Below are 142605 nucleotides of genomic sequence, written 5' to 3' on the forward strand. Positions count from 1 at the left end.
ATTGTATCAACAGTATGTATATATATTGTAGCACTTAATAAGAATTTTTGCACTTTGTGATACATTCGCGGCTGTGCTGATTTCCTAACCTCCAGGCGGTGGCTGGAAATCTCCTGCTATTATGACTAATCTCCAGGCGGCAGAAATCGGTTCCCCTGGAGAAAATGGCCACTTTGGAAGGTGGACTCTGCCAGGGTGGTGTAGTGGTTAAGAGCAGTCGTTTGGAGTGGCTGGCAGACTCTAATCTGGAGAACCAGGTTTGATTTCCCACTCCTCCACATGAGCGGCGGACTCTAATCTGATGAACCGGGTTTGATTTCCCACTCCTCCACATGAAGCCATCTGGGTGACCTTGGGCTAGTCACAGCTCTCTTAGAACTCTCTCAGCCCCACCTACCTCACAAGGTGCTGTGGAACACAGGCAGGATGGTGCTGCTGCAGTTGTCTTGCTTGTGGGCTTCCTAGAGGCACCTGGCTGGCCACTGTGTGAACAGACCGCTGGACTTGATGGGCCTTGGTCTGATCCAGCAGGGCTTTTCTTATGTTCCGATGTCTGTTGTGGGGAGAGGAAGGGAAGGTGATTGTAAGTTGGTTTGAGACTCCTTAAAAAAGAAAACCAACTTTTCTTTTTCTTACATCTTTCTCCTCTCCTCTGTTTTCTCCTCACAACAACCCTGTGAGATGGGTTAGGCTGAGTGTGCATGACTGGCCCAAGGTCACCCAGCAAGCTTCCATGACACAAGTAGGGATTCAAACTGGGTTCTTCCAGATCCTAGTCGGACACTCATAGCCACTTTCCTTCTTTCTTCCCATGCCTTCTTTCTTTTTTCTTGCTTTCTCCCCTTGTTTTCCTTCCTTCCTATGCCTTCTTCCTTCCTTCCTTTCTCCCTTTTCTTCCTTCCTTTCCTTTCTTCTTTCTTCCCATGCCTTCTTTCTTATTTCTTGCTTTCTCCCCATGCCTTCCTTCCTTCCTTCCTTCCTTCCCATGCCTGCTTTCTTATTTCTTGCTTTCTCCCCATGCCTTCCTTCTTCCCATGCCTTCTTCTCTTTCTTTCTTTCTTTCTTTCTTTCTTTCTTTCTTTCTTTCTTTCTTTCTTTCTTTCTTTCTTTCTTTCTTTCTTTCTTTCTTTCTTTCTTTCTTTCTTTCTTTCTTTCTTTCTTTCTCCCCATGCCTCCTTTGTCCCCTTCCTTCCCGTTATCCTTTCCCAGTCCTGAATCTGGATCGATAGGGTTCTCCCACCACTCCGCCACGCCACCGCCCCCAGCTATCTGTCTGTCTGCCTGTCTGCCCATCTCTCCACACCCCTGGGATCCATCCTGCACAGACATTCAATTCCTGGGGAATCGGCACACTGCTCCCCCTGGCTTGCAGGCCAGTTTCCAGATTGCCTTCCCAGCCTTTCTTCTCAGCATCCTGTTTTTTTTGGGGGGGGGCAGCTTTCCCCACTTGCATCCCCCACCTCATCTCCTTTCCCTGTAGAAGGTTTCCCAGGGGACGCGGCCTGGCCGGTGGTGACAGCCGCGATGGAAGGGTTGACCCACAGGTTGAAGGTCAGCGCTCTCTCCTCGAGCGCCCTTTTCAGATTCAAATTGGGGCCAGAGGGCTTTGTGTGGGCAGGTCAAGCTTGATCGAGAGCGGAATAAAAAAAAGGTTGGGGGGCAGGAGGACACTTTATCAGCCTCTTCCCAGAATGGAGCATCCGCCGGAGAATAAACAAAAGCTCTTCATTCTCAAGCTGCCAAGGCAGTCTTACTAGGGTTGCCAACCTCAAGGTACTAGCTGGAGATCTACTGCTATTACAACTGAGCTCCAGCCGATAGAGATCAGTTCACCTGGAGAAAAATGTCCACTTTGGCCATTGGACTCTAATGCATTGAAGTCCCTCCCCTCCCCAAACCTTGCCCTCCTCGGGCTCCGCCCCAAAAACCTCCCGCCAGTGGCATAGAGGGACCTGGCAACCCTATCCAGGAGCCCTGCGATTGTTTCAGTTCACTATGTGTGTTAAGAGCCGTCAAGGCGCTTCCAACTCATGGAGACCCTATGAATCAATGACCTCCAAAACGTCCTATCTTTGGCAGCCTTGCTCAGGTCTTGCAGACTGAGGGCCATGGCTTCCTTGATTGAGTCAATCCATCTCATGTTGTGTCTTCCTCTTTTCTTACTGCCTTCCACTTTTCCTAGCATTACTGCAAGCGTGGTGTCGTGGTTAAGAGTGGCAGACTCTAATCTGGAGAACCGGGTTTGATTCCCCACTCCTCCACATGAAGCCTGCTGGGTGTCCTTGGGCAGATCACAGTTCTCTTAGAGCTCTCTCAGCCCCACCTACCTCACAAGGTGCTGTGGACCACAGGCAGGAGAATGCTGCTGCAGTTGTCTTGCTTGTGGGCTTCCTAGAGGCACCTGGCTGGCCACTGTGTGAACAGACCGCTGGACTTGATGGGCCTTGGTCTGATCCAGCAGGGCTTTTCTTATGTTCTGATGTCTGTTGTGGGGAGAGGAAGGTGATTATAAGTTGGTTTGAGACTCCTTAAAGGAGAAAATCGAATATAAAAACCTCTTCTTCTTCTTCCTCTTCCTCTTCCTCTCCAATGAGTCTTGTCTTCTTATAATGTGACCAAAGTATGACAGCCTCACTTTAGCCATTTTAGCTTCTAGGGACAGTTCAGGCTTGATTTGAACTAGAACCCACTGTTTGGTGGTATCCATAAAACTCTTCTCCAACACTGGCTCCGCACAGACCCAGAATGAGTCTTGCAAAGAAAGAAAGAAAATCTAAATGGCAAAGGTGGAGCTTCTTGCGATTCCAGAGGGCACAACCCCAGGATTGGCCCAATCAGTAGGGTTACCAACCTCCAGGTAGTAGCTGGAGATCTCCTGCTGTTACGACTGATCTCCAGCCAATAGATATCAGTTCACCTGGAGAAAATGGCTGCTTTGGCCATTGAACTCTATGGCATTGAAGTCCCTCCCCTCCCCAAAAGGTGCCCACCTCAGGCTCCGCCCCAAATACTTCCCTCCGGTGGCAAAGAGGGACCTGGAAACCCTACCAATCAGATATGTGAGGCTACCACTTATGTTGCTAAGCATTTTGGAAGGACAATTTAGAACTGCATGCTGATTGCCATTCAGATGCATACAGCATGCCACTGGAATACAGCTGTGTATAACTGTGCATTTTCTTTTTGCGTCTGCACATGCTCAGTTTCTAAGAATCCCATTCAGTAGGTTGGATCCTGCAGGTCTGTTTGGCTGGAGGCAGCGCTTTCCTCCAGTTAGGCTTGACAACCTCCAGGTGACATCAGATCAACAGAGATCAGTTCCCTTGAAGAAAATGTCTGCTTTGGAGGGTGGATGCTATGGCTTTAGACCCCACTGAGGTCCCTTCCCTCCCCAAACCCTGCCTTTTTCAGGATCTAGCCCCAAATCTCCAGGAACTTCCCAACCCGGAGTTGGCAACCCTACCTCCAGGGTAACAGCCTCTTGTGTCAGGGGCCAGCTTCCTTGCCACCAGAGGAAAGCATCACTTCTGGTGGCCCAGAGATGTAGGATTCAACCCCCTGACATTTAGAAGCCTACAGGGAGCGGGACAACATTCTCTGAATTGGGCATTTGACAGCACTCCTGTGGAAGAATGTGCCATTCAAACTCAAGGCATTACAAACTCCAACACAGCTTCATTCCGAGCGAGTACATGGCTCGGAGCTTCTGACCTACACACATATTCATTTGGAACTGCACATAGAATCATAGAGTTGGAAGGGACCACCACGGTCATCTAGTCGAACCCCCTGCACAATGCAGGAAATTCTCAACTACCTCCCCGCCCTACACACCCCCAGTGACCCCTACTCCATGCCCAGAAGATGGCCAAGATCTCGTGATCTGCCTAAGTTTATAGAATCAGTTTTGCTGACAGATGGCCATCTAAAGGAAAAAGGTAAAGGTCCTCTGTGCAAGCACCAGGTCATTCCTGACCCATGGGGTGACGTCACATCCTGACATTTCCTAGGCAGACATTGTTTATGGGGTGGTTTGCCACTGCCTTCCCCAGTCATCTTCCCTTTACCCCCAGCAAGCTGGGTACTCATTTGACCGACCTCGGAAGGATGGAAGGCTGAGTCAACCTTCAGCCGGCTACCTGAAACCAACTTCCGTCGAGATCGAACTCAGGTCGTGAGCAGAGCTTGGACTGCAGTACTACAGCTTACCACTCTGCGCCACGGGTCTCTTCCATCTAGCCTCTGTTTAAAAACCTCCACCTCCCTGAGGAACTGCTCTAACTGTTAGAAAATTCTTCCTAACATCTGAAAAAAAGACCTGCTGTGGGCTGGTTGTTCCAAGGAGGACTTGGATCAGCAGTAGGGTTGCCAGCTCTGGGTTGGGAAATAGCTGGATATTTTGGGGGGTGGAGTCTGAGGAGGTTGGAGTTTGGAGAGGGAAGGGACTTCAATGCCAAAGCGGCCATTTTCTCCAGGGGAACTGATCTCTGTCACCTGGTGATCAGTTATAATAGTAGGAGATCTCCTGCCACCTCCTGGAGGCTGGCAACCATAACCAGCCACCAAATCCCCTTTACCCTCTTCTCTGTTTCTGGGTCCTGCGGACTTGGTGAAGCGTGGGGGCATGAACACTTGAAACTGTCCCCATTCTCATCTGAATAACAAGAAGCAGTTTAATAATAATTCATAAGAACATAAAAAGAGCCGTGGTGGATCAGAACAAGGCCAATTCAAAGGACATCCCCTGATATCTACTTCCGCCTCCTGGCACCTCAACAAGATGGCATGATCTACTATATCAAAGGCAGCAGATAAATCCAATAAGAGCAACAGAGAGAACAGAAGAAAGGCCCTGCTGGATCAGACCAAGGCCCATCAAGTCCAGCAGTCTGTTCACACAGTGGCCAACCAGGGGCCTCTAGGAAGCCCACAAACAAGATGACTGCAGCAGCATTGTCCTGCCTGTGTCCCACAGCACCTAATATAAAGGGTGTCCTCCTCTGATCCTGGAGAGAATAGGTATGCATCGGGATTAGTATTCACTTTGACTAGTAGCCATGGATAGCCCTCTCCTCCGTGTACATGTCCCCTCCCCTCTTCAAGCCTTCCAAGTTGGCAGCCGTCACCACATACTATTTGGTTGGAAAATAGTTCTTCCCAAATTATTTAAGGAATGTTTGTGCCACCCCTCGGCTGGGACTGGCGGAGAAGTACAAAGAGCCAACAGTAAAGCGCAGAATGGACAGATCAATTCCCAATTAGTGGTACAACCAAGGAAACAAGGCAAGTCTGTCAAAATAGAATTCAGATCAAAGGATGAACCCACTACACTTAAAGGAAGTACAGAGAGGGGAAGAGACTTCTTTAGTTTATAATCCTGACAACCACCATCCTGTGTATTAAATCAGTTGTATTCTTCCCATATTGCAGATGGGATGGTTGAGGCAGAAAGAGAGCATGGCTTGTCTTTAAGGCCATCTAGCGAGAGTCAACCCTGACCCAGGAGGCCTGGTTAGCCCAGCCTTATGCGATCTCGGAAGCCAAGCATGGTTGACCCTGGTTAGTACTTGGATGATGAAGAAGAGTTGGTTTTTATATGCCAACTTTCTCTACCACTTAAGGAAGAATCAAACCGGCTTACAATCACCTGCCCTCCCCCTCCCCACAGCAGACACCCTGTGAGGCAGGTGGAGCTGAGAGAGCTCTAACAGAGCTGTGACTTGCCCAAGGTCACCCAGCTGGCTTCATGTGTAGGAGTGGGGGAAACCAACCCAGTTCACCAGATTAGCCTACGCAGCTCATGTGGAGCAGTGGGGAATCAAACCCGGTTCTCCAGATCAGACTCCGCTGCTCCAAACCACCGCTCTTAACCACCACACCATGCTGGCTTTCTATGGGAAACTGCCAGTGAAGTCCAGGGTTGCTCTCAGTCTCTCAGCCTAACTTACTTCACAGGGTTGTTGTAAGAATGAAATGGAGGAGAATGATGAATTCGCTTTGGGTCCCTGCTGGGGAGAAAGGAGTGGTATAAATAGGGTTGCCAGGTGGGTGTTTTCGGTGGGCAGTTGCCTGCCAATCTACCCAGCTGCTCCGGAGTGTCAAGCGTGTGCGTGTGTGGCTGCGCAAACTCGATGTCATCACTTCCGGGTTTACCCCCGGAAGTGCCACATCACTGCGGCTGCTGTAGCACTCAGACCTGGGGGTTTGAGTGCTAAAGCAGCCGTGGCAATGCGGCACTTCCGGGGGTTAAACCCGGAAGTGATGCCATTGCGTGTGCACGGCCGTGTGCACACATGGCTGCCCCAGCCCCACCCCCTAAAACCTCCTGCCAATCAAGAGAGGGGACCTGGCAACCATAGGTACAAATAAATGGAAGGAAGGCAGGAAGGCAGGAAGAAAGAAAGAAAGGAAGGAAGGAAGGAAGGAAGGAAGGAAGGAAGGAGGGAGGGAGAGGGAGGGAGGGAGGGAGGGAGTGGGGGAGGGAGGAAGGAAGACAGACAAGAAAGGGAGGAAGGGAGGGAGGGAGGAAGGGAAAGGAAGGAAGGAAGAAAGAAAGAAAAAGAAAGGAAGGAAGGAAGGAAGGAGAGAGGGAGAGGGAGAGGGGGAGGGAGGGAGGGAGGGAGGGAGAAAGGGAGGGAGAAAGAAAGAAAGAAAGAAAGAAAGAAAGAAAGAAAGAAAGAAAGAAAAGGAAGGAAAGAAGAAAGGAAGGGAGGAAGGAAGGAAGGAAGGAAGAAAGAAAAGAAGGGAGAAAGAAAGAAAGAAAGAAAGAAAGAAAGAAAGAAAGAAAGAAAGAAAGAAAGAAAGAAAGAAAGAAAGAAAGAAAGAAAGAAAGAAAGAAAGAAAGTCTCCTGCACCACACAATTCCTGGCCTGTTCCATGATTTATCCCATCTGGGAGTGAGGGAGAAGGGGGCCGTGGGAAGGTTTGCGCCCCCCCTCGGCTGCCTTGTAGATGCAGGCCGCCCCGTTCCCTGGCTCCCTGCTCTGTCCAGCCCCAACAGATGTTCCTCCCCAGCCGCCGGGCATGGTGGGTGGGGACCCGGCCTTTGTTGGCCGTCTTTCCCTTCCTGCCTCGCCTGCGAGACCCAACCAAGGTCAAATGTTAACTTGGTCTGGCGAGCCGAGAGGGCAGAGGTCTCCACACGTCAGAGGGAGGGAGGGGGCTTAGCGCCTGGGCTGGGGGGGGGGCTCGGAGGAGCCGAACACGTTCTTGCCTCTGGGGATGCTGCCGGCTCCTTGACCCTCTGAGCCCCTCCACCTCACCTCCCCAACCTCCTTTCCCTGCCCAAAGGGGGGGAGGGACCATTGGCACATTCCTGACATGAAAGCACCCCCCCTGCTCATTTCTAGCTCTTCTGTGCAAGACCTCCGTTCCCCCACCCCACTTCAGAGTTCTCAGCAGCTGAGATTCCTCTGACTCTTCCTCCTGCCAAAAGCAAACACATCTCAGCCTGTATTGGCCACACCTATTGGAGACGAGGGTCCTTTATGCATGGGTTCTTTCACTCACTTTCGCCCCCCGGTCTGTATCGGTTGTTCCTTGAAGTTATGCATGAGTTTTTCATCCATTAGAGATGACCTCGCAGCCAACCCTCGCAATATCCGGGTCTTCCCATTCCTCTGTTAACACGACTCTTCCATCTCCCCTTAGCAAAGCCCAGGTGAAATCCCTGTGCAGAAGGCAAAGCACGGGACAGGCAAGCTTGGTTTCACTCACAGCCAATTACAAAGCAGCATGTCCAGAGGCGGGGATTCAAATACTTCCTGCTTCCTTGGAGCTCTTTCTGAGCAGAAGAAAGATTTTTTAAAACTGAGACTTGGATTTCTCCCCCCCCTTTCCTTTCAGATTGCTCCGTTTTTTTGTTTTATGTTCTTAAAATGCTTTTTTATGTGGCAATTGGGTTTGGGGGAACTTTTTTCTCAAAGTAAGCACTACAAATAAGCCAATGAAAAAAGGTAAATGTCCCCTGTGCAAGCACCGGGTCATTCCTGACCCACGGGGTGATGTCACAGGAGCCCCGTGGCACAGAGTGGTAAGCTGTAGTACTGCAGTCCAAGCTCTGCTCATGACCTGAGTTTGATCCCGACGGAAGTTGGTTTCAGGTAGCCAACTGAAGGTTGACTCAGCCTTCCATCCTTCCGAGATCGGTCAAATGAGTACCCAGCTTGCTGGGAATAAAGGGAAGATGACTGGGGAAGGCACTGGCAAACCACCCCGTAAACAAAGTCTGCCTAGGAAACGTCGGGATGTGTCATCACCAAGCCAATTACAAAGCACTATTTAAAGGGGCGGGGACTTGAGCTTGGAGACTGCTGGTGCAGAGATTCCCAACAGGAAAGTGTGGGTCCAGCGAGCAACGACCCTCAGGTTAAACTCCCGTGCATAAATGACTGAAGATAAGAATACCACCATGTCACACACAGTGGCAAAGTTCTGTTATATTGCTATCAGAATACGGAGATCACTGACAGCATGTGAAACAACTCGCTAATTGTGTACTATTGTGATTGTTTCTTATGATTGTTATGCTGGTCAATGACCGTATTTAATAAATGAACAAGCAGTGAGTAATGCAAGCCAATTTGCCTAAACAGCAGAGCATTCTGCAATCCTGAAAAAATCTTATGGAAATGAAGGGAAACGTTTGCCGCTACCCCTCTTAAGGTATTCTGAATGCCAGGAATTTGAACCAATCCCCAGTTATTTGTTTTATTTTTATTTATTAGTAATAGTCAAATTTATGGGCGAAAACGCATGGTCACTTTAGCCTCCTTTATTCCCTGTTTCAGCCAGGATTCAGCCAGGATCGAACGCACGTTCAACGAAAACACATGCGTTCGATCCTGGCTGAATCCTGGCTGAAACAGGGAATAAAGGAGGCTAAAGCGACCATGCGTTTTTGCCCGATTTGTATGTGGCCATAGGCCTTCACAAAACATCATCGAAATTTTTATTTATTAAAATACTTAATCCTGCCTTTTAAAAACTAACCACCATGGTTCCGATTCAACAGGCAAGCCTCGCAATGCAATTCTGTGCTGATTTACTCAGAAGAAACTCCAGTTCATTCACTGGGCCTTACTCCCCATCTAGGCTTCCCAGGTCCCTCTTCTTCTTTGGCGGGAGTTTTTGGAGTGGAGGGGGGGTTGCGTGTGCCCGGAGGTGCTGCATTGCAAAGGGCCGGTTTCCACTCAAACTCCCAGTTTGAGTGGAAAATGGCCCCTTGTGATGAGTTTTACACCCGGAAGTGTGGCATCGCAACAGGCCTTTACGACTCAAACTAGGAGTTTGATTGGAAACCAGCCCTTTGCAATTTGGTGCTTCCGGATGTAAACCGGAAGTGACGTGTCACCACGTGCACGGGTTGCCCGCCGACCCTCAGCTGGTCTGCGGGCAGCCAGGTGGATTGGCGGGGGTTTGCCTGCCACCACCTGGCACTTGGCAACCCTATCCCCATCCAAGTGTATACAGGATGCATCCTTAGAGACTTCTCTACTGTCAAATTCCTCTCCAGCTACCCTAATGAAACGTAAAGGGCCTTTTTCTTTTGGTATACATTGACTTATCGACTTTAAACTATTGTTAGAATGTAAGAGAAAAAGCATCATAATCAGATCTTTGGATGAAGCAGAAGATTTTATATGAAGGAAACTTTTGTTCTAATGAATCTGAAGTAGAAGCTTTTGAATAATTTAGAAGAGAGAGTATGAAAGAGCAAGAGGAGAACAGATGAGAGGAAGTTGAAAAATTAGATTGAAAAGAGACACAGAGAGAGAAGAATCTCGGTTTGACGGCATGGGAAGATGAAAGGGGGTGCCATTAAATTTTAATTATAATTTTTTAAATAATCCCTGGATAAAATAAACTGACAATTACCAGTGATAGAAATTCATTTTTCCCTTTATATAGTTTTATATATTTTGACTTCCTGGCTATATAAGAAATTATAACAATAAAAATGTTTTTGGCATTAAACATAGCTGGGCTGAACAGGCCCTTCAAAAGAAGGCAATTGAAATGACAGAAAGCATGAGAATGGAGAGAGTTTCCTGCCAGGGACATGCTTCAGAAAAGAACAATGTGTTAAGAAATCTACCTATTCTGTGTTTTCAAAATACATAGGGTGCAAAAATATAGAATACTGCCCTCCCCCAATAAATCATTAAATTCCACATGTAAAGAATATTTATTAAAATGCTACTAGATCACTCAGGATGGCCCAGACTAGCCCAATCTCATCAGATCTCAGAAGCAGGCAGGATTGGCCCTGGTTAGTATTCGGATGGGAGACCGCCAAGGAAGTCCAGGGTCGCTATGCAGAGGCAGGCAATGGCACATCACCTCTGAACATCTCTTGCCTGGAAAACTCTATGGAGTCACCATAAGCCAGCTGTGACTTGATGGCACTTTCCACCACCAGATTGCCTTTCCTCTCACAAAGTGTACTCAAGACATTGTCGAAGGCTTTCATGGTCAGAGTTCATTGGTTCTTGTAAGTTATCCGGGCTGTGTAACCGTGGTCTTGGTATTTTCTTTCCTGACGTTTCGCCAGCAGCTGTGGCAGGCATCTTCAGAGGAGTAACACTGAAGTGTTACTCCTCTGAAGATGCCTGCCACAGCTGCTGGCGAAACGTCAGGAAAGAAAATACCAAGACCACGGTTACACAGCCTGGATAACCTACAAGAACCAATGTACTCAAGACAGTTTCTGATATGGTTTACTCAAGCGGCATAAACCATGAAACGGCTTCCTGAAGCCCAACATAGTCGCCTAATAACTACACATTTAGTGTAGCCCAGGGGTGGGGAACCTTTTCTCCACCAAGGGCCATTTGGATATTTATAACATCATTCGCTGGCCATACAAAATTATCAACTTAAAAATTAGCCGACCAAGCCCCAAGCAGGCAGCTGCCCCAGATGACCCTCCTGGCATGGGCAAGCAGGCAGGCATCCAACCAGTGGCACACTCACCCACCTGGTGGCACAGGATGGTCTGTTGCACAAGCCGGGCGTAGCTGTCCAGCCACACACCAGAGTTGTTTCTGCTCCTTATGGTCGGGGCCAGATTCTACAGCTGGCTCCTGCTACCTCTGCCTGCAGGGGTGAAATGAGGACTCACTGGCTAAGAACTCCCCTTCCCATGCATTTTGGCCCTGCCCCCTTTAACCCCTCCATTGTCGCCACTTCTGCCCCCAGCCCTCTTGTAGTTCAGAGGGAATACGTTTCTCCACGGCCCAGGTGGGAAAGGGTTAACACAGTTTCTTGGGCGGTCCTAGCAGCTCCATAGCTAATGACTGTTCTGCAAGAGGGGAAAAAGTTTCATTTTCTCGGCAAAACAAACTCACATCTGCCTTGAGAAGTTATTCCTGTCTGCGGGAGGGGGTGGATCACCAGCCTTAGATCCTTCTAAGCTAGAGATCTGCCAGGACCCACGAAGGGCCAGACCAAATGATTTTGCGGGCCTTAAATGCCCCCCGGGCCTGACATTCCCCACCCCCGGTGTAGCCTTTTCAGTCAATGGTTGTATTCGATATGGAACCTTAAGTGAAGGATTTACTATGGAATTATAACCGATATGCTACTTTACAGAATATATTGTTAGATGGAACTGATGAAGTCGGAGGACGAAACGAGTCATTTCTAGAAGACCATCTTCCTGCTGGCTTCCTGCTGGGTGGTGCTCCAGATTCCGACGTGAAGTGCTTCAGGAAGACGCATATTGCAATAACGCGTCTCCTTGGGACTTTGCTTCATTGTATGCACTGATGTCTTGAAAGTTAATTTTGTGCAAATTTGCATTCAGCTCTGTTTCTTACTTAACCATATAAGGATGTATAGCAGACACATGGATGTTTGTATGTGTAGCTGACTTTTATGTATTTGTATATGTGATTATGAGACATTTATGAATTGATATTTATGTGACAATTGAATATTCTATTTTACCTTGAATAGAATAGCTATTTTGAGGTACTATATCTTGTATGAGCCCTGTGGCGCAGAGTGGTAAGCTGCAGTACAAGCTCTGCTCACAACCTAAGTTCGATCCCGACGGAAGTCGGTTTCAGGTAGCCAGCTCAAGGTTGACTCAGCCTTCCATCCTTCCGAGGACGGTAAAAGGAGTACCCATTTTGCTGGGGGTAAAGGGAAGATGACTGGGGAAGGCACTGGCAAACCACCCCGTAAACAAAGTCTGCCTAGTAAATGTTGGGATGTGATGTCACCCCATGGGTCAGGAATGACCTGGTGCTTGCACAGGGGACATTTACCTTTATATCTTGTATAGTGAGTTTTTTAGTCAACCTATGTACTTTTAGGCTTCAACCTCCAGGTGGTGGCTGGAGATCTCCTGCTATCACAACTGATCTCCAGCTGACAGAGATCAGTCCCCCTGGAGAAAATGGCTGCTTTGGCAACTGGACTCCATGACATTGCAGTCCCTCCCCTCTCCAAACCCGCCCTCCCCAGGCTCCACCCCCAAATCTCAAGGTCTTTCTCAACCCAAAGCTAGCAACCCTAGACATTATGGATGTGCATGTGTGAGAAAGGTGCGACAAAGCTCCACCGATTCATTTTCAAAGCTCTCCTAATCAGACCAGAATTAAGGAGGAGCGGAACGGGCAGCAAAAACGGTAGGTCAATAAAGGAACAGAAAAGGGAAACCCACTCATCTCCTGTGGTTTGTTGCGGTGGGGAGGTATCAGCGGTACTACAATGGTGGCCTGCTTAGGAGTCATCTCTGGGGCTCCTCCAGCCTCTAAAAGGCCAATTAAGGGGGCCTGCCCACCGATGCTAATGGATCCAATTGGTTTGCAGAAGGCGCTAAGGGATTTCCTGTTGATGTCAGCCTTCCTGCCACCAGCCTGGAGGATCGATGGAACAACTTAACTCAGGCCCTTGACGTTTTTATGCACTTGGTTTGCATAAAGATTGCTTGGGGAATTCCACATTCCCCAGAAGCAACCTCTGCTCCGGAGCAAGGAACATTTCTCCTACAGAATACTTTACATGTTTCGGGTGGTCAGGGAATGAACAGGATGGTCTCTGAATAGCAATTAGGGTTGCCAACCTCCAGATACTAGCTAGAGATCTCCTGCTATTACAACTGATCTTCAGCCGACAGAGATCAGTTCCCCTGGAGAAAATGGCCGCTTTGGCCATTGGACTCTATGGCATTAAAGTCCCTCCCTCCCCAGGCTCCACCCCAAAAACCTCCCACTAGGGGCAAAGAGGGGCCTGGCAACCCTAACAGCAATTGAGTTGGGAGCAGGTATGCCACCTCCAGGTGGGACCTGGGGATCTCCTAAAATTACAGCTTATCTCCAGTCTACAGAGATCAGTTCCCCTGGAGAAAAATGGATGCTTCGGAGCAGTGGTTCCCAAACCTTTCGGGCCACTGCCCTCTCGGTTCCACAAACTCAACCCTAACCTCAAAAACCTCCCGCCTGTGGCGAAGAAGGACCTGGCAACCCTAGAAATGCATGGAAATTTGGGCGTACCAACTAGGGTTGCCAGGTCCCTCTTCACCACCGGCGGGAGGTTTTTGGGGTGGAGCCTGCAGTGGGAGGGGTTTGGGGAGGGGGAGGGACTTCAATGCCATCACGGCCGTTTTCTCCAGGTGAACTGATCTCTATCGGCTGGAGATCGGTTGTAATAGCAGGAGATCTCCAGCTAGTACCTGGAGGTTGGCAACCCTAGTGCAACCTGGAGTTTGGGGCGGGGAGGGACAACAATGGGTATAGAGCCACAGGGTCCACCCTCCAAAGCAGCCATCCAAAGAGCTGTTCCAGGAGGTCCCCACTCCCACCTGGAGTTTGACAACCCTATGTCCAGTGGCCAGCACCAGTGGCAGTGAGTTCCACAAGCCAATTGCGCAATGTGTGAAGAAAGACATTATTTGGAATCTACAGCACTGGGTCATCTCCCCCTTACAAATTCTACTCTTCCAGGAGAGGTAGGTAGGAAAAGTTCTGTCTCCTTTCTCAAAGCCAGCGGTGATATTCTTGGCCTCTAGAACCTCCCACACTATTTGCATCTCCCCCCACCCCGCCCGCCTCTGTTTCCTCCCAACCCCAAAATCCTTGGATGGAACTTGGAGAAGGACAAAGAGCTGACTCAGGCAGAATCTGCAGACAAAGAAACACAGAGAGGGTAGGCGAGGGAAGAGGCCGGCTTTCGGCACCTCGAGAACATAAATTTTGAAAAATCCCATTTCCTCTTGTCATCTCCCCCAGAAATCCTTGCTTTTACAAAAGAGAAAGCTCCTTGGGGTGGCTTTAAATCGGTCAAGATTGAAGTGGCTTTGGATGGCCGCATTTCCCCCCACTGGTCCAGCGTGCCTGGTTTGCACAGCACCTGGACATGCCAAATGATAACTGGAGACATTTTCCCGTTAGTTCGGCTATTCTGATGGCCCCTGTTTACTAGGGATGGTCTCCACTTCCTAGTAAACATTTTTCACCTTTGAGAAATATTGACTCCTGGCTTATTGAGAGGGCTGCCAGCTCTGGATTGGGAAATTACTGGATATTGGGGGGGGGGGTGGAGCCTAAGGAGGGCAGAGTTTGGGGAGGGATGGGACTTTGATGGGATATAATGCCACAGAGTCCACCTTCCAAAGTGGACATTTTCTCCAGGTGAATTGATCTCTGTCGCCTGAAGATCACCTGGAGGTCAGCAACCCCACTTGAAGGCCTTCTGGAGGCCTCTGGTGCACCATTGCATGGACCAGGATGCTGGAGTAGATGGACCAGTTGTGATCCAGCCAGGTTACCAACCTCCAGGTGGGGCCTGGAGATCTCCCAGAATTACACCTGACCTTCAGGCTACACAAATGTTTCCCTGGAGGAAATGGCAGCTTTGGAGGGTGGAATCCGATGCATTACATCCCTGCTGAGCCCCTTCCCCAAAATCCACCCTCCCCAGGACCTGCCCCCAAATCTCCAGGAATTTCCCAAGCAACCCTAGCAGCATGGTTGCTCTTATATTCTCCCAGTGAAACACAAGCCAGCAATTGTGCCCTGAATTTTTTTGTTTGTCCTAAAAGAAGAAAGGGTTCCAGCGAAGTCTCGTTCGGGACCCCCACGGCTTCCAGCATCTGGCTGCCTTCCCTTTCCCCGGCAGCTGAGCCGGCTGCTGATTTATGGCCTGCGCCCGCGGCCTCTCCTCCTCCCGCCTCCTTACTCCTCTCTCCCATCGCTGAAATAATAACCCCCCCCCCCAACAAAGGAGGAAATCAGATCTGTCCATTTGGGGCCCTGCCTCTCCTTCCTCCCCGGACAGACCCCGTGTCTGTTTTGACATTTCTGTCCAGCTGGCCACGCCGTTTGATCTCTGGAGGAATTCTGGCCTCCGGCTTCCCTAGAACTGCTTGGCTGACTCAGGGACACAAAAGGGGGCCAAAGAGTCGCTTCAGCCTCTCCCTTTCCTCCACCCATCTCTCTCTCTGTGTTATTTTTGCGTGTGTGCATTCTCATAGGGCTGCCAACTGCCTAGAGAAATGCCCCTGTCCCTTTAATAGAGGCGGAATCAACTTTTATTTACTGGTAGAGTAGCCAACCTCCAGGTACGAGCTAAAGATCTCCTGCTATTACGACAGATCTCCAGTCGATAGAGATCAGATCCCTGGAGAAAATGGCCACTTTGGAGACTGGACTCTATGGCATTGAAGACCCTCCCCTCCCCAAACCCCACTCTTCTCAGGCTCTGCCCCAAAAACCTCCCGCTGCTGGGGAAGAAGGACCTGGCAACCCTAAAGCATGACCTTAGTAAGGAAGGGCAGAAATTTCTGTTTCGAAGCCCCCTCCTCTAGCTCATTTAGTACCAATTAATTATCACCCGATGACATTTTATACCAGACAGCTTAAACTGGATTTCCCCTCCCTGCTAGGGTTGCCAACCTCCAGGTACTAGCTGGAGATCTCCCGCTATTACAACTGATCTCCAGTCGATAGAGATCAGTTCACCTGGAGAAAATGGCTGCTTTGGCAATTGGACTCTATGGCATTGAAGTCCCTCCCCTCCCCAAACCCCACCCTCCTCAGGCTTCGCCCCCAAAATCTCCAGGTATTTCTCAACCTGGAGCTGGCAATCCTAGTGGTAAGAGATCAGAATTAGGGACGGTACTGGAATCCCCGACCGTGCCCCAGTTTGATTTCGAAATCTGGAATTTCGCTCAGGGTTGCTCTGCATTCAGGATGAAATTGTGGCCGTCTTATCCTCTGCCGCAGTAATCGAACTCGGTGGGAAAACGGATGTGAAAAGCGGTGCTGGTTATTGCAAAGAAATGGTGTGGGTGGAAGCAATGGAATAATAGCGGGAAAGAAACGAAGGAGAAATCAAGCAGAGCGAAAGGAAGGGACCGAAACACAATGAGAGGGTACGGAATCTTCAAACAGCATATAGGTACATCCCAAATCAGAACCGAGGTAAAACAGATCTAGGGGTTGCTAAGCTGAGTTTATTTTATTTTTTTAAAAAAATTCTACGATCAGCTTTTATGTAGCTATTCATGCAGAAAATGCCTCTCCTGAGAACCTGCTTGATGTGGCTTATGAAGGAAAACATGATAAAAACATACAACCGCGTAAAATTGCTAACAATTATTTTCAAAAATGGGAAAAATTAAAAATTTCCTTCTCCCCCTTCCCCTATGAAACTGTTCTCCATAGAGCTTTCTCCACCCCCTTGTATCCTTCTTCACCTTTTGCATTTAATTTTAAAGTCAATGTACTTCAAGAAAGTGGGATACAAGACAGATGTTGTATTGAAATGTAGTGTTATTTAGAATGTAATAATTTTTTTTTAAACCCTCCAGGTGGTGGCTGGAGATCTCCCACTATTACAACTGATCTCCAGGCGACAGAGATCAGTTCCCCTGGAGTTCGGGTTGGAGAGGGCGGGGTAAAAATGCAATAAAAATAAATAAGAACAATTAACAAACGATTAAAACCCCAGGCCCGGCATTAAAAACCCAACAAAAGTCCCTCAAAAAAGCAAAGTGCGCAAAATATGCAGCGGGGTGTAACAAGTAGAGGGGTTGGCCTTAGACCAGAGGGACCCGAGTTCAAACGCCCAGTCCGCAAAGCTGAATGGCGGAAGGTTGCCATCCCTCAGCCTAGCCTACCTCACAAGGCTGTCGCGAGGATAAAAAAGAAAGCAGGGAACCATGTATGCTCTCTAAGCTGCTTGGAAGGAGTGGGATAAAAATAATCCATAACACTTTATTGCTAATGGTTTATTTATAAGGTTGTGTTAATTATTCCTAACAATTTCTTATGGATATGTACAGTAATTACTGTACAGTCATGGCTAATGTTTAATTATTACTAATTGGCAAATGCAATACTTTTTTATCCTCAAATTAAAAATATACATTAAAATCAGGGAAACACACAAAATGTTGTAAAATTATTAAAAACACACAAGACTCAATATACAGCGGAAGAAATAAGACAAATCAGGTGATTGGTAGAGCTTCCCGAAACAGAGCTAAAAAGCCTACTTAAACAGACCAATTTTATTTGTTAACTGTTTGTTTGTTTTTTAAGCCAAAAAGGGGCTCCCAGGCAACAAAATATTATTCAAATGCAAAGTTTCGTACCAAGTGGGATTTGGTGGCTCTTCAGTGGCAGGGAATTCAACAGCCAAGGGGCCATTACCAAAAGAGAGCTGTTTGATAATTAAGGACAATTGTATCTCTGATGATGGAGCAAAGTGATACTACTGCACCTCAGTGGAAAGGAAGGAGTGGCTGAGAGATTTTGGAGAGAACTGTGACTAGCTCAAGGTCACCCAGCAGGCTTCATGTGGAGGAGTGGGGAAACCAACCCGGCTCCCCAGATTAGAGTCCGCCGTTCATGTAGAGCGGGGAATCAAACCCCTTTCTCCAGATTAGAGTCCACAGCCCTTAACCACTACACTACGCTGGCTCCCATGCGGGACAGACTGGAATAACTCTCTTTAAGATTGCACTGATAGACTCTTGCCTTGAAAGCTCTATGGGGTCGCCCTAAGTCGGCTGCGACTTGACAGCACTTTTCATTAGTGGTCAGAGTAGCAGATTAGATGAAAAGTCCTGCATTCAAACCCTGACTCCGCTCATACATTGCTCAGGGTGACCTTGGCCCAGCTGCACTTTCTTAACCTAGCCTACCCCGCAGGGTTGCTGGGAGGCCAGAATGAAGTGAGAACTTGAGCTCCTCGGAGGAAGGGCAAGATTTAAAAAATCAAAGGAACGCCAGGGGTGGAAGTCCAGATGGGAACTAAAAGTAGAGGACTCGACATCCGGGGTATTCTAGGAGGGCAAAAAGGGAGCATCAGGAAGAAGGAGGAGGAGTCTGATCCAGCTAGGCGCGTCCATAGAAGAAGAAGAGTCGGGTTTTATATGCCGACTTTCTCTACCACTCTGAAAACTCAGGACTCTTTTATTTTTAAAAATCAAACCGGCTTACAATCACCTTCCCCTCCCCACAACAGACACCCTGTGAGGTAGGTGGAGCGGAGAGAGCTGTGACTAGCCCAAGGTCACCCAGCTGGCTTCATGTGTAGGAGCGGGGAAACAAAACCACTTCACCAGATTAGCTTCCGCCACTCATGTGGAAGAGTGGGGGAATCAAACCCGGTTCTCCACCGCTCCAAACCACCACTTTTAACCACTACACCACGCTGGCTCTCAGGGGAGATTCCAGACAAGGAGCTTTCTGCCAGAAGGTCTGGATTATGCAGTGGGGGTGCCCCCGCAATGCCAGATCCCAAGCCTTATTTGCTTGCAAGCTTATTTACTGGGAACCATGATCGATAAGGTTCCGGTGGCCCAGAATCCTCTGTGGGATTTGGACAAGTTGAAGGGTGTCGCTGGCCGGCGCTGCATCAGCCGGTACCCGCCTGTAAATCGTTAATGGCAGACGCTGCAGTAGGGAGCAGCTGGTGAGATTGGGTGGGGTGGCGGGGCCCAGGCCCCAGGGACCCATTTGGCTCGGCTGGACAGATTTGACCTGCTGTAAAGGAGGAGTCTCTGGGCTGAAATAGGTGAGTGCGGGAAAGGGGGCATTGATCAGCATAAAACAGCTGCTTCGCAGAGACCCTTGGCCTTCGTTCCAAGCTGCGGCCCCGGTCACCTCAGCTTCTTGCATTTGCTGCTGGACTTTGTCCCCGGGGAATTTCGTTTGCAAGATAGGATTGGAGAGTTTTGAGTAGGGGGATTCTCTGTTGTGTTCTGAACTGCTGCTCCAAAATGTATTTTATTTCTTTACTTAGGAACATAGAGCTTAGGGTTGCCAACCTCCAGGTACTAGCTGGAGATCTCCCGCTATTACGACTGATCTCCAGTCGATAGAGATCAGTTCCCCTGGAGAAAATGGCCGCTTTGGCAATTGGACTCTATGGCATTAAAGTCCCTCCCCTCCCCAAATCCCGGTCTCCTCAGGTTCCACCCCAAAAACCTCCAGCCGGTGGTGAAGAGGGACCTGGCAACTCTAATAGAGCTGGAAGGGACCTCTCAAGGGTCACTTAGTCCAACCCCCTGCACAATGCAGGAAATTCACAACTGCCTTCCTCCCCCACTCCCCATTTGTCACAGAATCAATTGGCAGCTATTATTCGGTCCTTCCAAACTGTGTGTGAGTAGTCGAAAGGTCTTTTTAAAAATAAAGAGTCCTGAGTTTTCAGAGGCCGAACCGCTCAAGTGTGGAAGCACCCAGCTGGCCCCTTTTACACCAGAGGACAAGCAGTGAGTGTTGGCAAGACAGGGCCTCCACCCTCCTCTGCAATAGGCCTGTAACCCCATGGCCGTTCTTTCTTTCGTAGGGAGTTGTTTAAAAATTAATTTTGGGGAAAGCTGCACTCTCTTCCCCTCTACAATGCTGCAGAGCTAAGCTCTTTGGAGTAGGGTTTTTTTTTTTTTTTGGTGTGTCGACCTTGTCGATTTCGCTTCCTTTCCTCTGAAAGGCCCATGGTCCGCTGACTTTGTAGCTGATTCAACATCTACCACTGTGGCTCAGTGGTAGAGCATCTGCTTGGCATGCAGAAGGTCCCAGGTTCAATCCCTGGCATCTCCAGTTAAAGGGACTAGGCAAGGAGGTGATGGGAGAGACCTCTGCCTGAGACCCTGGAGAGCCGCTGCCGGTCTGAGTAGACAATACTGACTTTGATGGACCAAGGGTCTGATTCAGTAGAAGGCAGCTTCATGTGTTCCTGTGTCTTTCCCATTTACTTTTTTTTACTTCATTTACACCCCACGGTTCTCCCCACGGGGGGCCTGGAGTGGCTTACGTCATTCTCCTCTTGTTTTTACCTTCACAGCAACCCTGCGAGGTAGGTTAAGCCGAGAAAGGGCCGCTAGCCTGAGGTCACCCAGCAAGCTTCCATGGTAGAGTGGGGATTTGAACCTGGGTCTCCCAGATCCTAGGGGAGGAACTTCAATGCCACAGAGTCCAATTGCCAAAGCAGCCATTTTCTCCAGGGGAACGGATCTCTATTGGCTGGAGATCAGTTATAATAGCAGGAGGTCTCCAGCTAGTACCTGGAGGTTAGTAACCAAAGATACAGCAGTACATAAGTTTACACAACAATGTCAAAAACATTCACAATGTGCGTATCAAAATCTTGTATTGTGTGACCTTGATAACAATATGAACACTAAATGTACAAAAACCAACAAGTGCATAAAAATGTCCACAAGGAAATAATTGTTAAATAGAGTCCAACCTGAGATATTCGCCTGTTTCAATGGAATCTTCATCAGGGTTCACTGAAAACATATACCCACATCACACACACATTACTGCTATGCAATATATGGTAATAAATGTGGAAATGACCTGAGCCAAGGACAATAAAGAAAACCACTTCTAATTACACATGAACTGCTCCTTGGCTAGTTTCTATGTTGAGTGGAACATAAGCGTTCTCCCCTACTCAGACTTGTCACTAGATACAAGAAGACTTGCCTTAATTAACCACACCTGTGTGTGGGAGCGATCAGGTAAGTGGCAGGTTGTCTTCAATTTATTCTGATTGATTGTAGAAGCACACCAGAACCCAAAGAGCCTTTAAAGCTAGGGTTGCCAACCTCCAGGTACTTACTGGAGATCTCTTGCTGTTACAACTGATCTCCAGCTGACAGAGATCAGTTCCCCTGGAGAATATGGCCACTTTGGCTATTGGGCTCTATGGCATTGAAGTCCCTCCCCCCCGCCCTCCTCAAGCTCCATCCCCAAAATCTCCAGGTATTTTCCAACCCGGAGCTGGCAACCCTATCCATCTGAGACTGTGGAGCGCTGCTGACATAGACAAAACTATAGACAAAACCGACTGTAACAGACCAAGGGTCTGATTCAGTATAGGGCAGCTTCCTGTGTGAAGCCCTAAAGAAAGTGACACCCTTCTAAGCCTGTTGACTTCAATGGACTTCAAAGGGTGTAACTCTGTTTAGGATTGCACTGTAGCCTCGAGAGCAAGAGTGGAGTAGTGGTTAAGAGTGGTTAAGAGCGGTGGTTTGGAGTGGTGGACTCTGATCTGGAGAACTGGGTTCGATTCCCCACTCCTCCACATGAGCTGCGGAAGCTAATCTGGTGAACTGAGTTGGTTTCCCCACTCCTACACATGAAGCCAGCTGGGTGACCTTGGGCTAGTCACAGTTCTATTAAGAGCTCTCTCAGCCCCACCTACCTCACAGGGTGTCTGTTGTAGGGAGGGGAAGGGAAGGTGATTGTAAGCTGGTTTGAGAGAAAGTAGAGCATATAAAGAGAAAGAGAAAGTAGGCATATAAAAACCAACTCTTCTTCTCCTTCCCAACGCTAGAGGTTGATTGTGCTAGGAGCACTTTAGCTCAGAGGGGCTGTATGGTCCCACCCCGCCATGAAACCAAAGAGCATCTACTGTAGGGTTGCTATGCAGAAGGAGATTTTAGATAGCTAGGCTCTCCTCCTCTGGGAGTCCTGTAGGCAGGTCTCCAATCCGATCTCTGGCAAACGACTTTAGCTACAGGGTCTCAGGTGTGGGGAAAGACCCTTCTCTGGCCGAGAATCTGGACAGCTGCCGTCAGTCAGAGTTAGAAAAACAACAACAACCCAGCTGTCTGAGAGGCCCCTTCAAACATCCTCCCTCTCTGTTTTTTAGCCAGAGGGGCCATGGCTGATTGGTAGAGCAGCAGCTTTGAAGGCAGAAGGTCACCGGTTCAATCCCTGCTCTTTCCCAGTGAAAAGATCTCAAGGGGTGAGAAAGAGCTCTCTCCGCTAAATGAACCAAAGGCCAGATTCGGTGTAAGGCGGCTTCCGGTGTTAAGCTGAAAGAAGATGCAGCCCCCTAACCAAGTGATGATACAGGTCGAGTATCCCATATCTTGACATCCCATATCCGGACTGGTCCAAAAACGGGACCCTTCCTCTCATCTAATAAGAGTTGGTTTTTATATGCCGACTTTCTCTGCTACTTAAGGAAGAATCAAACCGGCTTACAATCACCTTCCTTCCTCCTCCCCACAACAGACACCCTGTGAGGTAGGTGGGGCTGAGAAAGCTCTAAGAGAACTGTGACCAGCCCAAGGTCACCCAGCTGGCTTCATGTGGAGGACTGGAGAAACCAACCCGGTTCACCAGATTAGCATACGTCGCTCATGTGGCGGAGTGGGGAATCAAACCAGTTCTCCAGATCAGAGTCCACTGCTCCAAACCACCGATTTTAACCACTATACCAGGACATACTGCCTTTCCCACCAGGCTGGATGGCCGTCTGTCAGCAAGGCTGATTCTGTGACCTTAGGCAAATGATGAGAGGAAGGGGCACCTTGGCCATCTTCTGGGCATGGAGTAGGAGTCACTGGGTGTGTGTGGGGGGGGAGGTAGTTGTGAATTCCCTGCATTGTGCAGGGGGTTGGACTAGATGACCCTGGTAGTTCCCTTCCAACTTTATGATTCTGTACACCACGCTGGATCTCCAATAAAATAAAATACGGTGTATGCTTCATCGTAGGTGGAGACTGAAAGCCTGCCGTTGTTAGTTAGTTTGTTGTTGCTCTTAGTTTAACAGCTGATACAGGCATTCTGGTGAGACAGTTAAACCTTTGCTTTTTAATGGTTCGGTATACACAGAATTATTAAAAATATGGTTTAATGTTCAGGCTATGTGTATAATGTGCACCTAAAACAAAAATGAATTTGGGTCCCATCCCCAAGATATCTCATTATGTATATGCAAAAATTCCAAAACATTCCAATATACGGAAAGATCCCAAATACTGACCACTTCTGGTCTCAGGAAGTCCGGATAAGGGATACTCAACCTGTATTTAAACGGTTCTTTGGTACCTCTGGAACTACCCCTCCTCACTCACCTACCCAGCGTGGTGTAGTGGTTAAAAGCGGTGGTATGGAGCGGTGGACTCTGATCTGGAGAACCGGGTTTGATTCCCCACTCCTCCACTGCTCCACATGAGCGTGGAGGCTAATCTGGTGAACTGGATTTGTTTCCTCACTCCTCCACATGAAGCCAGCTGGGTGACCTTGGGCAAATTACCGCTCTGTTAGAGCTCTCTCAGCCGCACCTACCTGACAGGGTGTCTGTTGTGGGGAGGGGAAGGGAAGGTGATTGTAAGCCGGTTTGATTCTTCCTTAAATGGTAGAGAATGTCGGCATATAAAAACCAACTCTTCTTCTTCTTCTTCTTCTTCCCAAGTCTCCGTAATACATACCAACCTGGCCTGAACAGGTTGAAACCAGGGCCCGGCGAGATCTGATGCAATTTCACAGGGCCTGCAAGACTGAGATGTTCTGCCAGGCCTATGGTTGAGGACAGCAACGATTTCCATCTTGGCGGGCCTCCCCCACCTTTCCTTTTCCACCCTGCCTCTTTCGTTCATGATGTTTAGATATACCTATTTAACTTTTACCCCTTTTTATATCCCTTTTCGAGAGCCAGCGTGGCGTAGTGGTTAAGAGCGGTGGTTTGGAGCAGAAGAGTCTGATCTGGAGAACTGGGTTTGATTCCCCAGTCCTCCACATGACGCCAGCTGGGTGACCTTGGGCTAATCACAGCTATCTCAGCCCCGCCTACCTCACAGGGTGTCTGTTGTGGGGAGGGGAAGGGGATTGTAAGCCGGTTTGATTCTTCCTTAAGTAGTAAAGTTGGCATTAAAATATTGTTGAAGGCTTTCACGGTCAGAGTTCATTGGTTCTTGTAGGTTATCCGGGCTGTGTAACCGTGGTCTTGGAATTTTCTTTCCTGACGTTTCGCCAGCAACTGTGGCAGGCATCTTCAGAGGATTAACACTGAAGGACAGTGTCTCTCAGTGTCAAGTGTGTGGGAAGAGTAATATATAGTCAGAAAGGGGTTGGGTTTGAGCTGAGTACTGTCCTGCAAAAGTAATGTGCTAATCTGTCAGCCCTTGGCCCACAGAACCAGAAATCACCACAAAGTCGTATAGAGTCCAAACAGATGGATTTTACTGATCAAATAGGCATACAGTGCAAACGAATAAAATGACAGCTATGAAAGGCTCACTAGCTGGGAGATATTATAAGGCAGGAAAGGCGGGAGATTACACGCAGGAACACAGTTTCCCAGGAGCTGAGTTCCCAGGCTTAGGCTTAGGCATGCGACCTTGGGGGGCAGACAATACAGCACAGAGACAGAGGCAATAACGAAACCGAGATAGCAGCCTGACATTCTGCTCCCCTCAAGGCCCCCTCCCAGTTCGCAAGGGGGCTGGCCTGTTCGGGTAAGCAATGTGAAAGGCGTCGACGAGGTCGGGGGCGGAGACATCCCGTGCGCGCACCCATTCGTCATAGGCAGGGGGGAAATGTTTCCAACGAACTAGATACTGGAGAGTACCATGGTGAATACGGGAGTCAAGGATCTTGGAGACTTCGAAGTGTTCTTCCCCCCCCACCATGATGGGTTGCGCAGGCGGTGGGTCCGGATGCCACCGTGGAGAAGCAACATGGGGTTTGAGGAGGCTTATGTGGAAAACAGGATGCACACGCCTCAAGGATTTGGGGAGAGCCAGTTCCACTGTGACAGGGTTTATGACCCGAGTAATGGGGAAAGGGCCAATGAATTTGGCGCTGAGTTTATGGCACGGTTGGGTGGAACGGAGGTTTTTGGTGGAAAGGTAAACCAAAGCACCCACTTGCAGATCACCCCCGGGGGAGCGATGTTTGTCAGCTTGCGCTTTGTATTTACGTTTGGCCCGGTCGAGGTTGCTAACGAGCCAGGGCCAAGTGGTACGGAGGGCGTGTGCCCAGGAGGCAATGTCGGGGTTCCCCTCCCCCTCTACATCATCTGTAGGAACGATGGGACTGAAATCTTGTCCATACACAGCGAAAAACGGGCTAAAACCTGTGGATTGATGCATGGCATTATTGTAGGCATATTCTGCTAAAGGTAACAGTTCTACCCAGTTATCCTGGTGGTAGTTAACATAACAACGCAAATAACATTCGAGTACAGCATTGACACGTTCAGTTTGACCATCAGTTTGAGGATGGTATGCACTAGACATTCCCTGTTCCACCCCCACCAACTTGAGGAAAGCTTTCCAAAACTTAGAAACGAAACCACTTCCGCGGTCACAAATTATTTTACGCGGAAACGAATGTAAACGAAATATATGCGTTACGAAGAGGCGGGCCAGTTTCTGAGCAGAGGGGATCCCTGCACATGGAATCAAATGTATTTGCTTAGAAAACAAATCAGTAACAACCCACAACACAGTTTTACCCCCACTGAGAGGGAGATCAGTCATGAAGTCCATAGCAATCACTTCCCAAGGTCTGCTGGGCGTTTCAAGAGGTTGTAGCAATCCCGGGGGTTTGCCCTGCGATCGTTTCGCAGCGGCACAAACGGGACAGCTGCGGATGAAGGAGTCAATGTCGGAACGCATTCCCCCCCACCAGAACTGTCTGCGCAATAAGTGAAGGGTCTTCAGAAACCCAAAGTGCCCAGCTGTTTTGGCTCCATGAGCTAAATGTAAAACGTCCTTCCGGAGAGCTTTGGGTACATACAATTTTGAGTCTTTGTACCAGGACCCCCCTTGTTCCAAAACACCAGGAGGTAGGGTATGAGCGGAACGTTCTAAAAGGCACTGGTTCCGAAGGACAGTTAAAAAGGATTCGGAGATGGGGAGCTTGGAGGGAGCCCCCCCGTCGGTCCCGGAGATTTGAGAAATAGTTATAGGGTTAGTGCTTACGTGCGGCGGCGCGCAGACTGCAGGCGACTGAGCGGTCGGAGGGGTAGGAGGGGCGGGAACTCCGGTCTGTTGCGGTGGCGGCTGGGCAGCCGGTTGGGCTGGCGGAGCTTGCGAGTTAGGGGAGGTGTGTTGATGCTGGGATCGGGTTTGCACAGCCAGCATAGGTAGGGCCCCACGTTGCATAGGGGTGAACAGAGAGTTGGTGGGTCTTTCGAGTTTTACCGGATATTGTGGTAAACGGGAGAGGGCATCCGCGAGAACGTTCTGCTTCCCAGGGACGTGCTTCAGGGTGAAACGGAACTGAGCAAAGAACTCCGCCCACCGTTGTTGTTTCGCCGATAGTTTATGGGACCCCGTGAGGGCAGCTAGATTTTTGTGATCGGTCCAAACTTCAAAGGGTACTTTAGACCCTTCCAAGAATTGCCGCCATAAAGTCAGTGCATGATGAACTGCAGAGGCCTCTTTCTCCCAGATGGGCCAGTTTAATTGAGCGTGCGCAAATTTTTTTGAAAAGTAAGCGCAAGGGTGAAGAAGACCGTCCGGTCCTTGTTGGAGGAGAGCCCCTCCCATGGCTACATCGGAAGCATCGACTTGCACAATGAACATTTGATTTGGGTCTGGGTGCCGTAGCACCGGCTCCGAAGTGAAGAGGCGTTTGAGGGCCAGAAAGGCGGCTTGGCATTGCTCAGTCCATAGGATTTTTGCGGAGGGCAAGGCAGCCGAGCTTACTTTTCCTTTAGTTTTCAGTAGGTCCGTAATGGGTAGAGCCACTTGGGCGAAGTTAGGGATGAATCCCCGATAGAAGTTTGCAAATCCCAGAAATTGCTGTACTTGCTTACGGTTGGTGGGGGGAGTCCAATCGAGGACGGCTTGGACTTTGGCGGGGTCCATGCGAAGACCTTGGTGGGAGATGATGTATCCCAAAAACGTGAGTTTGCTTTGGTGAAATTCACACTTAGCTAGTTTAGCGAACAGTTGATGGTTACGCAGGCGTTGTAGAACTTCTCTGACCAGAGTCACATGCTCGTCTATAGTTTTCGAATAAATGAGAATGTCATCTAAGTAGACCACCACCCCACGATATAGAAGGTCATGTAGGATTTCATTGATGAGTTGCATGAAGACCCCCGGGGCCCCTTTTAATCCGAACGGCATTACAAGGAATTCATACATTCCGAAACAGCTAGAGAAGGCAGTGAGGTGTTCATCTCCTTCGCGGATACGGACTCGGTAGTAGGCTTCCACCAAGTCTAATTTAGAGAATACACGGCCTTCCTGTAATTGTCCCAAAATATCCGATATTAATGGGATAGGATAGGCGTTGGTCTGGGTAACCGCATTGAGCTTTCTGAAGTCAATGCACAGGCGAAGGTCGCCCTCTTTTTTCCGGACGAAAAACGCGGGGGCCGAGTTTGGGGCATTCGAAGGGCGAATGAACCCTCTGGCGAGGTTTTTGTCCAAAAAGTCCCGGAGGACAGTGCGCTCGGAAGCGCTCATAGGGTAAATCTTACTTTTGGTTAATGTGCAGTCCTTTATTACTTCAATCGCACAGTCTGAGGCCCGGTGGGGGGGTAAGGCATCACATTCCTTAAGGTCGAAGACATCTTTAAAGTCCCGGTATACAGCGGGTAGAGCCGGTGGTATTGGAGCAGTAGAGGTTAACGCTGGAACGGGCGGAAATGGCAGAGCAAAGTTTTGCCGATGCTGGTCGCAGGTGGGACTAGCGAAAGAAATAGTGTTTGTTTCCCAATCAATACTGGGACTATGTCCTTTAATCCAGTTAATTCCCAAGACCACGTCAAATCGGAGAGGGGCTATAGTGAAGTCTATTTGTTCCCAGTGGGAACCAATTCCCATTGCCACCCCTATGGTGCGATGATCAACTGGACCCCCCTGGAATTGGCTCCCGTCCATTTGAGCAAATTGGACGGGGGCGGGTAAAGCCTCTGAGTCGGCTCTGAGGGCAGCAAACGTGGCTTCGTTTATGAGAGTGCGACAGCAACCGGAGTCAATTAGTGCTTTGACGGGGATTTGTGGACCTCCGTTAAGTTGTTGTAAAACTGCATCTACGTAGACGGTGGAGTCCACTTCTTTGATTTTGGTAGGAGCATTCGGTTTGATAGGAAGATCCTGAGAGGTCTGTGGAGATGCTCCATTCACCACAGACCGGAGCCGTTTTTTGACAAGTCGAGGGGAGATTCCAGGTTTAAGGCTGGAGAAATCCAAGGGTTTTCCTCATCCGAAGAGGGAAAGCTGTCCCCCAATGGGGCACTTGTAATCCGAGACCCGGCGGGGTCGTTGGAAGCAGGCAGGGAGGCTGGGTCCCCGGCATGGAGTGCAGAGGGTGTGGGCCTTCCCGGAGCTGCGCTGCGGGTGGCCGCGGTGCCTCTGCGTGGTGGACGACCTCGGGCGCGGGTTGTCGTGCTGGGACGAAATAATTCCTGGTGGCGTGGGCAAACGGCTGCAAAGTGGCCCATTTCTCCGCATGTAAGACAGGCACCCCTCTGAAATCGGGCTTCACGTTCCTGGAGCGGACGTGGGGGTTTTCGCGGGACGAGCAGTGGTGCCTTGGGTTGAGGCTTTTGGGTGCCCTTCTCCTTGTGCTTTTGACGGACGAGAGAAATAAAGCGGCGGCGGCTTTCCACTTCCTCGGCTAATAGGATCCAGCCTTCGAGGGTATCGGGATCGCCCCGCATGTAAGACCAGTTCAGAATGTCAGGATGCAAGGCTTCCCTGAAATGATGGATTAGGGTGGTCTCGGGCCAACCTACAATTTTACTTGCCAGTCGCTGAAATTCATCGGCAAATTCCCGAACTGTAGCAGAGCCTTGTTTTAATTGTAAAAGTTCCGTTTTGGCTCTTTCTCCCAGGAAGGGGTCCTCAAACCTCCTTCTCAGGGCAGTCATGAAGTTGTTGAGGGAACGAATCGCACGAGAGCGGGTGTCAAACTGGAGGACCATCCAGTCAGCCGCTTTGCCTGTCAGGAGGGAAGCTACGTACCGCACCCGGCTATCTTCCGTGGGGAAAAGTTGACCTTGTTCTCGCATATAACTGTCCACTTGATGCAAGAAACAAGGCAAAGTCTCAAGAGATCCGTCATACGTAGTCCTCAATTTGAGTTGCTTCCAAGGGCCGGGCGCGGGCTGACCCGGTTGCACGGGTGGTCCGGGCGGAGGAGCAACAGGAGCTCCAGGAGGCAAGGGTGGAGCAGGCACATTAGCAGGTGGTTGCACGGGTGGTCGGGGCGGAGGAGCAACAGGAGCTCCAGGAGGTAAGGGTGGAGCAGGCACATTAGCGGGTGGTTGTACGGGTACCGCCTGACCCGGTATCGGAACGGGCTGTCTTTGAGCTATCAGGGTTTGTTGTAATTGCCTGTTCTCGTGAAGCATAAGTTCCATTACTTCTTGGAGTTGATCCACACGGTCGGAGAGCTCCCGATTCTGGGCTCGTAAAAGATGAACCTCCTCACTTGGGCCCCCAGTAAGATGAGGCTTACTGGTTCGGAAGCTCGTGGCCCATTGAGAGCTATCCCCATATAAATCCTCGTCTTCAGACTCATCTGAGTCTCGACGTCGGTCAGCCAAACGGCGTGCGCGTTGGGTCGCACGCGACGGGACAAACGCCGGAGAAAAGGTTAGACCTGATAGTCCCAGTACATAGTCCTTGGGGCGCGTGTCCACGTTCGCCTGATTCCTTGCTGCAGCCGCCCTGGCTGCTTCCGCCGCCTCTCTCTCTCTTGCGACCCTAGCCGCTTCGGCGGCTTGCTGATCCGCAAGAACTTTGGCGTTCTCAAGTCTTAGGGCAGCCTCTGCCGTAATGCGCGGCAAAAGTTCTGTCTCGAGGAGCAAGAGTATGGGGTCAGGTTCCCCGCCCAGCAGAGGTTGTACTCGAACCGCCAGTGCGGATGCCTCGGCTCCAAACGTCGGGGTCAAAACTTGAGCCAAGGTGGCTACCGGGGTGTCCTTTGTACATTCCACAAGGAGAAGAGCGGTGCTAATAGCGACTCGCTTGGCCTCAGCCTGGCAGCTGGCCGCATCCGGGATCAAGGAAAAACCCTCCGGTGGGGCTCCCGCCATGGTAGAAAGAGTTTGTCGAGAAATAAGATTATCCAAAAGTCCAGTTAATATTTGTAAATCCTCAGTCGCCAATCGGGCATCGTCCAGTAATTGATCCAAGTCCTGAAGATCTAAACGAGCATCAGTATCCTCCGATGTTAACATCCAGAGACGTCCTGTAAGAGATTGCCACTGCGCGTGTACCAGTCCCCTCAAGCGGCAAACCTCTCGGTTCGTCCGGAAAAGTTCAGCGATTAAGTCCTGTAACAGAGTAGGGTCCTCTGAGAAGGGCTCCAGGGTAGTAGATCACCTGGAGAGCTGCACAGCTCCCATCCAAGTGGCAGGCGAACCCCCCTGGGCTCCAGCCTGGCTAGGAGAACGGTGAAGATGTGAGATAGCTGTCATAATGTCAGCCCTTGGCCCACAGAACCAGAAATCACCACAAAGTCGTATAGAGTCCAAACAGATGGATTTTACTGATCAAATAGGCATACAGTGCAAACGAATAAAATGACAGCTATGAAAGGCTCACTAGCTGGGAGATATTATAAGGCAGGAAAGGCGGGAGATTACACGCAGGAACACAGTTTCCCAGGAGCTGAGTTCCCAGGCTTAGGCTTAGGCATGCGACCTTGGGGGGCAGACAATACAGCACAGAGACAGAGGCAATAACGAAACCGAGATAGCAGCCTGACATTGTCCTGGCGAAACGTCAGGAAAGAAAATTCCAAGACCACGGTTACACAGCCTGGATAACCTACAAGAACCAATTGGCATGTAAAAACCGACTCTTCTTTGTAAGCATATGGGTTGCCAATCTCCAAGCGAGTGAGACTGACTGGAAGAAGCCACAGGCAGAGAAGCCTCTTGGAGAAAACCAGAGGGACTCCATATTCTCTGACCCAGTATCAAGAAGGCTGTCATTTGCAAGACATGTCCAGGCACGCATGCAGTCCTCTTCCCCCCCCCTCCCCTTTGCATCATCAGACTGCTTAAGCAAAGCCATTCAGAGACATTGAGATAACGATCCTCGGACGTTAGCAAAGATCGCACCTATTGTTTCAGACCATTAAGCTCATCAGCAAGACTCCTGGTGTCTTCCTGGGTTGCACAAGCCATTGGAATCAGAATAGATTTCCAAATTCTCCTCACCCCACCCTGGCAGGGTCTTTTGTCACCTTTTTGTCACCTGGGAACCTCCCGGGATAATCCAATCATCCTGCCCCCAGAGAAACAGTATAACTGGGGTAGCCCACGCCCATAACTCTCTCTTAGGTTTTTTTTCCCTCCACACTTGCTGTCACTCTGTCGGTTTGAGCAGTAATGCCAGGCCACCCAGCTTCCCAGCCCCACTGGGAAAGCTAAGGTAATCCATACCCCCACCCCCGTATTATAACCTAATGGAACTTGGGACAACTCCTCTACAAGATAAGGTATCGTATATCCTGTGAAAATATTCCTGCCACTGGCAACCGTCTCTCTCTTTCCTACCTTTGAATTCTTAGACTCTATGTATGTTTGTGTGTTGCACCACTGAATGCTTGAATACATAAACACTATTAATTTGATATCCATTTGTCTCTGTCTTGATTCTAAGGACACAGAAATACGGACTCTGGTATACACAGGTTGATCTCGCTATATAAAATATTAAAGTTACCGATTGCTCAAGCTAAATTCCCCATTTAAAAGAGCAATTCGGGTAACTTCTTCTTCTTCTGATTGTTTTCCTTCCTTTATTCCTTCCTCTTTGGTCAACCCTCATTATTTATGACGAAAGGGCACCATTAGAATTAGAATTGTAATAGAGGCTGAGAATTTTAATTGTACATTGTTAGGTTTTAACGGTTGGAGTATGTTGTGAGCACCCCCCCCCCCGCATTGTTGGGGAGGGGCAGGATAGAAACTGAATAAATAAACTTCCAGCGGTAAATCCTGGAGGAGTCATGCTTCATTATAAACAGGCCTGGCATTCAGCTGCAGACCTTTTGGGCTCCAGGATCAGAGTGTAAGGCTTTCCAGCCACCCTGGGCAATTCCCACAAAGTCACTCGCTCAGACGACCATCTCAGAAGCAGGTAACTTTATTAAGAAGCATCAGATATAGCTAGGCCCCTACACGATCCGAGCTGCAAGTGCTCACAATTACAAAAGTGCAAGATTATAAACAGTACTACATTGGAGGTGTCAGTTACATGTTTTGGGAATGAAACGATAACAGTACCCAAGACTAGGCTAGAGAACACACATCAAAGGAGCTCATTAGCAGAAGCCTGTAGAAGCCAAGGTCAGGAGGGAGGGGAGGGGGAAACGGAGAGAGGAGAGAAACGGCCTGAACCATCAGACAGTAGCCGCTTTTACGGGCTGATCAGAAAGAGAGACAGGGCAGTACCTCACATTCTGCCCCCCTTAAGGCCCCCCTACCCCTGCCTCGCCCGGACGTGGCTTGTGGGGATAAGTGGCATGGAACTCCTGGACCAAACGGGGGGCCGCCACATGAGGAGTTGCCACCCATTCGTCATGGGCGGGGCCCAGATGTTTCCAGCGGACCAAATAGAACAATTTACCCTTTTCCAGTTTAGAATCCAACACTTTAGAGACCTCAAGATGCACCTCCCCCCCACAACCGTAGGAACTTCGGGTTTGGGTTGAGGATGGAACTGGGGGGCTGCTGTGTATGGTTTGAGAAGGCTAATATGAAACACCGGATGTACCCCCCAAAGAGACTTATGGAGAGCCAACTCAACCGTGACATCATTAATGACCCAAGTAATAGGGTAAGGACCCACATACTTGTCACTGAGCTTTTTACAAGGGCGTAGTGATAGTAAGTTTTTGGTGGAGAGATATACCTGACAGCCCTTGAGTTCCCACCCGGGGGATCGATGTTTATCTGCTTGATCCTTGTACCTGTGTTTTGCCCGCTCCAGATTTTTCTGAAGCCAGGGCCACGTCGTTTGTACCACCTATACCCAGTCCTGCAAACCCTGCACTCCCTCCATCTCAGGGGTAATGGTAGCAGAACCAAACGGCCCAAATTCCTTCCCATACACAACTTGAAAAGAACTGAAACCTGTGGAGGAATGAGGGGCGTTATTGTAGGCATATTCAGCAAAAGGCAACAAATCAACCCAATCGTCCTGGTGGTAATTCACATAACACCGTAAATAACACTCCACTACAGCATTTACTCGTTCAGTTTGACCATCCGTTTGAGGGTGGTAAGCAGAAGACAAACCCTGCTCTTTTAACCCCATCACTTTCAGGAAGGCCCTCCAAAACTTAGCCACGAACTGGGCCCCCTTGTCGGAGAGGGCCCATGTGATTTACAAACAACCGTGACAACTTTTGAGCCGAAGGCAACCCAGCACAAGAAACAAAATGAACCTGTTTCGAAAATGTCAGTTATCACCCACAAGACGGTTTTACCCCGACTTGGGGCAAATCAGTGATAAAGTCCATGGCTATTACCTCCCAAGGCATGGTCGGGGTTTCCAGAGGCTTAAGAAGCCCTGGTGGCTTTCCCATACGTTTTTTTGCAGTGGCGCAGGTGGGACAGCTGCGTACAAACAAGTCAACATTGGCTCTCATGCCTGGCCACTAAAACTGACGTCGTAGCAAATGCAATGATTTGACAAACCCAAAATGCCCTGCAAGTTTGGCTCCATGTACCATTCCCAACATCTCTTTTCTAAGAGTTTCTGGTACATGCAGTCTATTTCCATGAAGCCAACAAGCCCCCTGTCGGGTAAGGGTTGAGGGAAGGATCTGACTCTCTTCCTCCAGTTGTGAGGCTTCCTTTAACCTCAGCTGAAAAGTCTCCGGCACTCCTTGAAGAGGAGCAGAGTCTTTAGCTTGAGCTTGGGCACGGGTGGTTACTGACAGTCCCGGCACTTCCCCCCTCTGCTCAGGGGTGAACAATGACTCAAGCGGTCGATCAAAGTCATTTCGATATTGTGGAAGTCAGGACAAGGCATCCGCCAAAGAATTGTCCTTGCCAGGTACATGCCTAAGGACAAACCGGAATTTAGCAAAGAACTGCGCCCAATGAACTTGTTTTGCCGTCAACTTTCTAGTCCCTTTTAAGGCTTCTAGATTTTTGTGATCGCTCCAGACCTCAAAGGGGATCTTCGCCCCTTCCAGGAAATGTCTCCAAATAGTGAGAGCATGTTTTACAGCCGCTGCGTCCTTCTCCCAGATGGCCCAGTTTATTTCAGATTGGGAGAAGGCGGGAGCCAAATATGGTGCCTTGGAGGGGCGAATGAATCCCCGTGCTAAATTGGTGTCCAAATAGTCCCGTAGCACGGCCTTTTCATTTGGACTCATTGGGTAAATCTTCCCTTTAGAAAGCTTGCCATCCCCCACCACTTCAATCGCGCAATCGGTGTCCCGGTGAGGGGGTAACTCATCACATTCCCGAACATCAAACACATCGGTAGACTGGGCATACTCTTTGGGGAGCTGTGATTTTAAAGCTTTGGCTGGCAGTGCTCCTACCAAAGCAGCCGCCTGGTTTTTAACCGCCCTTTCCCGCCCGTGGCGCTCACAAAGGAAGTGGGGAAAAGTAAGGGTCCGTTCAACCCAGTCTATGGAAGGGTTATGTCCCAGCAACCAATTCAGCCCCAAAACAACGGGAGCCTTGATGGGGGCAATGGTAAAATGAAGCAGTTCCCAATGTATTACAGGGGGAGGCGGCCGCGTGGATGGTACTGCAATATGAAGTCCGCTCCCCTGTGCTGCGAAGCCTCGATGACTTTATGATAGCCCTCCGGAACCGGTTCGAGGATCCGCACCTGGGTGAGAGAGCTAAAACGGCCTTATTGCAGCTGCGCCAAGGGACTAAGTCGGTGGCGCAGTATGCAAGTGAATTCCAACTGCTCTCGAGTAAAATCCTGGATTGGAGTGAGGCCACTCGGGTGCAATATTTCCGTGAGGGTCTAAACCCGGAATTGCAACACTGGGCTTTTATGCAAGGTAACCCTCCAGTTACCTTGCATAAGGAGGCTAGAGAACACACATCAAAGGAGCTCGTTAGCAGAAGCCTGTAGAAGCCAAGGTCAGGAGGGAGGGGAGGGGGAAACGGAGAGAGGAGAGAAAGAAGAACATTCCAGCCGAGGCCTACACAAGGAATATTCCAGCAACGGCCTGAACCATCAGACAGTAGCCGCTTTTACGGGCTGATCAGAAAGAGAGACAGGGCAGTACCTCACACAGAGGAGCAGGCCTATTATCTTAGGTGCTGTGGAACACAGGCAGGATGGTGCTGCTGCAGTTGTTTGTGGGCTTCCTAGAGGCACCTGGTTGGCCACTGTGTGAACAGACTGCTGGACCTGATGGACCTTGGTCTGATCCTGCAGGGCCTTTCTTATTTTCTTATGTTCTTCATAGGAAGATTACCAGGGGCCTCCTGAGTGAAGGACTGGTAGAAGAAAAAGAAGAGTTGTTTTTTATATGCCGACTTTCCCTCCCACTTCAGGAAGAATCAAACCCACTTACAATCACCTTCCCTTCTCCTCTCTGCAAGACACACCCAGTGAGGTAGGTGAGGCTGAGAGAGCTCTAAGAGAGCTGTGACTAGCCCAAGGTCACCCAGCTGGCTTCGTGTGTTGGGGTGGGGAAACCAACCTGGTTCACCAGATTAGAGTCCACCGCTCTTAACCACTACATCATGCTGGTAGAGGGGATGGATGCATCCTGCCAACCCCCTTCTTCCCCTTTCCCAACCGGTCCTTCTCTCGACGGCAGCTTCTTGTCTACCTCTCATATACTTATTTATTTAATTCATTTGTACCCCGCCTTTCTCCCCAAGGGGGACTTCTCTTTTCCTCCCTTTTATCCTCACAACAACCCTGTGAGGTTAGCTTAGGCTGAAAGAGTGTGACTGGCCCAAGATCACCTAGCACGCTTCCATGGACTAGCCTCTCATCTCCTGGGCAAGAGAGGCTTGGAGAAGGGCTGTGGCTCAGTGGTAGAGCATCTGCTTGGCATGCAGAAGGTCCCAGGTTCAATCCCCGGCATCTCCAGTTCAAGGGACTAGGTATGTAGGTGATGGGAAAGACCCCTGCCTGAGACCCTGGAGAGCAACTGCCAGTCTGAGTAGACAATACTGACTTAGAATCATAGAGTTGGAAGGGACTACCAGGGTCATCTCGTCCAACCCCCTGCACAATGCAGGAAATCCACAACTACCTCCCCCCACCCAGTGACCCCTACTCCATGCTCAGAAGGTGGCCAAGATGCCCTCCCTCTCATGAACTGCCTAAGGACTTCGATGAACCAAGGGTCTGAGTCAGTATAAGGCAGCTTTGTGTGTTCACGGCATTTGGAGGCTTTGTGGGTGGAGCCTGGAGAGTAGGGGCCATGGCTCAGTGGTAGAGCATCTGCTCGACACGCAGAAGGTCCCAGGTTCAGTACCCAGCATCTCCAGTTAAAGGGACTAGGCAGATAGATGATGGAAGAGACCTCCGCCTGAGACCCCGGAGAGCTGCTGCCGGTCTGAGCAGACGATACTGACTTTGATGGACCAAGGGTCTGATTCAGTCGAAGGCAGCTTCCTGTGTTCATGTGAGCGTACTCTTTGGGGAGGGGCTGTGGCTGAGTGGTAGAGCATCTGCTCGAACATGCAGAAGGTCCCAGGTTCAATCCCCGGCCTCTCCAGTTGAAGGGACCAGGCAAGTAGATGATGGGAGAGACCTCTGCCTGAGACCCTGGAGAACCGCTGCGTCTGAGCAGACGATACTGACTTTGATGGACCAAGGGTCTGATTCAGTCGAAGGCAGCTTCATGTGTTCATGTGAGCATACTCTTTGCGGAGGGGCTGTGGCTCAGGGGCAGAGCATCTGCTCGACATGCAGAAGGTCCCAGGTTCAATCCCCGGCCTCTCCTGTTGAAGGGACCAGGCAAGTAGATGATGGGAAAGACCTCTGCCGGAGACCCTGGAGAGCAGCTGCCTGTCTGAGTAGACGATGGGCGCAAACGCACGGCCGCTTGAGCCGCCTTTCTTCCCTGTTCCAGCCAGGATTCAGCCGGGGTCGAACGACCGTGCGTTTTCGCCCTATCGATATTGAATATTTTGATTGAGAACTGTACTGAATATTGATGTTGTATAAATACCCTTTCATACTTTTATACTTTTTTCTTTTTTTCTTTAGTAATGGATTTTTTAATGTGCTTTTTTTTGTTCTTTTATATTGTGTTTGTTTTGTTAAAAATTTTAATAAAAATTATATATATATATATATATATACACACACACACACACACACACATACATATATATACATATACATATATATACATACATACACACACACACACATATATATATATATATACACATACATATATATACACATACATATATATACATATACATATATATACATATACATACATACACATACACACACACACACACACACACACACACACACACACACACACACATATATATATATAGAGAGAGAGAGAGAGAGAGAGAGAGAGAGAGAGAGAGAGAGAGACTTCGACGGACCCAGGGTCTGACTCAGGATAAGGGAGGCGTCCCTGGCATCTGGAGAGGCGTCCTGGAAACGGCTGTCGTTTGGAGAAGCTCCCCAGCGCCACAAAAAATAAGAATAATAATAAAAAGAAAGCAGTCTGCACGTGCTCGGGAGCATCCTTCCCGGGGAGGGGGGGGGGAGCGGAGTGCGCCAAACAGCTCCGTGCGCGCGCCGGCGTCCCCGGGGCCGGGGCAGCCGGGTCGGCGGCGCGTGGACCGGAGGGCGCGCGCTGGCGCGGCCGGCCTGGCTGGAGAGGCGGGCAGGAAGCGAGGGCCGGGGCGGGGGCCCGAGGCGGGCCGGCGGAAGGGGAGGGCCGGCGAGGGAGGAGCGCGAGCGAGCGAGGGCGGCGGGGGCCGCTGCAGCACGGGCGAGTCCTGCCGGGGCCTGAACTTTGCGCCGCCCCGGTGCGCAAAGACGCAGTCCCGTCCGTGCGCCCTGCCTGGTGCGCCCTGCCCGCGCGCCTCCGGATCGAGGGCCAAAGCGGCGGCCCGGTCTTCTCGGGGGGGGGGAGGACCCCCCCTCCTCCTCCTCCTCCTCTTCCTCTCCTCCTCCTCCTCGCCCCGCTGCGGGTGGCGCGCCATGGGGCCGGCGGGCCCCCGCGGGAGGGAGCCCCCCTAGAGGCGGCGCGCCCTAGGGCCGGCGCCGAGCGCTCCGCAACTTGCATAACTTCTTTTTGCCAGCGTTCCTGCGGAATAACCCCCCCCCCGGGGCAACTTGGGGACAGACCTTTGGCCTGCGGGGTTGGTTTTTTTTTGGGGGGGGGAATCTGGGAAAAAAAACCTGGCTGGGGAGGGTCGCTTGGATCCCCCCCCCGGATTTCTCCCGCGGGCTGCGCTGAAGGCTCCCACCGCCCTGCTTGCGATCCCCGCTTTTAATAATTAACCTTCCTGCCCTGATCTCAGTTTTGCTAAAACGGCCCCCCCCCCACACCACCGCCGTCGCCCCCTAAGCCGCCCCCCTGCGCTCACCCGGCCGATCAAACATTAACCCTCTCCCGGGTCGCCTCTTCCGCTCTCTTCCCTCCTGGCCTCCTTCCACCTTGGTCCTGTCTGCTGTTCCTTAGGGCAGGGGGGGATCTTTTAAATCACCCCCCCCAAAAAAAGCACCCCTTGCTGTCGTTTGAAGAGAAGCCGTCTGAAGCCCCCTCCGGCCCCCCAAACCCACCCCCACTTACCCCCACCCCGGTCGCGCCCAAGGCGATATGGCCATGGTGACCGGGGGCTGGGGAGACCCCAACGGAGACGCCAACGGGGTGGAGAAGGGCTACCCCCGGACTTCGGAGGACGACTCGGCCTCCCCCCAGGGGGGCACCAGCGACCAGGAGCCCGGCGACGAGGACAAGGCCGGCATCCAAGTGGACTGCGTGGTCTGCGGGGACAAGTCCAGCGGGAAGCACTACGGGGTCTTCACCTGCGAGGGGTGCAAGAGCTTCTTCAAGAGGAGCATCCGCAGGAACCTGAGCTACACTTGCAGGTGAGGGGGGCTCTAGGAACCGGGGGGGATGTCGGTGGCAGGAACCCCCCCCATGGTTTGAGAGCGGGTCACGAGTCGCCCCTACACACGGTGACTACTCTTTATTTTAAAATTAACTTAAAATTACATGTGACCATTAAAAATGGACGTGACGTACAACGTTCGGAATAATGTGTCAAAAGGACCCAACGTGCCACTTAAGCCCAGCGAATCATATACCACCGAGAATAAGGGCTCAAAATATCCATCGCCGAATTGTAGGGGGGTTCTCGGAACCGGGTTTTTCGGGGCTCCTCGTGGAAGGGGGGGGATGTCGGTGACAGAAACCCCCCGCCATGGTTTGAGAGTGGGTCACGAGAGTGGGCCCGGACGCACTGTGACGACTCTTTATTTTTAAATTAATTTTTTTTAATTAAATTTGACCATTAAACATGGATGTGGCATACACCATTCGGAATAATAGGTCAAAATAATCAAATGTGCCACTTAAGCCCAGCTAAACTTATATCACTGAGAATAAGGGCTAAAAAATATTCATAACCGAGCGATTGGTCTGTGCTGGAGGCTTACATATTTTATACCCTTGTTTCTTTTAGTATTATTATTCTAACTTGTATATTTTGTCTTAAACAGGTCTATTGTAACATTATATATCTCTTCTTAACCAGGTCTATTCTAAAGTTAGTTATATATATATATATGTATATATAGTATCACTGTGACAACTCTTGACCTGCTCTCAAAACTCTCCAAGGGGTTTTCTTCCCCTGCTTTTCTCCCCCCCCCCCTTTCCACAGTGCGATACCTCTTTGGGGCCTGTCTGGACTCTTTCAGCCCTGGGGTCGGGTCAAGACGGCACCCGCCACGTCTCCAGTTCCCAGGCCAGGACCGAGCAGGCCTCTCCGTCATGGCTTTTCTGGTCAAGGGAAGGGTGCCGGAGCCAGCTCTTGTCGGTTCCTGCTCGGGGTGCGGCCTCCCTCACGGTTGCAAGAGCCAAACGGCTTTCCCGGCGGGCGGACCGGAGTGAGGCACTTAATGTTCGGTTTTGCTTGGATGCAGGGTGTCCTGGACTATTTCGATTGGGCTGCCTTTATAGCCCTGGGGAGAACCTTTTCTTGACCCCCCCCCACTTGCCGTGCTGTGCCAAACGGCACAATTATCTGAACTGGAGTTGCTGATGCACACACACACACACACAATTGTTGGGAATGTTTCCCCGGATGGGTTCTTTCCTTCCACTTCGGATCCGGCACCGTTTTGTCCCTGGGTTGCGCGCTCGCTCAGCTTTGTGGCTTGCTTTTGTGCTGTGTGGCTGGGCTCGCTTGCTTGAGTGATCTAAAGGCCCCGCTCTGCAGGGGGAAGGTTTCTGTGGTGTCCCTGCCTCGCACAAAGCTGGTTTTGAGGTGTTTTCGGTAGCACCTCCTGGTTTGGAGGTGGGGGGGGATTACCCAGGATCCGTCCCCAATTGGTACATCGCTACCCAAGCATTCTTTGCAGAGGAGCTGCGTCTTGGATCAGTGGTGTTCGGTGTACGTATCGTTATTTGTTTTTTTTTAAAAAAAATTGTCGCTTTTCGCAGCCGCTCAGGAGGGTGCAAATGGTGGAGTAGGCGGATGGCCTGGATTTGGCACGGCTCAGTGGTCTCTTTCAGCTCAGTGAATGAGCCGAGGATTGCCCCTCAAAGCAAAGGCCACCCGGCAGCTCTTCCGGGAATTCCTTTCTGCTCTTTGGGCCTCTGCTTTTCTGCCGCCTTGTGCTTTTTTTGCATGCTCCTTGTCCTGCCGCGGGCCTCCTTGGTTGCACGTGGGAATGTTGCACTGCTAAACGGAAGGGCTTCCGTTTCTTGCTGGTGAGTGACCCTCCCATGCTCTCTGAGAAGAAGACGGTTTGCTGGCATGTGCGGGAAAGGGGGCGGGGAAAGAACGGGTGTTTTTGCACGAATGCTCCGTGCGATGGAGGAATTCGACCCTGACTAATTTTCTCTCCACATCAAGGGGTCAGTTCTTAGCTGAGGTCCCTGGAAATGAGAGCCACATCTTGCCTGAGGTGGACGAGATTATGGAAGGGTCGTGAAAGGTGGCAAACCGTCTCGAGGCCAGGAAGGCAGAGCTCATTGTGAATGTCACCTCTGTCGTGAACTCACGAAATGGCCTTTCTTCACCTCTCGTCCAATCTGCAGTCTTGTGCACACTTTCTTGGGAGTAATAAAATGGGACTTGTGTGTGTGTGTAAAGTGCCGTCAAGTCACAGCCGACTTATGGCGACCCCTTTTTTGAGGTTTTCAAGGCAAGAGACTAACAGAGGTGGTTTGCCAGTGCCTTCCTCTGTATAGCAACCCTGGACTTCCTTGGTGGTCTCCCATCCAAATACTAACCAGGGCTGACCCTGCTTCGCTTCCGAGATCTGACGAGATCAGGCTAGCCTGGCCCATCCAGGTCAGGGCAAAATGGGACTTACTTCTGAGCAAATGTGCAGCGGCTTGCATTGTAAGAACCCTGGTCTACTTTGTAGGGCTGGTGTCTGTGGCTTGCATTGTAAGAACTCTGGCCTACCTTACAGGGCTGGTGTATGCTTAAGTGCATATGAAGTGGTAAGATCATTCAAATGAAGATGATCGCGCTAAGGAAAGGAAAGGCTGAAGGAGCTGGGTATGTTTAGCCTGAAGAGGAGAAGACTGAGAGGGGAATATGATAACCATCTTCACGTACTTGAAGGGCTGTCACATAGAGGAGGGTGCTGAGTTCTTTTCTGTTGCCCCAGAAGGTCGGACCAGAACCAACGGGTTGAAATTAAATCAAAAGAGTTTCCGTCTAGACATTAGGAAGAATGTTCTAGCAGTTAGAGCGGTTCCTCAGTGGAACAGGCTTCCTCGGGAGGTGGTAAGCTCTCCTTCCCTGGAGGTTTTGAAGCAGAGGCTAGAAGGCCATCTGTCAGCAATGCTGATTCTATGACCTTAGGCAGATCATGAGCGGGAGGGCACCTTGGCCATCTTCTGGGCCACCGGGGATTTGGGGGGGGGTAGTTTGGAATTTCCTGCATTGTGCAGGGGGTTGGACTAGATGACCCTGGTGGTCCCTTCCAACTCTGTGATTCTATGAATAATACTGAATACATTGGACCGGTCCTTTGTACCCCTTCTGAAATTGTACAGACATGGTGTATTTTATCCCCAGAACTTCTGGCGCATACCATGCTAAAGGTATTTCTTGGCTTTTTTCTTGGCCTTCAGTGAAGATTCAGAGCTAGACTTGGATTCAGAAGTTCAGTAATGGGGTTTAAAATCTGGGGACGGGGAGCAGCTCTGTGTGTGTTCATGCGGAGCCTCCAAAAGGGCCATTGTAAGAACAAGATATTTCTTGTTTAAGAGGGGATTGAACATGTTCATGGAGGAGAGGGGTGTTCATGGCTACCAGTAAAAATGAACGCTAGTCATGATATATTCCTGTTCACTCCTCAATCAGAGGAGCATGCCTATTATATTAGGTGCTGTGGAACACAGGCAAGACAATGCTGCTGTAGTCCTCATGTTTGTGGGCTTCCTAGAGGCCCCTGGTTGGCCCCTGTGTGAAAAGACTGCTGGACTTGACGGGCCTTGGTCTGATCCAGCAGGGCTTTTCTTATATTTCTTATGTTCTTCCTGGGCTGGGGAGTGTCAGTGGGGTGGCTCAGTACTAGTAGAAAGTGCCCCCCCCCAAGCATGAATTTATTTGCAACTTATGGACCAGAACCGAACAAGATTGCAGATTAGGTTTTGCACAATTCTGCTGCGATTGGCAGGCTGGGTACTTTCATTCCTAGTTGCGTAGGAGAGTACCAGAGAACCAAAGGGAAAGTTTGAATCAGAGTCTGTTCCTTGGGTGACCTACGTGCTTTGGTTTTACCCTCCCACTGTAAAACCTCCAGATCTTCACTAGTTTCTCTTCCCTTTCACCTGACCTTGGAGTAGGCTTCCTTGCTATAGGCCAGGGGTGGGGAACCTTTTTCCTGCCAAGGGCCATTTGCACATTTATAACATCATTCGGGGGCCATAACCAGGTGTAGATCTCCCGGTGGGGGGGGGGGAGTCTAGGGTTGCCAGGTCTCCAGCCACCACCTGGAGGTTACTAGGGTAAGAGATTACCTGTGCTGAATCAAGTAGAAGACTAAGATAATTAGCAGCACGTAGGCTCCATGAAATCAGGGATAGAAAGGGCTAGAATAGCAATCAGCTGGTAACTATTGGTGCAGCAAAATAATCAGTAAATGAAAAATCAAAGGTCAAGGAAGCCACCCTGCGTAATATTAATCACACCAAAGAATCAATTTAAATAGTATATTAGTTGTTATATACAATATTCCAAACAGTATACAAATTGCCACACTGGACACACTAGACACTAAAACTGTTAATGTGTATATTAATAATCATATACAAAAAATAATATACAAAGTAGATGTGCAAATGATATGCAATATGTGAAAAAAAGGCACAACCGAGGGAAAAAACTGTTAGATTCATAGTATAGCTTAATAATAAATGAAGACTGTTAGCTTCACAGAACAGTGATAAACAAGCTTACAACAAATTATATAAATGTTTCAAGATTTAGCCACCAGAAAGTTTTCAAAAATAAGCTAAGCAGGTACTTGGAAGGGAGACCACCAAGGAAGACTCTGCAGAGGAAGGCAATGGCAAACCAGCTCTGCTTCTCACTTGCCTTGAAAGCCCCTTGCTGGGGTCACCATAAATCGGTTGTGACTTGACAACACTAACATACGTATGTACACCGTCAAGGAACTGAGGATCATTATAAGGGTGTAGCTTTTGTGAAGAGGCAGGAGGGCAGCCAGCGGTGGGCCCGAGCAAACGAGGCTCCAGGGGGGCGCAGCCCGCAGTCGATCCACAAGGAAAAAAGGAAAACAGAGAAAGGAAAAGGGAGGGAGGGAGAAAGAGAGGGAGGGAGGGGGAGAAAGAAAGAAAAGTACGGAGGGAGACAGACAAAGAGACAGAAAAAGAGGGAGAGAGGGGAGAGAAAGGAGAGTGACAGAAAAAGAGGAAGAAAAGAAAGAAAAGCCTCCCCCCCCACACACATACCCTTGCATGCCGGCCCCACGCGACCAGGCCCCAGCCTCCACGCCTCCCCCCCCCACAAACCCCTGGAGCTCCCGAGGGCCACGGAAAATGTCCTCAGGGGCCGCATACGGCCCCCGGGCCTGAGGTTCCCCATCCCTGCTATAGGCGCTCTGGATGGATTAATTTTGTGCAGCTCCCCTTCTGGTCAGCCAAGCTTCTGCAGAGGGACCCCCCTCCCCTGTGGATTGGAACCCTTTGTGAATGTGCGCTGCCATTTACTTGAGAAGGTGCAGAAAAGAGCAACCAAAATGATCAGGGAGCTAGAGCAACTGCCCTATGAGGAGTGGTCGAAACGCTTAGGGCTGTTAAACTTGGAAAGAAGCCGGTTAAGGGGGGATACGATAGAGGTCTATGAAATGATGCATGGCATAGAGAAGAGTGGACAGGGAGAAGCTTTTCTCCCTCTCTCATAATACCAGATTGCGGGGTCGTCTGCTGAAGCGGGAGGGTGAGAGATTCAAAACTGACAGAAGGAAGTATTTCTTCACACAACGCATAGTGAAATTGTGGAACTCCCTGCCCCACGATGTGGTGATGGCTGCCAACTTGGAAGGCTTTAAGAGGGGAGCGGACATGTTCATGGAGGAGAGGGCTATCCATGGCTACTCGTCAAAATGGCTACTAGTCATGATGCATACCTATTCTGTATTCTGGGAGAGCCAGCATTGTATAGTGGTTAAGAGCCGTGGTTTGGAGCGATGGACTCTAATCTGGAGAACTGGGTTTGATTCCCCGCTCCTCCACATGAAGCTAGCTGGATGACCTTGGGCTAGTCACGGCTCTCTTAGAGCTCTCTTAGTCCCACCTCTTCCTCTTCTTCTTCTCTCCAGGATCAGAGGAGCATGCCTATTAGGTGCTGTGGAACACAGGCAGGATAAATGCTGCTGCAGTCGTCTTGTTTGGGGGCTTCCTGGAGGCACCCAGTTGGCCGCTGTGTGAACAGACTGCGGGACTTGGTGGGCCTTGGTCTGATCCAGCAGGGCCTTTCTTGTGCTCTTACGTTCAGATTTTTTTTAACACCTCTGGGCCACCTCCAGGCAGGCAGGCAGGCAGGCAGGCTACTGAGAACGCTTCTCTGGTCATCTGAAGTAGCCACATGCAGACGCTGCAGGGGCAGGACGTTCAGTCTGCATAACTGTCACGGACTTTCTGAGTGAGCTTTCTTTCCTGCTCTGAGGGAAGGACATCTTGCAGCATGGGCGGGAAAACCCAAGCTACAAGATGCCCTTCTACCTCAGAGCGGAAAGAGCCCTTCTCGATGAGTAAACAAGGCTCCATTTTCCTTAGGAAAGGGACCTTCTAGTCCTCATGACTCAAGAGGGGAAAGGGAGGTGGGATCTTGACACAGCTGTCATATTTTCTGGGGACCGGCCTGTTTTTCTCAGACCGTGCGAACCTGTTTTCTTCTGCTGAAGTGTCCCCAAATCTCTTCCCAGGAAATCCTGCCCCCGGGCCTGTAATCTGTCACAATCTGATGAAGATGTTCTATCCCAGTTCAGGGCCGGTTGCCTAGATATTTTTTGGGGAGGGTTGGGTATTTTTTTAAATCCCACCATCCTTCCCTTATCTCCGGGATGTAATTTTCTGCAAATCCCCAACCTGGAAATGATGCAAGAATGCCAGTCGTTGGTAAATTATTGTAATGGGCTTTTAAGAAGATTCCTAGGGTGGAGAGACTTTGCCCCGTTAAGTCTGGAAACTCCCGAACAGGTCCTTTTCAGATATAACTTCCATACGACAGTTCGGACCAAGATCATTGTACCACTGATAAAGAAAATGGTAGAGAGGGGGGATTGGACCAATTAATGTCTGATGGGAGATAATCCTTTGATTACACCTCAGGTGGCAAAATACTGCGTGGCGGCAGTGAAGATACAACATCTTAGAGAAACCTCCATGAATTAACTGGAATGCGCAAGATGGCTGTTTTAGATTAGGAATGCAAATTCAACATTTGTATTACTATTTGTGTAATAGAGAGAGCCTGCGTGGTGTAGTGCTTAAGAGCTGTGGCTAGGAGTAGTGGACTCTAATCTGGAGAACCGGGTTTGATTCCCCACTCCTTCACATGAGTGGCGGAGTCTAATCTGGTGAACCGGGTTGGTTTCCCCACTCCTCCACATGAAGCCAGCTGGGTGACCTTGGGCTAGACACAGCTCTCTTCGAGCTCTCTCAGCCCCACCTACCTTGCAGGGTGTCTGTTGCGGGGAGGGGAAGGGAAGGTGATTGTAAGCCGGTTTGATTCTTCCTTAAGTGGGAGAGAAAGTCGGCATATAAAAACCAACTCTTCCTCCTCCTCCTCCTCCTCCACCACCACCACCACCTGGCTTAATGCTACCAGTAAAATATTATTATTATAATGGGCTTACGTGGTTCGTTTTAACCGTTCAAAGCATTTTTGCTTAATGTTATTTCAGTAATCTGGGCCTTAGTCTAATGTTCCTTGTATTGTGGGTGATTGCAGAAGCTGACATGAGCTGGCTGGAAGCCCACCTAGTTGGTCCGTGGAAAACTTAAGATGTAACCCTGGGCCTCTGACTCATAACTCAGTCACTGTTGCATAGGAAATGTCCCCTAAAGAGGAGAATTGTTAGGTCGTTTTATGGGACAATTGTGAAAAAGCATTACAGGAAAGCAAATACTCAGAAATGTTACTGGGTTATTGTTCCAAGCTGCTATCAGCTGAGGTATCTTTTCCAAAGTACATCGCTATCATCCTGTTCAGAGTATGTCGCTAGTAGTAGATGGCACCTTGTAGAACAGGGGTGTCAAACGCATTTGTTATGAGGGCCAGATATCACATAAATGTCACTTGGTCGGGCCGGGCCATGCCTCGCCAGTCCAGATCGGGACTGGAGGGGGAGGCTGCTTTGGTTGACTTGCGGCCCGGATAAGAGCTCTCAAGGGGCCGGATCCGGCTCGCGGGGCTTATGTTTGACACCCCTGTTCTAGAGATCTTGGTACCATACGTTTCTGTCTCAGAATTTGCTCAGCCAGCGGAATTTTTTAAAAATCAAGAATGTCATTAAAAGGTGCGAAGCAGCAAACATCCAGTTTCAGACAGTTCCTCTGTGCAAGACACTTGCTTCCTCAATTAGCATGCACCCAAGAGGATCATAGGATCCTCTGCAGCCCTGTGAGGGATCATGGGCCGTGTCTCTTGAACTGCACGCCGCTTCATCGGCATCTTGGCACCGTAAGCAACTGCTTGGGTGGCTTGTCCTGGTGGGCCAGTCTGGCAGCCCCTTCCAGCGTCCAGAATTCTTTGCTGTAAAGTTAAAAAAAGGTAAAGGTCCCCTGTGCAAGCACCGAGTCATTCCTGACCCACGGGGTGATGTCACATCCTGACGTTTCCTAGGCAGACTTGGTTTACGGGGTGGTTTGCCATTGCCTTCCCCAGTCCTCTACGCTTTACCCCCAGCAAGCTGGGTCCTCATTTTACCAACCTCGGAAGGATGGAAAGCTGAGTCAACCTTGAGCTGGCTACCTGAAACCAAAGTTAGCTGGCCTTAAAGCCAAGAATGAATGTTGGATTCATAGTCGGGGTTTGCTGGCGCCTGGGGGGGCTGACTGTGTCTTGTCCCTGCTGCGAGCCAGGTGCTTCCTCCTCTCTTGCCTTAGCTGGGACATGCTGTCTCTTTGTTGATAACTCTTGAGGACATGCTTGGCTGCTGCTAGCCACGTGCTTTGTACAGAAGGTGGAGAAGTGGTGTGGCACTGGCCGTGTGTTTCACCTGTTGGACTCTTCTGTGGTGCCGTCCATGTGGTGGTAATGCTCCAAGTTGTTCCTTTGTCTCCGGGATGCCAATAAACAGTTTTATTCTCTCGGGTTTTCGGGGTGGCAATCTTCGTGCCATTTTCCCGCTTGTCGCTGCAGCTGGTTCTTGTGTTGTCTGGTGTGTGTTTAGTTGGGGGTGTGGGGAAGGATTCTAATTTGGGTCTCGCGTCTTCAGAAGCCACCTTGAAGACCAGAGATATTGAAACTTGTAACATGGGATGTCTTTTAATACAGGGGTGTCAAACATACAGCCAGGTGGTGGATTTGGCCTCTTGAGAGCTCTTACCCAGCCTGTGAGCCAGCCGAGGCAGTCACCCCCCCCCCACTCTCGATCTGGGCTGGCGAGGCATGTCCCGGCCCAACCAAGTGATATTTATGTCATATCCGGCCCTCGTAACAAATGATTTCAACCCCCCTGTTTTAATAGATATTTGTTCCTAGGTGCGCTTCCCGGGAAAGAGCGATTCCAAGAACTCAAGGCAGGCTGCGAGTTCTTTTCTTGCCTTAGCTCTTAAAAACAGGCGGGGCTGTGCACATTTCATTTCGCGTTTGCAACACTGCATAAATCTCTGCTTTAAGTCTTTGGGAAAAAAATCCATGCCAAGTCTCCAGTCCTCTTTAAACACACTTATACTTTGCCTTTCCACGGTGCTCCCAAGGATGGCCTATCCTTATGGCTTACCAGGTCCACGTCCGCTTAGCTTCAACAGAATGGCAGCATCAACTTTTATTCTGGGTTTTTAGTCCTCACTGCTTCGAAAGTAGGCTTGGCAATGCGTAAGGACTGCCTGGGGGCATATTGGACACAGGGGGAAGCTTTTCTCCCTCTTTCATAATACCAGAATGCAGGGTCATCTGCTGAAGGTGAGAGATTCAAAACAGATAAAACGAAGTATTTCTTCACTCAACACATAGTTAAATTGTGGAACTCCTTGCCCAATGATGTGGTGATGGCTGCCAACTTGGGAGGCTTTAAGAGGGGAGTGGACATGTTCATGGAGGAGAGGGCTATCCATGGCTACTAGTCAAAATGAATGCTAGTCATGGTGCATACCTATTCTCTCCAGGATCAGAGGAGCATGCCTGTTATATTAGGTGTTTTGGAACACAGGCAGGACAATGCTGCATGCATAGGGACGGTCATCATATTGGAGGACTATTTGTAATTTCATTGCTCAGTTATTTCTAGCTCGCCTTTCTCCCAACCCATACAGGGACCTGCAGAGAAAGGACTATGTCTCTATACCTCTGACAGAGGAACATGTAAAAGCGGGGCGGTACTATCAGTTCTTAATTAATGTAAGTAAGTTTGTTGATACGGTCTTTTTGACCAGCCAAAAGTTATACATAAAATTAACTGACTTAATAAAACTGCAAAATTAATATAAATTACAAAATTAGATAAAAAGTCTAATGCTATTTAAAATGTGAGATTTTAACACAAATCACAAGAATTAACTTAGCATCTTAATATTTCTAAAAATATAGCAAAGTTAAGTAATTTTTTCCATTCCATTTTTGCGAGTTTTGATTGCGATGGCACAGAATTTGGGGGTCGGGAGCGAAAAGTGTGGAGTATCGTTCTTAATTAATGGGGAAGGTGCACATCTTCAAGTAGCTTGGATGTAGGCCATGTAGTTTTTTTTGAGCATGTGAGCATGTTTCTAATTTTTGCAGGGTTGCTCTCTCCCTGTGTTCCTTTCACAACACCCTTGTAGGGTAGGCACGGCTGAGAAAGAGTGGCTGGACCAGGTGGCTTCATGGCTGGCTAAGAATTTGAACCTGGGTCTCCCCCACCCCTGGTCTAACCTGTCTACACTACGCTGACATCTACCTTGTCCTGGTGTGTTAGAATCCTATTTATCAGTCAGCTTATTCCAAAGGGTCACCCTGAATGGAGACAGCCGAGCATTTATGCAGTCTGATTATTTAAAAGATATGCACACAGCTGATTGTAAATTTGGCTACCAGTTTGGGAAGATGACTGGGCAAACCACCCTTCCAGTTTGGGAAGATGACTGGGCAAACCACCTGCCTTGGAAACGTCGGGATGTGACGTCACCCCATGAGTCAGGAATGACCCGGTGCTTGCTCAGGGGACCTTTACCTTTTTACCTTGGGAGGTTGTATGGTGCAGAGGTTGTATGGTGCAGAAAATGTGATTTTTAATAAACAAACAAACAAGGTTCTATTCCAAATCCTCAGCTGCCGAGTATTTTGCCAGCCAAGAGAAACACATTTAAGCGTGGAATAATTTCATGAGCAAGAAGGAGGTGATTTGCAAACCCACATAATTAACACCGGTTGCGAAATCAAGTTTTCCCAGGTGCTGAATCTGATCTATTTTTGGTGCTAAATCTACACCGCGCCCGGGAGGGCAGGTTAGGCTAGGTGAAGGCTGCTTTTGACCAGGCCACCCAGGAAGCTTCGTAGCAGAGTGGTGGTGGGGGATTTATTCTTGGTCCCCTTTCCCCGAGGCTTCTTCTTGCAAGCTGACCTCAAGAAAATGCCAACTGCGACGGGTTTTGGTGGGTGCTTATTGAACATACTGTGCCCAGCAAGCGGTCTGTCCACAGACCTATGACTTAGAAAAGCAATGCCTTGTTGTGTGTGTCTAAACGCTCATGCACCTTTCATGCCTTCACCGGGATTATTGTTGTCATGTCATAAGGACACAAGAAAAAGAAAAAGAGTTGGTTTTTATATGCCGACTTTCTCTCCCACTTAAGGAAGAATCAAACCAGCTTACAATCTCCTTCCTTTCCCCACAACAGACACCCTGTGAGGCAGGTGGGGCTGAGAGAGCTCGAAGAGAGCTGGGACTAGCCCAAGGTCACCCAGCTGGCTTCCATGTGTAGGAGTGGGGAAACAAATCCAGCTCACCAGATTAGCGTCCGCTGCTCACGTGGAGGAGTGGGGAATCAAACCCAGTTCTCCAGGTTAGAGTCCACTGCTCCAAACCACCGCTCTTAGCCGGTACACCATGCTGGCTCTAAGAACACAAGAACACGTCTTTGAACTCACGGCTGCAAGATGTATCAATAGCCCCAGACATTGTTAGCCAGGTTCATGGAAGAAAAGCCTATATTCGGTAGATAGATGGAACCTTCATGTTCAGAGGCCTTCTACCTCCAAAACTCATTGGCTAGTACCAAACTGTTGGGGGGTGTGACTTTCCAGGGGCATCTGGCTGTCTGCTGCTGGAGAGAGGATGTTGGGTGAGATGGATCCAACTTGGCTGGATCCTACTGGGCTCTTCCACTCTGCAGCTGTCTTTATTTTCCTGGAACTTTGTGGCTGTTGTGATGTTTGTGTTAATGGGCATAGATGTGCCTGTGTGTGTGTCCTTCGTAGCTTAGCAGCAGATTTGTGAAGAAACCCAATACCTGACTTACGGGATGTCGTACATTGAACCTCTATGCAGACAAGAAAAGAGAAGGAAGAAGAAGAGTTGATTTTTATATGCCGACTTTCTCTACCACTTAAGGGAGAATCAAACCGGCTTGCAATCACCTTCCCTTCCCCTCCCCACAACATACATCCTGTCAGGTAGGTAGGGCTGAGAGAGCTCGAAGAGAACTGTGACTAACCCAAAGGTCACCCAGCTGGCCTTACGTGTAGGAGTGGGGAAACCAACCTGGTTCACTAGATTAGCATCCACCGCTCATGTGGAGGAGTGGGGAATCAAACCTGGTTCTCCAGGTCAGAGTCCATTGCTCCAAACCATCTCTCTTAACCACTACACCATGTTGGCTCTCATTTCTACTGCTAGGGAAAATGTGGGATGGGTTTTGGATGAAATGGTGTGGCTTGTCTTCAGTACACTACCTTGTAGGCATCTGGAAACTTCCACCTGCCCCCTCTTGGTAACAGATTAGTAAATCTCTCGATGTTCTTGACAGTCCTGTGTCTTGTTGCGAGAGACGTTGGTACGCAGGTCTAAGATATCTGATGGGGTGTAGAGCTTTGCGTCAGGCTGTGCATGGCAAGCTCTGGGTTCCAATCCCCGCTGAACCATGCAGTTTGCTGGATGACCGCGGGCCCAGTCCCTTTCAACCTGCCCTGCCTCTTGGGGTTGTCGTAAATATAAAACGAGGGGAATGAGAATCCTGTAGGAAGGAAGGGCTCAGTAGATGGCAAGGTGGGGAAAGGTCGCCGCTCCCAAGACATAAAAAGAGCTCCTCTGGATCTTAACAAGGGTCCAAATTCTAGGGATGTGGATTCATTTCCAAATTTGTGGGGAAAAATGAGAGAAAAGAGCCTCAAAAACAAATGCTTGTAGTTATCAACATGTGGAAAACAGGCAGATATCAGTGGTTTGATATCATAACACTGGTTTGGATCATAACATCCAGATTGCAAGATGTCCTAGTTCCGCTGTACACTGCATTGGTCAGGCCGCACGTGGACTCTTGTGTGGAGTTCTGGAGGCTTCACTTCAAAAAGGGTGTGGACAGAACCGAGCAGGTGCAAAGGAGAGCGACGAGGCCGATCAGGGGCCTGGAGACCAAGCCTTGCGAGGAAAGGCTGAAGGAGTTGGGAAGGTTTAGTCTGGAGAAGAGGAGGTTGAGGGGGGACAGGATTGCTCTCTCTACCTTTTGAAGGGGTGTCACTTAGAGGAGGGCAGGGAGCTGTTCCTGTTGGCAGCAGAGGATAGGACTCGCAAGAATGGGTTGAAATTGCAGGCGGAAAGGTACCGGCTGGATATTAGGAAAAAATTTTTTACAGTAAGAGTTGTTCGACAGGGGAATCAGCTCTCTAGGGAGGTGGTGAGCTCCCCCTCCCTGGCAGTCTTTAAGCAGAGGCTGGACAAGCACTTGTCAGGGATGCTCTAGGCTGATCCTGCATTGAGCAGGGGGTTGGACCAGAGGGCCTGGATGGCGCCCCTTCCAACTCTATGATTCTGTGATTCACGTCCATGGCTGGTCTAGAGAGTTCAAGGCGATCCTTCACAGGAGAGATTAGGAGGCTGGAAACTGACATTGAATCTCTTTGGTCACCCCTCTCCAAAGCCTTTTCAAGCAAGCAGGATCACGCGTCGGTTGCCAAAATAGCAAAAAAGGAATAGATCGAGTTTTCTTTGTTGGGAGTAATGAACGGGTAGGGAATGTAACAAAAATAACAAATTTGGAAGCCAACCCTGAAATTGCACACAGCTGGTCCGGCAATGGGGCGGCCTTGGAGTTCCTCCCGTGGTTCTCCCTCGGCTTGGTTCGGAGGCACCCCGGTAGTCTCCGGCATACGTGGGTGGTGGTTGCAGGCAAACTCCGTTCCCGGGCAAGAAGGATCTTGCAAGGGCACTGAAGCATCAGCTTGAAACCGAGCATCCAATTTGTGTCATTCCGGGAGGGCGGCGGGGGTGGGGGAAAAACAGACTTTCTTCCTGCTAAGCAGCAGAATCGGCTGCCCAGGGGGTGGCGAGCTTCCCCTCACTGGCGGTCTTCGAACAGCGGCTGGACAAACCCTTGTCAGGGATGGGGAGGGGGTGTGGCTCAGTGGCAGAGCCTCCGCTTGGCGTGCAGAAGGTCCCGATTCAATCCTGGCACCTCCAGTTAAAGGGACTCGGCAAGTAGATGGTGTGAATAGACCTCTACCTGAGACCCTGGAGAGCTGCTGCCGGTCTGAGTAGACAATACTTCAATGGACCAAGGATCTGATTTGGTATTAGGCAGCCTCATGTGTTCATGTGATGCTCTAGGCTGATCCTGCAATAGTAGGGGGTTGGACTAGATGGCCTCTATGGACCCTTCCATGATTATATTCTGTTTTAAGGCAGCAACCCTGTACATCTTTGGGGGGGTGCTCTCCCCCTCCATCCCCACATTTTACAGCCATAGAACTCAGTGCAAAGTTGCACCCGCAGGCTCCGTTGACAGGTTTCACACTACTGGAAGCATTCCTCAACCTCACAGAATGTAGAAATGCAAGTTTAAGCCCCCTTGGGTCAGGTTTTTAAATTGATCAGGGGCCTTGCGGGAAGGTGGATTGACAGTCCCTCCTTGTGAGTCTTGGGAACCAATGGGTTCTGTCCAAATTGTATTTCTTACAATCCCCCCTGCCATATTTCCCCCCACCCCCATAATGGCCTCCCCCACATTTCATACTTTGTTTTCATTCATATCTCACCAGTGTGGTGTGGTGTTTTAGATTGGTGGTTTGGAGCGGTGGACTCTGATCTGGAGACCCGGGTTTGATTCCCCACTCCTGTGCTTTGAAACTGGCCAGATGCTTCTTGAAACAAGAGCATGGCTCATGACTGTAAAATTCTGGTTACACCTCCATTTTAAGGCAGATCCCTCTTCCCTTATCTACTATATGCTCATGGAGTCACATGCTTCTATGTGGCTTCAACATATTGAGAGCAAAATTAAATCTGTTGGCTTTAACCTCGACTCCCTGCTTATGCTTACTGAGGCAGAAGCTTTTCAAAGGATAAAATGCAGACTCTTAGATAGAGGACTTCAATGCCTAAACCGCGCTGCTAATAAAACATGATCCTCATCAAATTTAGGGGTACCTTTTGATGTTTATCAGCCCTCCCCATACTTATCTCACCTGTGTGGTCCTTCTCATCGTTGAGCCATTTCTCTGGCCAGATTTAATTTTGCCATCTGCGCTACTAGAAGGCAGATTTCAGAAAATTCCTCTGTCTGACAGGCTTTGCCCTTGTGGCAACAATTGTATTGAAATGGTTGCTCATGTCTTATTTTATTGGAGTTTCTACACAGAATCTTGCAACGAACTTTTAAACCCCCTCTTGGTTAATAGACAGAAAGTCTCAGATTCTTTCAACGTTTCCTATTTATTGAACCATCGTTCGCCCCATACATTGGAGACGGTGGCACAGTTTTTAAAGTCTGTTTTAAAAGCCCGCCAAACTGTTAATTAGATGGCAGTATCACAAACAGAGCTATTTGATGTAATTGTCTTTTAACTATGCCATAAAGGGCACTTTTTAATATCTCCATTCCTTTTGTACTCTTTGTGTATTATGTTTTTATGCCAATAAAGGAATGATGATGATGATGATGATGATTCCCCACTCCTGCACATGAGTGGCGGAGGCTAATCTGGATTTGTTTCCCCACTCCTAAACATGAAGCCAGCTGGGTTACCTTGGGCTAGTCACAGCTCTCTTAGAGCTCTCTCAGCCCCACCTACCTCACAGGGTGTCTGTTGTGGGGAGGGGAAGAGAAGGAGATTGTAAGCCGGTTTGATTCTTCCTTAAGTGGGAGAGAAAGTCTGCATATGAAAACCAACTCTCCTCCTCCTCCTCGATGGGTAAGTTTTCCTATGTGGGCTGTTCCCTGAAAGCCAGCTAAATATCCCTTTATTTTCCAGTCATGACTACTGAATTATCTGGGCTGCTGTGTAACTTGTTATGATGTCAAAATCCTTGTTTTTCGTTTTCTTCCGGCTGGAATTTTGCCCCTTATTGTTTGTGTAGGCCTGTTTAAGTAGAAGCAGATGAGGTGTAAGCAAAACTGCCAAGGCTTTCCCCCCTCTGGCCTTTTCTCATTTGCGCTAGAGAAAGGGAGCAACGGGACATGCTAGAAGGATACTTGTGGGACTGCCTCCAAAATTCAGTCTCAGGGTGGTATTGGCTAGTGTCCATAGTGTCCATGATGAGGAGTACTACAAGAGGAATCCTGTTGGATCAGACCAACCATCCAGCGCCCTGTCTGGATTCAGACAAGAGGAATCCTGTTGGATCAGACCAATCATCCAGTTCCCTGTTGGATCAGACCAACCATCCAGCGCCCTGTAATTCAGCACCCTGTCTCCAACAGTGTCCGGCAATAACCCTATTGTCCATGGATCTGTCCCCCCCACCCTAAAAATCCATCTAAGCTCCTGGTGGCTGTGAGTTCCGCAAGTTAGATTGTAAATTGTGTGTGACAGTACTTTTTTGTCTGGGATGAAATGACTGCCAGTCAATTTCAGAAGGACTTTCTTGCCCCAAAGCAGCTTTTCATGCACTGTTTAAAGCAGGAAAGTCCTAATTGGTGAAGACAGGTAAAGTGAGTTGACTAAAGCAAGAGTCATCTTCTAAGTGTCTTAAGAAAGCAGATTGTGATCATGACTAGAGCTGAAATGCATTCCTGACTTTATGCAGCAGGGTTTTTTTGGGCGGGGGCTTTGCCCCACTTTTTCTCCTTTTCTTGCCCTTCCTATTTTAATTTAGACTGTAAGCCCCTTGGGGCTGAGACTTCCCGTCTATCTCCCCTCCCCCCTTGCTTATTTGGTGAAGCCCAATGGTGGACTTCATTCTGCTTCATGGAGGATAGAAGAAGAAGAATTGGTTTTTTACATGCCAACTTTCTCTACTGCTTAATGAAGATCAAACCGGCTTACAATCACCTTCCCTTCCCCTCCCCACAACAGACCTGTGAGGTAGGTGGGGCTGAGAGAACTCTAAGAGCTGTGACTAGCCCAAGGTCACCCAGCTGGCTTCCATATGTAGGAGTGGGGAAACAGATCCAGCTCACCAGATTAGCTTCTGCCACTCATGTGGAGGAGTGGGGAATCAAACCCGGTTCTCCAGATCAGAGTCCACCACTCCAAACCACCGCTCTTAACCACTACACCACGCTGGTTCTCTCATGGATAGGGCTATCCATTGCTACTAGTCAAAATGAATGCTAGTCATGATACATACCTATTCTCTCTAGTATCGGAGGAACATCTATTAGGTGCTTTGGAACACAGGCAGGATGGTGCTGCTGCAGTTGTCTTGTTTGTGGGCTTCCTAGAGGTACCTGGTTGGCCACTGTGTGAACAGAGTGCTGGACTTGATGGACCTTGGTCTAATCCAGCATGGACTTTCTTATGTTCCTGGCATGCAGAAAGTCCCGGGTTCAGTCTCCAGGATCAGGTGGCATGCGATGTGAAAGACCCAACCCGCAAACGGCTGCCAGGCTGGGAAGATAACGCTGACGATACAGGACTAGCGGGCTAGTTCAGTGTAAAGCAGCTTCATGTGTTCATCTCTCCAACCATACTCCTGGAAAACAAATTAGTCACACAATCCATCAAGGTGGATAAATATCAATGATTGTTTCTTAATCAAAAATAGGATTTTTTTAAATTTAAATTGGATTTTTTAAAAATAAAATGCCTTTTGAGGAAAAATCTACCATCTAAAGATACTTTTCTGTTTAAGTCCAAAGGTTGTAGTCCAAAGGTTATTCATCATGAAATAAGGATTAATTTTTAATTATGTAGCATGGGGCTGTATATTCAGAGAATGTTTAAATTTTTTTGGTAAATGAATTCCATTAATCCATTCACAGTGTCATGCTCTTCCAGAGGTTTCTGTAAGATTATTTTAGGCAGTTTTTCTATCTAGAAGATATTATCCCAGATGTTTCATTTTGCAGTTCTCAAAACTGTGAATTTGGGTCTGCAGAGATAACATGCCTCTTCTTCACAGCAAAAAAATGTTATAAAATCAACATACAGAGTTGAGAAAAATGCCTTAATCCCGTTGTTCCTTTGCAAACCTATGTACACAGAATCAACCCCCTTACCTCTTAAGTGTTAAGTCCCAAGAAGTTCAGTGAAGAGAAGATTGCTTGGAGTGGAATAGATCTGCACAAGGAGTGAAGCATGAGGAGGGATAAATCCCGGATTTAAATCTCGCCTTACTGACTAGTGATTTAAATCATGACTTAAATCCATTTGATTTAAATCATATCCACCCTGCAATCCATAGAGGTACACATGAAGCTGCCTTCTGCTGAATCAGACCCTTGGTCCATCAAAGTCTGTATTGTCTACTCAGACCGGCAGCTGCTCCAGAGTCTCAGGCAGAGGTCTCTCACATCACCTGCTTGCCTAGTCCCTTTAACTGGAGATGTCGGGGATTGAACCTGGGACATTCTGCAAGCCAAGCACATGCTCTACCACTGAGTCACAGCCCCATCCCAGGTATATACTCACTGCCATCTTTAGGGGCTGTTGAAGGTATGGCAGAGGTCTTCTAGAAAGCAAATGAAACAGGAATCTGGTCGGTCTAGCTCAGGCACATTTGCCCCTATGGGGAGAAATGGGTTGACTTGGAATTACTTGCCAAGGACAGATGTTGCTAGAGAACTGAGAACCAAGGGGGCTGCAGCACCTGGCCGCTCCTTGTGTCGCTTCTTGCGTGTGGCTTTCACTCTTGGTGCTCCACAAAGCCAGCATGGTGTAGTGGTTAAGAGCGGCTGACTCTTAGCTGGAGAACTGAGTTTGATTCCCCACTCCTCCACATGAGTGACGGACTCTAATCTGGTGAACCGGGTTGGTTTCCCCACTCCTCCACATGAAGCCTGCTGGGTGATGTTGGGCTAGTCACAGCTCTCTCTCAACTCTCTCAGCCCCACCTACCTCACAAGGTGTCTGTTGTTGGGAGAGGAAGGGGTGGAGATTGTAAGCTGGTTTGAGTCTCCTTAAAGGTAGAGAAAATCTGGGTATAAAAACCAACTCTTCATCTTCTTCGCCTTCATTTTCATCTTCTTCATCTTCGTAATTGAACCCGGTCTTTTTTTTTCTTAAGGGGTTTTCAATTTGCCCCCTCATAAGGGGACTTTCCCCTCTTTTTTCTGTTTCCTCCCTTGTCTGCCTTATGAAAAGAATCTGAACTCACTCCAGAGAATCTGAGCTACTTTGACTATTTGAAATGCAGCGGGGAGGGCTGTGATTGTGTGCGCGTGTGTTTTGCGGCCAAATAATTGCCCGTCCTAATGATGCAATTAGCGCGTCCAGCACAATTGGGCAAGTTTCCTGCTTCTCCACACATGTATGCCATTTCAGTGTTACCGCATTAGTGATGTTTTCATGGACGCCAAGGGCCGTATTCAAATTTGTATCTGTGATGAGGGTTCTAAATATAGAGGAAAACTGGAGCGCTTAAGATCATACCCTGGGGCAGGAAGGGCCTAGACAGGTATCTCTTATCTCCCTGCTCTGTCTAGATTTGGAGAAGTCTTCTGATGAAGCTCTTTGCAACCGACACAGTGAATATGGGCTATTTCTTGGGTTTGCCTGGAACATCTCATAGAGATGTGTGTTGGAAGATTGCCAGCGTGGTGTAGTGGTTAGGAGCGGTGGATGATGAAGAAGAGTTGGTTTTTATTTGCCGACTTTCTCTACCACTGAAGGAAGAATCAAACCAGCATACAATCACCTTCTCTTCCCCTCCCCACAACAAACACCCTGTGAGGTAGGTGGGGCTGAGAGAGCTCTTAATAGAACTGTAACTTGCCCAAGGTCACCCAGCTGGCTGTGTGTGTAGAAGTGGGGAAACCAACCCAGTTCACCAGATTAGCTTCTGCCGCTCATGTGGAGGAGTGGGGAACCAAACCCGGTTCTCCAGATCAGACTCCACCGCTCTTAGCCATTACACCATGCTGGACTCTAATCTGGTGAACCGAATTTGATTCCCCACTCCTCCACAGGAAGCCAGATGGGTGACCTTGGGCTAGTCACAGTTCTCTCTGAACTCTCTCAGCCCCACCTACCTCACAAGGTGTCTGTTGTGGGGGAGAGGAAGGGAAGGCAATTGTAAGCTGGTTCGAGACTCCTTAAAGGTAGAGAAAATCGGTGTATAAAAACAAACTTTTCTCCTCCTTTTTGTCTTCCTCCTCCTCTTCCTCCTCCGTAATAGAGTCCTTGAGCTGCAGAAGGTTCCTGGTTCAGTCCCTGGCTACATCTCCAGATAAAAGGTTTCAAATGCGAGGGAAGACCTGAGACCCTGGAGAGCTTCTGCCTGACAGAGGAGACCAGATTGAGCTGGATGGACTCAGCAGCCACTACATTCATGAGCTATGCACTGGCTGCTTTCAGCCAGAGGCAGCCGTGGCTTGTGTTTGTGTGCTGAAGGTCCCAGGTTCAATCCTCGGCATCTCCGGTCAAAAGGTCACAGGTTCTGGGAAAGATTTTTCTCTGCCTGAGACCCCGGAGAGCTGCTGCGAGGCAGAGCGGACATTGCTGAGCTGAACAGACTTAGCTGTTTCATTAAAAAAAAAGAGTTTAATATGGTCTTAAGCTGAACATCTGTAGTTACGCTGTCCTGTTCTCAGCCCAGATTAGTCATGGCTCAGCAGCAGGGCATCTGCTTTGCAGGCAGAAGGTCCCAGGTTCGATCCCTGCCGTCTCCAGGTGAAGGATCTCAGGTGCTGGGAAATACTTTCCTCTGCCTGAGGACTTGGACAGCTGCTGCCACTCAGAGGAGACACTACTGGGTAGGTGGACGGATGCCTTGACTGCAGACGCTTGCTTCACAGGTTGATTCTTGGATCATATCCACCTCTTAGCTCCAAGTGCCTATTCATACATTACAGAGAACACAGGTTGGGTCTGCACCCGGTGTCGGGTGTGTAACACAGTCACGCATGAATCACATGTTCTCAGTTCCTGTATGTACAAGTGTCTGGTTTGGATTAGGACTCGGCACAAAAGAGGAGTTTTGGCCTTCCTCTGGACCCGTTTTCCCAACCTGAAACAGTCCTGAATGGATGCAGTTTGGAGAAAATCCACGAGATCATAAGAACATCCATGCTGGATCAGACGAAGGCCCATCAAGTCCAGCAGTCTGTTCACACAGTGGCCAACCAGGGGCCTTCTAGGAAGCCCACAAACAAGATGCCTGCAGCAGCATTATCCTGCCGGTCTTCCACAGTACCTAATATAATAGGCATGCTCCTCTGATCCTGGAGAGAACAGGTATGCATCATGACTAGCATGCATTTTGACTAGTAGCCATGGATAGCCCTCCCCTCCATGAACATGTCCACCCCCTCTTAAAACCTTCCAAGTTGGCAGCCAACACCACATCCTGGGGCTGGGAGTTCCACAATTTAATTATGTGTTGTGTGAAGAAATACTTCCTCTTGTCAGTTTTGAATCTGTCACCCTCCAGCTTCAGCAGACGACTCCACGTTCTAATATGATGAGAGAGGGAGAAAAGCCTCTCCCTGTCTGCTCTCCATACCATGCGTCATTTTATAGACCTCTATCATGTCTCCCCTTAACCACCTTCTTTCCAAGCTAAACGGCCCTAAGCGGTGCAAGTATCTGTGGGCATTCGGTGGCCTGCATGGTGTAGTGGCTAAGAGCGGTGGTTTTGAGAGGTGGAGTCTGATCTGGAGAACTGGGTTTGATTCCCCCACCCCTCCGCATGAGCGGCGGTGGCTAATCTGGTGAACTGGATTTGTTTCCCCACTCCTACAGATATAAAGCCAGCTGGGTGACCTTGGGCTAGTTACAGCTATCTTCGAGCTCTCTCAGCCCCACCTACCTCCCAGGGTGTCTGTTGTGGGGAGGGAAAGAGAAGGTGATTGTAAGCCGGGTTGGTTCTTCCTTAAGTGGGAGAGAAAGTCGGCATATAAAAAGCCAACTCTTCTTCTTCTCTTCTCCTGTTTCCATTAGGGCAGACTTAGTCTGTCTGTCTCCCTTTGACATGCCGACTTTTGACATCTGTCAGTTAGAAATATGCGTTGGGCCTCTGCTTTCGCAAAGCCAGCGTCTCCATGAAGTCGAACTTGCTGGGTTCAGAATTCCTGGTTGTTGTTGTTGTTTTTTAAACTGTATCTTGCTTAAGAGTACCTAAACTGTTGAAATAAATTCCTGGGGTGGGGATAAGGGAAAATATAGTGCAAGCAAGGAATATAAAACAAAGGGAGCGGTTACTACGTTAGTGAATCTTTAAACAGGTTAGCAACTCAAAGATGGATTTCTCCCCAAAAAGTACTTTTCAGAGCCTGTCTGGCCATTACTGGAGTACACATCTGAAAGCTGGAAATGCAACTTCCATCAGGTTTCTCAATCGATCGGAGTTAGGGTTGCCGGATCCCTCTTTGCCACCAGTGGGAGATTTTGGGGGCGGAGCCTGAGGAGGGTGGGGTTTGGGGAGAGGAGGGACTTCAAAGGCATAGAGTCCAATTGCCAAAGCGGCCATTTTCTCCAGGGGCACTGTCGGCTGGAGATCAGTTGTAACAGCAGGCGATCTCCAGCCAGTACCAGGAGGTTGGCAACCCTAATCAGAGTTAGTGTGGCTGGTGAGTTTGATCTCCTGCGTGGCTTAGGATCCCGTTTACTCCAGAGCTCCTTTTCTGTCCCCTACATGGTGTCTTGCCTTATGAGATGCTGTCGCTGAAAACAGATTTAAAATAAAATCCACTGCCTAGTTAATCAGGAGGGACATGTCTTAAATGGATGAAAAGTTTTTTTGAACTTTGAACAGGCTGGGTGCCGGAGTTATCCTGGTTTTCACAGTTTTCCGATGCTGACCCGTCCTTGGCAAGTCACTCCAAGACAACCCTTCTCTTCCCCCGAGGCTGGAATGTGTCTGAACTCGACCCACAGGATTCTTGTTTCATTTGCTCTCTAGAAGACCTCTGTCATACTGCCAGTTCCCCACAATCCATGCAGGGTTATCTGGTATATTGCCCCTAATGTCTATAAGAGCAGAGAGAAGAAGAAGAGTTGGTTTTTTCTATGCTGACTTTCTCTACCATTTACAGAAGAATCAAACCAGCTTGCAATCACCTTCTCTTCCCCTCCCCACAACAGACACCCTGTGATGTAGGTGGGGCTGAGAGAGCTCTTAAGAGAACTGTGACTGGCCCAAGGACACCCAGCTGGCTTCGTGTGTAGGAGTGGGGAAACCAATCCAGTTCACCAGATTAGCCTCCGCTGCTCACGTGGAGGGGTGGGGAATCGAACCCGGTTCTCCAGATTAGAGTCCACTGCTCCAATCCACCGCTCTTAACCACTACACCACGCTGGCTCTCAGCAGCTTATTTGCTTCCTGGAACAGTGCAAAATAATGATTCAAAGCCCTAAATGGCCTTGAGTTGGGATACTTGAAGGCCGGCCTTCTCCTTCCAGGTGGGCATTGAGAGCCCAGTTTTGTGGGCCCCCCGTTTTCCAAATGACAGTGGTTGGCAGTCAAAGTCAGGGCCTCTCCAGGGGTGGCTTCCTGGCCCGCAACACTTCTCTTCCTGCAGAGATGCATCTGTGGCCTGGTCTCATTTGTGTATTTTTGCTTCATTTATACCCCGCCTTTCTCCCAAGCAGAGACCCGAAGCAGCTTACCTAATTCTCCTCTCCTCTGTTTGATCCTTACAACAACCCTGTAAGCTAGTTAAGCTTAAGAGCGTGACTGTGCCAAGGTCACTGAGCAAGCTTTCCATGGCGTAGTGGAGAGTTGAACCTGGGTCTTCCCAGTCTTAGCCCGATTTGCTAACCACTGCTTCCCGTTGGCTCTCTTGAACACATGAAGCTGCCTGATACTGAATCAGACCTTTGGTCCATCAAAGTCAGTATTGTCTACTCAGACCGGCAGCAGCTCTCCGTGGTCTCGGGCAGGGGTCTTTCACATCACCTACCTGCCTAGGCCCTTTAACGGGAGATGCCAGGGATTGAACCTGGGACCTTCTGCATGCCCAGCAGATGCTCTGCCACTGAGCCATGGCCACTCTTGTCAGGCACCATATGAAAATGTCTCCGTTTCTGTTCCATGTGGTCCTGTGTGGATGGCCATTTGCTGAAAATAACGTCTTTTAAAAAAATGTTTTATTTGCCTTGCAGAGTTTGCACTGCATATTTTTACATCCCCCCCCCCCCCCCCGTCTGCTGCGCTGTTTCCCCTAATAGTACCAGCCTGGTGTTTCATGAACACATGAAGCTGCCTTATACTGAATCAGACCCTGCTGATAAAACTACTGACATCATACTGCCCTTGTACAAATCTATGGTGAGACCACACTTGGAATACTGTGTACAGTTCTGGTCACCACACCTAAAAAAGGATATTACAGAGCTTGAGAAGGTGCAAAGAAGAGCAACCAAAATGATTGGGGGACTGGAGCAACTGCCCTATGGAAAGCGGTTAAGACGCTTAGGGCTGTTTAGCTTGGAAAGAAGGCGGCTAAGGGGAGACATGATAGAAGTTTATAAAATTATGCATGATTTGGAGAGAGTGGACAGGGAGAAGTTTTTCTCCCTCTCCCATAATACTAGAACGAGGGGTCATCTGCTGAAGCTGGAGGATGAGAGATTCAAAACAGATAAAAGGAAGTATTTTTTCACACAATGCATAGTTAAATTGTGGAACTCCCTGCCCCCAGGATGTGGTGATGGCTGCCAGCTTGGAGGGCTTTAAGAGGGGAGTGGACATATTCATGGAGGAAAGGGGTATTCATGGCTGTTAGTTAGAATGGATACTACTCATGCTGCATACCTATTCTCTTTAGTACCAGAGGAGCATGCCTATTATATTGGGTACGGTGGAACATAGGCAGGATGGTGCTGCTGCAGCTGTCTTGTTTGTGGCTTCCTAGAGGCCCCTGGTTGGCCACTGTGGGAACAGACAGCTGGACTTGATGGGCCTTGGTCTGATCCAGGAGGGCCTTTCTTATGTTCTTATGACCCTTGGTCCATCAGACCGGCAGTGGCTCTCCAGGGTCTCAGGCAGAGGTCTTTCACATCACCTACTTGCCTAGTCCCCTTAGCTGGAGATGCCGGGGATTGAACCTGGGACCTTCTGCATGCCAAGCGAACGCTCTGCCACTGAGCCACAGCCCCTTCGAGCGCCTCTGAGGTTTTATGTGTGTTAAGCAGCTTTTTTACTGGGGAAGCAGAGGTCAGGCAATCTGAATAAATAAGGCGTGGCAGAGTTCGGCTGTTTCCCACCCTCCCCAGCAAGGACAATAGCTGTTTGTTTCTCCTACCTCTGGGGCAAGTTTCCTATGACCTGCCGTTCTCTTCCTCAGACACATGCGCACCTTCGAAAAGAGCCTTCCTCCCTGTGGCGCTCCGTCCAGGGAGGATTAGACTCCTCTTTCGTGAGAGCATCACTAAAAGTGCGGGAGAAGCCTCCACTTTTTATAACCCCCCCTCCGTTCCTGTTGTGGTGGGCAAAAAAGGCCTGTCTAGCTAGCGTGGAATAGTGCTTAGGGCAGGGGTGTCGAACATCCGGCCCCCTTTGAGAGCTCTTATCAAAGACTGTTAAGTCTGTAAGAGTGTTATTGTTTTAAGCATGCTTGTATTCTAAGTAAAAAATAATAATATCATGAATCGGCTTTGCCTGTGTCTTCTATAAAGTTTGTATCTCCGGTACCCGGCATTAAATTTTATGGCAGAAAAAAAATGTGCAAAGCACCAGAGGTTACAAGGTGTTTATCTAATAACTTGTAGCTACTCCAAAGTTTTGCGAAATAGGAAAAACAACCAAGGTTCAAATAAATTACTGAACATATATTGCAGTGTACAAATAATGAGCAGACGCAAAAAGCAAAAGTGTTGACAATATAACACAAAACCACAACATTATTTGTACACTATTAATACATGTTTTGTAATTTATTTGTTATTACTATTTTGTAAAACTTTGGAGTAGCTACTAGTTTTTAGATAAATGCTGTGTAATCTCTGGTGCTTTGCACATTTTTCTCCTGTCTTCTATCAGAGGTTTCTCCCCCTTCTGCTTTTCTGGTACATTTTATGGTTCACAAGGCCCGACCAGGTGATATTTATGTCATATCTGGCCCTCGTAACAAACGAGTTTGACACCCCTGGTTTAGGGGGTCAGTCTAGGATCTGGGAGACCCACATGCGAATCCCCCTCTGCCATGAAAGCTTGCTGCGAGCCCTTGGGCCCTTTACTCTCACAGGGTTGTTGTGAAGATACAATGAAGAAGGGGAGACAGCTGTAAGCCAGCTTTGGGAAGAAGCGGGGTATCAATTTGGAGAGCCAGTGTGGTGCAGTGGTTTGGAGCCAGGGTGGTATAGTTGTTAAGAGCGGTGGTTTGGAGCGGTGGACTCTAATCTGGAGAACCGGGTTTGATTCCCCGCTCCTCCACATGAGCGGCGGAGGCTAATCTGGTGAACCGGGTTGGTTTCCCCAACTCTTCTTCTTCTTCAATGAAGGAAACAAATGAACCGAAGGGCTGTTAGCCCTGCCCAGTCGAGCCAGAAAAATGAATTTACTGTACTGTCGGGAGAATCAGGAGGAGAGATTTTTGAGTCTGTCCAGCTTACCCTGCTCCATGCTGCACGCTGTGAAGAAGGGTCATCTCCCTGGAGTAGGGGTAAGGTTGCCAACCTCCAGGTGGGACCTGGAGGTATCCTGCTATTACAGTTGATCTCCAAGCAACCAAGTTCAGGTCCCCTGGAGAAAGCAGCTGCTTTGGAGGGTGGACTTAGTGGCATTATACCCTGCTGTGGTCCCTCCCCAAATCCCGCCCTTCCTACGCTCCACCCCCAAAGCCTCCAGGTATTTCCCAACCCAGAGCTGGCAACCCCACGCAGGGGCTTTTCTGTGGTGGCTTTCCTGAGGTAAGGTATCTGTGTGTCCCCTCTCTAGACAAGCACGCGGAGAGTTTTTTCTTTACAAAATCATTTGAGGATGAATTGGAATCCCCCCCCCCAAAAAACCTCCTCCTTTAAAACTATGTTTAAGCTGTGTTAATTGGATTTATCTTGTGTGCGTGTTTGCTATCTATGTTGTGAAGGTGAAAAAACCGACGCTGGAAATATCCCAGGTGAAACGAAGGGGTGGAAAGTGTGAGCCAGAGACGCTCCGAAGCGGGGAGTGGATCTCTGCCACCACGCTGGGCAATGCCAGGACGAGACCATGTTCTTTTCTGGCTTTGGGGAGCCCCCCCCCCCTACACTCTCCACACCCCTTCTTCGGCCCATAACAACCCCCTCTCGCTCCTTGGCAGTGATGGATGTTCAGAGGAAATTGCTGGAATTCCTCACCCCTTCTGATGCGTTCGCTCAAGTGCCGTTGCCTGACGGGGTGGAGTGCTCGTCCCTGGCTTTTGGCAGGGGGAGGGCATTTTTAGAGGCAACATGGAAATATTCTCGCAAGCATTTTTTACAATGAACAGGCGGGAGTGCTTTAGGTTCCCATGTTCTTAAAGCTCAGGGCTTGAAAAATCCTAAAAGGCTACATGTTTACATGTGTTAAGACTGTCCGGGTGGGGTTTAGGGAGGGATTTTGAGTAGGGGGAGGAACCGGGAAGCCAGGTAGGTGTTCCGTCAGCGGGGAATAAAAGGAAAGGCGCCCCAGAGAAATGGGGGGAGAAAGAGGGTAGCCACAGTGTTGAACATCTGCTGTTGATTCCACACGAGTCAGTTTTGGGTCCCCTGGGGGAGGCGCGCATGGGCATTTGCGCAAAGCTTTGCCAGAGCAACAGAGAGCCGTTGCTTCAGGTTTGGAGTGTAAGAGTTGCGGCTTGCTGGCTGGGCAGTATCCGGCCACATCTCGTCCTTTTATTTGTGGAAATGTAGCGACGCGGCGCTGGGTGGTAACCTTGTTTATGCCCTAGTGCCTTTGGGCATGAGGCGTGCTTTTCCTTTGGCCGTTTTCTAGCGGACTGGTTAGTGCCTACTGGCTGCTTGGATCAGGGTCGCCAGGCTCCGGGTGGTGGCTGGAGATCTCCCATAATTATAACTGGTCTCCATGTTGTAGAGATGTCCCTCTGGAGAAAATGGCTTCTTTGGAAGGAGGACTCTATGTCATTATTCCCCATTGAGGTCACTCCCCAAACCCCGCCCTTCCCAGGTTCCACCCTCCAAATCTCCAAGAATTCCCCAACGTAGACCTGGCAAGCCTAGCTTGGATGCTTGCGATGAGTGCCAGATGGGTCTGATCCAGCTAGGCGCGTCAGAAGAAGAAGAGGAGAAGAAGAGTTGGTTTTTATACGCCGACTTGCTCTACCACTTAAGGGAGAATCACACCAGCTTACAATCACCTTCCCTTCCCCTCCCCACAACAGACACCCTGTGAGGTAGGTGGGGCTGAGAGAGTGTGACTAGCCCATGGTCACTCAGCTGGCTTTGTGTGTAGGAGTGGGGAAAGAAATCCAATTCACCAGATTAGTCTCCGCCGCTTATGTGGAGGAGTGGGGAATCAAACCGGGTTCTCCAGATCACAGTCCACCGTTCCAAACCACTGCTCTTAACCACTACACCACTCTGGCTCTCCATAGCTGGCTCTTGTGAAACTTGCTGTCACATTAACTAGACAGCCTCTGTCTCAGTTGATTGCACAGGGGGAATACACCCATTCACAAAGTGGAGAGGTCTGTTGAGGGCTATTGGCAATGATATCTAAATAGAACTTCCATGTTCAGGGATAGTGTACCTTGTCATGCCATTTGCGTTCCTCCTCTCTTTGGGAGCTCACCGGAGGTTATCAGGCCACTATTGGTAATGTTATATGGGGGTACCCAGAGGGATTAATCAGAACAATTCTTGTATATTTCCTCTTTACGCTCCCCCTGCACTGTCTACCTTTTGATGTGTCTAGTAAAGATGGATACTAGTCATAATACATACCTATTCTCTCTAGTATCAGAGGAGCATGCCTATTATATTAGGTGCTGTGTAACACAGGCAGGATGCTGCTGCTGCAGTCGTCTTGTTTGTGGGCTTCGTAGAAGCACCTGGTTGGCCACTGTGTGAACAGACTGCTGGACTTGATGGGCCTTGGTCTGATCCAGCAGGGCCTTTCTGATGTTAACTCCCAGAATGCATCCGTTGACGGGGAACACAGCGACTTTGTAGCTTTTCTCCCTCTCCCATAATACTAGAACGCGGGGTCATCTGCTGAAGCTGGAGGGCGAGAGTTTCAAAGCAGATAAAAGGAAGTATTTTTTCACACAACGCATAGTTAAATTGTGGAACTCCCTGCCCCAGGATGTGGTGATGTCTGCCAAGTCGGAAGGCTTTAAGAGGGGAGCGGACATGTTAATGGCGGGTAGGGCTATCAAGGCTACTAGTAAAAATGGATGCTAGTCAAGATGCATACCTGTTCTCACCAGGATCAGAGGAGCATGCCTATTATATTAGGTGCTGTGGAACACAGGCAGGACAATGCTGCTGTAGTCCTCATGTTTGTGGGCTTCCTAGAGGCCCCTGGTTGGCCCCTGTGTGAACAGCCTGCTGGACTTGATGGACCTTGGTCTGATCCAGCAGGGCCATTCTTATGTTCTTATCTATCAGAACGGACTGGGCGAAATGTAATCCTTGGGGAAGAAAGTTTGTCTTAATTTCCTCTGAGAATAATACACTCATTTGTTGGCAGCCAAAAATATATATGTTTATTTTAAGTTTCAGTATGAATTGCCAAACCTCTCCATATAGAATTTTTCCTCCAGAGGTTGTTGCTTAATTACCCAAACAAGGGGATGTGCTTCATGTCTTGAGTTATGCAAAGCTTAACCAATGCTTGGTTTTTAAATTTGCTCAGGTCGAGCCGGGACTGCCAAATCGACCAGCACCATCGCAACCAATGCCAATACTGCCGCCTGAAGAAGTGTTTCCGTGTCGGCATGAGGAAAGAAGGTAACACGCCTTTCCCTTCCACCTGGGGCATTAATTTGGCCTTTAGAAGGCCAGAACGACTCAGCTGTCCCATTTCCACTGAAATTGCGTTGGAGGTAATTGAGCAGCGTGGAAGTCCATAGAAGTGCCTTTCTGCATAACACCCCAGTGGCTAAAGGGATTACAGCTTTGGAGGCTGCCAAAACAGTGGTGTAAAAGCAGGACTGCCATGGGCAATTGGACATACTTTGAGGTTAACTGTGCACTTTTTGCGGCTGGGTCCAGATCACGCGAAGTGATGGTATCGATTTACTCTGCTCTGGTTAGACCTCACCTAGAGTACTGTGTTCAGTTTTGGGCACCGCAATTTAAGGAAGATGTAGACAAGCTGGAACGTGTCCAAGGGAGGGCAACAAAGATGGTGAGGGGTCTGGAGAACAAATCATATGAGGAAAGGTTGAAGGAGCTAGGTATGTTTAGCCAGGATGGTGCCAGGTTGTTTTCTGTTGCCCCAGAAGGTCGGACCAGAAACAGCGGGTTGAATTCAAATCAAGAGTTTCCGTCTAGACATTAGGAAGAACTTTCTAACCGTTAGAGCGGTTCCTCAGTGGAACAGGCTTCCTCGGGAGGTGGTGAGCTCTCCTTCCCTGGAGGTTTTTAAGCAGAGGCTAGATAGCCATCTGTCAGCAATGCTGATTCTATGAGAGTTCATGAGAGGGAGGGCATCTTGGCCATCTTCTGGTCACTGGGGTTGTGGGGGGGGGGGGGAGGTAGTTGTGAATTTCCTGCATTGTGCAGGGGGTTGGACTGGATGACCCTGGTGGTCCCTTCCAACTCTATGATTCTATGATTCTGTGGGTGTAAATCATTGCTAGTGTGGGGGATGTGGTAGATCTTGTAGGCCTTTGATCTGGGAGACCTGGGTTCAAAATCCTGCCTCTGCCACAAAGCTCAATATAAATATGAGGGGTAGGGGTAAGGATAACAATCCAATGTAGAAAAGAAAAAAAAAACCCCAAATACTGAAATTATCAAATATTGCTAATGTGTAAGCATTATATAATAATATTTGATAATTTCAATGTTTGGGATATTTTTTTCTTTTCTATATTGGGCTGCCACAAAGCTTGCTGGGTGACCTGGAAACAGTCACATGCTCTTTGTCTAGCCTACCTGACAGGGTTGTTGTGAGGGTACAGTGGGGAAGAGGAGAACAACGTATCCCATGAGGATGGGATAAACATTTACTAGATTGGTCAGGGTAGTTTTAAAAACTTTCCTGCTTCTCAGAGTAGCGTCTGCAGTCCCATAAGCTTGCTCCGGTATTGTCGGTTCACTTTTTGGTGAGAGGATTCCTACACATTGACTTTTTTAGGCGAGGCCAGAGAGCCGGCATTGGGTGTTAAAATCTTTTCTGGATATCTGCAGGTCAGTTTGTGCCACCCGGCCTGCGTTCTTCTACGCGCTGCACGATGCAGCTGCATACTGCAATTGAGGCACTGGAGCGGGGCCAAGGCCAATCTGAACCCGTTTGGGACTTTGGCCCTGAGCGCCAGGAGTCCAGAGTGTCACCTCCATGCCCTGGGCACCTTTGGGCGTGGGTCTTCCCACCCAAGGATGTGGCCAAATCGAGGGTACACTCAGGTTGCAGTGTGGACACAGCGTCTCTGGGATGCGGGGGGTGGCATAAGGGATAGTCTGAGTGATTTGTTTTCTCCCCACCGTCCCCCCCAGCCATTCTGATCTAAAAGGAGCGATGATCTGACTCCTTATCAAAGAAACGAGAACTTGATCTGTCAGTGGAAAACGATGATAGATCCTGTTTTATTCATTTATTTGTCTATATGTTGCTTTTCACTACACAGCAGCTTACAGTACAATTCTCTTCTCCTCCGTTTTATCCCCGCAGCAACAACCTGCGAGGTTGGCTGGGCTGGGAGTGTGTGACTGGGCCAGGGTCACCCAGCAAGACTCCATGGCGGAGTGGGGAATTGAACCTGGGGCACCCAGATCCTAGTCTGACGCACTAACCACTGCACCGTGCTGCCTCTGTCCTGAAGGGTCTTCTGGGTGTAGGGTTGCCGTGGGGCGGCTCAGGAGCGAGGCTTGCGCGGCGCGATCGCGTCACTTTCGGATTACACCCGGAAGCGCTGCATCACAATGGGTCGCTTTCCACACTTAAACCCCTTGAGTGTTTCAGTGACCCACCGCAACGTGCTGCTCTTCTAGGTGTAAACTGGAAGTTATGTTATCACGTCGTGCAGGATTCCCCGCCCCAGCTCTGCCCCCACAACCTCCCGCCAGAGGAGAGGGGGGACCTGGGAACCCTATGGGGAGGGGGGACTTAGCTCTCCTGTCTGTATGTCTTGAAATGTACTGTGTCGGGGGGGGGGGGGCGGAAATGGTCACTTGGAAGTTACAAATAACAGGAATTTTTAAACAGGGCCATGGATCGGAGGAATTTTCTCGATCAGCAGGAAATCCCCTCTCCCTGCATTTTTTGGTGTTGCTTGAGGATGAGCCTGTTAGGTCAGAATGAGAATACCGATGGAAGACAGGGCAGGTAGAAGAAGAAGAGTTGGTTTTTTATACGCCAACTTTCTCTACCTCTTAAGGAAGAATCAAAGCGGCTTTCAATCACCTTCCCTTCCCCTCCCAGCAACAGAGACCCTGTGAGGTAGGTGGGGCTGAGAGAGCTTTAAGAGAGCTGTGACTAGCCCAAGGTCACCCAGCTGGCTTCGTGGGGAAACCAGCCCGGTTCACGCCGCTCATGCGGAGGAGTGGGGAATCAAACCTGGCTCTCCAGATTAGAGTCTGTTGCTCATGTGGAGGAGTGGGGGAATCAAACCCGGTTCTCCGGATTAGAGTCCACCGCTCCAAACCCCCGCTCTTAAACACAACACCGCGCTGGTTCTCACACCACGCTGGCCCTGTCAGGAGGCTGCCTGTAGCTGAAGCCCTTGCCCTGCCTCTATTCGAAGCTGCCCGAGGCGCCTGGTGGATTAACCGGTAGAACAGGTGGTGTTTGTTTGAAGAGCCTCAGCCTTTTTTTGCGGTTGTACCTGCAGGGCTCGGAGGTCATGTGCCCCAGTAGCGGTAAAGGTCTTAGCTGGAAAACAGGGCCAGGTTGATGTTGATGCATGTGTGCATGTGTGTAGAATTCAGGGCCTTTCCCTTTGTTAGAATTCAGAACATTTCTCTTGACAATTGCAGGCCATTTCTCTTGACAATTGACAATTGCAAATCCCTCTCTGAAGGATTTGGTGGCTTTCTTGAAAGCGCGATCCTACCTAGAGTTTTGAAGGCCCAGAAAATGAACTGGGAAATTTAAAAACCGTTGTTTTCTTGGTCCCCACTAGACTCCCCCCCCCCATTTTTCTGATGGAAGAATGGGGACTTTTTTTGGTGCTCTGAAAAAACCCACTGAAATATGTTTTGAATGAGTGAAATGCTTCCTTCCTTCCTTCCTTCCTTCCTTCCTTCCTTCCTTCCTTCCTTCCTTCCTTCCTTCCTTCCTTCCTTCCTTCCTCTATTTCTCGTTTTCTCTCTCACACACATTCTCTCTCTCTCTTTCTAATGTAGGGTTGCCAACCTCCAGGTACTAGCTGGAGATCTCCTGCTATTACAACTGATCTCCAGCCGATAGAGATCGGTTCCCCTGGAGAAAACGGCTGCTTCAGCAATTGGACTCTATGGCATTGAAGTCCCTCCCCAAACCCCGCCTTCCTCAGGCTTCGCCCCAATAAACTTTGGTGGCAAAGAGGGACTTGGCAACCCTAGTATAATGCCGTAGAGTCCACCTTCCAAAGCAATCATTTTCTGGAGGTGAACTGATCTTTGTCCCCTGGAAGATCAGCTGCGATAGCGGGAGATCTCCAGCCACCACCTAGAAGTTGGCAACCCTACCCAGGATGCCTTGGACTGCTAAAGCCAACGTGAATCAGTTCTGGCAGACATCTCCTCCCCATGCCCGCAAACGTGGAAATCTGTCTCCTTTTGTGTTCCGATTTTCGGCCTGCGTCCAGCCCGAGGCCTAGCCAGGGCCACAGACATCCATAACAGGCCTGGCGGCATTGGTTCCCCTGGCTTCTGGGGAAGATGCAGCTCGTCCCTTCGGCTCCTCCATGTGATTTATGGCACCAATTTATGCCGCACAGGAGAGCAGTCCATAAATTAATTACCAGGGCCAGCCGGTAATGGGATTTGGAGCAGATGCTTGAGAAATGGCTGGCTGTGGCTTAGAATGCATTGTGGGGGGGGGGGCACGCATGGCTCTGCCCTTTTACCCCCTTCTTTTACCCCCTTCTCTCCCCAGGGGGTTCTCCCGAGAGGAATCCCCTTCTGCAAATGGGGCCCTTGCACACCCAGGGGTCAATCTTGTAACTGGCAAACACTTCATTGTACTCCTCTCTCTGGGTATACTTGATTCTTTGCTGTGAAGCAAGGGGGTATTTTCTTCATTGGGAAAATCCGTATGTCCGCACTCTCGGGATCTGTGCTACAGGTTTGAGCACCCCGAGAATATTTGTAGTTTGCTTTAAATCCAAGTTTCTAGCACTTAAGAATGTGGTGGTTGTAGGTGTGAGGGACATGTCTGCTGAGGGGAACCGAGGGCTGGGAGCTTGTCTATAAACAGAATTTCTGCTGGACAAGGAACAGGGATTTGGGGGCCTTTATCTTCCCGGTCTTTGTGACCAAATCCTTTGTGGGAAGAAAATTAGTGGTGTTTGGTTGATAAGGTTTGAGAATTGGGGTTGGGGTGAAGATTATGGTGTCTCTTTTTTCAATATATTTTCATGAGATTTTCTCTTCCCTTTTTTCTATAAACATCATTTTAACTCGGGGAGATGGAACTCTGCTGCTTGAGAGAGCCAGCGTGGTGTAGTGGTTAATAGCGGTGGTTTGGAGCGGTGGACTCTAATCTGGAGAACCGGGTTCGATTCCCCACTCCTACACATGAAGTGACCTTGGGCTAGTCACCGCTCTCTCAGAGCTCTCTCAGCCTCACCTACCTCACAGGGTATCTGTTGTGGGGAGGAGAAGGGAAGGAGATTGTAAGCAGGTTTGATTCTTCCTTAAGTGGTAGAGAAAGTTGGCTTATAAAAAACCAACTCTTCTTCTTCAAACATTATACAGGTAGAAATGACCATGCCGTAGCTTGGAGAGGACGTATAATATAAACATTCAGTTGATCAAGTTCTTTATTCCAAAGTGGACCTCCCCCCACCCCGATTAATAGAATTGCTGCGTTTTGGGCAGTGCAGAATTTTGCTAGATCCTCAACTGAAATCTTTCAAATCTTTCTTTGCAGCTGAAAATAAGTAGTAGCTCTAACAGTTAAGTTTATGATTCTAGAAAAACCTTATTTATCATGCTAAAGATAGATTAAACACATATAACTAACATTAAATAATAAGTAATGTAGGTTAAAATATAGGTGTAATATCTTGGAGAAACAATACGGATAGTTTAACATAGACGTTTAAGAAAATTAGGCATGGTATAATAAGAAAATCTACTTTAATGTAGATTTAAATAGTAGTTTAATGGTTACTCTTAAACGTCCATATAGAAGGAGAAGAAGAAGAGTTGGTTTTTATATGCTAACTTTCTCTACCACTTAAGGCAGAATCAAACCTGCTTACAATCACGTTCCCTTCCCCTCCCCACAACAGACACCCTGTGAGATAGTTGGGGCTGAGAGAGCTCTAAGAGAGCTGTGACTAGCCCAAAGTCACTCAACTGGCTTCATGTGGAGGAGTGGGGAAACCAACCCAGTTCACCAGATCAGTGTCTGCCACTCATGTGTAGAAGTGGGGAATCGAACCCGGTTCTCCAGATTAGAGTCCACTGCTCCAAACCACCGCTCTTAACCACTACACCACGCTGGCACTCTTATAGAAGAATATAAGAAGTAATAATGAATAGATGGTATAAAATAAAATTGTTTGAATAGATTGTCAATCTATTGTTAGATTTTAATAAAATCTGTTGTTATAAAATACAATTTTTCGAATAGATTGGTCAATCTAGGATAAAGTAAAGCACATTTGGTATTATGTTATGTATTTTGTAGTTGGGATGTATGTTGTCTCATTTTGTATGTCTTGTATTTGTAATTGTAAGTTTAATAATAATAATAAAATGTTAATTGAAAAAAAAAACTTCCGTTGCAGCTGTCCAAAGAGGCCGAATCCCTCCCACCCACTCCAGCGTCAGCCCAAACGCCATGCCCAGCGGGGAATACTATAACGGACAGCCCGTTTCGGAACTGATCTCCCAGCTGCTGAGGGCCGAGCCGTACCCCACTGCCCGCTTCAGCTCCCAGTACGCCCAGCAAGGCAGCGTCATGGGCATTGACAACATTTGCGAGCTGGCCGCCCGGCTCCTTTTCAGCACGGTGGAGTGGGCCCGGAACATCCCCTTCTTCCCCGACCTGCCCGTCTCGGACCAGGTGGCCCTGCTGCGCCTGAGCTGGAGCGAGCTCTTTGTCCTGAACGCGGCCCAGTCGGCGCTGCCCCTGCACATGGCCCCACTGTTGGCGGCAGCCGGCTTCCATGCCTCCCCGATGTCGGCCGACCGAGTGGTGTCCTTCATGGACCAGATCCGCATCTTCCAGGACCAGGTGGAGAAGCTCAATCGGTTGCAGGTGGACTCGGCCGAATACAGCTGCCTGAAAGCCATAGCGCTCTTCACGCCAGGTGTGTCAGCTCCCGGCCGGGTGTGTCCGTTTGCTACCTCCCTTTGGGGCTTTTCTTCATTCCTCTTCTTTGAAGGATCATAGAGATGCTGAATAATAATTATGGGGGAGAGTCAGGTACTAAATGTGCAAGACAAACAATATATCGTCTGGTACCTAACCTCTGGTATAGAATTATATTCAAGACTCACACTGTATTCATGAATATTAATGTGTTCATACATGTATTTGTATATACACAAAGGCGTCACTGGAAAAGACAGTCATGCTAGGAAAAGTTGAGGGCAGGAGGAAAAGAGGAAAACCCAACAAGAGATGGATGGACTCAATAAAGGAAGCCACAGCCTTCAATTTGCAAGATCTGAGGAAGGCTGTCAAAGATAGGACATTTTGGAGAACTTTGATTCATAGGGTCGCCATGAGTCGGAAGCGACTTGCCGGCACTTAACACACACATATACATGAAGACTTTCTGTTCCTTGGCTCCATCATCAACCAAAAGGGAGACTGCAGCCAAGAAATCAGAAGGAGATTGAGACTGGGAAGGGCAGCCATGAAGGAGCTAGGAAAGATTCTGAATTGTAAGGATGTGTCACTGGCCACCAAGATTAGGTTAATTCATGCCATCGTATTCCCTGTTACTATGTATGGGTGTGAAAGCTGGACCTTGAAGAAAGCTGATAGGAAGAAAGTAGATTCCTTTGAAATGTGTTGGAGGAGAGTGTTACAGATACCGTGGACTGCCAAAAAAACAAGTCAGCGGGTTCTAGATCAAATCAAGCCTGAACTGACCCTAGAAGCTAAAATGACTAAACTGAGGCTATCGTCTCTTGGTCACATTATGAGAAGAGAAGAGTCACTAGAAAAGACAGTCATGCTAGGAAAAGTTGAAGGCAGCAAGAAAAGAGGAAGACCCAACAAGAGGTGGATTGACTCAATAAAGGAAGCCACAGCCCTCAATTTGCAAGATCTGAGCAAGGCTGTCAAAGATAGGACATTTTGGGGGACTTTCATTCGTAGGGTTGCCATGAGTCGGAAGCGACTTGACGGCACTTAACACACAAAACATATACATGAATAGTAACAAAAGTACATATTACATTTGTGATACAAGCCTTACAAATTAACACCTCAGTTTATTTTGTATTTAGTCTGTATTAAAAGTCTGTATTTATTTGTATTTATTTTGTATTTAGTCTGTATTAAAAGGTGTTAATTTGTAAGACGTGTATTACAAATGTAATATGTGCCTTTGTTACTATTGAATTTACTCATGCATATGTGTGTGTGTTAAGTGCCGTCAAGTCATTCCGACTCGTATATACAAATATATTTATGAACACATTAATATTCATGAATACGGTGTGAGTCTTGAATATAATTCTATACCAGAGGTTGGGCACCTGTTGATATATTGTTTTCTTGATCATAGAGATGGGCAGGAATCTCTCTAGGCTGGCCCCCTCCCCCCAGCTGTAAGGCCTGATTCCCCCTACTGGCCCCTCCCCCCCAATTTCCTGTTGGCACATCACAGGGAATTGAATTCAGAGTAAGCTTATCAAGTGTTCACTTCCACTGGGCACAGACCATAGACAGTGGGGGAAATTCCTAGAACCTTGTCCAGAGGTGGCATCACTTCCGAGTCTGCACAAACCTCCCCAAGCCCCGCCCCAGAAATCTCCCAGGGGTTGCGGGCCATCCACCCTAACTCGTGACCAAAGAGAACACTTTAGTCAGTGAGCCAAGCTGCATGTTTTCTTACGTGAACATATTTTTTGGAAACTTTTTTCTACCCTGCCTTTCTGTTAACAGAGTTGCAGTAAAATCTTTAACTGGGTCATCACTCCACATGAAGGATTGGCAGAAGCAATAAAAAAAGAAGTCCCAGAAGGGGACAATAATTTTCCGTGGAATGCTCTAGAAAATCAGACATTTGGGTTGTCGCCTGAAAGACAGGTGGATGGCGAGATAAAAGGGGTTGCAGAGCTGTGAGGCACTAGAAAGAGATTGTGATACCCTCTGCCCTGCTGCTCCCGGCAGTTGTCCGTTCTCATTTTAGAAGAAAATACTGTGGGCTGTGTAGCAGTATGCTTAGCACACAAGAGCCTCCTTGCTATGTCAGACCTGTGGTCCATCTGGTCCAGCATCCTGTTTTACACAGTAGCCAACCAGCTGTCCTGGTGGGCCAGCCACAGGGCATAGAGGCCTTCCCCCAGAGGTTGCCTCCTGGCGCTGGGATTCAGAGGCCTACTGCCTCTGGCTAGAGAGGTTCCCTTTAGTCATCTTGGCTGGTCGCCACTGCTGGACCTCTCTGAGCGGGTCTAACCCCCTTATTCAGCAGTTTATGCTTGCGGTCTTCACTGCATCCTCTGACATTGAATTCCACAATGCAATTACTCGTTGAGTAAAGAAGTACTTCCTTGGGTGTGCTTGCAATGCCCCCTGGTGGTCAGATTGATTTCATGTATGTTGACCACTTAGTAATTATTCCAACGTCAGTTTTTATCAAGCAATCTAGACCGAGCGCAGAGTAAGTGTGTGTTTATGGGGCATAATATGTGCGTGTGTTAAATGCCGTCAAGCCACTTCCAACTCATGGCGACCCTATGATTCAGTGTCCTTCAAAACGTCCTACCCTTAACAGCCTTGCTCAGGTCTTACAATCTGAGGGCCGTGGCTTCCTTTATAGAGTCAGTCCATCTGATGTTGGGTCTTCCTCTTTTTTCCTGCTTCCTTCAGCTCTTCCTAAGCGTGATTGTCTTTTCCAGGGACTCTTGTCTTCTCATAATGTGGTCAAAGTACGACAGCCTCAGGTTAGTTATATTAGCTTCTAGAGACAGTTCTAGATGTAATACATATCAGCTTATTTGTGCAAAAGCATAGTTCATGGCAATTAATTTCTTCCCTCTTTGTAAGGAGTACGCGCACGTTTATATTAATAGAAAGGAGGAAAGGGCTTTTTAGCCAATTTATTAAAACAGCAAGGATAATTTGCAAAGGAAGAGTAAACTGCTGCACTCCGAGAAACTCTGGGTACCCACGGTGGTGTAGGTTGATTTGATGGGGGAAAGTATGCAGGCCTTTCTGTCTTCTGCCATTAATCCGCAGCCTGAACCCGGCTCTCCCGTTTCCTTTTCCAGACGCCTGCGGCCTCTCGGACCCGGCCCACGTGGAGAGCCTGCAGGAGAAAGCCCAGGTGGCCCTGACGGAGTACGTCCGCTCGCAGTACCCCTCGCAGCCCCAGCGCTTCGGCAGACTCCTGCTGCGCCTCCCCGCCCTCCGGGCCGTCCCGGCCTCCCTCATCTCTCAGCTCTTCTTCATGAGACTGGTGGGCAAGACGCCGATCGAAACGCTAATCAGAGACATGCTCCTCTCCGGGAGCTCCTTTAACTGGCCTTACGGGACGGGGCAGTGAGGATGAGCCGGGGGCTGCGCGGGCTCCTCAGCGCCACCCCACAACTGCTGCTGCCGCTGTCATGCCAACAGTCTGGATATTTGCTGCCACCTCTCCTTCGTGGATTCAGGTCATCGAACACGGCACCGTTGGTAGGCGCAAGGCCTCCCAGGATGTGGATTTCCTCCTCGGTGGCAACGAGGGAAGTCCCACCTCTCAGGTGTCGAGAGAGACCAAGGTGGGGCTGGATTTTGGTTTGGCAGTTTTCTTCTCTTCTTCTAGGAAGAGAGAGAAAAAAGGACCTTAACGTTCCATTTTTGTTTTCTTTCTGGGTTTTGATTCTTTTCCATATGATGTTTCAAATGGCTACTCAAGGGCTTCCCTGCCTTGATTTTTTCTTTCTTTCTTCTAAGCGTTCAGCTTTGTCCTCTTTGCATGTTTTAAAGAACTGAGGGCCAGTAGCCCCGGGGGTTGAAACGCTACCATATTTCAAATCAGAAATACCTGTCTGGTATCTCTTTGCCCCATCTCCCTCCTCCCCTTTCCTAGAACAAGGTCTGCGTGGGATATCTTCACCTTAAGCCAAACACCTACTTGTATCAGTTGTACCTGAAAGAGTAATTTTGTTTTGGGAGTAAGCCAGAAATCAGGATGCATCCTCTTAGACCAGGGGTGTCCAATTCAATTGTTACGAGGGCTGGATATGACATAAATGTCACTTGGTCAGGCCGGGCCAGGCCTCGTCCGCCCAGATTGAGAACAGGGTGTGTGTGTGGATGCCTCGGTTGGCTCACAGGCCTGATAGGAGCTCTCACAGGCCGGATCCAGCCCACGGGCCTTCTGTTTGACACCCCTGTCTTAGACACTTGGAGATATCGGTAGGGTTGAATTTTGTTCAGTGGAGCAGCAGTTGTCATTCACAGGAAGACTGCTTCTGAACATGGAGATTCCGCTGAGCTCTTATGTATTTAAAGCTTGGTTTAAAGTTTTAACCACCCCCCCCCTTCGCAAACAAGCATACGCATTTTCAGCCACTCAAATATACGAGTCTCGGCCAAAATTAAAAGATATTATATTTCTTCCTCACGTTTTCGTTTGTGACAAGAACCTTTCCAGATGAGGCTTTGGCGGAAAATTCCTTGCCTGCCAACTTTCTCCCCTCCATATTAAGAAAATGCTATGCAAAGGTTTAATTGCATGCAAAATTAAATATGCCAAGTAATTAACGACAGCCCGCTTGCTTTTCTGCCGGGCTTCCGGCGTCATCTGCTGGACGATCATTTCGACCACCATCTGCTGCCGCTTCTGATTTATAATCTCTTCTTTTTAATTTTAAGTTTGCAGAGCGCTTTAAAATCGACACGCCTCACAATCACCCGTGTGATACAAATTTCCGTCGGTCCCATTTTACAGATGCGGGGTGGTGGCAACTGAGGCCAAGAAGGTGGCAACTGAGGCCAACCCACAGCAGTGGTGAGACTTTCTCAGGTCTGCCAGGTCCAAAATTAACGGGTTGTAAATCTATGCAAACTTCCCTATCCGCCCCCTCCAAAATTGGGAGAAAAGAATTCCACACATACATAAATTTAGTAGGTGCTCGCCGCGTTTGTTCATCTCAGTTTTTTGACATCTCCTTGTCTTTCTAGAGCCTTCTGTTTAGCTAGACTGAATTCTAACCCCTCTATGGTTATGCAGAGCAGAATTTTGAATATCCCATACTCAGACGGGACCTGTCTTTGCTCTTCTGGATCTATTGATTCATTAGCTCCATGCCCTCTTGGAATGCCGCTTTTATAAGGAACTTCGATCACGTTATATCTCCCCCCTCTTAACATATAAATCTAATGCCTCTGTGTCTGACATAATGCCTTTTTTATTAATTGACAGGGATCCCAAAGCTACATTATCAGTGGCAAGATTTATTTCAGTCCTTATATCCCTCAAACATTAGATTTACGCTGCTCAAGATCAGTGGATCAAGGTGCTTCTAAGGGATGAAGGAAGGAAAGGAATTTAGTAGGTAGCTGTGTTGATCCAGGGAGATGGGGGGTGGGAATCCCAAAAGTGGCAGTTGTGTAAAACCCAGCCACAACGTCACGGAACTAGCAAGCCTTTGAGTTCCACAGAAGCGTGTATCAGGCGGTACGTTAAGTGCGAAACAAAGCCAGGCGGAGAGGAGAAGAAATGCTCAAATAAATAAAAATTCGGGGCACGTCGACCAAGCCCAAAGGCCTACAGGTACCAGATGGGTGAACGAGAAGGGCTTCGGGAACAGACTGCGGGGCTGCCGGTCGCTCACGAAACCCAGAGGAGGCGTCGATTCCACCTCCCTGTCGCTTTAAGACTTCAGATCCTTGTTCTGAGCCGTCGGAAGAGCCGGGGCAGATTAGAAGCCGCTCTGCTCGCCCGAAACCTCCATGATCCCGGAGGACAAATTCGGTGTGAACAGAATTTGGGTACCTTGTCCCCCGATAGTGGCGGGCATTGCCGGGATCAGTCTATTCCTTGGCACCCGTTCTGCGTCAGCCCTTTGTCACTTCTCCCATAAAAATCACCTTTCTTGCAAGACAGCAACTACCTTTTGTCCTGACTGGGGCTCCTGAGGCCCACAGGGCAGGCAGAAACCCATTTGGTGAAGCTCTACCTGGTAGGGAGACAGAAGGAAATGCAGGGCTTAGCCCAAGACCACTTTGGCCTTCTGGGCAACTCAGAAAGTCTTCCCAGACACGCAACAGGGTATCAGAAGCAGCTGACAATGCCCTCGCTTTGGCGGGCACTTCGCTTCTGCCAGCCCAGCTGTCCTGTGTTTGGTATGAACAGAAGCTTACCAGCTGAAACCTTTTCTCTGGCTGGGCAAAGCTCTCTCCTGCTCCTTGGCTGCGTGTTGAGCTGCTGTCAATGGGCACAGGAGCAAGGACAGAAAGGAAGTTGGCAGCTGCGGCCTCCCAAGTAAACTCCGAGTGTTTTGGGGGAGAAAGTCGGGCATGGGGTACTTAGAGCCAAAAACCCGGCCGGAGTTATTAGCAGGAAATGCATCTTCCTGACGCATCCAGCTGGGAGATCCATTTTAAACCTGAGGCGCTGGGCGATTTGGACCCGGGAGGGTCTGCGAGCGAAGCAGATGCCGCCGACCCAAAGACGCGAGGCCCAAAACTTCCCCAGGATCCCTCTGCCTTCTGCATTGTGCGAGCTTTCCTTCTGAATCCGCAGTGGATTGCAAGTACTCCTGTATGACAGGGGACTGTTGTTTTACAGATGTTTAGCCATCAAGTTTCTTGCTGCTCCTGGGTTTGGGCCACTGTGCCGGGTTACAAACTTGTCGAATCCTCATGCGTGGGGCCAGGTGGGGGGGGTTTTGCCCGGCTTCTGATTAGCTATCGGAGATTTGATTGGCTGTGCAGATTTTTTGGAAATGTCGCTTTTGGTAGCAGCTGCCGCAACGACGCAAGGGTCTTCACGGTGTGACTTAAGGTAAGCCGTGGCGGCCATCTTGTGGCCGGCTCCACCTCCTGCAGCCAGCCGTGGTGTGGCTATAGGGTCGCCAGGTCCCTCTTGGCAACTGGCGGGAGGTTTTAGGGGCGCCGCCTGAGGAGGACGGGGCTTGGGGGAAGGGAAGGACTTCAGTGCCATAGAGTCCAATTGCCAGAGCGGCCATTTTCTCCAGGGGAACTGATCTCTTGCCTGGAGATCAGTTGTAAGAGCAGGAGATCTCCAGCCACTCCCTGGAGGTTGGCAACCCTATGTGGCCACCATGCTGGTTCAGAATTCCAAAGGTGCCCGCAGGCTCAAAAATGTTGGGGACCCCCGATCTGGAGTGTGTCTGACATTTTCAGCGGCAGCTGTCGGGGCAGGGCGGACAATTCAGCAGCAGCTGCCCAACTCTATCGAGTTCCTTAATTCCTTAGCCACCTGGAGATTCTTCTGTAGCTCTCAATTTGCTCTTGCTATAAAAGGGAATCAAAATTTTGGATGAGGCGGGCGGGGAAGAGTTGTCACGGCAAAGCACGAAAGGGGACGAATGGGGAGTAGGGGAGAATTTGTAAATTAAATGATTTTTTTTGGGGGGGTGCAAATATATTCCTTGTCTGATTGCTCAACCAATGACCCAATAAAGATATTTCTTAGAATAAAGGATTGTTTTTGTGGGTTGTATAATTTGGCAAAGGATGAAGGGTGTCCAGAGGAGGGCAACGAAGATGGTGAGGGGTCTGGAGACCAAGTCCTGTGAGGAAGGGTTGAAGGAGCTGGGTATGTTTAGCCGGAAGAAGAGAAAACTGAGAGGGGATGTGATAACCATCTTCAAGTACCTGAAGGGCTGTCATATAGAGGAGGGTGCTGAGTAGTTTTCTGTTGCCCCAGAAGGTCGGACCAGAACCAACGGGTTGAAATTAAATCAAGAGAGTTTCTTTCTAGACATTAGGAAGAATTTTATAACAGAACAGTTCCTCAGTGGAACAGGCTTCCTTGGGAGGTGGTGAGCTCTCCTTGGAGATTTTTAAGCAGAGGCTAGATGGCCATCGGTCAGCAATGCTGATTCTATGACCGTAGGCAGATCATGAGAAGGAGGGCATCTTGGCCATCTTCTAGGCATGGAGTAGGGGTCACTTGGGGTGTGGGGGGGAGGTAGTTGTGAATTTCCAGCATTGTACAAGGGGTTGGACTAGATGACCCTGGTGGTCCCTTCCAACTCTGATTCTATGAAAATGGGGCAGTTACACTCCCACTGGGAGAGCAGATCTGAGCGCACACTGTCAGTCTGCACTGTACAATCCAAAGAAAAATAAACTTAAGATCCCTGCTGAATCGGCTCAGGTCCGACTAAGCCAGAATCTGGCTCCCAATGTAAAATTTCTGGCAATTTTGAGGCCGGGGGGGGGGGAGTATTTTTTTTCTGGGTTTGAGGAAAAAATTGAAATATACATGCAGTACTTACTTTCCTATAAAACCTAAATCTATTGTGCTTGTTTAAGAACATAAAATGCATCATTTAGAACGTAGCGCGTAAAGTTGTAGGAATTGGCTTGTTTATGGCATTTAAAATTACAGATGCCTTTTCTACAAGCAAAATTGTAAATACACCCAATGCTAAATTCTCTCCAGTATCAGAGGAACGTGTCTATTATATTAGGTGCTGTGGAACACAGGCAGGATAATGCTGCTGCAGTCACCTTGTTTGTGGGCTTCTCAGAGGCACCTGGTTGGCCACTGTGTGAACGGACTGCTGTACTTGATGGACCTTGGACTGATCCAGCATGACTTTTCTTATGTTCTTAAAACAAGAGAAAACTATGCACTGTGCAATTTTAGTACATTTCGTTCATTCCAGTTATAAAAACTTTTTTTTTTTTTTGCTTTTCAAAATTTCCCAATTTTTGCAATGGAAAATTTTGAGTCCACCGCTCTTAATCACTAATGGATGTTACTATAATTTGTATGCAAATCTAAGATGACCCCTCTTTTTTTGATGGCATACCTGGGGTCTTGCATTGGAGTCAATACTATATCTTGTTTGGAACAAAAATCTAACTAGCTCACAATGTTTGGCTAGTCGTGAATAGAACATGATGCTTCCCCTGAGATGTTCTTGTTTTACGTATGGAAACAGGTAAGATTCTACACACCTGTGGTCGGTTTGATAAGTCCATTTTGAAGGTATGCACGCGAACATGTTCAAAGGAGGAGAGATTCTTCTTGGGAAATGACGGCCGCACACATACACAGGGCTACACGGTCAGACGTTTTCGTATTTATTAAAGGCATAGATTAGGCACGTCATCCCGTTCCCACCCCATCCCCACATTCCCACACATGGAAGAATAGATCACACCACTGAGCTCTCCTTCCCTGGAGGTTTTTAAGAAGAGGTTAGATGGCCATTTGTCAGCAATGCTGATTCTGTGACCTTAGGCAGATGATGAGAGGGAAGGCATCTTGGCCATCTTCTGGTCACTGGGGGGTGGGTGGGTGGGTAGGTAGTTGTGAATGTCCTGCATTGTGCAGGGGGTTGGACTAGATGACCCTGGTGGTCCCTTCCAACTCTATGATTCTATGAGAGGAGTTGACTTAATATGGTTTTGTTAAAAAAAAGAAAGAAAAGGTAAATGTACGAAACACAGAACAAGTTGAGAATAGAACACTAAGGCAATTTAAAAACAAAACTGTACAAAATCTTGATCTGGGACTTTCGCACGTCCACAATCACCGCCTAATTTTTCCAAAGAGCAGCAGCCGATCATTTTGGCACCAATTTTTTTTCCTATAAAAAATGTTTTTTTTAAACAAAAGAAACATGATATTTGCAACACACGGTTTTGGGGGGGGGGGATCCTCCGCGCTCCACAAATAAAGGAACGAAAGAGAGACAGTTGTGATTTTAAAACACACACACGCACAAACACACAGTTGCCGCTGTAAGTTGGAACGTCGGAGTCTGGTACGCCTGAAGAGTTTTTGCAGCTGGCCAAATTGGCTCACTGGCAGATCAACGATGCTGCTTCAAGGTAGGTACCAAAAAAAGAAACTGCTCCTTGAGAGACTGGAGGAGAAAATAGGGGACTTCCGGACCTCCCTCCCCCCTAACCCCACTTTTACAGCGCCACGGTTCTCCTTGGGTTATTCAGCCTCTGTTTTTGTCATACTCGCTCACCATCCGTTTGATATGGAAGAGCTTGTTTCGAAGGGACTTGCTTTCCATCTTCTTGCTCTGGTAGTCGGGAGTCTAGCAAATTAACGAAGGGGGGTAAATGCTCAGTTAGCTATCGTTCAAAAATGTACCCATGTGCATGGAGTTGTCATTTTGGTACACTTATTTGCTTATTTATTTTAGACTTACAGCCTGCCCTCCCCTGGGTCACCAGGCTTGGGGGGCGGCTCACAACGTCCAATAAAAAACCATCTGTCAACAGAGAGAAGGTATAGTTATAAAATCTTAGGTCATTTATGCATGGGTACTTTGACTCATGTTCACCCCGTCTGACTTGGTTTTTCCTTGGAGTTCTGCATGAGTTTTCCGTCCATTACAAATGACCTCGCTGCCAGCCCTCACAATGTCCGGGTTTTCCCATTCCTCTGTTAATTTGGCTCTTCCCTCTCCCCTAAGCTCAGCCCAGGTGAAATCTCCGTGCAGAAGGCGATGCGTGGGGCACAGAAGCTTGCTTTCTCTCTCAGCCAATCGCAAAGCAGCATGTAAAGAGGCGGGGATTAGGGCTGTTGAAAAAAAATTAGGTAAAGTTCGGCTTCGGCAAAATTCGGCCCTTTTAAATTCGGGCCATGCCGAAGTCTGAACTCCCCCGCTTCGGATCCCCGAAATTAGGGCGAGATCCGGAGTTCGGGGGAAAATTCACCCCCCCCCCGCGGGCCTTCACGGGGCTTCCCTGAAGCCAGGCAGGGGGCCGTTTAAACAGATCTGCGCCTTCCAGCTGGGAGCTCCCGGCCGGGAGGCGCAGATCTGTTTAAACGCCCCCCCCCCCGTGTGCCTTCAGGGAAGCCCCCTGATGGCGCGCGGGGGGGGGAGGCGCAGATCTGTTTAAAGGCCCCCCTGCCCAACTTCAGGGAAGCCCCCTGAAGGCGCGCGTGCGGGGGGGGGGAGGAACAGATCTGCGCCTCCCGCCCGGGGGAAATTTGGGGTAATTTCAGGGAAAATTTGGCGGTTTTTCGGGGGAAATACGGTGGTTTTTTCTGTTCGGGACAAACCGAATCAACAGCCCTAGCGGGGATTCAAATGTTTCCTGCTTCCTAGGGGCTCTTTCCGAGCAAAAGAGGGTTTTTAAAAAGGAGGCTTGGATTTCTCCCCTCCCTTTCAGATTGCTCCGGGTTTTGTTTTTTGTTCTTAAAATGCTTTTTTATGCAGCAGTTGGGTTTTGGGGGGGATTTCTCTCACAGTAAGCACTGCGCAGTAAGCCAATTACAATGCAGCATTTCAAGGGGCAGGGACTTGATTTGAGTTTGGAGACTGCTGGTGCAGAGATTCCCAACAGGAAAGTGTGGGTCCGGCGAGCAACGAACCTCAGGTAAAACTCCCATGCATAAATGACCTCAGAGTACAATCTATCCTAGCTCAGGCATAAGGATAAACGTGATCGTTTGGCGCCCGACAACCATCGCCCCAGACTGCTGTCCAAAACAGGCAGTACTGCTAATAGGGTAGAAAACGGTCCTCAATGGAATGCCTGGTGGCACAACTTATAGGCCCTAAGGAATCTAGAAAGATCCCGCAGGGTCCGGATGTTATCTGGCAGAGAGTTCTACCAGGCCGGGGCCACTATCGAAAATGCTCTTGCCCTTGCTGAGGACAGCCGATCCACCTGCGGGCCAAGTACCACCAGAAGACCACGTGATGAAGAACGTTCTTGGGACACGTAGGGATGATGTTGGGTTTTGTCTGGTAGGTGTATTTTACACGTTTCGGTAACAACGTGCAAGAATAAAACATATCATTGCTATCATTAATCCATATCGCGTGGTGTAGTGGTTAAGAGCAGTGGCTTGGAGCGGTGGAGTCTGATCTGGAGAACCGGGTTTGATTCCCCACTCCTCCAAGTGAGTGGCGGATGTTTATCTGGTGAACTGGCTTTGTTTCCCCACTCCTACACACGAAGCCAGCTCGGTGACCTTGGGCCAGTCACAGCTCTCTCAGACCCACCTACCTCACAGGGTGTCTGATGTGGGGAGAGGAAGGGAAGGTGATTGTAAGCCGGTTTGAGTCCCCCTTAAGTGGTAGAGAAAGTCGGCATATAAAAACCAACACTTCTTCCGTTTGAGTCAGAGCACAAGTCCATCTACACCAGCATTGCCTGCTCTGACTGGCAGCAGCTCTCCAGGGGCTCAGGCAGAGAAAGGTCCTTCCCAGCACCAGACAAGCTTTAACTGGAGATGCCAGACAAGGACCTAGCATAGGTGCAGGGCAGACATGGATAGCCTGGCATACAATTGGAGCTAGCATGGTGTAGTAGGAGGGGCTGTGGCTCAGATATACAGCTTCTGCCTGGCACACGGAAGGTCCCAGGTTCAATCCCCGGCATCTCTAGTTAAAAGACCAGGTAGTTGGTGATTCAAAAGACCTCTACCTGAGAGAGCCACTGCCAGTCTGAGTAGACCATACTGACCTTGATGGAGCAATGGTCTGATTCAGTATAAGGCAGCTCCATGTGTTCATGAGCAGTTCGTGTTAGATAAGGATGGGGAACAAAATTTGAATCCAGTAGCACCTTAAAGACAAACAATTCCATGCTGGCCATAATTAGACAAGGGATAGAGAATAAAACCGCTGCTATCATACTGCCCTTGTACAAATCTATGGTAAGACCACATTTGGAATACTGTGTACAGTTCTGGTCACCGCACCTAAAAAAGGATATTGCAGAGCTTGAGAAGGTGCAGAAAAGAGCAACCAAAGTGATTGGGGGACTAGAGTAACTGCCCTATGAGGAATGGTTAAAACGCTTAGGGCTGTTAAGCTTGGAAAGCAGGCATTTAAGGGGAGACTTGATAAGAGGTCTATAAAATTATGCGTGGTATGGAGAGAGTGGTCAGGGAGAAGCCTTTCTCCCTCTCTCATAATACCAGAACACAAGGTCATCTGCTGAAGCTGCAGGGCGAGAGATTCAAAACAGACAAAAGGAAGCATTTCTTCACACAACGCATAGTGAAATTGTGGAACTCCCTGCCCCAGGATGTGGTGATGGCTGCCAACTTGGAAGGCTTGAAGAGAGGAGTGGACATGTTCAAGAAGAGAGGGCTACCCATGGCTGCTAGTAAAAATGGATACTAGTCATGATGCATACCTATTCTCTCCAGGATCAGAGGAGCATGCCTATTATATTAGGGTGCTTTGGATCACAGGCGGGATGGTGCTGCTACAGTCGTCTTGTTTGTGGGCTTCCTAGAGGCACCTGACTGGCCACTGTGTGAACAGACTGCTGGACTTGATGGGCCTCGGTCTGATCCAGCAGGGCTTTTCTTATATTTCTTATGTTACAACATTTTTCAGGGTATCATCATTTTATATGTATCTGACAAAGTGAGCTTTGGCTCACAAAAACTTGCATCCTGGAAAATTCTGTTGGGCCTTTAAGGTGCTATTAGACGCAAATTTTGTTCTACTACAGAACAACATGCCTACCCACCTGAAATGAGAATCTGGAGCCCCAGCCCCCACCCCATGTGAATTCTCACTGAGCCTTGGTGACCTTAGGGTAGTCACTCTCTTCACCTAGCCTACCTCACAGGCCTGTTGTGAGGACAACACTGTGGAGGGGAGAAAGTGGTGGTGAGCTGCTTTAGGAAACTCCTATCCAGATTCCGGGGGTGAGGGAAATTTGCTGCAAATTTCTTAGCTGGAATGTTGCTGGATGGTCAGCTAAACTTACTGATCCTGATATACAGTTATTTCTTTCGACCTTTGATATCATCCTTGTTCAGGGAACTTGGGCCACAAATGAGATCTTTCTCCCAGGCTTTACCTCTTTTACCCAAAAAGCAATCAAAGGCTCTGTGGGCTGCCCTCGTGCAGGACTAGCATGCTTAATCTCCACTTCTTTAAGCATAAGCTCAATTGACCTTCTTTTGGCTGAAGAGTTGGTGCTAGCAGTTAGAGTAAACCTGACTTTTTCTTCACTTATTTTATTTTCTGTTTATATTCCTCCTGGTAGATCAAGTAATACTGCACGAAACTGGGCCCGTCTGGGAGAACTATTTGATGACATCAAAAACAACCACCCAACTACTCCAGTTCTCATGGCTGGTGATTTTAATGCACGAATAGGGCCGGATGATAATACTCTCTTCCAAAATCTTATAGGGAATTTTGATGAATCTTTCCTGAGCTCCCTATGGTATACTAGAACTTCCAGGGACTCGGTAATCAATTCTTCCGGCTTAAGCCTGGCCCAATTCGCTATACAGAGGAACCTAATAATAGTAAATGGGCGATCGCAGATCGACTCTAATGGAGATTTCACTTTTTTTAACCAAAATGGTGCCAGTGTTATCGATTATTTTCTGGTTTCATTAGATCTCTTACCTCTAATCAGTAATATGGAAGTCTGCGATTACATGGGCAGTGACCATCTCCCTATCTCTCTTTCAATCAACCAATTATCTGTTCCACATTTAATACCGTCCTACCATCAAATATTGCACCAATCCCCAAAAGCCCTAGCTCGTGTTTACTGGGGCCCTGAGCTTGATTCCTTGGTGCGTGGTAAAATGCAGCTTTTGGAGGTGACTTCGTTGAAAGCTGCCCTCCTTGAGCAAGAGTCTGCAGCTACTGTCTTAAATGTTTTTTTCAGACTAATTGATTTATTTAAACCTTTATTTATTAAAGAAATCACCTCAAGCTTGCACGCTTTATACAAACAAAATTCTTGGTTTAAACGAGCAATAACCAGGAAACAGAGAATTCAGAAGGAACAATACTATTTCAGTATTGAAGGAATTGTTAACTATTAAAAAGAACTACAAGGACTTAGTAAACTGGAGGAAAAAAGAGGCCCTATATAAAAATTGGAGGAGCTTGATTACAGCTATAAACAACAATGATAATTCAACTTTCTGGCGGACTGTGAATTCTTTAAGTAATGGCTATGCCAGAGTCCCCGCATGTATCCCGTCTTCGGTCTGGGTAGCTTACTTCAAGAGCCTTTTCTCCTACTCTGTGGAAAACCAGGGTCTTATACCTGTAGCACCTTCTATTTTGCTGAATTCCTGGCCAGATGTGTCTTCTAAGGAAATTAAACAGCTCATTGATCGCCTACACTCAGGTAAAGCCCCAGGTCCTGATCTAATTCCCTACGAACTTTTTAAAGTCAACAGCAAATGGTGGGCCAACATTCTTGCTCCTGTATTCACACAAATTAATGCCTCAGGAGCTATTCCAAAATCTTGGAGACATACTATTATCGTCCCAATCTTTAAAAAGGGTCAGCGCTCTGACCCAAGCTGTTATCGTCCAATCAGCCTTTTGTCTTGCTTAGGCAAATTGTATTCCTCCTACTTATTAAAGAGGCTGTTGGACTGGGTTGAGAGTAATGACATCCTTGGCTGAGAACAGATTGGCTTTAGAAGGGGTTGGTCTGTCACGGACCACTGTTTAGTGCTCTCCCATCTAGCCGAGAAATATTCCTCCCCCAGAAATGGCACCCTTTATGCGGTTTTATGGATCTTAAGGGAGCTTTTGATACCATCCCGAGGGAGAGGCTATGGTTGAAACTATCACATTCTACTATGGATAGGAGGTTACTATGGCTTATTCAGCAATTTCATACCGACCTCACAGCTCAGGTTCGCTGTGGCAACCAAGGAGAACTAACCGAGCCCTTTGAGCTGGTCAAGGGAGTTAGACAAGGTTGCCTCCTTGCTCCTCTCTTGTTTAATCTATACCTGAATGATATGGCAACCAATTTCTCAGAGTTTAGCCACCCCCCAAAGCTTGCAAGTCATCCCACCCCGATTCTACTCTATGCTGACAATGCAGTTCTCCTGTCCCGCACAAGAATTGGTTTGAAAAGATCTTTGCAAACTTTTTCTGAGTATAAACCATCATAAATCTAAGATTATGATCTTCACTAAGAGGAGAAAAATGCCTCTTTTTCGCTGGGTATTAGATGGCTTTGAGGTTGACCAAGTCAAGGAGTTTGTTTAACTTGGCATTCTTTTTTCCCATAACCTAAATTGGAATGCCCATCAAAAAGCAGTGTCCAACAAAATTAAACCTGGGGTTGGTGCTATTGTCAACTTTCTTCACACCAAAGGTGGCAAATATATTCCAGGGGCTATTCAGGTTTTTAACCTGAAAATTACTCCAATTATCCTCTTTGGTGTTGCCATCTGGATTACAGTCATCAATGAATCTATAGATCGTCCACTGCTTCAGTTCTTACGAAAACTCCTAAATGCCCCTCGATGTGTTGCTGGCGTTACTCTTCGTTCCGAGTTTGGCCAAATGTCACTTGAAGCTAGGGCGTGGTTGGCCGCCTTTAAACTACACCTTAAACTATGCTTTACCACTGAGGGGTTCCTAGCTTCTCTGAAGCATGACCCTTTTAAATCCTCATGGCAAAAAATCTTAGATGAGAAACTGGCGTTGTTGGGCTTCTCGCAGGATATGTTATCAGATCTTGGGAAAACTGAAGCTTTTGCCAAAATTAAAAAGCACATTAAAGAGCTCGATTATAACAGCACTACTTTTCGTGCTCGTCGTGTCTGTTCATCCCAGTTCTTCGGAATACCCCCTCCACGTGGTCTGCCTACCTATACATATTATCTAACAACTCCTCGTCTCTGTAGAGCTTTTTGCTTGGCTAGATTGAATGCTAACCCTTCTATGGTAATGCAGGGCAGAATTCTGAATATACCATACTCAGACAGGATCTGTCCTTGCTCTTCTGGCTCTATTGACTCATTAGCCCATGCCCTTTTGGAATGCCGCTTTTACGAGGAACTTCGATCGCACTATATTTCCCCCCTTTTAATATACAAATCTAATGCCTCTGTGACTGACATAATGCCTTTTTTACTAAGTGATAGGGACCCCAAGGCTACATTGTCAGTGGCAAGATTTGTTTCAGTCCTTATATCCCTCCATCACTAGATATATGCTGCTCAAGATCAATTGATCAAGGAGCTTCTAAGGGATAAAAGGCAAAAGGCTTCGTGTCTTGGTAACATAGGGGGAGGGTGGGGAATGATATAAAAGGAATAAGATGAATTGCAGTGTCCAGTTCTGGAATTTAATGTTAGGAATTCTCCAAGCTCAACCAGAACGGAGGAGGAGGAGGAAGAAGAGGAAGAGTTAGTTTTTATATGCCGACTTTCTCTACCACTTAAGGGAGACTCAAACTGGCTTACAATCACCTTCCCTTCCCCTCCCCACAACCAACACCCTGTGAGGTAAGTGAGGCTCTTAACAGAGCTGTGACTGGCCCAAGGTCACCCAGCTGGCTTTGTGTGTGTGTGTGTGTATGTGTAAAGTTCCCTCAAGTCACAGCCGACTTATGGCGACCCCTTTTTGGGGTTTTCATGGCAAGAGACTAACAGAGGTGGTTTGCCAGTGCCTTCCTCTGCACAGCTACCCTGGTATTCCTTGGTGGTCTCCCATCCAACTACTAACCAGGGCTGACCCTGCTTAGCTTCTGAGATCTGACAAGATCAGGCTAGTCTGGGCCATCCAGGTGGCTTCGTGTGTAAGAGTGGGGAAACAAATCCAGTTCACCAGATTAGCCTTCGCCGCTCATGTGGAGTAGTGGGGAATCAAACCCGGTTCTCCAGATCAGAGTCCACTGCTCCAAACCACCGCTCTTAACCACTACACCACGCTGGAAAAGAACAAACGGCAAAAGGAACAGCCTAGTGCAAATCTCAGGTCGGAAAATAAAAATTCTTCATGGGTGACTGCTAGGCATAGATTGGAGGGGAGGTTACTCACGCGTTTTAAATCCTTCAGCCGGTTGTATTCCTCCGCCACTCCCTGCAGGAGGGGAAAAAATAACAACAATCAAGGGTTGGACACAGTCAGCTACTGGAGACTCCTTTCATTAACCTGATCTGAAATCAACGGAGGTGGAATGTGGCTGGAGAAACACGTGATGCCCAGCAGACAATGCAGGCCTTTCAGGATCTCTGGTTTTTCTGCTTGGCGCCAGGCTCCTGAGCCAGGTGGGCGGTCACCTGTCTGGTTTGTCGACGGACACAGATGTTAGCAACTTACTCGGAAACGTGAATGGAATATTGTGTCTGTCCATAGCGTTATAAGGTCCAGGCCCTCAGGAAAACCTAGTATCGCATCCCATTTCAACTAGGGGGGTTCGAACCCTGAGGAGCCCTAAAGCTACTTTAGGCCAAGCGTTATCATATATGGAATGTAGACAAGCTAGAAGGTGTCCAGAGGAGGGCAACAAAGATGGTGAGGGGTCTGGAGACCAAGTCCTATGAGGAGAGGTTGAAGGAGCTGGGTATGTTTATCCTGAAGAGGAGTAGACTTGAGAGGGGATATAATAACTAGGGCTGTCGATTCGGTTCGTCCCGAACCGAAAACCCGCCAAATTTCCCCCGATTCGGCAGTTTCCGGTTCAGATGGAACCAAACTCAAAAAAAGGCGGGAAAAGGACGCGCCGAATTCGGCGAGTTCGGGCAAACGCCAAATAAATTCAGCAGGTTCGGCGTTCCCCGAACCTGCCTTTTCCCACCTTTAACGACCGCCCTGCCGTGTTTCCTGGGAGTCCCAGGAAACTGGGCGGGGTGTCTTTGAAGTGCTCTGCGCTGCCTGCCCAGGCAGTGCGGAGCACTCCCCGCCAGCTCAGCTGTTGGGCGGGTTCCGCCCAACAGCTGAGCATCGGACTGGGAAGGGGGGGGAAAGTGCTCCACGCTGCCTGGGCAGCGTGTGTACAGCAGTTTAAAGACCCACCACCTGGGCGGTGGGTCTTTAAAGTGCTCTGCGCTGCCTGCCCAGGCAGAGCGGAGCACTTCCCCCCCTCAGCTGTTGGGCGTGTCCCCGCCCAACAGCTGAGATTTGGACCGGGAGGAGGGGAAGTGCTCCACACTGCCTGCCCAGGCAGTGCAGAGCACTCCCCCCCCCAGCTCAGCTGTTGGGCGGGTCCCTGCCCCCCGCCCAACAGCTGAGTATCGGACTGGGAAGGGGGGGAAGTGCTAAACCCCCACTGCCCGCCTTTATTCGGCCGAATTGATTCAGGAATTCAGACGAATTCCCCGGATCCGAATCGGGGGAGTTCGGACTTCGGCATTTCCCAAATCAAAACGGGCCGAATTTTGCCAAATCCAAATTTTCCCGAATTTTTTTTCCGACAGCCCTAATGATAACCATCTTCAAGGACTTGAAGGGCTGTCATATAGAGGAGGGAGCCAAGTTGTTTTCTGTTGAGCTAGATTTTTGGACCAGAACCAATGGGTTGAATTTAAATCAAAAGAGTTTCCGTCTAGATATTAGGAAGAACTTTCTAACAGTTAGAGTGATTCCTCAGTGGAACAGGCTTCCTCGGGAGTTGGTGAGCTCTCCTTCCCTGGAGGTTTTGAAGCAGAGGCTAGATGTGAATGTTCTGCATTGTACAGGAGGTTGGACTAGATGACCCTGATGGTCCCGTCCAACTCTATGATTCTATGAATGAGATATGCCAGATGTTCAAGCTGGATTCAGAAAAGGAAGAGGTACTAAAGATCATATTGCAAATTTATGTTGGTTACTGCAGCATGCAAGAGAATTTCAGAAGAAAATCAACTTGTGTTTCAGAGATTACACAAGAGCTTTTGAGTGTGGATTATGAAAAGTTATGGTTGGTTTTAAAAGAAACGGGTGTGCCATAGCATCTGATTGTGTTGATGCGCAACCTACTCTGGACAGGAGGCTACTGTTAGGATAGAATATGAAACGACAATCACCTTCCCTTCCCCTCCCCACAACAGACATCCTGTGAGGTAGGTGGGGCTGAGAGAGCTCTATGAGAGTTGTGACTAGCCCAAGGTCACACAGCTGGCTTGATGTGGAGGAGTGGGGAAACCAACCCGGTTCACCAGATTAGCCCCCGCCGCTCATGTGGAAGAGTTCTAGAGAACCCAGTTCTCTAGATTAGAGTCCACCACTCCAAACCACCGCTGTTAACCACTATACCACAATGGGTCTTATGTTTTGGCTGGAAGCCATTGATTTTATTGTTTTAGTGCTGATTATACCGACGATTTTAGTGTATTTATTGTACCTATTCACTGGGGAAGGCACTGGCAAACCACCCCGCAAACAAAGTCTGCTTAGTAAACATCGGGATGTGACATCACCCCATGGGTCAGGAATGGCCCGGTGCTTGCACAGGGGGCCTTTACTTTTTATTGTAACTACTGTATGGATTGTTATGTTGCGAGCCACAGTGAGCCCAAAATTGGTTGGGGAGGGTGGGGTGTAATGGTTAGAAAAATCTCTGGAGCCTAATTTGAATGGCAGAGGATTCTTTCCTCCTCCGAAATCAGGCCCTCCCTTCTGTTGACATTAGTATAACTAACTGACGCTGCTAACTGCCACTGACTACTGCCTGTCTCTGTCTGCCTCACACTCTCTCTCAAGATGTTACACTCTTTTAGTTAAGATGAGGCAAAAGTTACAGAAACCTCTTAAAGAAAATGCTGTTTGTTTTGAAAGACATCATTAACATTTATTAAAACAGTTTTTCTTAAACATTTGATATGCATGCTATTCAAAATTCCTCCACATTCATAGAATTGGCTGTTTAAGGACTCTGCTGTTAAAGAGGTGGAATATCCTGCATGTAGACTACACTTGATCTTAGCCAAAAGGCCGAGAAGCGATCCTGCAACTAGTCAGTGCTGGGATATTACCCCACAAGAAGGGATTGGATTAATTTCCTTCCCCCACCCCCAACAAAAATACCAAACAAACAAATATTTTAATAAATAACATAAAGAAGAAAGATAGCGGTTGACTGTATATCGGGGGTGGCCTTCTGAGATCCCTTGATCCAGCCCTCTTCCCATTCGTGTCCCCAGCCTACCTGGTACTGCAGGCTGTCTTCGGGCAAATGATCCAGCTGTTTGCTGAGCTGGTTAATCTGGTCGTTGATGCTATCCATCTCCGCGCACAGCTGCTTATAATGCTTGAGGTCCGAGGCAAAATCTTGTTTGTATTCCTGCCGGATCCCGTCTGACGTAATGGGCGGGTACAGGCTGAGGGGGGGAAGAAAGGGTGCGGGATGAAAAATGGGACGGAAATGGCTTGCTTACACTACAGATGCCACTTTTCTGTCTCCAAGCCTTTCCTCCTTTGCTCCAATGAAGCTGATTCTAATATGAATTTTACCTCTGCATCCTGAGTTCCTTCTTTGCAACACCCCTCTCGCCTTCTGTAGCTGCCGTGGTGTGGTGGTTAAGAGCGGTGGTTTGGAGCGGTGGGCACTGATCTGGAGAACCGGGTTTGATTCCCCGCTCCTCCACATGAGCAGTGGAGGCTAATCTGGTGAATTGGATTGGTTTCCCCGCTCCTACATCTGAAGCCAGCTGGGTGACCATGGGCAAGTCACAGCTCTCTCCGAGTTCTCTCAGCCCCACCTACCTCACAAGGTGTTTGATATGGGGAAGGGAAGGTGATTGTAAGCTGCTTTGAGTCTCCCTTAAGTGGTAGAGAAAGTCGACATATAAAAACCAACTCTTCTTTTTCTTTTCTGCGTCTAATGCCTTTCGCCTCTGCTCTAATGAAATTGATTATAATATGAATTGTACTTCTGTATCCTGAGTTCCTTCTTTGCAACACCCCTCCCAGCCTTCTGACTGGGATATAAGGACTCAGAGATCTCCATTCCGACTCATATCTGATGAAGGGAGCTTTGACTCTTGAAAGCTTATACCCCAAACATCTTTTTCATCTGTAAGGTGCTACTGGACTCAAACCTAACTTGTTTACATCGGTTTCTTTTGCAAAAATATGTGTCCCAGAATTGCTCTTAGGCAGGTTATCCAGCTGGCCAACTGTGGGGTTAGTCCTAATGAAGTTTTACACGGAGAGCCAGCGTGGCATAGTGGGTAAGAGCGGTGGTTTGGAGTGGTGGACTCTGATCTGGAGAACCAGGTTTGATTCCCCACTCCTACACGAGCGGCAGACTCTAATCTGGTGAGCTGGATTTGTTTCCCCACTCCTACACATGAAGCCAGCTGGGTGACCTTGAGCTAGTCACATTATCTCAGCCCCACCTACCTCACAGGGTATCTGATGTAGGGAGGTGATTGTAAGCTGGTTTGATTCTTCCTTAAGTGGTAGAGAAAGTTGGCATATAAAAACCAGCTCTACTTCTTCTTAACTGTTGACTATGCCTAATTATATATAAACCTTAATGCTTTGCACAGCAATCTAACATAATAAGGACTGTATATTCGAACAAGAGTGAAAAGGCTCAGTGACAGAACGTTTGAGTTATATGAACCACCAATGAGGATTGCCTGGCAACAGGAGGGAGACATGGGGGGGGGGGGGAACAGCGTGACATAACTTCCTGGAAAACCCAGATGTGGTATCACACTTCTCTAGGAATCGCTGGAAGCTCTGTGGTAAAACCGCAAAGTTCCAGGCAATTCCTAGAGGGGACTAATGCACGTCCAGGTTCTCCCTGGAAGTGACGTCATGCCATCAGACAGCTGGTAACCCCACGGTCACAGTATAAGACCGCTTTGTATGTTCAAAATCCATCACATTGTGGATATAGAAGGTTTCAGGTTCAATCTGTGCCACCTTCAATATCTCAGGCCTTGGGGCAAAGCATTTTCTACCTGAGATGCTGAAGGTCCCATTGTGAATCAAAGGACACCAACTTGGGCTAGATGGATAGGGTTGCCAGGTCCCTCTTCGCCACCTGTGGTAGGTTTTTGGGGCGGAGCTTAAGAAGGGAGGGGAGGGACTTCAATGCCATAGAGTCCAATGGCCAAAGCAGCCATTTTCTCCAGGTGAACTGATCTCTGTCGGCTGGAGATCTCCAGCGAGTACCTGGAGATTGGCAACCCTATAGATGGACGAATAGCCTGCCTTGATATAAGGCAGCTTCCTGTGTTCACTGAAACCAGTCAAGCTTTAAAAAAAAATCCAAATTTAGTTATTTTCTTTCAGTCGTTCCTGAAACCTGAGAAAGCAGCAATTGCATCTTTGAAAAGGTAAGTCTTTCTCTTGTTATTTGAGTATTTTAGATTTCTGATGTGATTTTGGTTTGGCAATCCCTAAGGGTCCTAGTTTCTCTTGCTGTGGCAAAAAAACCTTGAGGGGAAGGCATTATCTTCCTTGTCTACCACAATGCCTTCCAGTTCCCCTTCGACCACCCTAATTCTTCTTACCCCTGCCAGCCTTGTGTCACTTCCTGCCCAAGATGGCGTCACTTCCTCCTCACCTTTTCCATTCGTCCTGATCTTGCTCGTCGCTGGACTCCATCGCTGTGGTGTAGTCTGTCTCATACTGGGATTCGTCAAGTTCCGGATTCCTCCGTCGCCTCCGTCCCCTGCGGGCTGATGGCCTGCTGGGGGTCTCTCTGGCCTTCTCTTCTAAGGTGCTGGTGCTAAAGGTCCTGGCGCGATTGTCAGCGGACGTGCGTAAAGGTGTGCTGGAGAGAGGCAAAAAGCCAAACGTGAGGTGGAGTCGGTAAGTTCTGCAAGACTACCTCGAGAGGGGGCTTGAGATACATCCATGGGAGAAAAACCTATCTACAACTATTACCAATTATAGCCAGAAAGAGCCTCCAGCCTCAGAGGCAGTGTATCTTGGAGATGAAACAAAGGCTTTTGCCTCCTTGTCATGCTCAGGCAATGTGTCGTCCGCAATTGGAGACGAGATGGTGGGCTAGAGGGACCTGATCCAACAGGGCTCTTCTTGCATTCTTATTACGGAGGAGGCGTGCGCCATCAGAGGGAGAGGCGAGTTGTAACTCCTGGGCTCGACCATAACAATTGTCACGGAGACTGAAGATCTCCAGTGCATTCTTGCATGCAGCCTGTTCCTTTGCCAGTGGATCTTAAAACAGAGCTCCTTCTGGGGACAGCCTAGGGTTGCCAGCTCCTGGCTGGGAAATACTTGAAGATTTTTGGGGCAGAGCCTGAAGAGGGCGGGGTTTGGAGAGGGGAGGGGCTTCAATGCCATAGAGTTCAATTGCCAAAGCGGCCATTTTCTCCAGGGGAACTGATCTCTGTTGCCTGGAGACCAGTTGTAATAGCAGGAGATCTCCAGCTACTACCTGGAGGTTGGGAACCTTAGGCCATAGAATGATAGAATGGGAAGGGACCACCAGGGTCATCCAGTCCAACCCCCTGCACAATGCAGGAAATTCACAACTACCTCCCCCCCTCATCCCCAGTGACCCCTACTCCATCCCCAGAAGATGGCCAAGATGCCTTCCCTCTCATCATCTGCCCAAGGTCATAGAATCAGCATTGCTGACAGATGGCCATCTAACCTCTTCTTAAAAACCTCCAGGGAAGGTCAATCAGAAGCCCTGTCTTTCCACAGGGAGGGGACTCCTAGTGATCCACTGATGGCCCCCAATGCCCTGGCTGTCCACTGGAGGGCCTTCAGGTGGTAGTTACAAATAACACCAGTACTGCTCAGTTAGTTGCTATGAAAAATCAGTACACGGCCAACTGATAAGAAATCAAGAGACAGAAATTTCTATGATAACAATATCTCTGTTATAACAAACATGAAGTGACACAACCAAACTGCAGTTCTATATACAAAAAATGTGGGTACAAACGAACAAAATCAACAAAGACGATGCAATACATATGAAATCCCACTTGGGGGAGATTTCATATGTACTGCGTAGTCTTTGTTGATTTTGTTCGTTTGTACCCACATTTTTTGTATATAGAACTGCAGTTTGGTTTTTTTCTGATTTTTTCTGATTTTACAGATTTTTCATAGCAGCCTGCAGGTGGTGGCTGGAGATCTCCCGCTATTGCAACTGATCTCCAGCCGACAGAGATCATTTCCCCTGGAGAAAATGGTTCCTTTGGCCAATGGACTCTCTGGCACTGAAGTCCCTCCCCTCCCCAAACCCCACCCTTCTCAGGCTCCGCCCCCCCAAAATCTCCATGGATTTCCCAACCAGGAGCTGGCAACCCCACTGCAGCCCCTGCTCCAGCTTTTCCTCGCCCAGCTCTCTTTTTTCTGATCTGCCCCACCTCCCCTCCCCTCCAGCACCCAGCCCTCCTTTCCCCCTTTAAAATACCATTTTGGCTTTCGCAGCCTCTTTGGACTCCGGCGTGCAAACATCGCCTGTCCCTTTCTTGTTCACCTGTTTCTGTTTTCGGTGGGGTAGTAGCCATTTGCAGAACCCCTGTAGTTGTACGGGCTGGCAGGAGCGCTGACCGGGGCTGTGGGCTTTTCTGAGTAAGCCAGAGTAGCCGTCTCGTCGTGGGTACTAGCTACGTCAGCAACGTTCTTCACCTAGAAAAAGAAGGGGGAAAATTAAAAAGGAACTTAGAATCATAGAGTCGGAAGGGGCCATACAGGCCATCTAGTCCAGCTCCCTGCTCTATGCAGGATCAGCCTACAGCATCCCTGACTAGTGCTGGTCCAGCCTCTGTTAGACTGCCAGGGAGGGGGAGCTCACCACCTCCCTAGGTAGCCGATTCTGTTGCATAACTGTCGAACCACTATTAATTGAAATCCCCCCCCAATATCCACCCAGTACTTTTTTGCCCGCAATTTAAACCCCTTATTGTGAGTCCTAGCCTCTGCTGCCAACAGGAACAGCTCCCTGCCCTCCTCTAAGTGACAGCCCTTCAAATACTTAAAGGGAGCAATAATGGGCGAAAATGCATGGTTGCTTTAGCCTCCTTTATTCCCTGTTTCAGCCAGGATTCAGCCAGGATCGAATGCATGCATTTTTGCCGAACGTCTGTTCGATCCTGGTTGAAACAGGGAATAAAGGAGGCTAAAGTGACCATGCATTTTCGCCCGATGTCCCCCCTCAGTCTCCTTGTCTTCAGACTGAACATTCCCAGATCCCTCGGCCTTTCCTCGCAGGGCTTGGTCTCCAGTCCTCGTCACTCTCCCCTGCACCCGCTCCGTTCTGTCCACACCCTTTTTGAAGTGAGGCCTCCAGAACTTAACACAAGACTCCAGGTGCGGCCTGACCAATGCAGTGTACAGTGGAACTGTGACATCTTGCGATTTGGATGTTATGTCTCTGTTGATGCACCCCAATATCGCATTAGCCTTTTTATCGCTGCATTTTGTTGCTTGTTGTATGGACATTCCTTGGAAAAATATACCTGAATCGATGCCCTTTTTGGGTGTGAAAAGTGCTGCCTTTCTTCCCCAGGGAAACAAAGGCTTTGCCAATGTAAACTGCTATGGGAAGCATTATTTGAAAGAGTTTGCAACTTCCTTCACAAACTACCTGCCTATAACCAAATGTGTAAAATTACTGCAGATGCTCACCAAGGGTATCAGAAGAACTATGCAGGGTGAGACTCGGGGACCACACAGCCTCCAAAAGAAAGCTTGAAGGCCACCCCCCGCTGCTTGACTCTAGCATCTAATATTCAAAGGTGCACTGCCTTTGAACATGGAGGCTCTATTTAACTGTCATAGCTAACTGCTTTTGGGAGACTTCACCATTAGAAGAGCCCTCCTGGGTCAGAGTCAGCTGAGTCCACCACGACCAATATCCTGTTTTTGCCAGCTAGATATCTCAACCCCCAAAACAGAATATCAAAGTCAACTTTTTTGGGTACATACAATCTTGTATTCAGAGATAGATTGCCTTTAAGCCTGGAGGTTCCATGAAGCAATCGTGGCTGCCGGTAGATAACACATTCTTCTGATCCCCCTTTTATACCCTTCAAAGAGCCTGGCTGCCTAGAACACTACTGTCCTAAGCAGAATCACACCCTTTAAAGAGCTTCTGTCTAGACATTAGGAAGAATTTTCTAATAGAGCAGCTCCTCAGTGGAACAGGCTTCCTCGGGAGGTGGTGAGCTCTCCTTCCCTGGAGGTTTTTAAGCAGAGGCTAGATGGCCATCTGTCAGCAATGCTGATTCTATGACCTTTGGCAGATGATGAGAGGGAGGGCATCTTGGCCATCTTCTGGGCATGGAGTAGGGGTCACTGTGTGTGTGTGTGTGTGTGGGGAGATAGTTGTGAATGTCCTGCATTGTGCAGGGTGCTGGACTAGATAGCCCTGGTGGTCCCTTCCAACTCTATGATTCTAAGTCCACTGAAATCAGTGAGGTCAGACAGGTGTCATTCTGCATCAGACTGCACTATAAATCTGGTGGCAGTGAGTTAGGGGTGCCACCTCTGGATTGAGAAATTCCTGGAGATTTGGGGGTGGAGCCTGGGGAGGGCAGGGTTTGGGGATGGGAGGGACCTCAGAACGGTATAATGCAATAGAGTCCATCCTCCAAAGCAGCCCTTTTCTCCAGGGGAATTGATCTCTGTAGTCTGGAGAGGAGCTGTAATTCCAGGAAATCTCCAGGCCCCGCCTGGAGGTTGGCCACCCTAAAACAAATGCCATAATGCATGAGAAGATGGGAGGAAGAATCTACTATTTTCTTTGGGGGGGATGACCCCACGTTCTTGTTGTACGTAAGACAGAAAACTGGTCTCTGTTCCTTTTGTCTGCACATCTCTGCACACTGAATACGTTGCCAGCTCCAGGATGGGAAATACCTGGAGATTTTGGGGGCAGAACCTGAGGACGGCAGGGTTTGGGGAGGGGAGGGACTTCAATGCTTTAGAGCAAAGTTTCTTAAACTGTGGGTCGCCACCCCATATGGGGTCACGTCACTGAATTTGGCAACACTATGAATTGGTTTTTGATTTATTATCAGTAAATGTTTTATTTGTATACCTATTTTATATACCTATATACCCTGGGTCATGAAAACATTTCTCGGGCGAAAAGGGGTCGCGAGAGGAAAGAGTTTAAGAAGCCCTGCCCTAGAGTCCAATTGCCAAAGTGGCCATTTTCTCCTGGGGAACTGTCCTCTGTCGCCTGGAGATCAGTTGTAACAGCGGGAGATCTCCAGCCACCACCTGGAGGTTGACAACCCTACCACTGAAGATAAATAAACAAGGAAGGCCTGCTAAAGATGCTTCAAACACCCTGGCAAGGGGGGAGGGAGTAAGAGTGTGGGGTGGGGGAGCTTCCTCCATCTTCCGGAACGTGGAAGTTCAAGGTCTCTTTGGCTTCCTTCCAAAGCCCGGCAAGCTTACGTGCGCTGGTATTTCTCTCTCCCCGGTCCCCAAACCTATCGCAATTGTTGGCACTTCCCGGAAAAGTCGGACCTCTGATTTCTGACTGTGCTCAGACGCTTGTGAGGTGGTGGAGGACGGAGTTAGGAAAAGCACAGACCATCTTGGAGCCTCAGAAGCATATGTGTGTGGGGGAGAGTTGTTTGTTTAGGCTACAACATCAATGGGGGAGACCACCCACCTCCTTTCCTTCCTGACCCCTTTGTGGACGGGGCCGTGGCAGGGATTTAGCTCCACAAAAAAGGATTTTGGAACGGCGCCAAAAGAACAGAATTAGGCATGCACTGGAATTTGGTGTGTGGGTGTGGGGTGGGGGGAGGCAGGGAAAATCAGTTCAAGCCGTCACTAACCCATGGGTCTACGATCTGTCGGAATGGGCCAGCGACTAGTTTGGCTCCTGGAGCGAGGGGGGCAAATCCCCTGCCCCTCTTTCCCCCCCCCCCCAGATCCGGAAGCTTCCAGCTTTTCCTGGGAGAGGAAGGGAGACAGCAGTTAGCCAGATCTCCTTTGGAACAAAACATGGTGGACTAAACGACAGCCACCCAGGCCAGGCTTGGCTCACGGGATGCCAGCTGCTGCCTCTGTAGCTGCTCTTACTTAAGAACATAAGAAAAGCCCTGCTGGATCAGACCAAGACCCACCAAGTCCAGCAGTCCATTCACACAGTGGCCAGCCAGGGCCCCAAACAAGACGACTGCAGCAGCACCATCCTGCCTGTGTTCCACAGCACCTAATATAATAGGCATGCCCCTCTGATCCTGGAGAAAACCGATATGCATCATGACTAGTATCCATTTTTATTAGTAGCTATGGATAGCCCTCTCCTCCATGAACATGTCCACTCCCCTCTAAAAGCCTTCCAAGTTGGCAGCCATCGCCACATCCTGGAGCAGGGAGTTCCACAATTTAAATATGCGTTGTGTGAAGAAATACTTCCTTGCATCTGTTTTGAATCTCCCACCTTCCAGCTTCAGCAGATTACCCCATGTTCTAGCATTATGAGAGACAGAGAAAAGCTTCTCCGTCGACTCTCTCCACACCATGCATCATTTTATAGACCTCTACCATGTCTCCCTTTAACCGCCTTCTTTCCAAGCTAAACAGCCCTAATCGTTTCCAAGCTAAACAGCCCTGGGAGAGGAAGGGAGACGCCATTTTAGCTAGATCTCCTTTGGAACTAAACACGGCAGACTAACTGATAGCCATCCAGACCAGTAGGGTTACCAGCTCCGGGTTGGGAAATACCTGGAGATTTTTGCGGCGGAGTCTGAGGAGGGTGGGGTTTGGGGAGGGGAGGGACTTCAATGCCATAGAGTCCAATTGCCAAAGCGGCCATTTTCTCCAGGGGAACTGATCTCTATTGGCTGGAGATCAGGTGTAATAGTGGAAGATCTCTAGCTAGTACCTGGAGGTTGGCAGGCCTACAGGCCAGGTCTGGCACAATGGCTGCCTGCTGCCGCCTTGCTTCTCTGTAGCTGCTTACATACAAATGTAAGAACCTCTTCTGGAAGGCATCTGCCTGGCCACTTTTGGAAGCAGGAAACTGGGTTGGGTGTATGGTTGCCAACCTCCAGGTGGTGGCTGGAGATCTCCTGCTATTACAACTGATCTCCAGGTGACAGAGATCAGTTCCCCTGGAGAAAATGACCGCTGTGGCAATTGGACTCTATGCCATTGAAATCCCTCCCCTCTCCAAACCCTGCCGTCCTCAGGCTCCGTCCCCCAAATCTCTAGGTATTTCCCAACCCGGAGCTGGCAACCCTAGTTGGGTGGCCCCCAATTTGATCTCATGGTACTAGCTGGTCCTTCAAAACCTGAGATCTTGGGAGAGGTGCGTCTCCTTGGGACGTGTGGATTGTTTGTTCTTGAATCTGCAGCTGAGCGCCTTTGATCCCTGTGTGCTGGGGAGAAACCCTCCTTATCTTGGCTTCTGTTGTAAAATAAAGTACAGGATGTCCTAGTGTGGTGATTATCTGGCTGAGGGGGGGGGGCTTTCTCTCAGCCTCCTCCGACCGCAACTCAAATCAGCACATTCCCAGAGTGGCTACAGGAAGGATGGGGTCAGGGTGGATTCGCACATGGCAAGAACAGAAGAGCCCCGCAGGATCGGAGCAAAGGTTCGTCTGGTTCAGCGTCCTGTTTCCCACGACAGCTGGCCAAGTGCTTCCAGCAAATGAGCAGGCCTCTAGTCATGTGGGTTCATAAGAACATAAGAAAAGCCATGCTGGATCAGACCAAGGCCCATCAAGTCCAACAGGCTGTTCCCACAGTGGCCAACCAGGTGCCTCTAGGAAGCCCATAAACAAGACGACTGCAGCAGCATTATCCTGCCTGTGTTCCACAGCACCCAAGATAATAAGCATGCTCCTCTGATCCTGGAGAGAATAAGTGTGCATCATGACTAGTATCCATTTTAACTAGTAGCCATGAGTACCCCTTTCCTCCATGAACATGTCCACTCCCCTCTTAAAGCCTTCCAACTGGCAGCTTCTCCCTGTCCACTCCCTGTCTCCAGGCCATGCATAATTGTATAGACTTCTATCATGTCTTCCCTCAGCTGCCTTCTTTCCAAGCTAAACAGCCCTAAGCGTTTTTGTTTATACCATTCAAGAAAATTTATTGTATATGGCCATTGGCTGTCACAAATAACTAAAACACAGTAATACAACAAACATCTTTTGTTTATATACACACACAATAAAATATATATATTAAAATAAAAAGAAAACAAGCATGCATTTGACAAATGAAACCGAGGACCAGCGCCTGGATAAATGTGGGGTTGAAAGCACACCGTCAGCTGTTTCTGTGTTGCATGTTATGAGACTTAGCGCACATTTAAGGAAAAATCAAGCGTACCCTGTGCACGGATTGTAAATGCATTCACTGTAACATGCAAACAGGATTCTCAAGTGTGCTGAAGAGACTCCGAGTCAGCATTCTTGCCAAGGAAGATGAGTAGCTGTTTGTTGCACCAGACTACAGCTCAAAACCACCTTGGCAAAAAGCCCTCTTGATCAGCATGGAAGGAAGGAAGTAGTTGGTTTTTCTATGCCGACTTTCTGTACCACTTAAGGGAGACTCAAACCGGCTTACAATCACCTTCCCTTCCCCTCCCCACAACAGACACCCTGTGAGGTGGGTGAGGCTGAGAGAATGTGACTTGCCCAAGGTCACCCAGCTGGCTTCCTGTGTAGGAGTGGGGAAACAAAGCCAGTTCACCAGATTAGCGTCCGCCGCTCATGTGGAGGAGTGGGGAATCAAACCCGGTTCTCCAGGTCAGAGTCCTCCTCTCCAAACCACCGCTCTTAACCACTACACCACGCTGGCATGTACTGAGATTCAAGTCTGGCAGCAGCTTAGAAACCAGTAAGCATTTCAGGGTGTCAGCTTTCGAGAATGAACGCTCCCTTCATCGGATACGAGTAGGAATGGAGAGCTCCGAGTCTTTATATCCCAGTCAGAAGGTGGGAGGGGTGTTGTAATTTCCCCTCTGCTCTAATTAAGCTGATTACAATATGCATTGCACCTAGGGTTGCCAACCTGCAGGTACTAGCTGGAGATCTACTATTATTACAACTGAACTCCAGCCAAAAAAAAACAGTTCACCGGGAGAAAATGGCCACTTCAGCAATTGGACTCTATGGCACTGAAGTCCCTCCCCTCCCCAAAGCCCGCCCTCCTCAGGCTCCACCCCAAAAACCTCCCGCCGCTGGTGAAGAGGGACCTGGCCACCCTAACTGTACCTTTGCATCATGAGTTCCTTCTTTACAACACCCCTCTAAGATTCTGACTGGGATATAAAGACTCGGAGATCTTCATTCCTACTCGTATCAGATGAAGGGAGCTTTAACTCTCAAAAGCTTCTACCCTGAAAATTTTTGTTGGTCTCTAAGGGCTGCTGGATTCGAATCTAACTGTTCTACTGCAGACCAACATAGCTACCCAAAGGAGAAGAGTTGGTTTTTATATGTCGACTTTCTCTACCTTTGTAAGGAGAATCAAACAGCTTACAATCTTCTTCCCTTCCTCTCCCCACAAGAGACACCTTGCGAGGTAGGTGGGGCTGAGAGAGTGCAGAGAGAACTGTGACCAGCCCAAGTCACCCAGCTGGCTTTGTGTGGAGGAGTGGGGAAACCAACCTGATTCACCAGATTAGAGTCCACTGCTCTTAACCACTAACATTACGCTGCTCGCAGTCCCTCCAGTAAGAAATATTGTCATGCAAGGAATCATAACTTAGCAGCCTCGGGGACAAACTCCCCCTCCTTCTTTCAGGGGTGCCCAGGAGCCGTGACTACATTCGGAGCTTTCCGCAGGATCTCTGTCGGGCTCGCCACAGTGGTTAATCATTGATGTGACCGAAACCAGAGCCTATCGTAAGCAAACAGCCTAGAGAGCCGGAGAGCCGCAAAGAGAAAGCCAATCTCCGCTTCACGCCCTTTCTCTTTGCGACTCCGGATCGTGGGCTGGGGGCCCATCAGATCCAAGGTTTGGAAAGTCACTGTGTGTATTTATTATTCTCACCGCACTGGATCACAAAGGCTAGCCTCACGGCCCATTTAGGAGGAGGGAAAAAGGAGCTGCCGAGAGGGCTGCCAGACATGCGGCGTGGCGGATTTGCAATTGGATCTGCAGCGCAGCCGTTTAGCCAAGGGAAGCGGCTCAAACAGGAGGGTGTAGATTGGGGCCAGAGGAGAAGAAGAAGAAGACTTGGTTTTTATATGCCGACTTTCTCCACCCCTTAAGGAAGAACCAAACTGGCTTACAATCACCTTCCCTTCCCCTTCCCACAACAGACAGCCTGTGAGGTAGGTGGGGCTGAGAGAGCTCTAAGAGAGCTGTGACTTGCCCAAGGTCACCCAGCAGGCTTCATGTGTAGGAGTGGGGAAACAAATCCAATTCACCAGATTAGCGTCCGCTGCTCATGTGGAGGAGTGGGGAATCAAACCCGGTTCGCCAGATCAGAGTCCACCACTCCCAGCCACCTCTGTTAACCACTACACCACGCTGGCTCCAGAGTTCTGGAGAAGAGAGGAGCTGCCCCTGTGCTATTACTATTGGGGAGAGGCTGTGGCTCAGTGGTAGAGAATCTGCTTGGCATGCAGAAGGTCCCAGGTTCAATCAACGGCATCTCCAGTTCAAGGGACTAGGCAAGTAGGTGATGTGAAAGACCTCTGCCGGAGACCCTGGAGAGCCGCTGCCGGTCTGAGTAGACAATACTGACTTTGATGGACCAAGAGTCTGATTCAGTATAAGGCAGCTTCATGTGTTCATGTGTACCCCACATAAAAGCAGCCAGATTTTTGGCTCCGGTGTGCTTAATCCAGCTCTGAGGCCCAGGAAAGATGAGGGGGTTGTGGGTGCGGATCTAAGGGGAAAGGCATTGGAGTCCAAAGAGGGGACGATACTCACCCACTCCTCTACGTTGGGTCCCTCCTGGAAAGGTGGCGGCTTGTCCCAGTAAATGTTAGGTTTCCCGAACCTCCAGATCTTGTTCCGCGTCTTGCTCGCAAAGAAGCAGATGACACAAAGAAGGATGACGAGGAGGAAGCCGCAGACAATTGCAACAGCCTGGGGGGAGAGAAAGGGGTACACGGGCATGGGACCCACTGGCTTAATCTGGCCCACTCCCCTCCTCCCGCTTTGTTCACGAGCGCCACAATTTAATCCAAAGGGCGCGAGCTGAAGAACTTCGGACCCTAGAAAAAATGGATGAGGTCCATCTAGTCCAGAATCCTGTCTCCAAAGGAGGCCAATCAGAGGCCCCCAGAAGAACCGCAAGCAGGGCACAGTGGCCAAAGTCTTCCCCGCCTCCGTTGCTACTAGCAACTGGCTTGACAAGGTAGGCTGCTGCAGAACACTGGAGGTTCCATTTAGTCACCGTGGTTAATAGCAATGGACTTTCCCTCTATGACTGGGTTGAATTCTCATTTGATGCCATCAAACCTGGTGGTCACCTTTACATTCCGTCAGTTCCACTAGTCCAGAGGTTCCCAAACTTTTTGAGTCATGGTGCACTTTTCAGGAGAGAAATTCGTCACGGAGCACTAATTTTCACCTAGCACCTATATACTAAACCGAATGACAGCAGTATTTTCTTTCCAATCTCTTCATGGAGCACTAGGAGATGTTTCGCGGAGCACTAGGGCCGTTGAAAAAAAAATTCGGAAAAGGTTCGGCTTCGGTAAAATTTGGCCCGTTTAAATTTGGGACGTGCCGAAGTCCGAACTCCCCCGCTTCGGATCCGCGAACTTCGGCACGAGATCTGGAGTTCGGGGGAAAATTCAGCCCCCCCGCAGGCCTTCACGGGGCTTCCAAGAAGGCGGGGGGGGGGCCTTTAAAGGACCCCCCGCGCACCTTCAGGGAAGCCCCCTGAAGGCGCGCGGGGGAGGGAAACATCTGCGCCTTCCCCTCAAAGAAGCATGCAAAATCATAGCCGCGTGTTAGCTATGCAACCGGCAATTGCTAATGGCTATGCAAACGAAGGAACGAAGGAGCAGGCGAGTGGGGGGTGGGGTGGAATTTCTCCTTTTGTGTCGGGACCGTGAATAGGCATTTTAAAGGTCGCATTTTTTTTAAAAAAAGCTTTGAGCGAGCATCAACATTGACCCTGCATAAATGGCCAATCTGAATTGCATAAAGAAGTACTTGTCGTCAAACTGCAACCAACTTATGGCAACCCCACTGGGTTTTCAAGGCAAGAGACGTTTAGAGGTGGTTTGCCATTGCCTGTCTCTATATAGTAGCCCTGGATTTCCTCGGTAGTCTCCCATCCAAAAAACTAACCAGGGCCGACCCAGCTTAGGATCCGAGATCTGACGAGATCAGGCTATCCTGAGCTATCCAGGTCTGGGTAAGGAAGCACCACCATCCATCAATTTACAGGTCGAGTGACCCTTATTTGGACATCCCATATCCGGACTGATCCAAAAACCGGGCCCTTCGAGCCGGCGTGCAGGCAGATCCATGCCACCTGCTCTCTTACTTACTTTAATGATATTGCTCACATGGCCAATTCGGCCCTGAACAACCTCACACTAAGGCTGCCGACTGCTTTCAATGTTTCCTCTCTCCTAAAAAAATAAAATACAGTGTACACTGCATCTGCTCTACTTGAAGGCAGATTTCGGAAAATCCCTCTGTCTGTCAGGCTTTGCCCCTGGGACAACAATTGTATTGAAACAGTTGCTCATGTCTTATTTTATTGTAGTTTCTACATGGAATCTTGCAACGAACTATTAAGCCCCCTGTTGATTGACAGACAGAACGTTCCGGATTTTTTGAATGTCGCCTATTTACTGAACAACCGTTCGTCTCAAATATTTTGGAGATGGTGGCCGTTTTTAAAGGTTAAAAGCCCGCCAAACAGTTGGTAGTATCAACAAACAATGTTATTCGATGTAACTGTCTACTAACTATTTTTTTAAAGGACGCCTTTTAATATTTCCATTCCTTTTGGATCCTTTTGTAGCGTGCCTTTTTATGCCAATAAAGGAACGATTGATTGATTGAGTGTACACTGCATCGCAGGTGGAGACTGAAAGCCTGCCGTTGTTAGTTTGTTGTTGCTCTTGTGTAAGAAGCTGATACTGGTATTATGGTGAGACAGTTACCTTTGCTTTCTGACGGATCAATGTACACAAAATTATTTAAAATATTGTTTAACATTTACATTCAGGCTATGTGTATAAAGTGTATATAAAACATAAATGAATCGGAGTCCCATCCCCAAGATATCTCATTATGTATATGCAAAAATTCCAAACTATGCCAATATGCGGAAAGATCTGAAATACGGACCACTTCTGGTCCCAAGCAGTCCGGATATGGGATACTCAACCTGCATTTGGGCACCACAAGTTGGGGGTCCCATGCAACCACCATGGTTAATAGCCCCTGGTGGACCTCTCCTCTGCCAACTGGTCTAATCCCCTTTTAAAGCCACCATTACATCCTGCGGCAATGAGTTCCGCAGGTTAACCACACATCGTGCCAAGAAGCCCAAATGCAGGAGCTGTGCAAAGGTTGCCGATTTCCTAAATTTGCCGTTTAAATGCCCAGTCGTTTTTATAGACTATTGCTCCGTTGTACATTCTGTCTGATTTATGCATGCAACAGGGCATATCTTTGGTCACCAGAGGGGAATATCGCAACTGGGCAAGAATATTCGGGCTTATCTTATCTGCTGGACTGGGTGGTGGCTCAGAGCGCCAGCCCACTCCCTAACGCGCCCAGATTGTTTTCTGTCCACCCCGAAACTGGTTTCCTAGGGAGGTGACTTTGCTCGCCAAATACTGTTTGCTTTGGCATTGCATGACTCAGTCTGTTGCCGGGCATAGAAGTGATTCAGGAACCGAAGCCAAGTGGTGGAAGCATCAAGTCGGGATCTGCCCTAAAGACCATCCAGGGCTCTTCCCTGAAGCACTGAGCAAGGAGGCTCGAGGGGATTGCAAAGTCTGGGTGCAAAGTTTACTTAGTGGAGCCTCAAACCCCAGCAAAGTTTTGGCTTGGAAAAGCAACCTCTCAAACCTATGTGGTGGGGTCATAGAACTTCTAAAGGGGAAGGGGTACACGGGGCGGGGTCTGGGAGCCAAAGGGTGTAGCTTACCAGAGCAGTGATGGAGCTTGCGAGTTAAAGGTGGGGTTTATGAGACTGGGGTAGGATTTCGAGCTAAAGGGTGGTGTTTGTCAGAGCAGGGGGTGAAGCTAAACTTGGGTGGTGTTTATAAAAGCAGAGGTGGAACCTTCCAGAGCTAAGAGGAGATGCTTGTTGGAACAGGGACAGGGCCTGGAGTGAAGGGGGCAGGGCTGGAGGTGGAGTCTGAGATGAAAGGTAGAGTCTGAGATGAGCTAGCAAAAGCGTGGCTGCTGAACCTCACCCAACACTTTTCTCACATATATCCCACAGATCAGAGCCCCCTTATAAGTTGCCTACTTGATTTCTCTGACTGGGCTGGACCCCCTCCATCTTTCAGGTGTCCTGTATCGCATTAACTAAAAATCTGTCACCTCCCTCAAACCTTCCAGTTTAAAATAGGGATGTGATTTTGTTTGTTTGTTTCAAAAGCTTCACACATTTTGATTTTATCCAATATTATTATTTCCATTCATTTTTGTTTCCACTGGTTTAGGGCTGCTCTCTTATCTACTGATCCTTCCAGACTCATTCTCCCTCTCACTTGCTCCTGAGCCACTTCTGTTGGCAGATGTTTGATTTTGTTGATTGGAAAGCTTCAATGTTAGTTCAACCTTTCCATCTCCTCTCCTTTGTCGAGATTTGCTCTGCGTCATTGAAAACAGTATTTGTTAGTTATCATTGTCATTTGCTTCTGTTACAACAGCAAATTGGATAACTAGGGCTTTTTGACAACATCCCCACCCCAGCCCTGTTCATTTGAAAACTAATGTGAACCCTAGACAAAAGACCACAGAAAAGATAACCGACTGTACCTCTTGTGGGTCAACGATGCAGTAGTGATACATGTACTGGTTGATGTAGGACCCGGTATTGTAGATCTGGTTGCACACGGCCAGCATGGGGTTGTAGTAGTAGCTGCTGGACATCTGTGCCCGTGGGTTGACCCCCACGATGTAGACAATAGAAGCGATAAGCATGATGAAGGCCAAGATGGCACACACAATGATGACCACCAAGTAGAACTTCCTGGAGCGTGACCCGCTGGACTTGCTGAGGCTGGTGATCAGGAGCGCCAGGAGAGTAATGAAGGCCAGCACCGACATGGCGATCATGAAACCGTTGGCAGCCCGAGGGTTGGTCATGCCTCCATAGCCTCCGTAACCGCCGTAACCGCCGTAACCGCCGTAACCGCCGTATCCCCCTCCTCCTCCTCCGTAGCCCATGCCACCACCGTATCCGCTACCATAATACCCGCCCATCGAGCCACCGTAAACACCATAACCGTATTCCCAGGCCAAGGTGGACGCCACACAAGCAAAGATGGTGACGCTTAGCAGAACCCCCGTGGCCTCCAAAATCCTCACCACGCCAGGAGGAGAATTCCACTTGTAGAAGTACTGGGGCACATCCTCCACATAGTAGGAGCCAGGAGGAGGCGATTGGATGTCATACCCATAATCATCTCCATGGGGGCCATAGCTGTTGGGGGGGCCATCGTATGTCTTCTTGCTACTGTACATTCTTCAAGAAAGCTGGGAGACTCAAGGACTGCCAAGGCAACATTCAGTGGCGATCGGCTGTCAAGAAACACACAACACGGCCTGTTAAAAAGGGTATCCTCTTCAGTGCACCAGCCCGGTGCTGGTGGTCAAAGACTCAGACCATCATGATAGGACACACAATAATGGGTTTAAATTGCGGGAGAAAAGGTACCGGCTAGATATTAGGAAAAAAGTTTTTACAGCAAGAGTTGTTCAACAGTGGAATCGGCTACCTAGGGAGGTGGTGAGCTCCCCCTCCCTGGCAGTCTTTAAGCAGAGGCTGGACAAGCACTTGTCAGGGATGCTCTAGGCCAGGGGTCTCAAAACTGTGGCTCCAGAGCCGCATGCGGCTCTTTGGCCCGTTGAGTGCGGCTCTCCGAACTTGGTTCGGAGCCCCTGCTCTTGTGCCCGCTCGTGCCGGCAGCCAGGCTGCGGAGCCGGTGCACCTGAGAGAGAGAGAGAGAGACTGGGTCTCCCTTTCCCTTGCCCTCAATGGTTGGGAGGCTAAAGCCTCCCCTCCCCTCTAGCCGCGCAATTGCTGGGCGGGCGGCTCGGTGGTTCCTGGCCCCCACCCCGCCTATCAGCTGTTGGGCGGGGCGGGCTTCCTTTGGTAGAGCTGGCCTCCGGCTGAGTCCCATTGGGAGGCCATGTCTACCCATTGGCTTTCTTGGCGGTAGACCTGGACTCCGAGGAGGGGAAAAGTCCCCCTTCAGAGGCCAGGTCTACCAATTGGCTTCTATGGGCCTCTGGAGGCCAGGTCTACTGCCAAGAAAGCCAATGGGTAGACCTGGCCTCCCAATGGGACTCGGCCGGAGGCCAGGTCTATCAATAGGCTTTTATGGCGGTAGACCAGGCCTCCAGACGAGGACTCCGGACGGGGAGGGGGAAATGGCAGGGACTTAACAATTAAAGTTTTATCAATAAATAAGATCACTATTAAGTATGATATCAAGTTTTATTCAGTGTACCTATAGTTTAATTAAGACTTAAAACTTTAATTAAAGTTTATTAAGTTAATAAACAGTGTACCTACCTATATAGTTTAAGTTTAAGAAATTTGGCTCTCAAAAGAAATCTCAATCGTTGACTGTTGATATTTGGCTCTTTTGACTAATGAGTTTGACGACCCCTGCTCTAGGCTGATCCTGCATTAAGCAGGGGGTTGGACTAGATGGCCTGGATTGGCCCCTTCCAACTCTCTGATTCTATGATTCTCTAGACACTGTAAGACTCCCGCATTTGGATAAGATTCGGCGATCGTATTAGTACATTTTGTGGTTACTATTTAGGATCATGATTCATGCTTAACCACATTGGTGTGGGAGGGGAGGGGGAATCAAGCAGAGTTGAACATTTTCACATTCCTTGAATAGCACCTGTCGCTGCCCGTTTAACTGAACCTTGGTGATTGTTGACCGGTTTTCTTGTTTTAGTTGATCAGTTTTTATTTCTGTGCTTTTTGTTTTTGCCATCGGTTGCCCATTTTCATGATTTGCATAGGCCACCCTGGAAACCAGATAAATGTTCAAAATAAACAAATGAATAAACAGAATCTTTGGTCTGCAGAAGCTCTTGGGGGGGGCACCGTGGTGTAGTGGTTAAGAGTAGTGGACTCTAATCTGGAGAACCGGGTTCAATTCCCCACTCGTCCACATGAAGCCAGCTGGGTGACCTTGGGCGAGTCACAATTCTCTCAGAACTCTCTCAGCCCCACCTACCTCACAGGGTATCTGTTGTGGGGAGGGAAAGGTGATTATAAGTCAGTTTGAGACTCCTTAAAGTAGAGAAAATCGGGGTATAAAAACCAACTCTTCCTGAACATATGAACACATGAAGCTGCCTTATCCTGAATCAGACCTTTGGTCCATCAAAGTCAGTACTGTCAACTCTTGACAGACAGCGGCTCTCCAGGGTCTCAGGCAGAGGTCTTTCACATCACCTACTTCCCTTGTCCCTTTAACTGGAGATGCTGGGGATTGAACCTGGGACCTTCTACATGCCAAGCAGATGCTCCATAAACTGAGCCACAGCTCCTTCTTCCCACACTTCTTTTTGGCAAGAGTGGGGAACTCTGTATGAAAAGTAAAGCCCCTCACCTGCCCCACAGACTCATCTTTTGGGCCCACAGGCTCAGATTAGCAGTTACAAAGAAATGAAAAATCGCACCCCCACTCCCCCCCCGGGATCCCCCCCCATTCAGACCATACTTGAAATTTCCAAATCTCCCTCCCCTTGCACAAGATCTTAGAGGTGGTTCACTGAAAAATGTCAGCAGACTACACATTTAACATAAAAAACATCACCACTCTTCAACAAATAAAATAAAAGAAGCAATTAGAACAAGAATTTCATATCCACCAAAACCCCCACGCATTAAGCAGTGAATATCACCAAACACCCATGAGAATAAAAATGTCTTCATCTGGCCCATAAAATTACAAACAACAGGAGCCAGATGAAAAATACTGAAGGGAAGTGGGGCCTTTCCATTGGCAAGGTGCCACCCCTGAAAATGCCCCGGCCTCTTTTGGCTACCCATCTTGCTTCAGATGAGAGTATATTGAACAGGCCCTTGGGTGGGAGACCTTGGCAAGGTGATAGGGGAGCAAGGGGGACCTTAACATGCTTTGCTCTCAGCTTGTCCGGTGGTTTGCAGATTATAACCAACCTTTTGGATTATGCATAAAAGCAAACACACACCTAACGTCATTCTTTTAGAACAGGGCAGACACAACTCCATGAATGGGTACTAGGGTTGCCAGCTTTGGGTTGGGAAATTCCTGGAGAATTTGGGAGTGCAGCGTGGGGAGGGTGGGGTTTGGGGAGGGGAGGGACTTCAGCAGGGTATAATGCCATAGAGGTCAACTACCAAAGCGGCCATTTTCTCCACAGGAACTGCTTTCTGTCAGCTGGAGACCAGTTCTAATTCCAGGAGATCTCCAGCCACCAGTTGGAAGTTGACTCAGCATGTGAACTAGCTAAGGTGCAGTCCATGTTGAATCCTGATGAAGATCCTATCGAAACAGGAGAATACCGGATCCCTGTTTTAGTGAAGGGTTCACAGCAACCACGTTATCCATTGAAGAGTGCCCATTGATGGGTTACTGAACCGTGGATTAGAGTCCATCATCCAAAGATTTCACTCTGGGGAGGTCATACCACATGAAAATAATTTCTGATTGATCTCAAGGAGTACAAGGCTTTTGTATGGACTCTACCTTGGAATTTATTCCATGGACAATTCTCTGCTGCACTTGTTCGCATTGTTATTGTTATTGTGCATAGTATCTTGTATGTTGATATGCTATATTTGTTTTCTGGAATATATTCCGTGGATATTTCTCTGCTGCACATGTTAGCTTTGTCATTGTGATTGCGTATGGTATTTTGTATGTTGATGTGCTACGCTTATTTTTGTTACATAATAGAGCATTTTGATACATATTACAGTGATGGTTACAGATACTACTTTATTGAGCATTCTTGTTGAACTGCTGTTTCTTGTGTTTGACCTAACTTTACAGCAGGCGAACTTGTTTTCTATGGTTTAGCAGCTGGAAGTTGGCAACCCTAATGGGTACCCATCTACTGTCCCAGCTCTGCATTTTGCATGACTCACACCTTCTGAACAATCTTCGGAAGCCGCCCCAGGTAGCACACATCACGAGGCTGACTGCAAGCCTCGACTCCCTGCCATTCAAGTCTGAAAAATCTCTCTATGATAATTATTCAGGCATTTAAAATATCTTCATTTCGAAGTAGGTAGAGAAGTATTAAATTTAACCAGTACTTAACAACTGACGTTTCTGGTTTTACTTTAATTAATTAATTAATTAAGAGAATACGTCAGGGGTATCAAATGTGCGGCCCACGGGCTGGATCCGGCCCCCGGAGGGCTTTTATCTGGCTCGAGGAGCTAGTCCCGTTCCCCCCTCCCCTGGCCTTTTCTGGGCTTCCTGGGGCCCGTGCCTGGCTGGGGAGGGAGTGGGTAAGGCTTCTGCCCGGTCACGCCGAGGCCCTCCCGCAGTCGCGCTGGGCTGCGGAGCCCGCTGGCGTGCCTGGGGATGGGGTGGAGGCCCTCCTGTGGTGGCGCTGGGCTGTGGGGTTGCTGTCGCGCCCGGAGGTGGGGTGGAAACCCTCCCGTGGTCGCGCTGGGCTACTGGGGCACCTGGGGTGGGGTGGAGGCCCTCCTGCGGTCGCACTGGGCCACTAGAACATCTGGGTGTGTGGGGGGAAGGCTTTTCTCTTTTCTTTCTCTTTTTCTGTCCCTCTCTCCCCTTTTCTTTCTTTCTTTCATTCTCTGTCTCCCTCCCTCCTTTTTTCTCTCTCTCTTTCTTTCTCCCCTCCCTTTTCCTTTCTTTCTTTCCTTCTTTCCTTCCTTCTTTCTTTCTTTCTTTCTTTCTTTCTTTCTTTCTTTCTTTCTTTCTTTCTTTCTTTCCTGCCTTCCTGCCTTCCTGCCTTCCTGCCTTCTCTCTGTCTCTCTCTCTCCCCCTTCCCTCCTTTATTTATTTATTTATGGGCGCATGGCCCAGCCCGACCAAGTGACATTTATGTCATATCCGGCCCCCCTAACAAATGAGTTCGACACCCCTGGAATACATATATATTGTTTCATGAAGTATATCATAAAATACAATAGCAGGTACCAGATATCAAGCAGTAATAGTTATATCAATTAGTACCTAACCGATTGAATATTAAATACCACCTAATGATCTTTTGAGGAGTCCCGTGGCGCAGAGTGGTAAGCTGCAGTACTGCAGTCCAACTCACAACCTGAGTTCGATCCCAACAGAAGTTGGTTTCTGGTAGCCGGCTCAAGGTTGACTCAGCCTTCCATCCTTCTGAGGTTGGTAAAATGAGTACCCGGCTTGCTGGGGGTAAAGGGAAGATGACTGGAGAAGGCACTGGCAAACCACCCTGTAAACAAAGTCTGCCTAGTAAACGTTGGGATGTGACGTCACCCCCGTGGGTCAGGAATGACCCGGTGCTTGCACAGGGGACTACCTTTACCTTTAATGATCTTTTAGATAAGTTTAAATGTTTGTGAGGGGGGCAGAAAAATGTATTATATTGAAGCTTGGACACAGACACGCTGATATTTTTTTTAATTCCCCTATATTCCTTTTCCCCTTCTTTCTTTTTTTCTGAATCCCTATATATAAAAATAAAATTATATTTTTAAAAAAGTCTGGAAAATCTGTTTTGATTTGCTTTTCCCTCATTCGATTGAGCCAGTGTCTACATTGCAGTGTCTACATTGACAACCTTTTCTGTTTTCCTTCCCCAAAGGGATGCATTTTGCAACGGTCTCTGCACAACCAAACACCCTGAATGCCCCCTGCAACACAAACTTCATAACGGACAGCTGAAAAGCAAAGAACCGTAAGGAGTGAGCAAACTTTGAGCCAACTGAACACAAAGCAGAACAGGGAACTTTAGGGCACCCTTAGCACCCTACGATTCTCCAGCCTGGGTGTGATCAGGGCACGGAAAGGCAAGCCCCTCCAGCGCTAGAAGCTAAGCAGGTCCAGTATTTGGACGGGAGACCACCAAGGAAGTCCAGGGTTGCTACGCAGAGGCAAGTAAAGGCAAACCACTTCGGCATGTGTCTTGAAAACCCCATAAGGGGTCAGTCACCCAGTGCCGGATTTAGATGAAGAGGGGCCCTCGGCTATTCCACTTGTGAGGCCCCTCCTAACCCCCCACTTTCACATCTAGAGGAAGATGGAAGGGTATTTTAAACAAAATTCAGTGAAGCCGAGGATGATGATGGGTGTTTAAAATCCACAATTCACAATTTGTCCTCTAAAGCAAAGCTTCTTAAACTGAATGTGGGGGGTCGCAAAAAATTTGACAACAGTAAAAGGTTTCTGATTTATTATTTGTTTGATTTGTATACCTATTTTATATACCTATATACCCGGGGGTCGTGTAAAAATTTCTTGGGTGAAAAGGGGTCACAAGTGGAAAAAGATTAAGAAGCCCCGCTCTAAAGGACATAAGATGTTATTGTTAAATACTGTAGTGATTGGGGTGGGGGGAGCATACATGTTAAAATTACCACTGTGAAGAACTTTTGCAATAACTGAACTTTGTAAACGTTTTGTGGAATAAGCAGGAATGTTTAGTAACATGACATTGTGAGTTTACTGTTATAGGCTGTAAAATATACATCTTCTTTTAAAATACAAAAAATATTATACACTTTGGCCAGAGGCCCCTAGATTTTGAGGCCCTAGACTTCAGTGGGTTCTAGATCAAATCAAGCCTGAACTGTCCCTAGAAGCTCAAATGACTAAACTGAGGCTGTTGTGCTTTGGTCACATTATGAGAAGACAAGAGTCACTGGAAAAGACAATCATGCTAGGAAAAGTTGAAGGCAGCAGGAAAAGAGGAGGACCCAACAAGAGATGGACTGACTCAATAAAGGAAGCCACAGCCCTCAATTTCCAAGATCTGAGCAAGGCTGTCAAAGAGAGGACATTCTAGAGGACTTTCATTCATAGGGTCGCCATGAGTCGGAAGCATCTTGACGGCACTTAATACACATAACAGACTTCAGCCTGCCAAGCCTTTAGGTAAATCTGGCACTGGGGTCACCAGAAGTTGGCTGCAAGTAGACAACCTTTCCCACCACCACCATCAGTAACTAGGGGTGCCAGCTCTGGGTTTGGAAATACCTGGAGATTTGTGGGGGATGCATCCTGGAAAGAGCAGGGCTGGGGAAGGACCTCATCAGTATATAATGCCAGATGCCATTTATGCATGGGAGGTTTTGCCTTGGATTTGCCACTCTACAGATGCACTTTCCCCCCATCCATATTCTCAAAACTCAACAATAAGCTCCCATGCAGAGTTTGGAGAATTCGGATGGGGGAAATGTGCATCTAGAGAGGGCAAATCCAAGGCAACTCCTCCCATTAGGGTTGCCAACCTCCAGGTAATCTGCAACGGAGTCTTCAGTACAAAAGTAGCAAGAAATCTTATTGGTGCTTACACATATGACATCAACAATACAAGAGTGAAAGATACATATAAGAACAGTCAAAGTTATATACAGTATGTACAATCTAAATAGGATGCAGTCTCAGTGCACCAATTGCCATGTTCTTTCAAGTAAATGTAGTATTTTCTTCAAAAGGTCCAATAGTAGGTACTATCCCAAAAGCACACTTTCCCCCCAAAAAGTGTGCTTTTGGGATAGTACCTACTATTGGACCTTTTGAAGAAAATACATTTACTTGAAAGAACATGGCAATTGGTGCACTGAGACTGCACCCTATTTAGATTGTACATACTGTATATAACTTTGACTGTTCTCATATGTATCTTTCACTCTTGTATTGTTGATGTCACATGTGTAAGCACCAATAAGATTTCTTGCTACTTCTGGACTGAAGACTCTGTTGCAGATTTTCTAACCATTGGTACTTGCACGGAGGTGCCTATTTTGTATTGTAACCTCCAGGTAATAGCTGGGGATCTCCTGCTATTACAACTGATCTCCAGCCGATAGAGATCGGTTCCCCTGGAGAAAAAGGACTCTTTGGCCATTGGACTCTATGGCATTGAAGTCCCTCCCCTCCCTCCTCAGGCTCCGCCCCCAACATCTCCTGCCGATGGCGAAGAGGGACCTGGCAACCCTACCTCCCACGCGTAAACGGCCACAGAGTCCAATTGCCAAAGGCGGGCATTTCCTCCAGGGGGAACTGATCTCGGTCGTCTGGCGGTCAGTTGTAACAGCAGGAGATCTCCAGGTGGCACCTGGAGATTGGCAACATTAACAATAACCCCAGCCGGCTTTGGACTGGGCTTGAGTTCGATCGGGGGGCCCCTTGAAACCAAGCGCCAGCGGGTCCCGGGGCTCAGAAAGGGGGGCTGCCTTGCCCAAAGGGTGCCCAGAGTTTGCCCAAGGCTGCCCACGGGAGCGCCCCATCGCGCCCCGGCTCCCTTCCCAAAGCAGAAGGGGGTTCGGCGGGTGGGAACTCTTACCCTCGACGGGCCGCCGGCCGCTTGCCCAGCAGGCGGAGGGAGGCTGCGTCCGGGGCCGGCGCCGGCCTCTCCTGGCCCCGGCCAAGGCGGCTCCTGCGAGACGCGCGGAGCAGCCCCAGCAGCCGCCTCGCGCCAGCCTCACCTGCTCCAGAAGGCAGCGCCTCCCCCTTCCCCTGCTGCGAGCAACGAAGGCCACCAGCCGGTGGACGGGCAAGCTGGGGTTGCCAACCTCCAGGGGGCCTACACAAAACGAAAACCCCAATGCCTCCGGACTACTCAAAGCGCTCCATCAGAAACAGGGTCGCCAACTTCCAGGTACTGCAAGAATCAGCAGCGGACCAACGCCCAATCAGTAAGTTACACAGTGTACTGGCTTTTGACTGGGTGCATAGATCCTAAAGTTTAAGCACATGAGTTACATTGAGACACCCTATGTTACAAAATAAATACAATTCACAGTGGGTCGCCGTGTTAGTCTGTTTGCAGTAGTCAAAAAGGGCCAGAGTCCAGTAGCACCTTAAAGACTAACAAAAATATTTTCTGGTAGGGTATGAGCTTTCGTGAGCCACAGCTCACTTCTTCAGATACAGCTAGAACGTGAATCCATCGGTCTTTAAATAGAGGAACAGTATGCTATTCACATTTACATACTGTTCCTCTATTTAAAGACCGATGGATTCACATTCCAGCTGTATCTGAAGAAGTGAGCTGTGGCTCACGAAAGCTCATACCCTACCAGAAAATATTTTTGTTAGTCTTTAAGGTGCTACTGGACTCTGGCCCTTTTTGACTAAAATAAATACAAACGCTGATATAATCTATTTTGACTCCCTGTACTTCAAATGCCGTACTTCCAGGCGCAGGTGAGTCCAGAATGGCGTGAATCCACATACAATGCATGTGAGGAATGATGTCCTGGATGATGCACCATGTTGCTTCCAGGTGCTAGCTGGAGATCTCCCGCTATTACGACTGATCTCCAGCCGATAGAGATCAGTTCCCCTGCAGAAAAGGGCCGCTTGGGCCATTGGACTCTATGGCGCTGAAGTCTCTTCCCCGCCCCAAACCCCACCCTCTTCAGGCTCCACCCCAAAAACCTCCCACTGGTGGCAAAGAGGGGCCTGGCAACCCTAATAAGAAAAAAAATACAGGATGCCAAGCGTATGATCAACTCACCACAATTGTATTACATACACTATATGAACCCAGTTCTTGCATACAATATACAGAAGATAGTGAAATCTCAGCAAAATATAGGATAGCTATCAAATTATAGGATAGTTATCAAATACTTTGGAAGACTCTTTCATGGACGATACATTTGATGGAATGTACGTTTGATAGCTATCCTATATTTTGCTGAGATTTCACTCTTTATCGTATGTATATTGTATGCAAGAACTGGGTTCATATAGTGTATGTAATACAATTGTGGTGAGTTTATCATATGCTTGGCATCCTGTACTTTTTTTCTTATTCAGAACCTCCAAGTGGTGGCTGGAGATTTCCCGCTGTTACTAGGGTTTTGCCAACCTCCAGGTACTAGCGGGAGATCTCTTGCTGTTACAACTGATCTCCAGCCAATAGAGATCAGTTCACCTGGAGAAAATGGCCGCTTTGTCAATTGGACTCTATGGCATTGAAGTCCCTCCCCTCCCCAAACCCCGCCCTCCTCAGGCTCCACCCCCAAAACCTCCAGGTATTTTCCAACCCAGACCTGGCAACCCTAACTAGCAAGCAGCTTCATGGGTCAGGAATCGTAGGGTTGTTGCCAGCTCCAGGTTGGGAAACTCCTGGGGATTTAGGGTTGGTGTCTGGGGAGGGCAGGGACCTCAGTGGGGTACAATGCCATGGAGTCCACTCCAAACAGGGCTGCTTATCGCTTCCATCGTCTACATCATGGGGGTCAACCGTGGGGGTCAATCCACGGGCACAGATGTCCAGCAGCTATCAGTTCTAATAGCAGGAGATCTCCAGCTACTAACACTGCTAACCATCATGATCTATTTTGCCAGATCCCGACCGTTAGAGACCCCGTCTACTGAAAAGATGAGAGGGTACCCCCCATAGGTAATTCAAAATAAAACAGTACTACAGCGTAAAATAAAAAAGTTTTTTTTTTAAATGACACAAGACTTACATGTATGCTGAAATTAAAATTGCTTCTTTCTAGATTTTTGGAAAATGCCAAATTCTTTTTTTTAAATTGTTTTTGAAATAGTGCATGTGTAGCAAGCTTGTTAGGAACCCCGTGGCGCAGAGTGGTAAGCTGCAGTACTGCAGTCCAAGCTCTGCTCACGACCTGAGTTCGATCCCAACGGAAGTTGGTTTCAGGTAGCCGGCTCGAGGTTGACTCAGCCTTCCATCGTTCCGAGGTCGGTAAAATGAGGACCCAGCTTGCTGGGGGTAAAGGGAAGATGACTGGGGAAGGCACTGGCAAACCACCCTGCAAACAGACTGCCTAGCAAATATCAGGATGTGACGTCACCCCATGGGTCAGGAATGACCTGGTGCTTGCACAGGGGACTACCTTTACAGCGTAAAATAAAAAAGTTTTTTTTAAAAAAATGACACAAGACTTACATGTATGCTGAAATTAAAATCGCTTCTCTCTAGATTTTTTGGAAATGCCTAATTCTTTTTAAAAAAATGTTTTTTGAAATGGCACATGTGTAGTAAGCTTGTAAAAGGAAAAGCCATTGTAAATATATAATAACAATAAGCAGTTCAATACATATAGATTACTGAGTTTTAAAGTAGGTGTATATGTATATGCAAATTTCTCTTTTAGATTTAACAGCAATCAAATTTGTAGAGCTACTTATCCTTTAGATATAATGGTTGATGACATCATAAATGATATAAGTATAATGCAATATCAATCAAGTTTCGCAATGTAGTTAATTTGCTTGAGGTGTAACTACAGTTATATATATATCCCCTGCTTTGTTAAAGATCTAGTTACTCTTAAGATGTAAAGATTAATGCTAAGTATAAAATGATGTATCTCCACTCATAGGTTATTTGATGAAGATCTTGTTCCAGGCATGGAGTACTGATTATATATACACGGAGTGTTTGTTGTATGTGTTGTTTTATGTTGTTTGGAAAATAAAAAATTTAATTTAAAAATTGTTTTTTGTTGCCCTTGCTTGGCCGGTGCCCTAAATGCATGCTTTCTCTGCCTATTGGGTAATCAGCGCTGGTTCAATAAGATCACCAGCTCTCGCAACAGAAGATCATAGGGTTGATAACCAGTCATTATTTCAAAGCGCTTACAGTTAAATTAGGGATTTTGTAGCTGAAGGCTTTTATTCAGAACATCAGAGGAGCTTTGCTGGGTCAGAGAAACGGTTCATGCAGTCTTGTTTCCTGTACTAGGTGGCTGGATCCCCTCAAAAGGGCCCCAGAGCAAAACAGAGCCCCAATATTCAGGGGTACACTGCCTCTGTACATGGAGGTTCCATACAGCCAGTGAACATAAAGGAAAGAGTGACATCAATGGAGAAATAAAAGGAGATCTTATAGAGGCGTATAAATCACAACTGAATAGAAAATGGATAAGTGTTTCTGTCTTGGCCTTGCCCCACAGAAAGTGGGGATTGGGCTGTCTAAGAATCTGCCAAATAATTTGTCGAGGGGTAAGGCATTATGTCTCTGAAAGGTTGGTATAGTTGAGAATTTTAGATAATCTGGAAGCACAGGAATAGATCTGTCCCCAGAAAGAAGGTGTGCATTTCCTTTTGGCATCACCACATAATTCAAGATGGCCCCTGCATTCCAAATCTGTATCTCACTCCTTACTAAAGGGAGGACTGAGGGAAAACTTGGACAGGGAATCTGTAAACTGGAAAGTCTTTCGTCTGCTATCTTTGTCCAGGAAGACACAAAAGGGTCAAGCTCAGTTAGGGTTGCCAACCTCCAGGTACTGGAGAGAATAAAGGCTCAGTGCTGTATAGTTAATGGAAAAGATCCAAACAGCACTACAAAATAATTTTAACCAGAAATAAGTTTATCTAAGTGCAGAAGTGCAAAAAAGTGAAACTATATACAAAGGAAACACAAACAACAATATCTTTACAGTATGCAAAACAGTCCAGCAAAATGTGCAATATGACAGAAAATTTGTTGAATGAGTCATTTAGGAACAATGTCACTGTCCATGGGAGACTTTCCTGTGCTTTGACATCTCGGACACGAGATGTCAAAAAGAGGACCACAACAAGGAGGTGCCAAGAGGAGGTGTCCGGACGTGTCGTCTAGATCCTACACACGTTTCGCACGTGGCTTCATCAGCTAAGCATATCAGAAAGATTTGTAATAATCATATCAATTTCAAAAAGGACCGAAGGAATTTCTATCAAGGTCTCCAAAGCTTGTGAACCATGTTGCTTCCAGGTGCTAGCTGGAGATCTCCTGCTATTACAACTGATCTCCAGCCAATAGAGATCAGTTCACCTGGAGAAAATGGCCACTCTGGAAGTTGGACTCTATGGCATTGAAGTTCCCCCCAAACCTTGCCTTCCTCAGGCTCCACACCAAAAACCTCCCGCCGGTGGCGAAGAGGGACCTGGCAACCCTAAGCTCAGTCCATTTAAAAGATCAGGAAGAAAATCCTGATCGAATTGGAAAAACCTGAATTTCACCTCAGCTTTCCATGCTAACAGAGAGATGGAACCAAGACCAGCCACTCAATATAAGTTGGAATATAATAATTGAGTATTGAGGGTGATAGAGGGATGTCAATCAATTGTTGATTCCTTTTCGAAACCGTCCTAGCCTGTGGCTGTTGCTACATCCTGTGGCAGTGAGTTCCGTAAGTCCATTATGTGTGGTGTGAAAAAAAGAACTTGATTGCTTTTTTGATGTGTGGTATTTTTTAAATTATGCTTGTGGGTATATAGGGCATTTTATTAGTAGTTGTAAAATTTTGTACATGATGTTTGAATGCAATTTTTTTTTTTGCAATTTAAACCTAACGAAAAGGGCAAGCCCTACGCCACGGTGTTTACATTTATAACATTTAAAATATTTCTACCCCGTTTCTACTTCTACAGAAAATGACAACAGAGAGATTGGCAAAACACCCAGATCCTCCAGAAAGGCAATCAGTTAAAAGCAGCCACTCTTATTAAAAGCATTAGCAGCTATAAAAAAAGGTGAACACAGAGAACAACGGAAGAATTAGCAAGAGTCTTTATTTAAATAAATTTTGCATATTACTCAAATCTCGACAGAAATAGCTCTCTGAGAGATATCAGGAAGTGTAAAGTGACTTACAATCAAATTAAATTGATTAATTACCAGGTAGATTGGTTGAACGGCAGATGATTTATTGGTTATTTGGGTCCAAGGCTTAGAAATTCCCACCCTTCTTCCGGGGAGTTTGGGTGCATGGTTTTCCCTGCCTCACAACATTCCTGGGAGGTAGATTAGGCTGAGAAAGAGAGTGATCGTCTCAAACTTGCCCAGTGGACTTCCTGCCTGGGTGGAGATTGGAACCTGTGTCTCCCTCATGTGAGTTCAACACTCTGAATACCACGCTGGCGCCTCCACATACCCGTACAGAAAGTGAGATAAGATAGTTCTCAGTTTGCCTTACTGTCCGAAATCCTCCTTCCTTCGGAAAATTAAAGCAGCATTTATCTAAAAATGACCCTGTCTTGAGCTCAAGGAGTGTGTGTGTAGGGGGACTAGAACGTGGTGGAACAACGTCTTGTTTTTCTTTCTTTGTTTTTTGAGATATGCAACACCCATGGCTAAGACACAGAGATGAGGCAGCTCCTTCTTTTCTGGCTTACTCCACTGCCGAATAATTCCTTGGGAGCGATAGGATTTGTGTCTTCGGGGACTCCTGCTTGGATGCAGTTCCAGCCAGACTCCTGTTCTCTTTCCAAAATGAATTGCCTGATGATCAGTATCCAAAATGCACAAAAAGGATACTGCTGTGTCTTCCAAAGGTGCATTTTTTTTAAAGTCACTTGCAGCAAAAAGCAAATGTCCTCAGATCAGCCTGAATTCTTGCTTGACAAACAGCAGTTAAAGAAGAAGAAGAGCTGGTTTTTGTATGCTGACTTACGATCACCTTCCCTTCCCCTCCCCACAACAGACACCCTGAGAGGTAGGTGGGGCTGAGTGAGCTCTAAGAGAACTGTGACTAGTTCAAGGTCACCCAGCTGGCTTCATGGGTAGGAGTGGGGAAACCAACCCGGTTCAACAGATTCACGTCCACCGCTCATGTGGAGGAGTGGGGAATCAAAGCCGGTTCTCCAGATTAGAGTCCACCCCTCCAAACCACCGCTCTTAACCACCACACCACCTGTGCTGGTAGGAGCTGCAGAAGTCTGCCCAGGTTTTCACAACAAAGTGATAAACACCTGTTCGTTGCTGCCACTCAGTTGGCTGTTAAATTGGATCTCCTTCCAAAATGGGTTCCCCTCCTGGGACTTTACTGGCTGCCCAAAATGCAAAGAGGCACAGTAGCATATTCTCATGAGGACTGGCTCCTTGCTGCTAATCAGCATGGTCAGCCAGAGTGGCTGGTTTTATCCTTTCTGTACAACAAGCAACATCTGCCCCAAATTCCTGTTGTTATGTGTAGTGGTTAAAAGTGGTGGACTGTAGTCTGGAGAACCAGGTTTGTTTCCCCACTCCTCCACATGAATGGCAGACTCTAATCGGGTGAACAGGGGTTAATTTACCCACTCTTACGCATGAAGCCAGCTGGGTGACCTTGGACTAGTCACAGTTCTCTCAGAACTCTCTCAGCCCCACCTACCTCACAAGGTGTCTGTTGTGGGGAGGACAAGGGAAGGAGATTGTAAGCTGGTTTGATTCTCCTTGAAAAGGTAGAGAAAATCGTCATATAAAAACCAACTCTTCTTTTTCATCATTAGGGGTCAGAGCACCTGCTTTGCACACCGAAGTCCCATGTTCAGTCTCCAGTTCAAAGACTGTAGGAGAGACCTTTCTCTGCCTGAGACCCTGGAGAGCCGCTGCCAGTCACAGGAATTTGGTGGCCCAAAGGTCTAAACTTGAGCAAAATGCTATGACCATGCTCTTCGGAGCCAGCGTGGCGTAGTGGTTAAAAGTGGTGGTTTGGAGCAGTGGACTCTGATCTGGAGAGCCGGGTTTGATTCCCCACTCCTCCATATGAGCGACGGACACTAATCTGGTGAACCTGGTTGGTTTCCCCACTCCTACACACGAAGCCAGATGGGTGACCTTGGGCTAGTCACAGCTCTCTTAGCACTCTCTCAGCCCCACCTACCTCACATGGGGTCTGTTGTGGGGAGGGGAAGGGAAGGTGATTGTAAGCTGGTTTGATTCTTCCGTAAGTGGTAGAGAAAGTCGGCATATAAAAACCAACTCTTCTTCTTCTTCTTCTCCACCTCCTCCTCCTTCTCTTATTCTGGGAAGGGCTGCGGCTGAATGGAGGAGCAACCGCCTTGCATGAAGTTCCCAGGGTTCATCTGCAGTTACAGAATTTCAAGTCGCAGGGTAGGGCATGCTCAAAAACATTGCTTGCTTCTCCTGGGCTGAGCTGGGTTTTTTTGGTATAAAGAAACAGCACTCCTCCCACGCTCTGAAGCACTGATCTTTCACTTGTTCAGGGAGAGTTTAGACTTACACCCAGTAATGCGTGCAAACTCTGCTGCTAGGGTTGCCAATTCTTTCTTTCATTCTTGCTCCTGTGTCCTCTAAGAGCTGTTTCCCCCTCTTAGGAAAAAGCTTCACCTACTGGCTGTGGTTACTGCATGGTGTGTTCTGGATTTTAGTTAAGGAGCTCATCTTTTAACACTCTTTTAAAAAGTCTGGAGATTGTTATTTTAAGCTGCCAGTAGTCTTTTTTTTTATGGTCTATGTTTTTATGCTTGGCTGGGATTTTAAATGCTGGATTTTAATTAATATATTTGATTGTTTGGTTTTTTTAGGTTTGTATTTTGTAAACCACCTCGAGCAGGTTCCCGGAGAGGGGGCATAATCCCCCCCCCATAAATATTCTCTAAAGTGCTGGTTGCTTCACTGAATCTGGGTCTGGGTGTCGAGAAACTGCACTCTGCGCGTGTCCCTGAACATTTCCACTCGTTCAGAGACAGGGATGAAAATAGGGTTGCCAACCTCCTGTCTCCCTCTGAAGAAAATACAGCGTTTTGTCATTGTGTCGCTCTTTTGGGCATTCCTTCTATTAGCGTTCCGTGGCTCCACCTTTGCTGTTCAGCTTGAACTGTGTCCGCCTGTCTTTACTTCTGACGGCGCATCGTGCCTAGTGGACCACAAACTGAACATGAGTCAACAGGGAGTTGGGTTTGTTTAGTTTGGGGAAGAGAAGGTTGGCAACAGTGTGATATGGCGGCTAAGAAGGCCAATGCAATTCTGGGCTGCATCAATAGGAGTATTGTGTCTAGATCAAGGGAGACATGATAGCCATGTTTAAATATTTGAAGGGATGTCATGTTGATGAGGGAACTAGCTTGTTCTCTGTTGCTCCAGAGACTAGGACATGGAGTAATGGTTTTAAACTAATAGAAAAGCGATTCCACCTAGGAAGAACTTTCTGATGGTGAGGGCTGTTCGACAGTGGAATGCGCTGTCTTGGAGGGTGGTGGAGTCCCCATCTTTGGAGGTCTTTAAGCAGAGGCTGGATGGCCATCTGTCGGGAGTGCTTTGATTGTGGGATCTGGCATGGCGGGGGGAGGGTTGGGGTGACTGGGGATGTGGGGGGGAGGTAGTTGTTAATTTCCTGCATTGGGCAGGGGGTTGGACTAGATAACCCTGGTGATCCCTTCCGACTCTATGATTCTATGATTCTAAGGCAGAACTTTTATGTGAATATTCACAAATGGCTTGTGGCTTATGTTATTGCCAACAGTGTTCAATTATATACACTGAGGGATTCTGCATGCTTATATGTTGGGAGGTTTAGATATTGTTAAGATTTCTTGTATTGTCATTTTTCATTGTGTGTAAGAAGTGCATATTGTCTTATTTTGAATATAGCAGATTGAAAACTGAAGGAATTGTGTATGAAAGTTTATGTGATCGTGAAGTAGGTGTGGTGCAGTTTGAGCCTACGTGCTGTTTTTTCGATAACTTGAGTAAGTTCAGCATAGGTATGTTTGTTTCTATAAAAACCTCCAGGTACTAGCTAGAGATCTCCTGCTATTACAACTGAACTCCAGCGGATATAGATCAGTTCCCCTGGAAAAAATGGCTGCTTTGGCAATTGGACTCTATGGAATTGAAGTCCCTCCCCTCCCCAAACCCTTCTCTCCTCAGGCTCTGCCCCAAAAACCTCCCGCTGGTAGCGAAGAGTGACCTGGCAACCCTAGCAGAAAATAAGTTCTGCATCTTAGTGGCAAGCCAATGGCCTTTGGCACATACTGTGAAACACTGATTCTCACACCGGTTTAAGGCAGGTGGTGACGACTGATTCGTAAACCCTGACCCAAAGCGAAACATTGTGCGCACGGTTGGAGATAATTTGCAGTCTGCCAAAGTTGTGTGTCAGTAGGGAGCATAAGTGATGCAGGGCAAGCTAGGGAACGCCCCCCCCCTTCCGGGTTTATCCACCTCTCCTCATCCGTAAACCACATGAACTTGTGTTTACTGCTTTCTTCAAAGGGGCTGAAGGGGGGGGGAGGACCCTGGCGAGGACTGGCTTCCAAACAATAGGATTGAGTGTGCTATTTTAAAAGGACTCCAGAATGCAAAGGCCTGGGAGCTTTAATAGGGGGGTGGGGAATCAGCTTCAATTTCTGAGTATCAGGGCATGTTCTTCTTGCCATGGGATCAGGGCCACTGGACAGAACAGGGAGATGCACTTCAGATATACAGATAGTACAACCTGTGGTTAGAACTATTTCTGCAAGGCAGATGACGGGAAAATGCACATAGGGTTGCCAACTCAAAACACCAGCCTGATCTGCTCTTCTGCCTTAACGAAGGCCATTCTGCCGAAATCCAGTCTGTGAAGCCATTTCATGGTGTGGAAGGAAACACCATCAGCCGTCCAGCCGTTTATATCCTGCCCTTTCTCCAGGGAGCTCAGAGCAACTGACATCACAGTCTTGCCTTTTTATTTTGTCATCGCAACAACCCTGTGATGTAGGCCAGGCAGAGAGAAGGAAAGCGACCTACTCCAGGTCGCCCAGCAAGCTTTGTGGTCAAGGGGGGGATTAGAACCTCCGTCTCCAAGACACTCTAACCGAGACACCACACCGGCTCTTTGTTGCCGCTCATGGCTACAGGTCAAATATTTTCGAAGGAATATCTCCGTTCAGAAGGTGGCCATTCCAGATGTGCCAAGGCTCCTTGGATATCCAGTTTGTCCATTTGAATCCATTCGCTAAATGGGGGGTGAGGCTCTCTGGGCTTAGCTTCCTGCCCCCGGCCCCAGGATATGCCCAGCTGCCGTTAGCAAAACCAGAGAGTCTTCTCTGCTTCACTTTTTGTTCCGTGCAGATTCTCTGCTTTTGCCAATCCCCCTGGTTTCCCAGGAGTAAAGCGCAGAGCCCTCTTGAAACTTCTCGCATGTCAAAATTAATTAAATAAATTAGATTTTCCTACCTGGATCAGTGCAGATTCTCTGCTTTTGCCAATCTGCCAGGCCTCCCAGGAATAAAGCCAAGGACCCTCTTTAAAAGTCTCCCATGCCAAAAAAATTTTAAAAATGAGGTTTTCCTACCTGAGTCCGTATTTCTGCTTCACTCCCAGATCCAAACGGGATTGTTACTCCCCTGCCTTCGCTTCGCAGATGGCCATTACTTTGAAAGGCTGGCGGAATCCTCGCCACTTCCTGATACACTTTGGAGCGGTCACCTGATGCCTGTGGAGCGGCTCAAAGGTGTGGGCTACCTGGGGTGTCCCCCCCACCATACACACCTTTGCTACTGCCTCTTTGTTCCCATTTAAAACAGCAGCCAGAGGATTAATCATTACTAGACGTACACAACCATTAAACCTGGGCATGGACCTGCACACACGCACGCATGCACGCAGAGAGGCAAGCGCACACCCCTCTCTCCCTCCCCCTGGCAGCCTGCGAGAGGCTGGTACCTACAGAGGCCTGGCAGGAAAGAGAGAGGGATTTAAATCTCTCCTGGGGCCGTTTGGCTTCGCCGGATGCCAAACTCGGCTCTTAACCGGGTTCTGCTCCGCCACCTCCGAGTGACCCCTTCCTTGGCAAAATCCCACCCTTCTGGCCTCGTGTGCCAACTTCAGGAGGAGAACTCAGGACTCATGTTTGTTCTGGGTCTGTTCACCTTGGTCATGCGGAAGGTGCGTGGCGACGGCGGCCAAGACCCAATTAAAATAAAGCAAAGCACCACCTCGGATCCCAAGCCTTTAATCCTGTAAAACACTCACTCCTTGTCGGCTTTCATAACCATGATGGGCTGGTGGGTTTCCCAGTCTCTGGTGTCGACGGGAGTTATTTGCTGTGGTTGAGAAGCCGGGAGCCAAGATCTCTGGAGAATTCAGCCCTAGGTGCAGTGGTCTTGACATAGGGTTGCCAACCTCCAGGTGGTGGCTGGAGATCTCCTGCTATTACAACTGATCTCCAGCTGACAGAGATCAGTTCCCCTGGAGAAAATGGCCACTTTGGCAATTGGACTCTATGGCAGGGTTTGGAGAGTCCCTCCCCTCTCCAAACCCTGCCCCCCTCAGGCTCCGCCCCCAATATTCCAGGTATTTCCCAACCCGGAGCTGGCAACTCAATCTTGACAGGATCCAGTGGGTTGCCCATGCTAGCAATTTACCCTATGCCCCAGTCTTACTGTCTTTATATACTATGGGTAGGGTTGCCAGGTTCCTCTTCACCACTGGCAGGAGGTTTTTGGGGTGGAGCCTGAGGATGGCAGGGTTTGGGGAGGGGAGGGGCTGCAATGCCAAAGTGGCCCTTTTCTCCCAGATGAACTGATCTCTATAGGCTGGAGATCAGTTGTAATAGCAGGAGATCTCCAGCTAGTACCTGGAGGTTGACAACCCTAACTATGGGTTTATCTTTGGTCTAATAAGTTAGATCTTGCAAACCGCTGGTCTTGCACCTCTGCTCTTGCAAAGCTCATCTCACCCTGTTAACAGCTCTTCTTTATGCATTGTCCAACTGACCTCTTACTTTTCCCTTCCATGACATGTCTTGTTTTTTATAGGGTTGCCATCCTCCAGGTAGTGGCTGGAGATCTGCTATTAAAACTAATCTTCAGGAGATAAGGATCAGTTCACCTGGAGAAAATGGCCACCCTAGAAGGGGGGGGAAAGGTGGGGGGGGGAAGAAACCTCTGAATAAAGAAGAAAAAAAGGTGCACAGCACCAGAGGTTATCTGCAAATTGGTAAGATGTTTACATTATATGATGGCTGTACTTGTTATACTTTTTCTTGTTGTAGAATCACAAGGTCAAAGTCCAGAGAAGAGATATTGAAACGGGACATAAGGACATAAGAAAAGCCATGCTGGATCAGACCAAATCAAGCCCAGGAGTCTGTTCACACAGTGGCCAACCAGGGGCCTCTAGGAAGCCCACAAACAAGACGACTGCAGCAGCATTATCCTGCCCGTGTTCCATAGCACCTAATATAATAGGCACGCTCCTCTGATCCTGGAGAGAATAGGTATGCATCATGACTAGTATTCATTTTGACTAATAGCCATGGATAGCCCTCTCCTCCATGAACATGTCCACTCCCCACTTAAAGACTTCCAGGTTGGCAACCATCACCACATCCTGGGGCAGGGAGTTCCACAGTTTAACCATGCGTTGTGCGAAGAAATACTTCCTTTTATCGGTTTTGAATCTCTCACCCTCACCCTCCAGCTTCAGCAAATGACAATAGCTGGCATACCATCACTGACTGTTGTGGTTTCGAGCATTTTTTTTGTGCATTATAATTGTACTGCAATATGTGATTTACCATTATTTGGCACTTTTGTAACAACTATATTGTATGTTTTAGAAGAAGCTACTACTTGTTATATAAACGCCTTTGCAACCTCTCCAAACCCCACCCTCCTCAGGCTCTGTCCCATAAATGTCCAGGTATTTCCCAACCCAGAGCTGGCAACCTTATTGCCAGGTCCCTCTTTGCCACCGGCGGGAGGTTTTTGGGGCAGAGCCTGAGGAGGGTGAGGTTTGGGGAGGGACTTCAATGCCATAGAGTCCAATTGCCAAAGGGGCCATTTTCTCCAGGGGAACTGATCTCTATCAGCTGGCGATTGGTTGTAATAGCAGATCTCCAGCTAGTACCTGGAGGTTGGCAACCCTAGTGAGGCCCAACCTTCGTCTCTAGGGTGGTGGGAGGGTCGGCCCCTCCAGAAGGAAGGAAGGCAGGCTTGTGTGGACCATTGTTGACACCTCCCGTCATTTGGAAGCATGTGACTCGAAGGCTGGTATGTGCACAGCAGGGCGCAGCCTTTGAAGACGCCTTGGAGAACAGTTGCCTCTGGCAACGGACAGAGCGGCTCTCGGCCAGGAAGGGGGAACTGCTGGGAGAGCTGCGTCTACCACCCTCGATTCAGCAGAGCTGGGACGAATTTTGGCCGGGGGTGTGGAACTCATTTGTTATGAGGGCTGGACATAAGGTTGCCAAATTCCAGGTGGTACACAGAAAAATACGTAATGGACTCTGTATAAGTCTATAATAAATTCACAAAATTCCAATGCAGAATAAAATGAAACCGTAGGATACAATATTACAAGAAACTACATATACAAGAAGGTAAGTACAAAAATAGGAGTCCTGTGGCGCAGAGTGGTAAGCTGCAGTACTGCAGTGCAAAGTTCTTCTCACGACCTGAGTTCGATCCCGACGGAAGTTGGTTTCAGGTATCCGGCTCAAGGTTGACTCAGCCTCCCATCCTTCCGAGGTCGGTAAAATGAGCTCCCGGCTTGCTGGGGGTAAAGGGTAGACGACTGGGGAAGGCACTGGCAAACCACCCCATAAACAAAGTCTGCCTAGAAAATGTCAGGGATGTGACATCACCCCATGGGTCAAGAATGACCCAGTGCTTGCACAGGGAACCTTTACCTTTAAGTACAAAAATAGCAATGTATCAAAAACATATAACTCTAACAACATCTTTTCTTATTCGCAGCATCAACAGGTAGTATGAAATCACAAGTCAGTCCCAAGGTTGAAGAGGAAGTTTATATTCTTAATTTTCATCAGGTCCCCTTCAGGCACATATAACTCCATGTATTCAAATTATTATTGTTTCCTTCATTTATATTCGTATTGTTTTCTTCAGTTATACTCATATGGCTCAGGCCATAATACCATTCAATTGGAGACTCTACCTAGCAGTCTTCCATGCTGCTTGAGTCCTCAGTTCACCTGGAGAAAATGGCCGCTTTGGCAGTTGGACTCTATGGCATGGAAGTCCCTCCCCCCCAAACCCTGCCCTCCTCAGGCTCCGCCCCAAAAACGTCCAGGTATTTCCCAACCCGGAGCTGGCCACCCTAGCCAGAGATGGCATAAATGTAGGATTGCCAGGTCCCTCTGCACCACCAGCGGGAGGTTTTTGGGGCGGAGCCTGAAGAGGGCGGGGTTTGGGAAGGGGAGGGACTTCAATGCCATAGAGTCCAATTGCCAAAGCAGCCATTTTCTCCAGGGGAACTGATCTGTATCGGCTGGAGATCAGTTGTAATAGCAGGAGACCGCCAGCTAGTACCTGGAGGTTGGCAACCCTACATAAATGTCACTTGGTTGGGCTGGGCCATGCCTCGGCAGTCCAGATCGAGAGTGTGTGTGTGTGTGGGGGGTGGCTGCCTTGGCTGGCTTGCGGGCCGGATAAGAACTCTCAAGGGGCTGGATCCAGCCCACGGGCCTTATGTTTGGCCCCCTCAGGATTAGGATATCCCCCTTTCAATATCTGACTTCCCCCATGCGAGAACTGAACCCATGAATCTTTATTTTCAACCCTGTTTTGTTCTCATGATTAATTTCTCCCATTAACATTAATGTATTTTTCAACACTAAGGTGGTTTTTTGGGGGACATCAATTGCATAAGAAAAGCATCAGAACAATCTGTGTCACAATAAAAAAAAATGAGGCACACCAAAAGCAGTGGTGACCTATGAAATCAAAAAGAAACGAAAAAGCCTAGCTTGGTGATTAGGCGGCTCCTCTGGCTTCTGGGAGATTTTTGAATGACTTTGACAGTCCTCCTAGCTGTCTATGAACCCCACCAAATGAGTTTTTTGAAAAGTTTAGCACGCCGCTCAATGTTGCAGCTTCTTTCTTTGCTTTTTCTTAAGCATTTTTCACTGTTTTGTGACTATAAAAAACAAATTCAAAACACACAGTCTTATACTTTAGTCTAACCCACACCGCAGGCTTGTTGTGAGGCTCAAATCAGAGAAGAGGAGATCGTTGCAAGCGACGTCGAGTCCCCATTGGGGAGAAAGGTGGGGTATAAATGGAGTCAATAAAGAAATGATATAATCCCACAGTCGAAGAGCAATGCCTCGGTAGGGATCCAGGGCCATGCCACGGGCAGAAATGTATGAAATTATGTGGGAAGAGAGGTGGGTCAGACAAAAAGACAATCCTGTTTCACACAGCACAGAACTGGAACTCGCCGCCTCAAGATATGGTCACTGATTTGGATGGCTTGAAAGAAGGGACTGAGGAAGTGACAAAAATGTAGCTTAAGCTTTCATGCCCTGAAGAAATTTGCCCTGCTAGGTTTTATAGGTGCCACCTCGGAGAAAGACACAGGAGCCAGGCGGGGGGGGGGGGGGAGAGGGGATTTGCTTGGCCAGCTGGCAACCCAACTGCAAGCAATGGAGCTAATCATCCAGTATAGTCAATCTCCGCCAAGGAATCCCTAACTTATTCCTGGTCCAGCCAGGGAAATGTCTGCTTCTCCCTGCTCAGATGTTTGTGTGTGTGTGTGTGTGTGTGTGTGTGTGTGTGTGTGTGTGTGTGTGTGTAGGGGTCGCTGCCAAGATTCCACCATGGGCAGAGGCCCGGCTCTCTCTTTCCTGCCCCACAAATCGACAACCATCACATGAGGCCAGGAGGGGGGCCATGTCCAGAAGTCCTTCAGAAGTGCACAGAGCCGTCTTCAGCCGCGCCGTCATACACTTGGATCTGGGCCTTGATGTGAGAGAGCTTCTTTTTCAGATAATCGCAGCGTTCCTGCTTCTCCAGGAAGGTGGGATCCTGGAATCAGAGACCGTTTATCAATCCCTGGCTGGAAGCCGTTGAGCAGTCTGCTGGGGGGGGGGGGGAGGAGCAGCCACAGATTTTCTCTTTTATCACCTCCCCATTTCACCCTGCAAAGACTTCCTACCTTGTTTGATTTTTAGCTTCATCTGTGGAACTTCTGCCTCAACAGTTGTTTGAGACAGGAGGAGCCCAGATAGAATTAGGGTTGCCAGGTCCCTCTTTGCCACTGGCAGGAGGTTTTTGGGGTGGAGCCTGAGGAGGGCGGGGTTTGGGGAGGGGAGGGACTGCAATGCCATAGAGTCCAATTGCCAAAGCAGCCATATTCTCCAGGAGAACTGATCTCTATCAGCTGGTGATCAGTTGTAATTAGGGTTGCCAGGTGCCCGCTGGTGGTGGGCAAGCCCCCGGCAATTGACCCCTCTTCCCGTCAACCACCTGAGGGTTGGCGGGCAAATGTGCACGCGTGCATACCGCACACAGCACTTCCGGTTTAGAACCGGAAGTTCCGCCTAGCGAGGGGCCTTTACCTTAGTTTGAGTGGACGTTTTATGTTACATACATGTAGTTTGATATGAATACTAAATATCACTACTTTTCTACAACAGCATAATAATTTCTGCATTTTTCTGCTGTTTCTATTTTCCTAATTATCCTACAGCAGGCTAACCTCTGTTTACTAAGTACCTGGAGGTTGGCAACCCTAGCTAGAATCCCTAGTGCTGGTGTTAGATAAATCTTTCCTATGAAGAGGAGAGGGCTACAGCCCACTGGCTCCTCAACGTACACGTGCTTAACTCCTGCTGCCCCAGATCCCAACATTGCCAGCCTCCAGTCTTGGCCTGAGGTTCTCCCAGAATTACAATTGCTCTCCGGAGTACAGAGATACCAGTTCCCCTGGGGAAAATGTCTGCTTTGGAGGGTGGACTCTTGCCATTATAATCGGCTGAGGTTCCTCCCCAAACCTCATCTTCCCAAGGCTCCACCTCCAGATCTCCAGGAATTTCCCAACCTGGAATTGACAACCCTGGTTTCCTGGTCTTTTTCAAACCACGGTTATTGTTGACTACTAGATTTTGCTTTGTTGGCATGTGTCGTTTTTCAGGAGACAGGGTTGTGCATAGGGTTGCTAGCTCCGGGTTGGGAAATACCTGGAGATTTTTGGGGTGGAGCATGAGAAGGGTGGGATTTGGAGAGGGGAGGGACTTCAACGCCCTAGAGTCCAATTGCCAAAGCAGCCATTTTTTCCAGGTGAACTGATCTTTATTGGCTAGAGATCAGTTGTAATACCAGGAGATCTCCAGCTATAGGGTTGCCAGGTCCCTTTTTGCCACTGGCAGGAGGTTTTTTGGGTGGAGCCTGAGGAAGGTGGGGTTTGGGGAGGGGAGGGACTTCAATGCCATAGAGTCCAATGGCCAAAGTGGCCATTTTTCTCCAGGGGAACTGATCTCTATTAGCTGGAGAGCAATTGTAATAGCAGGAGATCTCCAGCTACCACCTGGAGGTTGGCAACCCTAAGCTAGTACCTGGAGGTCGGCAACCCTAGTGGTGCAGCAATTAATGTGTCACACTGTTGCTGCAGAGATCTGGGTTCAGATTCACAACAGCGGAGTGATTTGGGACCAGTCTCTCTGTCTCTCAGCATAGCCTACCTCGCAGGGCCGTTGGGAGGATAACAACTCAAGAAGTGAGAACCATGGAACCCTCCTAGTTGATCTGTAATGAAAAATACTGACACCCTCTTGGCTTTGAAATCAGCAGCGGAGCAAACAAACACCGCTAGAACTGCCTAATGGTTTGATGTGTGGAGAACTTGGCCAGCAATCTTCTTTTGAGTCTGGGGCTGTTCCCTGTTCTTGTTTGCAAATAGGATTGCCAGCTCCGGGTTGAGAAATACATGGAGATTTTGGGGGCAGAGCCTGAGTAGGGCAGGCTTTGAAAGGGGCTGTGGCTCAGTGACAGAGCTTCTGCTTGGCATGCAGAAGGTCCCAGGTTCAATTTCCGGCATCTCCAGTTAAAGGGGCCAGGCGAGTAAGTGATGTGAAAGAGCCCTGCCTGAGACCCAGGAGAGTCGCTGCCGGTCTGAGTGGACGATACTGACTTTGATGGACCGAGGGTCTAATTCAGTATAAGGCAGCTTCAGGTGTTCAAGTGGGAGGGACCTCAATGCCACAGAGTCCAATTGCCAAAGCGGCCATTTTCTCCAAGGTGAACTGATCTCTATTGGCTGGAGATCAGTTGTAATTGTGGGAGATCTCCAGCTACTACCTGGAGGCTGGCAACCCCATTTGCAAACCGCTGGAGGGTACGACATGCAAGCGCCGAAATCCCTGCAGGAGTGAGGAGAAGCCCTGTGGCCTCCTTAGCAAACTTTGCATTTGGGGAAGAAGCAGGAACTGCTATTCCTCCCTGATGGGAAGGAAGGAGGACAGCCACAGGGTTGCCAGGGAGGTGCAGCCTGGAGATCTCCTGGAATTACAGCTTATCCGCAAACAAAGTTCAATTTCCCTGGAGAAAGTGGATACTTTGGAGGGTGGACACTATGGCATTGTATCCAATTGAGGTCCCTGTCCCCCCCCCCCCCCGCCCAGGCTCCATCCCCAAATCTCCCGGGGTTTCCCAAACTAGATCTGGCAACCCTAACCTCCCATCCCCTGCAAGTGGCCAGGGGGGATCTGGCAACCCTAACTGATCTCGAAGCCACAAAGATCAGTTCCCTTGAAGGAAATCAGTTGCTTTGGAGGGTGGACTTTTTATGGAATTACACCCCACCCTCCCCAGGCTCCACCCTCACATCTCTGGGTAGGGTTGCCAGGTCCTTCTTCACCCAACGAGAGGTTATGGGGGCGGAGCTTAGGAGGGCAGGGTTTGGGAAGGGAGGGACTTCAATGCCATCAAGTCCAATTGCCAAAGCGGCCATTTTCTCCAGGTGAACTGATCTATATCAGCTGGAGATCAGTTGTAACAGTGGGAGATCTCCAGCTAGTACCTGGAGGTTGGTAACCCTATCTCCAGGAATTTCCCAACCTAGAGTTGGCAACCCTATGCGAGGAATGGATCATAAAAATTGCACTGCTGAGCACCCATCATCTTGAAGTCAGCTCCATAAAGCAGCTGGAGCATTCCACCACCCTCAGGAACAGATGGCCAAGGGTCACCCTGCTTGTGGCAGAGCATCTGCTTGGCATGCAGAAGGTCCCGGGTTCAATCCCCGGCATCTCCAGTTCAAGGGACTAGGCAAGTAGGTGATGGGAAAGACCTCTGCCTAAGACCCTGGAGAGCCGCTGCCGGTCTGAGTAGACAAGACTGGTTTTCATGGACCAAGGGTCTGACTCAGTATAAGGCAGCTTCAGGTGTTCATGTGTTCAATATTCTCTCTTTGCTCCTCCTCTCCTGGACTTGGAAAACAAGCAAAGGCTGACAGAGACGCGGTGTTGTCAGGAGCAGGCCATGAGGATGGTATGTGGTAGTGTTGTTGTGCTGCTTCCATGTGCTGTTGTGCTATTCTGTCCAAGGCCAGTCTAAGTCCCGTGTTTAGTCTTCATAGATTCCCATACTGTGGGAATCGCCAAGTGCTCCTTCCTGCCTGTTGGAGGGGGGGGGGGGTTGCCTGGGTAACCGGTTATCTCCTTTTGCTCTCCCATATATGCTATGTGCCTTGCCTTTGACCCTTACTAGTGTCCTTTTGAATATGGCTTTTGAAACCTGTCGATTCTAACCAATAAAACTGCTTTCGTGGATTTGCCATCTGCTGAAATCTGTTTATGGGTTTGCCGCAGGGCTAGAGCTTACAGGTGCCCCCTTTCCCGCCTCTCCAGCCAATATTCAGAATTAGGGTGCTGATGGAAGGGAGAGGAAGAGTGGGGGTGCCAATTTGGGGTTGGGAAGTTCTTAGAGATTTGGTGGCAGAGCTTGTGGGAGGTGGCGAAGTTTGGGGAGGGGAGGGAGCCCC

The 142605-nt window shown here is 48.6% G+C and overlaps 3 protein-coding genes across 3 annotated transcripts in view; 1 reads left to right on the top strand and 2 right to left on the bottom strand.

Moving 5' to 3' along the window:
* Positions 1 to 38962: 38962 nt before the first annotated feature.
* Positions 38963 to 79594, top strand: NR2F6 (nuclear receptor subfamily 2 group F member 6). Its single transcript, XM_056844206.1, has 4 exons — positions 38963 to 39256; positions 69392 to 69486; positions 75642 to 76166; positions 79306 to 79594. Exons 1-4 carry the CDS (start codon positions 38985 to 38987, stop codon positions 79578 to 79580), a joined length of 1167 nt encoding a protein of 388 aa, XP_056700184.1. The 5' UTR covers positions 38963 to 38984; the 3' UTR covers positions 79581 to 79594.
* Positions 79595 to 86150: 6556 nt separating this feature from the next.
* On the bottom strand, positions 86151 to 114468 carry LOC130473518 (occludin-like). The gene is made up of 7 exons (XM_056845056.1): positions 113761 to 114468; positions 109723 to 109881; positions 101339 to 101490; positions 99443 to 99652; positions 97070 to 97241; positions 93982 to 94023; positions 86151 to 86277 (listed from the first exon to the last, which is right to left on the bottom strand). Exons 1-7 carry the CDS (start codon positions 114466 to 114468, stop codon positions 86176 to 86178), a joined length of 1545 nt encoding a protein of 514 aa, XP_056701034.1. The 3' UTR covers positions 86151 to 86175.
* A 24062-nt stretch (positions 114469 to 138530) lies between these two features.
* Positions 138531 to 142605, bottom strand: part of OCEL1 (occludin/ELL domain containing 1) — a 12493-nt gene continuing 8418 nt past the window's right edge. The window contains exon 5 of the mRNA XM_056845341.1: positions 138531 to 138650. Coding sequence (XP_056701319.1) covers positions 138531 to 138650 — 120 coding nt within the window. The remainder of the gene's footprint in view (positions 138651 to 142605) is intronic.

This window comes from Euleptes europaea, chromosome 2, assembly GCF_029931775.1.
Source record: "Euleptes europaea isolate rEulEur1 chromosome 2, rEulEur1.hap1, whole genome shotgun sequence".
NCBI lineage: Eukaryota > Metazoa > Chordata > Lepidosauria > Squamata > Sphaerodactylidae > Euleptes > Euleptes europaea.

What these genes read in the sequence shown, in the direction of transcription:
- LOC130473518 (XM_056845056.1), bottom strand. Translation starts at nt 114,468, where the DNA reads ATGTACAGTAGCAAGAAGACATACGATGGCCCCCCCAACAGCTATGGC. An exon ending in GCATCGTTGACCCACAAGAG is followed by an intron (nt 109,882 to 113,760) that starts GTACAGTCGGTT and finishes CTCTCCCCCCAG; the next exon opens with GCTGTTGCAATTGTCTGCGG. An exon ending in GACCCAACGTAGAGGAGTGG is followed by an intron (nt 101,491 to 109,722) that starts GTGAGTATCGTC and finishes TTCTTTTTCTAG; the next exon opens with GTGAAGAACGTTGCTGACGT.
- NR2F6 (XM_056844206.1), top strand. Translation starts at nt 38,985, where the DNA reads ATGGCCATGGTGACCGGGGGCTGGGGAGACCCCAACGGAGACGCCAAC. An exon ending in TGTCGGCATGAGGAAAGAAG is followed by an intron (nt 69,487 to 75,641) that starts GTAACACGCCTT and finishes CTTCCGTTGCAG; the next exon opens with CTGTCCAAAGAGGCCGAATC. An exon ending in CATAGCGCTCTTCACGCCAG is followed by an intron (nt 76,167 to 79,305) that starts GTGTGTCAGCTC and finishes TTCCTTTTCCAG; the next exon opens with ACGCCTGCGGCCTCTCGGAC.